We start from the raw sequence: 121896 nt of genomic DNA, 5'->3' as shown, positions 1-121896 counted from the left end.
CCCATGGTCTAAGTGGCAGGGACTAAGTGTAGGTGGGCAGCCAGCAGGGGAGCAAAGACTGGGCTTTGTTTGGAAACCGCTGTTTTCCATCAAGGGAGGAACATTAGTTTGGCCTGCCAGCTTTCCTGACATTTCCATCCAGTAGAGAGAGCTGAGTATGGTTTCTACAACAATTAGTGGGAGTAGCTGTGGATTAAGTAGTCTGAAGCTGTTCTAAATAAGACCTGGTGAATACGAAAGGGACCTACATTCTTAACAAGAACGTTATCTAGTTTAAATTTAAATGTATTTCTTCGACGTGTGTACTTTCTTTCCGAAAGTCAGCGGTCCAGGGACAGGAGGAAGATATGAGGACACGCAGGGGCACAGGCTCCGAGTCTGCGTTCTCCTCACTGAAACTCAAGAAACTGATTTTCCCAGTTGTAAAATGAGAATAGTGCATAAGAGCAAACAGCTGTAGTACAAAGATAGGGGATAGAAAGTGCTTAGCACAGTGTCTGGAGCAAGGGCTCTCTGCAAACGTTGGCTAATAAAATTGCATTCACTCATTCATGGGCCTCAGTTCGCAGCCAGGTAGACTACAGACGGACACTGGCAGCTTCCAAGCCAGGTGAGACCAACAGGCAGCTTGCAAACTGCAGCCCAATATAGAGCAGCGCTGGCTCGCGTTGCCCCAGACCCCGCCCCGCGCGGCCCCGCCCCCGGCACGCTACAGGCCCCGCCCCGCAAAACCCCGCCCCTTCCGCCGCCCGAGTCCAGAGCGTGCGCGCACCGAGACGCCTTGCGGGAGCGAGCGCGTCCAGGAGCCCGCGGGCCGAGAAGCGCTGCGGGTGGGGAGACCCGCGCCCGCGGCTCAGGTGAGGGCGGGCCCGGGGCGGTGAGAGGGTTAAAGTGGAGCCGGGGAGCCGGGGGAGGGAGCGGCTGGGCCTCTGAGGCTCTCCGCTCCTGTGGGCCAGGGACCGGGGAACGAGCGTGTTGGGACCCGGGCGGCCGGGTGGGTGGGGGTTAGGGTTAGGCACGGTGTGGGGGAGGGGCCGTGGGCGCTGAGGTGCAGCTTAGAGGGGCGGGACCCGGGCCTTGGGCAGGGCGGGGTTGGCTAGGGAGGGACTTGCTGCTGGGGCGGCGGATTTGGAGAGAGCTTTTGCTCCGGAAACAGCCACGGGTTTAGCTTCTGCGTTCGGGAGGGTCCAGGAGGCCAGGCTAGCCCAGGTACAGAGAAAAGGCCCTTGGTAGACGCCTTCCGGGTCTAGTTAAGGGGGCTAAGACGCCACAGGATTTAGAAATCCTTGGCTTCCGGGGTTCAAATCCTCTGGCAGCTACCTGCTTTTTGTATTTTGGGATCCTGTTCAGAATAGTAGCAGGACAAAGGTTGCCGCTCAGATAGATTAAATTTAGCTACACCTCCATGGTAGTTGAAGAAACTGTGAACAAAGTTGTGAAACGGGCGATCCTCCTAAGGGTCCGGTAGAACATTGGCTTTGCAGTTATTACCCTGTTCTATGTCAATTCTGTAAAGAGGACCCTACTCTGAACATCGGTTGCTGCTGCAGAAATTTTTTTTTCTGTTTTAAAGTTTTGTTAAACTCATGTGTCATGTGCTTTCTCACCTGCTTGGGTTATTTAGGCACCAAGAATGTTCAGGATGTTGTAATTCTCCATGTACTGAAAGGTGATGGAGTACAATTGCTTGGAGACCATCTGCTTTGTTCAACACTTATCTTCCTGCTGTATCTTTACATAATCTGAAATCTCTAAAAGATAACTTGAAATAATTTGTGGGAAGATGCTTACTTTAGTAGTATTACAGTTCTGTTTTTTTATCATTTAAGGATTTTGGAATCAATTCATTACAATACTGTGTTTACATGACTGCATTAAGTCATATAAACTGTTATCCATCTGGAGATTATTTATTGTAGGATTCCAAGATTGGAAATAGTACACAGGACCTGGTACAACCCCTCTTTGTCTTCCAGATAAGGAAATTGACACTCGGCAAGGTAAGATTTGCCTAACGTCACCGAGATTAAGCTAGAAGTTTGGCATTTTGACTGTTAAGTCTGTTTTTAGATTCCATTTTAATGCGCTTGTTAGGTAGGTATAGGAGAGAGGTAGGTATAGGAGAGAGAATGGGATTAGCAAATGTTTGTAGAGTGATTCCTTTCAAACTCCCTGTGGTCCTGTTAGTTTTGTTCAATCCTGTGGCAGTTGTACAGCTGATTTCTAGCCATTAGCCTAAGGAAATGCTCTCTGAAAATGTGTTAATATGTACATGTCTAAAGGTGACTAGCGGCGTTCAGTTATTATAGGAAGGAGAAACAACATTACATTTACATGGTTATAAATATCAGATGGACCTTTATTGACTACTAAATTTACTGGCTGTCATGATCAAGTGCTTGGAAGCCCCGGAGTTTATGTGGACTAAAGTCATATTACCATGCTCCCTTTTCACAATTTCAATTGAGAGTTTATACAGGAGGTATAGTGAATATCTGTAGTCAGGCAAACCTGAGTTTCAGTCCTACCCCTGGGGTTGGGCAAGTTATTTGTCTGCTTTGATCCTCAATTTTAATATTTCTAGAATAGATATGATAACCCTGTCTCACACAGTTGTAGGAATTAAATGAGAAACATGAAAGGCCTTGGACTTAATAGGTCCTCATTAAATGACTTACTGTTAGCGTCTGAGCTTAACTAGTCTATATGGGTTGTCAGAGATTTTTCTTTGTGAAAGTACAACAAAGAATTACTAAAAAAACAAAACAATAACTGTTAGATTATTTTATAGCAGAGAGATTATTGGCCTGAGAAGTCTAAATTATGAACTCTGATCTGTTTATCCTTTAATCTCTAAGTCTCATTTTGCTCAAATATAAAATGAAGGTGTAAGAAATTCTGTAGATTTGGAAGCATTCTGAGCAGTAAGAGACCTACTAGAAAAGGTTTGAAGATTGAGATAAGAATGCAGTGGTACAAGAGTGCAGAGGTGTGTAGTTACACTTAGGGTATGAGGATAAGGTATAAAACTAGACTTGAGATTGACTATTTTCTGGGCCAGAATATTTTCTGAAGGAGTGTTAATATCAGCCAGATCCCTTGGATTCCTGCCTTTCGGTATACCTAGAGGTATGACTGCATATATTTGTCTAGATTATCTGTGGAACATAAACAATGGATTCCTTGGACCATATGCTGACGGATCCCCTGGAACTGGGTCCATGTGGAGATGGCCATGGCACACGTATTATGGAGGACTGCCTCCTGGGGGGCACCAGGGTTAGTCTGCCTGAGGACCTTCTGGAGGATGTAAGTAGTAGCACCGCCACCACCTTTTTCTGTCACCTTGTGTATAACTGCTATGCTAAACCTTTTCCACACCCTACAAGTTTTCAGTCTTTCGTGCTCTCTTTGGTTTCATTTTATATATTGCATTCAGAGTGATCTCTCTCTCTTTTTTCCATGCCATTCTGCCATCTTGGCTCCCTCCCCCTCTCTCTTTTTTTAACATAAAATTTTTAACATTCTGATTAAAGAAGAAACTATAAGCTACATCCTGCATGTTTAATAATATGTCAATATGATAGTATTATAGAAGCCCTGTTTTTAACCAATTTTGGCCAATTAACAAGGAATTGCATATTTTAAGGACAAAATTATGGTTGTGTTTACATTAAATTGGTTACCCACGTTGTGGATCATGAAACAAAACCCAAACATACTATCTCTGTTAATAAAGTAACCCTGTAGTCAGTTAATAGTGCATGGAGATTTGTATGCTTCTGGCCTCTTTCACGGGCAGGCTGTGTAAACACCATCATTATTAAGGTGGCTACTACTTATTAAGTGCTTATTAATATGCAAGGCACTACGTATGCCAAAACATGTATTTAACTATCTTGTTTATTTTGCCATGTTTTACTTATAGAGAACAGGTATAGAGTGTCATTTAGCAAACATTTATTTGTGCATTATCCAATTTTAGGAGATAATTTCACTTAGTTATAATTGGTTCAGATTTTTCTTCCATAATATGTCAAACATTGTAGATAGAATTAAAGCCACCATTTATTCTCTTTGCCACCTGAAGTAACAATTACTGAAGTTGACATATATATCCTTCTCATCCATGCTTTCTGTACCTACTCTTTCAAATAAATTTCTTCATGTTATTCGTTTAGTCAGCAAACACTTTATGAAGTACCTACTCTCTGCCCGACACTGAGATACTAGGCATAAAGTGGTGTGCAAAAATAGATTTACAGGGGAAGATCTTGGATACTGAGGTGAATTGGTACATGAATGCAGAAATGTCTACCAGGTGGTTGGGTTTCTGGGTTGTCTCCTGCTTACGTTGGTGGCTCTCTGTTGTCCTTAGGATAATGTCACAAGTATTTAACACGTTTATAGGTCCCTTGCTCCTCTTTTCTTCTGTCTGCTGCCCCCCCTCATTTGTGTTCTTGTCCTAGCCATACATTGCCTCAACTCTTTTAATTATAAAAATAAAATGTGGGGCGCCTGGCTGGCTCAGTTGGTGGAGAGTGTGGCTCTTGATCTCAGGGTTGTGAGTTTAAGCCCCACGTTGGGCATGGAACCTACTTAAGAAAAAAAGTGAGATGTATCATAAGAGCATATAAAATCCATGTTTCTATAGTATGTTTACAATTGAAGCAATAATAAAACACCCAACTAGCTACTACTTGGGTTAAGAAGTAGAATGGGCCCATTCAAGCAGTATCATTCAAGCGCCCATCTCATCCCTCTTCATTCTTCCCGCAGGTAACTGCTGTCCTTTCTTTCATATTCTTACGTTTTTATGGTTTTGCTCTGTGGATTTAAAAAAATTTTATTTATGTATTTTTAAGTAATTTCTGTACCTCATGTGGGGCTTGAACTCCTGACCCTGAAATCAAGAGTCGCATGCTCTACCGACTGAGCCAGCCAGACACCCCTGCTCTGTGGACTTTTAACTCTCCTGCCTCATCATCTTTTTTTTCCCCTTTCCTTATCCCTTAATTAACTACCTTAAATGTCACTTCCTCTGGTATATGTTCCCTGACATCTAGAGTCTGGGAGGTGTGCTTCTCCTATGTGCTTATATGCACATTAGCACGTCTTAAGCAACATTGTAATTGCTTGTTTTCCCCTCCAGGCAATGTGTATACCATCCTGCTGCTGGTCTCTCTTGTGAGGTGACCTCAACTCCTCAAGTTCTCTCCCATGTTAACTGTTTGCTGCCCCTCATTTTAAGCTGAATTCAGTTGTCCATCATACCCCTTGTTGGCAGAAATGAAATTCTCTTTACTGAGATTGTTTTTCCTTTGGTTTATTTTTAACATTAAAAAAATGTTTGTTTATTTTGAGTCGGGGGGAGACAGACAGAAGGGGAGACCGAGAGGGGGAGAGAGAGAATCCTAAGCAGGCTCCACACTCCGCGCAAAGCCTGACCTGGGGCTTGATCTCATCAACTGTGTGATCGTGATTTGAGCTGAAATTAAGAGTCAGATACTTAACTGACTGAGCCACCCAGGCACCCCTCCTCTGGATTATGATTTACTGTTGGGTATAAGATAGTGGTTTATATGTAGTCTTTATTATTCTCTAAGATTTGAGCATTGAATGAAGATAATTGACACTTTGGTTCAAACAAACTTAAGAACTTGGATGCAGTGATGGTTACACAGCACTGTGAATGTACTTAATATCACTGAGGTGTACACTTAAAAGTGGATAAAATGGTAAATTTTCTGTTCTGTATATTTTACCGCTCATAGGAAAAGTTAAAAGTTTGTTTTTCTCCTGGTTTTCTGAATTCTCCTAGCCTGAAATATTCTTTGATGTAGTCAGCCTCTCAACATGGCAGGAAGTATTGAGTGAGTCTCAGCGTGAACACCTCCAGCAGTTTCTGCCTCACTTTCCTGAAGACAGTCTTGAGCAGCAGAATCAGCTCGTCCTAGCCCTGTTCAGCGGGGAGAACTTCCGCTTTGGGAACCCTCTGCACATTGCCCAGAAGCTTTTCCGAGGTATGCTGCTTGTCATTCTATTGTTGAGAGGAGTGGGAGAAGTAGGAACACATTCACTTACACAAATACTCCTTCTTCACTTATTGAACTTATTTTTGTGAACACATACTGGCTCAGAGACTGGTTGTGTGCAATACTTTGCCTAGGCTATTCTTTTCAGTAAAAATTTTTAACTTACATAGGAAACATAAATCATAAGTGATTGATTGTAGTAAGAACTGTGTAACCACAACCCAGATGAAGAAATAAAACATTACTAGTGTCTTACAGCACCCTTTATGACTAGGCTTTAAGAAAACTTAGAGGGGCGCCTGGGTGGCGCAGTCGGTTAAGCGTCCGACTTCAGCCAGGTCACGATCTCGCGGCCCGTGAGTTCGAGCCCCGCGTCGGGCTCTGGGCTGATGGCTCAGAGCCTGGAGCCTGTTTCCGATTCTGTGTCTCCCTCTCTCTCTGCCCCTCCCCCGCTCATGCTCTGTCTCTCTCTGTCCCAAAAATAAATAAACGTTGAAAAAAAAAAAATTTAAAAAAAAAAAAAAAAAAAAAAAAAAAAAAAAAAGAAAACTTAGAAATAGTTTACCATTTATTTGACCACATGTACATATGTGGATGTATGTATTTGTGCATCACACATACATACACCTTTTTCTCCTGCAGAAAACATGATACTTTCCTGCTAGGCACTTCAGCACGTATGTATCCTTTAACAAGGACATTCTGTGTAATCACAGCCCCGTTACCACACCCAAGAAATTTTGCACTGAGCAAATAAGATCACAGACTGTCTCACATTCAGGTGTTCTCAGTTGTTCCCTAAATCTTCTTTATAGTGGTCACTTATTTATTTATTTATATTTTGAGAGAGAGGGCACATGTGAGAGGGGCAGAGAGAGAAAGAATCCCCAGAGGGAGGGAGGGAAGGAGGGAGGGAGAGAGCGAGAAAAAGAAAGTGGGGCTCACCTGAAGCAGGGCTCGTGCTCACCAGATGTGGGACTTGAATTCATGAACCGTGAGATAATGACCTGAGCCGAAGTCAAATCCTTAGTGACTGAGCCACCCAGTTGCCTTATAGCGGGTCTTTCCATTCAGGATCTCTTCAAGGTTCATGTATTGTGTTGGATTTCATGTCTCTTGGCTCCCTGAATCTGGGGCCCTCTGCCTTTTTTTCTTTGTCTTTCAAAAGCATGACTTGTTTTTTTTCAATTTAAGTTTAGTTGACATATAATGTTAGTTTCAGGTGTACAACATTGTGATTCTGTATGTATATTCTGAAGTAATCCCCATAATACATCTAGGTATCATCTGTCACCATATAAGTTATTACATATTATTAGCTATATTTCTTGCGTTATATATACATTGTATCCTTTTGTCTTATTTTATAACTGGAAGTTTGTAGCTTTTAATCCCCTTCCCTGTTTTGTACAGCCTAACCCTTGCCCCCCTACAAGGCAGTCACCGCATTGTCTATATCTAGGAGTCTGTTTTTTTAGTTGCTCATTTGTTTTTCAGATTTTACATAAAAGTAAAATTATATGGTATTTGCCTTCCTCTGACTTATTTTAGGGAGCATAATATCCTCTGGGTCCATCCACGTGGTCTCAAATGGCAAGATTTCATTTGTTTTTTAAGCTGAGTAATAATTTCCATTATGTATATGTAAAATGTTTATCCATATATTTATCTTTATCTATTCATCTGCTGATGGACACTTAAGTTGCTTCCATGGCTTGACTCAGTGCACATAGGGATACATATACACTTTTGAGTTAGTGTTTTCAGTCCCTTCATATAAATACCCAAAAGTGGAATTGCTGGATGCTAGTTCTTCATTTTGAGGAACTCCATGCTATTTTCCACAGTGGCGGCACCATCTTTCGTTCGCACCATTAGTGCACAAAGGTTTCATTTTCTCCACATCCTCATCTACACTTGTTATTTCTTGTCTTTTTGATAATAGCCATTCTTTTTTAAATTATAAATGTTTAAAAAATTTTTTTTAATGTTTATTTATTTTTGAAGGAGAGAGAGAGAGTGAGCAGGGGAGGAGCAGAGAGAAAGGGAGACAGAATCCAAAGCAAGCTCCAGGCTCTGAGCTGTCAGCACAGAGCCCGATGCAGGACTTGAACTCACCATGAGACCATGACCTGAGCCAAAGTCGGATGCTCAACTGACTGAGCCACCTAAATGTTTATTTTGAGAGAGAGAGTGAGTGAGGACGAGCCGGAATGGGCAGAGTGAGAGAATCCCAAGCAGGCTGTGTGATGTCAGTGCAGAGTCCAACATGGGCTTGATCTCAGGAACTGTGAGATCATGATCTTGATCTGATCAGAGATCCAGAGTCAGATGCTTAACTGACTGCGCCACCCAGGTGCCCCAGTAATAGCCATTCTGACAGGTGTAGGTATCTTGTGGTTGTGATTTGCATTTTCCTGGTGATTAGTGATGTTGAACATCTTTTTCACTTACTGTTGGCCATCTGAATGTCTTCTTTCTTTGTATAAATATTTATTCAGGTTCTCTGCCCATTTTTAACTGGATTGGTTTTTTTTGGTGTTGAGTTGTAGGAGCTCTTTATATGATGCAGATATTAACCCCTTATTAGATAAATCATTTGCGGATATATTCTCCATTCAGCAGGTTGCCTTTTTGTTTTGTTGATGGTTTCCTTTGCTTTCCTTTGCTTTTTAGTTTGATGTAGTCTCATTTGTTTATGTTTTGCTTTTGTTCCTCTTGCTTGAGAGAGAACCAAAAAAATATTGCTCAGACTGATGTCCCAAGAGTTTACTGCCTGTGTTTTTTTTCTAGGAGTGTTGATGTTTACATTTAAATTTTTAATCTCCTTTGAGTTTATTTTTGTATATGATGTAAGAAAGTGGTCCAGTTTCATTCTTTTGTATGTAGCTGTCCAGTTTTCCTATCACCATTTGTTGAAGAGACTGTCTTTTTGCCATTGTATATTTTTGTTTTCTTTGTTGTAAATCAATTGACTGTATAATTTGAAGGTTTATTTCTGGACTCTGTTCTGTTCCATTGATCTGTGTGTCCTTTGTGCCAGTCCCATAGTGTTTGGATTACTGTAGTTTCGCTGTGTAGTTTGAAACAAAGGAACGTGATCTTTTGTGCTTTCTTTTTTCTTTCTCAAGATTGCTTTGGCTATTTGGGTGGTTCCATACAAAACACACTGATAGTTTTGAAGAGTCCAGGGCACTTGAATTGTAAAATGTCCTGCTTTCTGGGGAATTGTCTTGTTTTCTCATGATTAGATTTGGGTTAAACGTTTTGCCACAAATATTAAATGGGAAATTTTACCCCGCCCCAATCACTTCAGGAGGCACGTGATGTGAGCTTTTCAATGTCGGTAGTGATGCGTTTGATCTCTTGGTTAAGTGGTATCTGCCAGACATACTGTTTGTAATGGTATATTTTTTCCTTCCTAATTAAGAAGGAAAATGTAGGATTAATACTATGGGATCATGTGATATTATTCTTACTCCAAAGCCTTTGGTTTACTCAGTGGTTTAACATCCATTGATGATCCTTGCTTGAATCTGTTATTACACTGGGGATTGCAGAATGTTTTGGGGCCACTGTTAAGCCACCATTTCCTCTCCAATGGAGAGAAGCAGAGGGAAGCCTCTTCTCTCCTCTTTGGGGTGACTTTGCTTTGGCAGGCAGTCCTGAAAGTACAGTGCATCTTCTTGAGTTTTGTTAAACTGGGCAACATGATAGCTACAAAAGCCTGGAGGGAACAGGCTTATCATTGCAGATCTTTCATTACCTCGGCTATTTTAAACTAGCATTCCCTCATTTGGTGGGTTATTGGTTTAAAGAGGAATTCTCTGTAGTTGGCAAAGGTTTCCTGCAGCCAGCGGCCTTAGGTGGGAGTAAACCGTCTCTTCCAGTAGAGCTTGCCTGGTTTTAGAGGGGTTCTGTCAGGGACTTGTGTAGTGTTTGCACTACACAAACACAAAACAATAGGATTGTCTGGTGAGGATACAGACAAGGAATGTCAAGACAGGAATTCCTGTGTGTTTCACCCTGACCACTGTCCTATTTCAGGTCTAGTGTTGCTGCAGATGTTTGCAGTTCCATGGTTGTTAGTTCTTTCTGAGCTGTCTTGTGTTCCCGTATTCTTTTACCTTGGGTTATCTTTCCTGATTCTGTTTTAAATATCCTCCTGTTTCATAAAGGATCTTGTGTCATAAACTCCTCACTTCCCACTTCCAACCTCCACCCCAGCTCCCTGTGTTCATTTCCATTCTGACCCACTTTACTTGTCTCAGAGGAAGGAGGAGTTTTTTCTTCTGTTTAAGATTAACCTGTGTTCGTGATCCTTTCATCTTTTACATCCTCTGGGACCTTTTTTCCTCAGTTAACCATCCCTTCTGTCCTGTGGATTCACATTATTTCGCTATTCACTCCACATGCTCTTCTTCAGCCTATGGATGCGACCAGGGGTCTCAGACTAAAAAAAGTCCTTAACCATCTGTCCCCTCTGTTGTCTTCTGTCATTTGCCTTTTAATCTCTAAACTTGTTGAAAGGTATCCATAGATAGCTGTCTCTTTCAGTCATTCTTCCCGTCCCCTCATGGCTCTTACCTTATGACCTCACACAGAGTGCTCTTACTAATGCCACCAGTGACTGCTTTTTTTCTTTCCCTTCAACGTTTTTTTACTTTTAAATTTCAGAGCTACAGAAGACTTCATAATAGACAAAGTCCCAAGATTTTATAATGGACACTCATATACAGTTGACCCTTAAACAACACAGACGGAGGGGTGCCTGCTTCCCACTCACTCACAAATCCGTGTATAGCTCGATTCTCCGAGAACTTAACTAAAAGCCTATACTGTTGACCAGAAGCGTTACTTACAATAATCTGTTAACACTTTGTATATTGTGTGTGTTACATAAATTGTTTTTACAATAAAGTCAGCTAGAGAAAACACTATTAAGAAAACCATAAGGAAAATACAGTTATAGCATGTACTGTAAAAAATCCACGTATAAGTTGACCCGCACAGTTTAAACCCATGTTCATGGGCGCCTGGGTGGCTCAGTAAGTTGAGCGTCCGACTTCAGCTCAGGTCATGATCTCATGGTTCATGAGTTCAAGCCCCATGTCGGACTCTGTGCTGAGGGCTCAGAGCCTGGAGCCTGTTTCAGTTTCTGTGTCTCCCTCTCTCTGCCCCATCTCCACTCACGCTCTCTCTCTGTCTCAAAAATAAACAAACACTAAAAAAAAAATAAATAAAATCCATGTTAGAGGGTCAGCTCTGTTCTTCACCAGGTTCACCAGCTATTAATGTTAACATTTTACCACATTTACTCTCATTACTGCATATATGATTACCATCATTGTTTTGCTGAACCATTTGAAAGTATTGCAGACATTGCATCTCTAAATTTTTCAGCATTAATCTCTGAGGAATAAGAACATTGTCTTACATAACCACAAATGATCAGATTCAGAAGTACTGTAAACACAATTTTTTGTATTTAGATTTTGTATATTAATATAAAACATAATGTTGACATACTGTTATATAGTCCATGCTCATATCTCACCAGTTGTTCCAGTGAGCATTTTTTCCTGCTCCATGTCTCTTTTATTTTTTTAAATTAAATTTTTTTTTTGAGAGAGAGAGAGTGCACGTGCATGTGTGTGTGAGTGGGAGAGGGGCAGAGAGAAAGAGAATCCCAAGCTGGCTCCACACTGTCAGTGCAGAGCTGGATGTGGGGCTCGAATTCATGAACATGAGATCATAACCTAAAGTCAGCCACTTAACTGAGCCAGCCAGGCACCCCGGTAGAGCACAGCATCTGTTGTCTTGACCACTTCCTCCATCTTGAGACTTTCCCCCACTTTGTATCAGTGGCTCTTCCTGGCCTGGATGTCCTCCTGTGTCTTTGACACCCTATCCCCTACCCCACTTTCTTTGCTAACTGCTTATCCACTCATTGTTCTTGTCTGTTCCTGCTGTTGAGGCTCCTTTCTTACCTCCTTACTTGCCTTCTTTCACTCACATCTCTTCACTGATGACTGTTGTCTGGGCTGCTTTAGCAGCCATCTCCACACAGCTCCCAGAGTGAGCTTCTTAAAACTCACTTTGCAGAATATTTAGCAGTTGCCTTCACTTGAAGTAAAATTCAGTGCCTTCAAGGCTCTTTGTGACCTGGCCTCGGCCCACTTATCCAACTTCATCTGGTACTACTCCTTTTCTCCCTGTTATCTAGACCAGCACTGGTCAATGGAAATATTACATGGGCCGTGTGTTCAAATTAAAAATTTCCAGTAGACATATTAAGAATTATAAAGGCAGTTAAGTTAATTTTAATAAGATTTTAATTTACCATAATTATTAATAATTTCAATTGTATTTACTTCATACAAAATATTTTTAACAGACGTATAGTATTTTTTTTAAGTTTATTTGTTCTTAGAGCGAGTACACGAGCAGGGGAGGGGGCATAGAGAGAGGGAGAGAGAGAATTCCAAATTAGCTCTGTGCTGTCAGTGCGGAGCCCAACATGGGGCTTGATATCACAGACTTGATCATGACTTGAGCCAAAAAAGATTCAGATGCTTAACCAACTGAGCCACCCAAGCTTTCAAAAAGTGAGGGAAACTAAAAACTGAAGGAATAGAATTTTAAAGAAATACAGAGGCAAAAAAGATATTAGTCTAATTTTTATATATCAAATAGCATCAATAGCATTGAACTCTGGGCTTGTTTCTTGAAGGTCACACTTCCTATTTCCCTACAGCAGGCAGCATAGCAAGGTGGGTAAGAGCCTGGGCTCTGGAGCTAGGCTACCTGGGTTGAAACCTGATTCCCCTTTTATTGGCTGTGTGAACTTGGGCAAATTATTTAACTTCTCTGTGCCTCAGTTTCTTCATCTGTAAAATGAGGATTTAGTAGTGCCTTTTTTATGGGGTTATTATGAGGATTGAGTGAGTTAATATATGCAAGGTCCTTACATAGTGGTGGTTGTCAGGTCTGCTCTAAGCATTTATTATTACTTACCTTTGATAGTATTAGGGTGGTTGGGGGGAAAAAGAGAAAAACACTGTGTAATTTGATCCCTCATTTTATCTTTTCTAAGATTTAGCTTCTGAATCTTGCCCTCTCAGTTCTCATCATGGCCCATCTGCTCAAGTCTAATACGTCCACAGTGGACCTCTCCTTGACCTGTTTATTTCAGGCAGTGATTTCAGATGCTCAGGTTCAATGACAGGGTACCATGTTCAGTTGACCTTCCCATTACCCTGGTCCTGCCCCAGCATCAGAACTATCAGCAGGTCTAATCCCTCTCTCAGAAATATATCTCAAGTCTCTCTACTTCTGTACGTGCCAGACATTGTTCAATGTTGTGGAGGTGTAATGGCCTTACATTCGGAGAAGGAAAAATAGATGGTGAACAAGCAAATACTTACTGGCATTAAGTACTTCAAAGAAAGGAGGGTAATGGGACTAGAGTGATGGTAAGGAGCTGTGTTAGAACTGGTGGCTGGCCAGGCCTTCTCTGATGAGATGACAGCAGAAGAGGCTTAGCGAGGGTAGGAGGAGCAAGCCGTGAAAATATTAGGTGTTAGTAGGAAGCATTGCAGGTAGAGGGAACTTCAAGTACAAAGGCCTTGAGAAAGTCAGATACGTGGCCTGTTCAAGAAACAGCATGGAGGCCATTGGGGCTGGGGTAGAGGGAGGAAATGGGAGACTGGTGAAGATGAGGCCAGAAGTAGCCCAGGATAGATCCTGAAGGCCTGCCAGGCCATCTTTGGACCTTGGCTTTTATTCTAAGTGTGGAGGGAAGCCACCATCATCTCACCTGGACCCTTGCAGTAGTTTTCCTTCTTCCTCCCTCCATGTCATTCTGCTTTAACCTCTTCAAATTATTTGCGTTCCATTTAGGATAAAATCCAGCTCCACCTGTGACCTGCAAGTTTCAGTGTGGTTGGATCTCCACCCAGCTTCCTCAGGCATCGCATGCCCCCCCTAGCTACAGCCCACTCTGTGTTAGTCATGCATACATTTCCTTAGGTTTGGGGATATGCCAAGTTCGTTCTTGCTTCAGGTCCTCCCTTAGCACAGGCTGTTCCTTTCGCCTTTTCACCATTTTTACTTCTCATTTGTAAATTCCAATTTATTTTCCTCTTAATGAAACTTTTTAAAACGTTTGTATAACTTTTACCAGTCAGTTAACATTTTGCCACAATTGCTTTAATCAGACTTCATTTTATGTCTCATGCTTTAGAGATCCCTTTCCTGAAACAACTCCTTACTCTCTACAATTTTTTCACGTTAATTTCCGATAGTACTTACAAGAGTTGACTATTTACCTGTTTGCCTGTTTCTTTTCTTCTTCTTCTTTTTTTTAAATTTTTTTTATTTTAGAGAGAGAGCATGCAAGTGGTGGAGGGGGCAGAGGGAGAGAGAAAGAATCTTAAGCAGGCTCCACGCTCAGCATGGAGCTGGATGCGGGGCTTGATCCTACAACCCTGGGATCCTGACCTGAGCGGAAATCAGAGTCAGACACTCAACTGACTGAGCCACCCAGGCACCCCTGTTTATTTTCTGTCTCTTATTGGACTATAGACCCCACATTGACATAGATTGTTTTCTTTCCCCCTGTACTGTATTCTAGTTTGATACAGAGTTTACCACACTTTAAGCATGCATTAAATATTTGTTGACCTGTCAGTACATATGTATACATATATACGTATATATATGTATATATATGTGTATGTAGGTATAGATATCTAGGTGTATATCTAGATATATGTAGTTGTACTTCTGTTCTTTTAAGATGGACACTTTAACCCCGAGGTGGTTAAGTACCGGCAGCTGTGCTTCAAGTCCCAGTACAAGCGATACCTCACCTCCCAGCAGCAGTATTTCCATAGGCTGCTGAAGCAGATCCTGGCTTCCCGGAATGTAAGTAATGCTGGGAACTAGATACCAGATGTGGACAGTGAACGCACAGATCTCATGACTTCAACGGTTGGTTCAGGTACCAAATACAAAAGGTAGCAAGCACTAAGAGGAAAATGCTGCCAGTTAAGCCATGAAACAGTTAGGCTATATCATTCTAACTAATTTTAAGATGTAGCCTGATTTCAGAGATGTGAAAATATGGGAAAGTACCTCTTAAAATTGATGAAATATCAGAGCTTCAGTATTTACCAAGGTAAACAAATGACTTTGAGAACCATCTTGGATTTTTAAAAAGAAGCAGGTTGCTCTGCAGTTGCTATATGAGAGCACACAGGCCTCAGATATCCTGATGGATTAATAGTGTATCAGGCCTCACGGCCTTGGGATCTGGTAAGTCTGGTAATCTTTGAGGCAAAGTTGTTACGGTTCTAAGTGGTCCTTAAGATTCGATATGGAAATAGTTGGGTGACTGGTATAAAAGTGTTCATTCTTGAAGGAGCAGTTCACCCCTCAGATTTAAGATATTTTGCAACATAGTAATCAGTAGAGGCCCTTTTTATTTGGACATACTCTCTTATGTGCATCTCTGTGATCTGAAGGGAGGGACTTGAGCTTGTTAAACAATGTCTTCTCTTGAAGAAGATGTAGTCTCCAGGGAATGCACCAGAACAAGCTTTGGATGATGACATGTATCCCCATCTGATTGCTTCCTAGGACCTGCTGGAGATGGCCCGACGGAGTGGCCCGGCCCTTCCCTTCCGCCAGAAGCGCCCTTCACCATCCCGCACCCCTGAGGAGCGGGAGTGGCGGACCCAGCAGCGCTACTTGAAGGTCTTGAGGGAAGTGAAGGAGGAGTGTGGTGACACAGACCTGTCCTCTGATGAAGAGGGTGAGTGTCTGGGGGCATTTGGAGTACCTGGGATGGTGGATCTACACCAGCAACTTGTTCAGTTGGAGCCAGTGGTAGCCATTTATCTCCCCAGCAAGGAAGCCAGCTCAGTTGTCTGTCTTTGGTGGGGGTGGAAAACGGGGCTCAGAACCGCTTAGTCTTTGGGCACCGAGATTCCTGGTAGATGGGGTGTGAGTGCATACCTTTTTTAGCATTGATACTTAAGTGGCATTTGAGCTTAGATGAGATGAATCCCTGCACAGCAGGGCTCTCCACAGTAGGCCTGTCTGGTCCTATTGTGCCACTTGAGAGAACTGCTTTTCCCCTTACAGGAGAGTAGTAGTGACTGTTGGCCTGCTGCAATGCGACCCCATCACTCTGTTGAAGTCTCTCTTCCTGGAAGAGCCGTTTAAATGACCTAAGTGTGCTCCAGTTCGTCTGGAGAAGGGTCAGAAAGGAATGGTGGAACCCTGGCCTCCATGTTGTTGGCTTAGCCTTGTTGAATCCAAATGGCCACTTACCCAATCTCCCCTATTGGAGTCCACAGCCACGTTGGATTTACAAGAAAAATTTTCTTTTGAAGATCTCAGCTCATGGCTTCCGAGCTCTCCAGCGCGTTCTCCTAGCCCTGCGGTGCCCCTGAGGGTGGTGCCCACGCTTTCAACCACGGATATGAAAACTGCAGGTGAGAACTGAGTGATGCCGTGGATGTTTTGGGAGATCAGGATGTAGATCTGAGAACTCCCTTAGATATAGGTGGGCACTAGATTCTTACCTGCCAGGGAATTGAAGCAGTGCTCTCTAGAAGTAGGAGATTGAGAGAAGTTTTTGTACAGTTCCACTTTTTTACAAGTTAGGTAGGCCTTCCTTTCTTCCTTTGTTTAGAAACTTTTCCTTAGTTGCTGATCAGCTGGTATTTTCGGCTAAAGAAAGTAGATTCTTAAAATAGTACTTAGGAGCAGTTCAGTAATAGAACAAGAGGGGTAACCAGAGCTATAGCAGTTTCTTAGAATGTCTGTGAAATGAGAGAGGAATTTTTAATTGGGGTAGGAATCAAAGAAGAATGTTAATTTTTGGTGTGTTTTGGAGCAGCTAAGTAACTGAGGTCGTTGTTCTTGATTGAGGTGGTGAAAAGCTGAAGAGTTGATCCTGTGACTGTTTCAAGATTGTTTGGGCTTGTAGTACACAGGACTCAGAAGGGAAACACGGAGAAACATGTTATATTTGAGTATCACAAGTGGCCAGAAAGATTTGAATTTGTGCATCATGTTAGTGAATGACCTAGTCCATATGGTTTGGTTCGTTTTCTCTCAGATAAAATAGAACTGGGGGACAGTGACCTGAAGATAATGTTAAAGAAGCACCATGAGAAGCGGAAACATCAACCAGTAAGATTGGGTGGGGTGGTTGTTAGAGGTTTTTGGTCTAATGTTTTTGGATTGGCTATTGAAAGATGAAGGTAGTGACAATATCATTATTTATGCTTCCTTTTCTGTCACTGCTGGGGGACAGGAGCAACAGTAGAGGCTAGTTAACAGCAAAGATAGGAGGAAGACAGATGCCTAACATAGCATCTGATTTCATCTTTACAGCAAGACTGGTACATGGATCATTATGTCCGTTTTACCTGTGTTCAGAGAGGTTAAGGGGCTTGTCGTTGCCCCTTTGGCTAGGAAGTCAGGGGTCAAATCCTGTGCTCTTCTCACTTTTTACTCTTTCTCTTCCTTCACTTTGACGGAATCAGGGTAATGCCAGGGCAATCAAGTCAGTCCATCTGGCTTGAGGGGAGGAAGAAAAGGCAGGCCATCTAAGGTGAGATGGGAAGTGTCACACCCTGGAAGTCAGCAAATCCCTTAACTTCTCTGAACCCCATTCTCAGACTGTAAAGTACAGTGATACTTAACACGACTGTTTGAAGAGCACATAACATAAGGAATGCAAAAGAGCTTTATGAACTAGATGCTATGTAGTAGAAAGGTTGGAACAGAGTTCTCCTGTGCCCCATTACGCAGGGCAGTAGTTTTAATCTCCATACATTTTTTGATTCAGCATGATTTCCTCAAGTGCGCCCAACATCTGATTGTATCTGTTAGGTAAATTGGCAAAATCATTGGCAGTTTTAGCTCCTTATTTGGGCCTCTATAACAAATCTCTGAATATCACATCCAGGATCATCCGGACCTTTTGACAGGGGACCTGACTCTCAATGACATCATGACTCGAGTAAATGCTGGCAGGAAGGGCTCTCTAGCAGGTAATTGATATCCTCTGTAGGTAGTCATTATCTGACTGTGGTGTTATGTTACGTAGACTGCTTACATGTGGCAAAAATAAATGAAACTACAGCTTTCCTTCTTGCTGATAACCTTTGTTTTTATCATTGCATCTTGTGGATTTATAGGTGGAAATGAATATAAAATCAGTACAGTAGATCTTTGTCTCTTTAATAGGTGCTAAAATTAACCTGTAAACCTTTATAACCTGTAAAATCTCTCACTAGGTTTGGTTAAAAAACAAAACAAAAACAACTAAATGTCTTAGTACTAAGACTTTTCTTTCTTCTACTGGTGGGTGTTGGGAAAATAACATGGAGATAACACCCCTCGCTTCCTGATGTACAAAATGCAGTTCTCTGATTTTTGTTGCCTTTTCTTCCCAGCCCTATATGACTTGGCTGTCCTTAAAAAAAAGGTTAAGGAAAAAGAGGAGAAGAAGAAGAAGAAAATAAAACTGATCAAATCAGAGGCAGAGGATTTGGCTGAACCCTTAAGCAGTGCTGACGGGATCCCACCTCTCTCACAGGCCCCTTCTCCGCTGGCTATACCTGCTATCAAGGAGGAGTAAGTGAACAACACATAACCTGCTCAAGGGTGAAAGGTTAACCCGGGGAGTGTACCTAGTGCTCATGTAGAATGAGCTGGTATATGTTGAATCTGTGTAAACACACACACACACACACACACCACAAAAGACCTGAGTCCCAGGGGACCTGCTAAGGAATTTGTATAGTGTGGTCCCTTACTGAACTTTTCTATGACTGTTAGGTTTAGAGGGCCTAAACCATCTGGGGATGTTGTCGTCATCTTTTTGGTTGTTCTTAACATATTTTTTCCTTTGTTAGGCCTCTTGAAGATCTCAAGCCTTGCCTTGGAATCAATGAAATATCTTCCAGTTTCTTCTCTTTGCTATTAGAGATCTTGTTGCTGGAGGGGCAGGCTAGCCTTCCTATGGTAAGAGGTTTGGAAAAATCAGGTGTACGTCAGAGTTTTTGAATTGTGGAAAACTTTAACGGTCTCAAGCTAGAGAAGAATAATTCTGGGTTCCTCCCAAAGCTCTGCAGTTAACTTGCTTTCTGACTTGCAAATATATTCTGGCTTGTTCTGGCACATCGGTGGAATTGCTGGTGTAGAGTAGAACTGTAACTGAGTTCTGCCTTTACTTTCCCTTAGCTGGAGGAACGGGTTTTGGATTGGCAGTCCTCTCCAGCCAGCTCCCTCAATAGCTGGTTCTCTGCGGCCCCCAACTGGGCAGAGTTGGTGTTACCAGCCCTGCAGTATCTTGCTGGAGAAAGTCGTGGTAAGGTACTTCTTTCTTTAGAGTCAAGTATTTTTTTCCCTCTTTGTTTATTTCATTCTCCTGGTAAACTGTAGGCTTCCTGGTTCAATCCATTATGGCTTTGCATAATGCTGTACCTTGGGGGGGGTCTCTGCTGTCCTGATACACTATCATACATTCAAAAGTTATCTCAGAGGTCAGGGATGGTAATTATTCTGAGTTTAGTGCTCTCTCTGACCTGTTTCTTGTTCATGTGATTCATTTCTTGCAGCTGTACCTTCCAGTTTCTCTCCGTTTGTTGAATTCAAAGAGAAAACCCAGCAGTGGAAATTGCTTGGTAAGTAATTCATACTGCCTGTCCATAGCAGTAGCTTTTCATTCTCTCACTTCCTCTGCTCAGCCTCTTTTGTCTTCTAGTCAATACAGTCCAGTAGAATCTTGAAAACAGCAATATTAAGCCTGTTTTGCTCGGTAAAAAAATCTTTCATGACCTCTTTAGTATCTCACACTAAGTTTTATTGCTGTATTGGATTTTGGCTTACCCCAGCAGGGGTGGGACAGCCCTTCTATTACAATGCATCCTGGTACTTGTGAATTTAAATCTGCAGGGGTATTTACAGTAGCACCCACATTTGAATTAATTGTACCTATGGTTTTAGATTAATGTGTAATAGTATACTGTTTTTCTTTCCTAACAATGGGCTTTGCTGTTGAGGATAATGTGCAGTAAGATGTTGGACAGCCGCTGGGGTGCCTGGGTGGCACAGTCGGTTAAGTGTCTGACTTTGGCTCAGGTCATGATCTCACGGTTCGTGGGTTCAAGACCCGTGTCAGGCTCTGTGCTGACAGCTCGGAGCCTGGAGCCTGTTTCAGTTTTTGTGTCTCCCTCTCTGTCTGCCTCTCCCCTGCTCGTATTCTGTCTGTCTCTGTCAAAAATAAACATTGAAAAACAAAAAAAGATGTTGGTTAGCCCTGAATAAACTATTCCCAAGGATTGGGATTCTTATTTTTGTTTTAAATCTACAAAGTCCCACTTAACTAAGTTGTAGTGTCATGCACCTGAAGTAACTTGGTGACAGTTATGACCCTGGTAAGAGGAAAATTCTGTGTTGATTTTCTGCTGAAATTCACAGACCTTTCTCTTTACCCTCTTGAGTGGTCTGTGAAGAAAGAGATGGAGAGAAGGTTGTGAACTCAGTAGATCCATTTATTTCTTACAATGTGTATTTAGCTTGTAGGTGTCAGGCATTGTGTTAGGTGCTGGAGTATATAATGAACGTTCATTCAGATGAAATAATAAATATATACATTCTGGAAGGGGAAAGTACCAGAAAGGATGGAAGTTTATGTTGAGGTGTTGGTATATTCTGCAGAGTTGGGAGGACCTTCCTGAGGAAAGAACATTTCAGCAGAGACAGTAATGATGCTAAGAAGGAGCTAGGCAGGCTGAGGGGAAGAACATTCCATATGGAGGAAGCAGTATGGTTTTGTGGCCCTAGGGAAGATTCAATTCGAAAAGATTGCACAAGCCCACATAGAGAGCATGATAGTCTGGACCTGAGGAGAGAGAATGGACCAATTTGAGAAAGTTCTAGGTGGTAAAAGCCACAGGACTTGGTTATGACTGGCTGTGGGGAGTGAAGGGAGAGTGCCGTCAGGCATCATTTCCTGCTAGATTTGTGCCTAGTGGTGAAGATGTCATTCACTGAGGTAGGCAGCTGTGGAGGACGTCTTGCCTCAGGTGAGGGTGAAGATCTTGAGTTTAGTTTTGGACATGCTGAGTGTGAGCTGCCTTTGAGGTATTTTAAGTGTTGATGTTGAGTAAGCAGTGGGGTGTGTGGATTTAGAATCCAGATGGGAGAGTTAAGGCAGAGAGTTGTTGGCATGTCTGCAGGAATTGAAGCCAAGGCATAGGGAGGAAGCGTGAAGTGAGGAGAAAAGAGGGCCTTGGAGAAGTTCCAAGGCAGAGCAGGCTGAGCAGAAGTGCCTATGGAGAAGTGACTACAGACTTGGGGGGAAACCATGAGATAGTTGAATCTTGGAAACCAGGGGAGGACAGAGTCAGGAAATGGAAAGTGGTAATTAGTTTTGATTGGTCCTAAAAGTTTCAGTAAGATAAAGCTCACGGATCTGTGGGTATAGAAGAAATGGTGAATTTCTTGTAAAAATGATTCTTTGTCAGGATGATGGGCATCAAGGACAGTGGGGAGCTGAAGGTGACCCATGATAGTTGACTGCAGCTCTGTCTGGCTCTGTAGGGCTGGTGGCTTGAAGTCAGCCTGGAGGGGTACTTATGTCCAGGGTGGCAGACTGTCTAGGACGAGATAATAAGGATTTTAAGTTCATGGACCAGATAAAACCGGTGGCCAGTTTGGTGACCATAATGCACCCTTGTAGATCTGCAGGTGCTACCAGTCAGGGCCTCCTTTCCTGTAGCTAGTTAAACCTTTACCTGTACATGTCTGGTTAAAGAGACCGTGAATCTAAACATCTCTTTCTAGAGTTTTAGCAGTGGAGGGAACGAAAGTTAGGGAGACTTGTGGCCAAAGGAGGCATTTTTTTTTTTTTTTTAAAGGAGAGAAAGTCTAAGAGAGTCCAGGTGTTGATAGGAAGAGTACAGTGGAGAGAAGGAAGCTGAAAATACAGGAGAGAAGGGAGAATTCACCATAAAAATCCCTGTGAAGATGGGGAGGGATTGGCCTTGGATGGCAGAAATGGCAGCACATTTCTTATTGTAGGCAGAAACAGTGGACACCCAGCAGTAGGCTCACGGTTGTATTGTGGGAACGTTGAGGGAGTTGGATTTGATGGCTTTTCTGTGTAAAGTAGGAGGTGAGAGAGGTGAGGTTGTCATGAGTAGGGGGAGGTTGAGAGAATGGGGACATAGTTGCTGTGGTTATGGGAAGCTAGCTTGATCAGAGGTTATGTTAGATTGCCAGACAGCATTGAGGGTCCGTTGAGGCTGCTCATTGGGCATTTATAGTGGTATTTTTTGCCCTTTTGTGTGTTTTTTCTTTGGCAGCCCTCAGCTCTCTGAGATGAAGCATGGAGAATGTGGACAGTTGAGATTGTGAGTTTTGTAGGATTGGAATGATGTAGATACAGGAGCAGTGGTTAGCAGGTATTACTATATTGGTAAGATTGCCATTGAAGTGATGGACACGGATGGAACCCAGTAGGGAGGGAAATGTGACAGAAGGGGGCTTGGAGAAGTGCAGGTGTCAGTGGACTGGCAGCCCTGTTGAGTCACAGTGCTGTTTTGGTGGGAGAAGGGAAGCAAGCAAGGGTTCTGGATGACTGTGGTCTGGGAGCAGAAGGTGTGAATTAGCGTAAAGGCTGTCAGCTCTGGCTGTGTCTGGCAAGCGCTTGCAATTTTTTAAAAACACTGATGCCCTAGGTCTTACCCATAGACTTGTGTGGGACCTGAGCCTTAGTATTTTTAAAAGTTCCCAGGTGATTCCTGTGTGTATGTAGCCAGGGTTGAGGGGCACTGGATTAGTCATGTTGAGGATGTGGCAGTTTTAGCTAATGACTACATCCAGTTGTGATTGTGGGAGTGAGTGGCTGGGGTGGAGTGGAGGGAGGAGGTCGTGAGGACAGAACCAAGGGGTTTGGATATTGGGTGTACCATCTGTATGGATGTGCCAGTTGCACAGTGTGGCAGGGAGTAGACTGGTGAGCCAGAGCTCCCCGTGAGGAATGACTAGGTAAGTAGCTGAGAGGAGCAGGGGACAGGGTGGAACAGGTGGATGCTAAGATCCTTAGGTACCAGGCATTTGTTTTATTTTGATTTTCCAGAAGAGCTGGGGGGAAATAGTTTGGCATCAGTGATGGGATGGAAGGAGGAGCTCCACTCTGAAGGGCGTGGCTGTGAGAGGATAGGCAGCTGGCACACCCGAAGGTTGAAGGACTGGGGAGAGGCCGACTTCACACCAGGCAAGGATGTGGAGGGAGCGATGCGGGAACAGGATTAAGGCTGTAGGGAAACTGATTATGAAGAAGCATTTCTAGAGGACAGAGCAGAGTACGAGGAATCTTCCCAGGATAAGGAAGTTCAGCACATTCTGGGGATGGCGGTACCGCACATTGTCTAGTGAAAGCATGTAAGAGTCCTCAGAAGTGTCATCTCAGCTGCCTCTGAGAAGGGTAGGGCCCCGGGGGCTGTATTCTTCCCACAAGCTGTCGTGAGTGCTCGTCTCTCTAAGGAAGGTCAAGGGGTTCAAGCTTTTCTCCTGCCTGGGGGCCTTCTTACTGCTGTGCCGGTTGCCAAAATGTCTCTGGTGACCCACTAATGAGAAGAAGCCTTTTCTGACCCCCACCCCCCACCATGATAAGGTAACTTTTCTAGGGTAAGCTTCCATAATATCCTTTGTGACACCTACCACTTTGAGGTTTTATTAATATGTATTCTTGTGTCACTTGACTCTAAGCTCCATGAGAACAGAGACTGAGTTCACGGAATAACCCTAGCCCATGCAGTGCCTGGTGCACAGTGGTTACTCAGCAAATCCCTAGGGAATGAGTGATTTATTTAGGGAACATCCGGAAGTGGTGGTCCAGGCAGAGAGTGAATGGGAGGGCAGTACCTGCTGAGGGGATAGTATGTGTACAGGTCCTGATGGGTTTTCTCTCTGGCATAGGAAAAAGTGGGATTCTGAGTAACACTTTAGATTGTTTTATTATTATTATTATTTTGCCTTTTTGTTTTTCTGATAGGCCAGTCCCAAGATAATGAAAAGGAATTAGCTGCACTCTTTCAACTATGGCTAGAAACCAAAGACCAGGCTTTCTGTAAGGTAAGGTATTAAAGAAATACCAGATCTGGGGCGCCTTGGTGGCTCAGTCAGTTAAGCAACTGGCTATTGATTTCAGCTCAGGTCATGATCTCACAGTTTGTGGGAGCAAGCCCCATCTCAAGCAGGAGCCTGCTTGGGATATTCTCTCTCTCCCTCTCTCTACCCCTTCCCTACTAGTGCACGCATGTGTTCTCACTGTCTCTCAAAATAAATAAATAAATTAAAAAAGGAATACCAGATCTTTCTTACTGGGTTTCCAGAGCCCTTAAATTAGCCAGAATTCTTTAGTCTGTTTACCTGTTCATGTTTTCCTTTTCTCCAGCAAGAAAATGAAGACAGCTCAGATGCCACAACACCTGTTCCTCGGGTGTGAGTATAATACTTTAATGGTGGGTGGTTTTCCATGAAATTATAGTTTAAGGTACTGCCGTGGTTTTACTGACATTTCTTAGCATGTTAGAGCCGTAGTAGACTTTAAAGATCCTAGGAGTTCACTGTTCTTACCTGCCTTGACATACCTGAGAAGGGCAGCACATTCCCATCAGTAAGAGTGGCTTTCTGAGCAGAGGATTCTGAATTGGGGGAGGACTGCACAGTGGAGTCTTTGAGGTGGATGTAATCTATCTTGTAGGAGGGCTTACTCTTTTCCCCAAATTCTCCTTCAGTTCCCATTTGAGAAGGATTCATCTAATCTGTCTTTCTCATTTTACCTATGAAGAAATTGAGTCATGAGTTCAGGTGACTTCCTGAAGGTTCATGACAGGACTAGAATTTAAGCCTCTTGACCTCTAATCCTGAGCTCTTTATATTACATCATGTCATGTGACTGTTTCCAATCTGGTGTGGTCCCTTTTGTTACCCCCAGCCTCGCTGAGATACAGTTGACATATAATATTGTTTAAGTTTGAGAGGTACAACATAATTGATTTGATGCATGCATATATTATGAAATGATTACCATAATAGTTGCATTTATTATCTCACATAATTATCCATTCTTTTTTTTTGTGGTGAGAACATGTAAGATCTCTCTTCTTAGTATGTGAACCAGTATTGGTAACTGTAGTCATGATGCTGTGCATTCGATCCCCAGAACTCACTCGTTTTCCAACTGGAAGTTTGTACCCTTTGACCTGCCTCTACTCATTTCCCCCATCCTCCAGCCCTTGATAACTACCATTCTACTCTCTATTTTTGTCAGTGCGGCTTTTTTTAGATTACACATATGTGAGATCGTACAGTATTTGTCTTCTCTGACTGACTTATTTCACTTAGCATAATGCCCTCAAGGGCCATCCATATTGTTGCAAACGGCAAGATTTCCTTTTTTATGGTTGAATCGTATGGTGTCTTAAGGAATATGTATGTTCATTGACTGATAGGCAGTTCGGTTGTTTCTGTGTTGTGGCTCTTGTACATAATGCTGTAAATAAGGGTGCACATCTCTTTTCAAGATTTCATTTCCTTTGGAAGTGCACCCAGAAGTGGGGTTGTTGGATCATATGATAGTTCTAATTTTTTAAGGAATCTCCATATGCTTTCTGTAGTAGCTGAAGCAGTTTAACATTCCTACCAGCAGTACACAGCAGTTCTCTTTTCTCTGTATTCTTGCTAACATTTGTTGTTTTTTTATCTTTTTGGTAATAACTATTCTAACATGTGTGAGTTGATCTCTTATTGTGGTTTTGATACATGTAGATTTGCAAATACTTCCTCCCATTTGCTTTTTCATTTTGTTTTCTTTGCTGTGCAGAAGATTTTATGTGATGTAGTATCACTTGTTGATTTTTGCTTTTGTTGCTTATGATTTTGGTGTCATGTCCAGAAAAGTATTGCCAAGATCAGTGTCCAAGAACCTCTTTCATATGTTTTCATCTAGGAGTTGTACAATTTCAGGTGTTATAGTTAAGTCTTTAATCCATTTTGAGTTGATTTTTGTGAGTGGTATAAGATGGGGTCCAAATTCATTCTTTCCCATGTGGATATCCAGTTTTCCCAATACTATTTATTGAAGAGACTGTCTTTTCCCCATTGAGTGTTCTTGGCTCCATTGTCAAATATGGAGCCAGTGGTTTGGCCATACACAAAATGGTTTATTTCTGGTCTTTTGATTCTGTCCATTGGCTTATGTGTCTGTTTTTATGCCAGCAGTGTACTATTTTGACTATTATAACTTTGTAATAAAGCTTGAAGTCTTCATATGTGATGCTTCCCACTTTGTTGTTCTTTCTCAGGATTGCATTGACTATTCGAGGTTCTTTGTGGTTGCGTATAAATTTTAGGATTTTTTTTTTTCTGTTTCTGTGAAAAATGGCATTGGTATTTTGATTACGTTGAATCTATAGGTGATTTTGGGTTGTATGGACATTTTAACATTATTTTTCCAGTTCGTGAACATAGACTATCTTTTCATTTATTTGTGTTTTCTTCAGTTTCTTTAATCAGAGTCTTACAGTTTTTAGTGTACACATCTTTCACCTCCTTCGTTGAATTTATTTCTAAGTATTATATTGCTTTGATGCTGTGGTTTGGTTCTTTAGATTCCTGAATGCCAGCATGGAGGGCCAGCCTGAATGTGACAGAACTGTTTATGTAACAGGGGTATAGAACTCACTGTCTCTTGGAAGCAGAAAAACCACCATTGTCATATTACAAATATGAAGTCTTTTGTTCCTCTAAGGCTGAATTTTTTTGTTGTCGTTACATGGGGCTTAGCAACAGTACTGAAAACAGGTAAAAACGTCAGTCTCACTACCTAGTACTTTTCTGGATTTCTAAGACTCAAGTAATTTTTGGAAATACAGGAGTTACTTGGTAGGATCTGGAAAGTCAACTTTTGACCTTTGTGGGAACAGAGTACTAATGAAGGGACATTTTTTTCATGGTGCAAAGGAATGGTTCTGGGTGCTGGAGAAGGGGTGATGGATACAAAATTCTTTATGTTCCAGAAGAACTGACTATGTGGTGCGGCCCAGCACGGGGGAGGAGAAACGAGTTTTTCAGGAACAGGTAAGAAATACCTGGAACCCAGTGAAAATCTCTGCATCTGTGTGGCCATGCTGAAAAAGCTCTTGAGCCTGATCTTGTTGGAGTCCAAATTCTTAGAGGGAATTCATACCCTTAACCTTAGACATTGTGTTGGTTGAGATTGTTTGCTGGGGGGTGGAAATGGTGTGAGGAAAGGGAGTAAGAAATGTTTTGATGGGTTTTTCTTCCAGTTAGCAAAATAAATTTACATTTATCTCTCAGTCCCTTTGGTAATGACTATGGCTTTGGAGACCACCTATTTCCACTCTGGTTGGCTCAGTATTCCTAGTGGAATAGCCTGTTCCCATCAGTCTCTCCGGGTTGTTCTCCTACTGTTTGAGAGTGTTAGAAAGAACCCCACTAATTCTGACTTAGGTGTCTTGTTCCTTTTCTCTTGTTAGGAGCGTTACAGATACAGCCAGCCCCATAAGGCATTCACCTTTCGCATGCATGGCTTTGAGTCTGTAGTGGGGCCTGTGAAGGGTGTTTTTGACAAGGAAACCTCGCTCAACAAGGCTCGGGAGCACTCCCTGCTGCGCTCTGACCGTCCTGCCTACGTTACCATCCTGTCTCTTGGTATGTGCCATCTATTTGTTTCTGTCATCAGCTGTCTCTCCCAATCCCTGGAAGGGCTTTGAGGGTCAAATGTAGTTTTATGAGGCCTTGGAGTTTGGGACATGAAGGGGGATTCTACCCCCAGAGATTAATGCCAGGAATCAGTTTCTTCCCTGATGTCTTGGGCTCACGTTTACTTTCATTCAGAAATTTTTTACAGACCAGCCAACTAGCATAAATATGGAATTTGCTACCTCCAGGCTGATTCTTTCATTTTATTTTTTATTGTTTTTGAATGGATATTTAGCAGAGGAGATTTATTTTTCCTTTTATATATATATATATATATATATATGTGTATATATATATGTATGTATATATGTATTAAGTTTATTAATTTTTTGAGAGAGCACATGCATGGGGAAGGGGCAGAGAGAGGGAGAGAGAGAATCCTAAGCAGGCTCTGCATTGTCAGCTTAGAGTCCGACTCGGGGCTTGATCTCACTAACTGTGAGATCATGACCTGAAGCAAGATCAAGAGTCAGACACTTAACCGACTGAGCCACCCAGGTGCCCCTAGACGGATTCTTTAAAAAATTTTTTTTTATGTTTATTTATTTTTGACAGAGAGAGAGAGAGACAGAGCATGAGCAGGGGAGGGGTAGAGAGAGAGGGAGACACAAAATCTGAAACAGGCTCCAGGCTCTGAGCTGTCAGCACAGAGCCTGATGCGGGGCTCTAACTCACAGACCACGAGATCATGACCTGAGCCACCCAGGCGCCCCTAGACGGATTCTTTTAAAGATAAGACGTTTAACCTTTTTTTGTGCCATGAAGCTCTTTGGCAGTCTGGTGAATCCTGCAGACTCTGTCTCAGGATTTTGTCCTTATTTATTGTTATTTATTTATATTTTTTATTATTTTTTAAAGATTTTATTTTTAATCTGTATACCCAACATGGGACTCAAACTCACAACCCCAAGATCAACAGTTGCATGCTCTACTGACTGAGCCAGCCAAGTACCCCAGGATTTTGTCTTTTTTTTTTTTTTTAATGTTTATTTTTGAGAGAGTGAGTGCAGGTGGGGAAGGGGCAGAGAGAGAGGGAGACACAGAATCCAAAGCAGGCTCCAGGCCCTGAGCTGTCAACACAAAGCCTCATGCAGGGCTTGAACTCATGAACTGTGAAATCATGACCGGAGCTGAAGTTGGACATTCAACCGACTGAGCCACCCAGGTGCCCCCAGGATTTTGTCCTTAAATGAATAAAATACTTAAGAGTTCTAAAAGAAACCAGTCCTATTAAAATATTTATCAAAATATTTTATATTTTAAATTTATGGTACAGAAATATATGTGTTTTTTATGTTATTAAATGACAGCCTTTAGTAGCAGGTCACTTAGCTCCTATAATTTCCAAATAGCGATGAGTGGAAATGGTATCGTGAGTTGTCTACAGTAGCTGTGATGTGTGTGATACAAAAATACCTGATTTCTGTCGCAATATCACACTACCGCCAATATAGAGTTTGTTACCATTGCTCATAATTGAAGGAAATGCTAAATTTTAGTCAGATATATAACTTTTTTCCTCACCCAAGTTCACAGACCTCAGTTTTGGCTCAGGGTGTCTGAAGTGTAGGAAACTGTCTCCAGAGGGCAATGTCCACCTAGTGCTGAGTCTGACTAAGGCAGAGAGACACCTCAGTGAGCTTCTCCCCACAAGAGCAGATAGAGGGACAATGCTCCTCAGTCGCAGCCCTGCTTGACTCTTCGACTTTCCATTTTCTGATGTCCTCAGTTCGAGATGCTGCAGCCCGGCTGCCTAATGGGGAAGGTACCAGGGCCGAGATTTGTGAGCTGCTCAAGGACTCCCAGTTTCTGGCACCAGATGTCACCAGCACTCAGGTAGGATGGAAAAGAGACAATGTTTTGTTCCAAAATGGATTTAAGAAAACCTACAAGAAAATATACAACATAAAGATTTCTTAAAACTGAATGAAAAAGAGGAAAGAAGGAGATCCTGAGAAATGTGAACAATGATGACCTATGACCCTTGCAGTCTGTGGAGCACAGATTTCCCTCTACCCTTTACTTCTGCTTCTACTGCAGCTTCTTAGGTCACTGTCTCCTTCAGGGGACAGCGCAGTCTCCCAGGAATCTTGCCATTGGTAGTATTGCCACCAGACTGAGATAGGATCTGCGACTCACACCCGGTGGTTTTTCCCTGGTGTCTGACTCTGACCGGTCCCTTTTCCACTTTGTTCTGCCTCTCAGGTGAACACAGTAGTGAGTGGAGCCCTGGATCGGCTGCATTATGAAAAAGACCCATGTGTGAAATACGACATTGGGCGAAAGCTGTGGATCTACCTGCATCGGGACCGGAGCGAGGAGGAATTTGGTGTGTGAGGCTCTGACTAGATGAGGGATGCTTCTGAGTTATTGCCCCAATTCCATTCTGCTTTGTGATGACGTTCAGGCAGGATAGGAATATAGAGGCAAGACTTAGCCCGTTGGCGAGGCCACCAGTGAGGCCTTGGCTCTTAATGAAACCACCCTCCTTACTGTGCTGAGGTTAAACTGTTGTTGAAACTTAACCACCTTTGTTTGCAGAGCGGATTCACCAAGCACAAGCAGCTGCAGCTAAAGCCAGAAAAGCCCTTCAGCAAAAACCCAAGCCTCCATCCAAGGTGGTAAGTGACCTCCTGAGAGCAGCTGCCTTAGCGGTGTCAGGGATGGTGGCAGCCAGGCCTTCCCTGAATTCCCTGCATCAGGAACCATGCCATCCTTTGGTGACTTTGGCTAAACTATCTGCCTTCTGCTTGTAGAAGTCCGGTAGCAAGGAGAGTTCATTGAAAGTCCTCAGCAGTGGCCCTTCTGAGCAGAGCCAGATGAGCCTCAGTGACTCCAGCATGCCTCCCACTCCAGTCACACCTGTGACCCCCACCACTCCGGCTCTGCCTGCCACTCCAATCTCCCCTCCTCCTGTGTCCTCGGTGAACAAAAGTGGCCCTACTCCTGTCTCAGAGCCAGCGAAATCTAGCTCAGGGTAAGCTCTTTCACTGTTTTCTCCAGCTTTCTCCCTCCAGAGATCTTTTGTGTGTATGGCTTAACTTGCTTTATTTTTTAATCATCCCCCTTGCCCCCATTTTCTCGTAGTGTTCTTCTGGTGTCTTCACCCACAATGCCACAGCTAGGAACAATGCTCTCCCCGGCTTCCAGCCAGACTCCACCAAATTCTCAGGCAGCCGCCCGTGTGGTGAGCCACTCTGGCTCGGCTGGACTGCCCCAGGTGCGGGTGGTGGCCCAGCCTGGCCTTCCTACTGCTACTCAGCAGTCAGCAGGGCCGACTCAGACACTGCCACAGGTGCCAGCAGGACCACAGATGCGCGTTCCAGCCACTGCTACTCAGACCAAAGTTGTGCCACAGGTAAACGGGGACGGCAGAGCTGGACCTCAAGGTGGTCTGATGGGTCCAGTTGGCAGAGTGGGTAAGGACCAAGGAGCGTTAGATTATTGCTGCTGCTGCTGTTTAACACAGCGACTCATTTGATGTTCAAAGCTGGCTAAGCGTTTTTAAGTCGTTGTATTTTACATGTTGGGAATCAGAACTTTTGAGAAGTTTAGTGATTTACCCAGGATTGTAACATCAGGATCCTGGTGGATGGAGGTGGAATGTGATTCTAAATCTCAGGCCCGTTCCATTGTGCCTGTCATCTTAGCCATACCGCTAATAGTTGGGTAGTTTAGAGAAGAGTCTTACTTCCTGCCTCAGTTTCCTTTGCTGTAAAAGGGTATAATATTTGTTCTCCGTATGTAGGAATACAACAGGATGTTAAATGTGCAAGCTTTCTGAAAATTAAGGTGCTCCACACAGATACAAGAACTTTACAATGTGCACTTTAGAGCATAGTGAGCCTTAAGCACCGATAGAGCAGAAGTAGTCTCGGGGGAGCACTTCCTGGGCAGTGGCACATGCCGGAAGTGGCTTGCTGTGCCAGGCTGCGTCTCAGTATCTAATTGAGCTCTCCACCTCACGCTTGAACCAGACAGTAATGGCCACTGTGCCGGTCAAAGCTCAGACTGCGGCGGCCACTGTGCAGCGGCCTGGACCTGGGACAGGGCTCACGATGACAAGTCTCCCTGCCACAGCCAGCCCCGCGAGCAAGCCAGCCACCAGTTCTCCTGGGAGCTCCGCTCCGAGTGCTTCCACAGCTGCTGTCATTCAGAATGTCACAGGACAGAACATTATCAAGCAGGTCAGTGGAAAGCTGTCTGGGTGGATCCAAATCCTTTTTCCCAAAGCAGAGGAGAGTCAGAGATCTTAATGATTTGTAACCTTTGATCTTTAGTTCATGGGTATTTCAGTGTTGAGTTCCCACCAACGGCAGTACAGGCGTCATAGATGCTGAAGATTTCCCCTGTTTCTTTCCAAAAAATTCAGCATGTAGTAGTTGAGCTTCTTGATTTGGAGTAGACTTCCCATGAATTTACTTAGTGAATATCTTGTGGTGTGACATTATACACTTTGTTGGCTTTTCTGTTTACCTTTAATAATAGTAGGATACATTTCTATTTTCCTGGTTATGAACATGCACAGATGATAATTGAACTTCAAAGAATGGTTAGGCAGTGGGCGGCTTGATCTCAGGCATGTGAGTTTGAGCCCCACATTGGGTACAGAGATTACTTAAAAATAAAATCTGTAAAAACAACGACAAAGAATTTTTAGGTAAAATAGCAATGATAGGTGTGCTTATCATGTGCCTGTACTGTGCTGAATATTTTATAGATATTAAATAATCCTCATAACGTCATGGGGTAGGTGCTTTTGTTATTCTCGTTTTATAGATGAAGAAACGGAACCATATAATGGTAAAGTATTGTCATTTTTTTCATTAAATACTTAGTGCTCTTTTGTGCCAGGCTCTGTCCAGAGTATTGGGGATGTGGTGGTGTATGACATAGACTGAATCCCTGCTTTGTGGGCTTATCTTCTCCTGGGGCTAGGGGACAAAACCCACTTCAGGGACAGGTATAGAAGAGCTATGAACACCAGTAACCAGGGGAAGGACTACAGAGTGACAGGGGTGCCATTTGAGCTAAGGTGATCTATGAAGGTCTGAGGGGAAGAATGATATTAGTGTGCTGTATTTTGATTATCTGGGGACAAAGCATTCTAGGCATAGGAGTAGTAAGTGAAAGTGCCATGAGTTAGTAATATGCTTGAAGAACAACAGGAAAGCCATCAAGCGTGTAGCTTAGTGAGCAAGTATCAAAGTGTTAGAAGGGGGGGCTGCTTGAGAGGTTAGCTGTGGTTAAGTCATGTTGGACTTTGATTTTCTCTTAAATGTGATGGGGAGCCATTTAAAGATTGTGAGCCAGAGCGACTTGATCTAGTGTACATTTACAGAACCCCTTGGCTGCCGCGTAGGACGGAATTCAAGGGACAGGAGCAGAAGCAGGGAAACCAGGGGCGAGGTGGTCGCAGCAGGTCCAGATCCTCAATTGGTGTGCTGGCTTGTGTGCGTTGTCTTTGGAGGTAGGAGAAGCAGTGGGATTCCGGATATGGGGTTGACAGTAGAGCCAGTGTGATTCTTCTCCAGTGGGCAGATTATGGGGTCTGTTGAAAGAAGGGAGTTGAGTGTGCCCCACAGCTTTGGGCTTGAGTGATTGGGTAGATTGTGATATCATTTACTGAGAAGAAAACACTGGGGTGCAGAGACTGGAATACAGACTGAGAGAAAAGTGTGTTGAAGTCAGCACCTATATCGGGTATACGAAGGTGTGAATGACATGAAGCTAAAAATTGATCACTCATTGGTTATGGGTAATGAGTGCACTTGACTGGGCCCAGCGGATTGGTGGTGGTTTGGGAATGGATTCAAAAGAGAATGTAAGATGAGGAAGTAGAGACAGGGAATGGAGGCAGTTTTTAAGCAATTGCACTTTCAAAGAGAGCAGAGAATGGGGGCTGGTGGGAATGTGGAGTAAATGAGGATCTGCTTCTGTGTACGTTGGGAAATGTTAAAGCACATTTGCATTCTGATGGCAGCAGTCAGTAGAGAGGAGGAAATTGCTCATGCAGCAGACAGTCCCTGAGGCTAGAAGAGTACATGTGTTACACATGGGAGATTGGCCTTCCACAGGCATTGGTGCGGCTCCAAAGCCCATGCTTGATCACTGTGCCATACTCCTCTCAAAATTGAAGATCGGCACAACTATAAATAAAAGACATTTTTGAAACAGTTGGGGATATACAAATATATATTATTAGATAATACTTGTAGGTCATTATTGGGTAATAATAGGTGAGACTTTTTTGAGTGAATGTGGCCTAACGTGTGATCTGTCTTGGAAAATGTTTCACGTGCACTTAAAAAAAGGTGTGTATTCTTCTGTTTTTGGATGGAATATTCCATGATCTCTGTTAAGTCCGTCTGGTCCAATGTGTAGGTGATTACTATTATTTTTTTAATTTAAAAAGTCCTTTTCTGTGTTGAAAATATGTAAAGAAGTATTGATCGGCAAAATGCTATATATTGGCCTACTTTAAAATATTCCAACTCCTCTGTCCAGCACCTCCCCACCCCCCCCAAAGGTGGGGAAGGATAGATAAAACAAGATTGGCAAAGTGATAACTTTGAAGCTGGGTGGTAGTACATGGATTTGTTACACTGTTTTCTACTTTTGTGAATGTTTACCAGTTTTCAAAACAAAAGATTAGAAAAACGTGAAAGACACGTACCCACGAAATGGAGGTTTGTGTGATCATACTCATAACCATTTGAGCGCTGGGAATCCCCTTGTCAGTGCTGTCTCTTCCCTATCCAGGTGGCAATCACTGGGCAGCTTGGTGTGAAGCCCCAGGCAGGCAGCAGCATTCCACTCACAGCCACTAACTTCCGTATCCAGGGTAAGGATGTATTGCGTCTGCCACCCTCTTCCATCACCACAGATGCCAAAGGCCAGACGGTTCTGCGAATCACTCCGGACATGATGGCCACGTTGGCCAAGTCCCAGGTTACCACAGTGAAACTGACCCAGGACCTCTTTGGGACGGGAAGCGGCACTGCGGGCAAAGGCATTTCTGCCACCTTACACGTCACTTCTAATCCAGTCCACGCGACGGATAGCCCTGCCAAGGCCAGTTCGGCCAGTGCCCCTTCGTCCACTCCAACAGGTACCACCGTGGTTAAAGTGACTCCTGACCTCAAGCCAACAGAAGCCTCCAGTTCAGCTTTTCGCTTGATGCCGGCACTTGGTGTGAGTGTGGCAGACCAGAAGGGGAAAAACACAGTGGCTTCTTCAGAAGCAAAACCAGCTGCCACGATCCGCATCGTGCAGGGCCTGGGCGTGATGCCCCCCAAAGCAGGCCAGACCATCACAGTTGCGACCCATGCCAAGCAAGGGTCCTCAGTGGCCAGTGGGTCTGGAACTGTCCATACTTCGGCGGTGTCCTTGCCCAGTATGAATGCTGCTGTGTCCAAGACTGTGGCCGTGGCCTCTGGGGCTGCAAGCACCCCCATCAGCATCGGGGCAGGAGCCTCTGCTGTGCGGCAGGTCCCTGTCAGCACCACAGTTGTTTCCACGTCCCAGGCTGTGAGTAACATAGTGGGGAAGAATAGCCCTTCTGCTTGGGGAACTTGTCTTTTGAGGAATGGAAAGTAGACCCTGTCTCTGTCACTTCATTTGACCCACACAGGCTTATTTCCTACTAGGCTCTTTGGTTTGATTTTGAAACAAATTTCTGAAGTAGTGTGTACGTAAGTGATTAAAATAGTACAGAAGTACATAGAGTAAAAAATAAAATTTCTTTCAGCACTCTCTACTTCTTCCTTCATGAGGACTAATTACTAGTATTTTGGCATTTATCCTTCTGGTGCTTTTCCCGAGCATTTTCGTACAGTGTGTACACATTCAGTTTAAACAAAAATTCCTGTGAGAGAGCTTCATCTGTATACTGTCCTGTGGATTGCCTTATTTATTTAAAAATATGTTTTGGGGATTGTTCTAGATCCTACATGGATATTGACGGCATTCTTTTTAATGATACCTGATAGTCCACAGAAGGCATGTGCTTTACCCTTTCATCTGTTAAAGAATACGTTTTTACTGTTTAAGAGCAGTGCTGCCATGAAGAAACACATGAAAGTATTTCTGGAGCGGAGGTAGAATGGGTCAGGTATACATACTGAAGGTTGTGATAACTCTAGTTGTGCAACCAAAAAGGCCCTACCACCTTCCACTTCCATCAGCAGCTCTCCTGTTTCCCCCATATCCTAACAAATGCTGGATATCTTGTTTTTTTCTTTCTTTTTTGTTTTTTTAACTTAAGTACCCATCTTACTGGTGAAAAGAGTTCTTTTTCTGTTTCGGTTTCCCTGATCTTTAGTGGAGTTGGGCATCCATTCATATAGAGATTGGCATGTGCTCTCAGTGCAGAATAAATCTTTGCCACTTTTCTTCTGGAGTATTCAGTTTTTCATGTTGTTTGGGTGGCTCTGTATATCTTCTGGATGTTAATTCTTGTTACATATAGAAAATGTTTTCTTCCAGCCTGTTATTTTTTAACCTTGCATATGGAGCCTGCTCTACAGGTATTTTATCTGATTAGATCTATCAACATTTTCTGTTATGGCTCTTAGGTTTTGCATCTTGTGCCATTCTTACTCCAGGGTTATAAAGATATCAGCCTTCATTTTCACAACATTTTCAGGGTTTTAGAAAAGGTGTCATTGATAATCCATTTGAAGTATATTTTGTGAATGGCATGTCGTAGATATCTCATTTTGCATTTCTTACTTTGTTCCAACATCATTGACTGGTTTATTCCTTACCTCCTAACTTGAAATACTACATTTATCATAAAGCAAATTCCCATATCAACATAGGTGTGTTTCTGGGTGCATGTGTATTTCTACTCTTTAGTTTCTGGATAAGGAGCCCTGTTCTGTACAGTGGGGTGAATATGGACAGCATAAAACACAGTTTTACGTTTCCTAAGCAGGCTGTATAATAAAACCTCAGCAATTTGGATAAAAGCCAGAGTGGTGGAGGAAGAACATTAGTTAAACCAACCAGCCAACAAACTCTGAAATACAGTGTGGCTTAAAAGGAAGTATTTATTTAAGTTCTCATATCACAAAAATTAAGGAAGCAAGGAAACAGTGCTTACTTGGTCCACTTTGCTCTCGACTCCTCACACAGAAAGGTAGTAGCCAGGGGCACCTGAACCTGAAAAGCATGTGAGGGGGTGGGAAGTAGTGAGCAGTGATTCTTTTCTCCATCTAGTCAGCTAGTTAGGCTAGTTCACCAAGGGGTGATTCCAGTTGATGTTGTGGTGGTCTGAAACTTTTGACACAACTTAGGCATTCTTAAGAAAACCACCAGGAAATCCACCTGGAGGCACCATCTCAAGGTATTCTGTTTTCTGTTGACATCTTTCAGTGCTTTCTGATGCACTAAAAATTGTGAGTAAACTGTGGAGATTGGTATGGGGAACTGTGACACAGTTTTGCACCTGAGGGCCTGGCTTCTTTAGCAATAGCTTGCTCAAGGGAAATGTCGATGCTTTTTCTTAGTATCCTAGCAACTACTTCTCTTGAATCTGTTTTTAAAATCAGATTCACACAAGATTTTACTATATATAAATTTTATTACCAACCAGGGGTTAAAAAGCAGGTGGCCTAAAAACAGGTGATGCAGTGAGCTCATCTTTGCCATCCTGAAATCCCAAAGACTAGGCGTGGTCACCTTCTGTTTTGTTCCTTTTAGACCGACCTTACTGGCTTTGGGGTTGGACTTTTCACTTGGTTGAGTTTATTATTAATGTCCCTTAACTAACCTCTTATCTCTGGGAGAGACGGAAAGCACCTGGAAAATGTGACCTGTTGCTAATCTAGCGTGCCCTGCTGTCTGCTCCCTACCAGTGAGCCTGCGCCCCAGTGAAGCAGTAGTTATGCACTCTGTTAACTCCTGAGTGCCTGTGTCCTTCATCACACTTCCTTCAGTACTGCGTGCCAGGTATCGGGAGGCACACGGATGATGAGGAGCCTGGCCTCGAAGGAGCTCAGACTCTTACTGTGCTCAAGTGAACACACGCTTTCCTTAGTGATTTAGTGCACCTATTTATCCTGCTGGCAGCAGTTTTATATGGTTGTTGCTCTTGTAGGTAGTGTGAACGAGGAGCTGTTAGATCAGAGACTACCTAAATACAGTACGTGAGTTCTTAACTACAGCCTATTGGCAGTTTTATGAGGGCAGCCTGGGCCCACACCTCAGAAATATCGGGACCCTGCAGCATACAGGAAAAGAGAGTATCTGAGTGCTCACTCCTCAGTTCTATGGCCCTGTACGTGACACTTGGGGTTTCCTTATCTAGCCTGTAAACCTGATTTCATTTTCTCTTTAGGGGAAGCTGCCTACGCGGATCACAGTTCCTCTCTCTGTTATTAGCCAGCCTATGAAGGGCAAAAGTGTGGTCACGGCCCCCATCATCAAAGGCAACCTTGGAGCCAAGTAAGTGCTGTAGTGATGGGCGGGTGGGGCTTCCAGGTGGCTCCTTGCCACATAGTGGAGAGGCAGCTAGTTTTCCTGGGGCTCTTCTTGAGTATTTCTCCTTTGTTGTGCTCACCAACAGTATTTATTGAACACCTAGTATCAGGTGCCAGGGACACAGAGAAGCGATTAAAACAGACAAAAAGCTGTGCTATCTTCAAGCTTACCTTGTAGGGTGAGGAGAGAAATTATAGAGTAAAATACCCTATGGGGTGGTGGTGTGTACTGTGGAGGAAAAGCAAGGAAGGGGACGACAGAACATTCTGGAATGGGGAGGGCTGGTGACATGGCTCAGATGGCAGTTTCCAGTGTGGGTGTTGGGGAAGGCCTCGCTTTCACATTTGAGCCCCGTGCTGTGGTATTCTGAGCAGGAGGTCTTACTTGGGAAGCTGGCCTTCCTTTGGTTTTGACTTAAACCAGGATAAGGGGCATGATGAAATCAGTCTGATGGTTGGAAGGTGGCTGTTTTGGGGGAGAGTTTCTTGTCTGAAACACACACCTTCCTGGGGTCCTGTCCATTATTTCTGCTGATCGAGATATGGATGTCGGGGTCATTGTATCCAGAGCCCTGGGGGCCTTTGGGCTTGCTCTTTTTTCATGGGAAGCATAGAAGCTAGGAGAAAGGTGGTCTCACCAGCTGGTTTCCATTTCAGTCTAGAATGCAGGAATTTTCACTGTGCTGCTGACCTTCCTGTTTTCCTTAAACATGCGGCCTCATTCTGGGCCAGAGAGAGCACCCTGCCTGTCATTATGCTTCACTGGTGCTTTCCATTCACAGCCTCGGCGGGTTGGGCCGCAATATCATCCTGACCACCATGCCAGCGGGGACTAAGCTCATTGCCGGCAACAAGCCGGTTAGTTTCCTCACTGCCCAGCAGTTGCAGCAGCTTCAGCAGCAAGGCCAGGCCACGCAGGTAAGGTTCCAGGCAAACAGTGGGCTCTACCAGGCCTCTTTTTCTCTTGCTGTTTGCTCTCAGCTGAGGAGCTCGTTTGCAGCCTGTTGACCAGACCGTCTCTCTTTGCAAACAGGTGCGCATCCAGACTGTCCCTGCATCCCATCTTCAACAGGGAACAGCTTCTGGTTCCTCCAAAGCAGTCTCCACTGTTGTTGTGACCACAGCTCCATCTCCTAAACAGGCACCTGAACAGCAGTGATTCAGAGAGAGAAAGATGACGTCCATGAAAGCACACACCCAGGCTGCCCTTCTGGCTTAAAGGAGGGGAGCAGGGAGGTTGTGTCGTCCTTCTCAGCTTGTCTGTTGAAGGGAAGGCCAGCAGTGGGATGATGGCAACAGTGGCGTGGATTCTGCCACCACACTCCACAGTGGAGCATGCTGAGAAAAGTCCCCTCCAGGCTCCAAGGGCTGTTCCGCTCCGATCCAGGAGAAGCTCCTCTGTTTGGGGATGAAGTCATAGTTGTGCCACACGAGCCATGGTTCTCTCCTGAGAGCCAGACACCGGGGGAAGGCTTACAGCTGCAGAGCATGCAGACCGTCAGTAAGCCTCGTTCTCGATGTGGATTGTATTTTTTTTTTAGCTTCTGGTCTTCTCTGTGACTAGTGGTCTGGATAGGAATTTTATGTCCAGAAATTTTTACGTAACTTATTTTTTTAAAGAACCTGTTGTATGTCTTTATCCAGTGGAAACCTGGGCTTTATAAAGCCCCCACTCCCCACTGCCCTGAACTGATTATTCTCTTGACCAGAATGGGAGAATAGCAGGATTCTCAGTGAGTTGGTGGCTGACTTGAGAGTTGCATGGCAATGGGGAGGCTGTCAGCTGGGTAAGAAACCAAGGGAGCGAGATAAGTGAGAGAGCATGGGTTCCCTGAAATGGGATTAGTTTGGCACTACCTCATAAAGATGAGGTATCAGGATCTTGACTGTGGTCCGTATCTTCATCTGCTGACTTTGTCCTCCTTGTCAGGCCTGTTCACACAGAAGTCCAGAGCCTGTGGACAGGATAGGCAAGTGCCAGCAGACATGCTGCTCTTGTGGCATAGACTTTATTGCAGTTCAGAGATTATATGTTTTGCTTTGCTCCAGGGCAAGAGTCTGCAAACCACAGCCCTGGGGCTGGCTACCCGTTTTTGTAAATAAAGTCTTATTGGAACACAGCCCATGGCCATTTGCTTATGTATTATCCTTGGCTGCTTGCAGTCAGGAGGCAGAACTGAGTAGTTGCCATAGAGTCCAGATGTTCCTCAGGCCTAAAATGTCTCTTATGTCCTCAGGCCCGTTAAGTAAAACTTTGCAGGCTTCTGTTCCAGAGTAGAGGCGGCAAGAGGAGAGAGTGGGTGTGCCCACTGGGCGGACGAAGCAGCACAGTCACAGGAGAGGTCAGTCGGGGTTTACAAGTCCTTTAATCCTGGCTGCCTCTCATTTCTCAGCCTCCGTCAAGCTGTGGCAGAGCTCAGAACAGTATTTTTAAATGTAGTAAGTAAATAAAGCACTGGTTGTTAACAATATATACCTCTTTTGTATGGGAGCAGGGGTTGGATGGCAAGGCTGTTCTGCAGTGTCAGAGCCTCTCTCTCGTTTCCAGATTATTAAAGATGTGTCTTTAATCTGGAAGTTCAGTGATGATCTTTTATGGGGCCTGGTGAGGAAGTGGAGTTGAGGGGCAGAAGGTCCCAATGGTCTAGTTTAGAGGGGTTGCAAGGTGGAAGCTGAGTGATCAGGAAGATTGCAGAGAAGGTCAGGGTGGCTTGTGGCTTTTGAGACCTTGCATTTGATTTTTAAAGCAGTTCTGTAAATAGACATCATCAACCGTCTTCTAACTTCTCATCTCTGGGAGAAGTGGTGAGCCTGAGTTGAGGTTAAAGAGAAAAAGACATAAATCCAGCCTCCTGATTTTAAGTATCCTTTCTTTTGCCTTCCTAGGGGAGGATGGCTGTATGTCATGCTGAGCTGTGGGGACAGTTGGAGCTAGGGTGGTAAGCCCAAGGTACAGAGAGCTGAGGCGAATTGGCGGAGAGGTGACTGAGCTTTTGCTAGTAGTGGGGGGCCGGCACAGATGTCCCACTGGGAAGGGGGGAGAGGTAGGGACTGCCGTGAAGGAGAAAAATGGCCTTTTAGCCGAGTGGAGGAGAGCACGTCTGTGTTCTCCAGTACTTTGATATTTGCACATCATTGCTTCCTAGAGGCACATTTCATATGAAGAGTCCACGTGACAGTGTCTGAATGAGAAAACGGTAGAAATTTGAGGGATCCTGTCTCAGGTATTTATTGTTGGTTAAAACAAACCCCTTCCGAATTTACTTAACAAAGGATTTCATGAAGGTAGCTCTGGCATTCAGCTCCAACTCTTCACTGACTTTTCTTTACTGAAGTCACCTGGCTGTGCCTGTCTCTTGAGTGCTTGCAGACATTTGTCTGCATGCTTGGGGAACAGGGATGTTTCAGGATGTTAGTGTAGGACTGACTCCCTGGTAAGTACGATTTGGTACTGCCCAGCCTGTCAGTGGAGTACTGAGGAATGGCAAGCCCCAGCTGGAGTTGGTGAAGTGACGTCACCAGCATTTGCATGCTGTGCAATGTGGTTCTGTGCATACAGACCTCAGGGGTCTTGTAGAGATGTGGTAGCGATGGTGGCTGTTTTGGGGGGGAGTAAGTCCAGAAGAACTCATGGCAGCCACTGAGCCTCTGACGCTGAGGTTCAGAGGTTGGTAAAAGTGGTCAGACCACATGTCTAAGACCGGATTCGGTGAATAGCATTGTTTGTGATGGGTTTGTATTGTAAACCCATCTAAGAATGTTTTTCTCCAGGGTTGACCAATTCCATGAAGGTACCCCAAACTGCTGCTGTGAAAGGGATTTTACAGTAAGTTTCAATATTATATATCTGGTCTTCACACCTCAACTGCTTGCTCTGGAGAAAATACTGCATTTCCTTAGAGTGTGGTACACTTCCCCCACCCTTCAAACCTAAAATAGAAATCTTTACTATGAAAGTAAAACTGGGAATAGGTTCCTTATACCCACCTCCAGTCTCTAAAGAAAGAATATGTTTTAAATTAATTGCTCATAATAGATCCTTCAGTACTTGTTGAATGAAAGTTTGGTTTCCTAGTGAGCAGGCCAATGAAAGTAGACCCTGAAAGGGGACTACAGGTTCTCTTCTCATAACTATATTTTCAAGTAGCTCATTCTTAACCTCTGACGTGTGACTTCAGCATTAAAAGGCTGGCTAACCGTGGGAGGTCAGCTTTCACTTAAGTACAGCATTTCTTCCAGAGAGCACCCGGTGCTTTGTGTAAAAGATCTCTACCGCATTTGTGGGAAGTAGCAGGAAGGAAGCTGGCTTTTGAGTCCTGAAGGCTGGCTTCCCAAGTTGGTAGCTGTGTGACCTTTGGCTAATCAACTTCTCTGAAGAACCTAACGTGGCTTCCATTACAGATGGTTGTGCGAATCAGGTGGGATACAGTGCATTTCAGAGTGTGGAAAGTGTTGTGCAAACCAACGGTACTTGGTCTGGAAGACCTTTCAGAGTTGGCCTAGGCCACTTTTATCCGTTTGTAGAACTTTACCAACTCTCCATGTTCCTTTGTGATTTTGTGGCCTTTGTGCATCCTATTCTCTGTGCCTGGAACGTGCTTTTTTTTTTTTTCCTACAGGGCAAACTCCCCATCTTCTCCCCTCCCTTGTAGTTGTACTTACCCCTTAGGGCACCAGTCACCCTGTATGTAAACGCTTTCATATCTTCGCCATTAGACTGAATTCCTTGCTGGACAGGGATCTCCTTAATCCTTTCAACCATTTCAGTGCTGGCGCAAAGTAGATGTTTAATAAATATTTGTTGAAGGAAGTTTTTTAAAAAAAAGAAAAAACCAGATCCAGAACGAAGATTAGACTGTCAGGACTTTATATTACTAGTTCAAGAGTCACATCTTTTGCACGATTCTTACGCTTTGCTTTCAGCTGTATTGAAATTCAAGGTCTTCGGCAACCTGCCATTTTTCTACCTCATTATACAGACTTCCTGTTAGTGTCTTCTTATTAGAGTTCTTTTGAGGAGCCAGAACATTTGTGTTCCAGCTCTCAGCTGGGCCACTGACTAGCTTTCTGATTAAAAAAACAAAACAAAACAAAACAATACCTTTGGCCCAATGTCGTGACTTATCAGTGATATCACAGTACTCTGGAATATTAATGGTAAATTAGGAAATGTTTAGTAACATTTAAAGTACCAAAGTTTGTGAACTATTTTACTTTAAGAAGTATGTGGTAGAATTGTATCTTTAAAATAAAGTCAGTCCCGTGTATTTACTTTCTGATAAGAAAGTACCTGTTTTCTTGAAATTTGAAAAAGAGAGAAGTTATCAAAAGCAGGATGTTCTGCTGGATTCCTATCCCAGACTCATCCCGTGGCCACTTCCTGTTCTCAAACTTTCAGAGTCTTTGATTTCTCTTCATACTGAGACAAAAATAAAGGCTTGCGTCATTTTTCTTTATGAAGGATACCACAGCAACACAAACTTTAGCCAATTAAATGAGAAAGTGCAAATACATAGAACTGTAAGAGCAGATCAAAGGAAGCATTGAAATGGAGGAGACAAGCTACACCTTTGCACACTCTAGCTGTTTGTGCTCAAAGGGACATGTCCACCCCGCACTGATGACGGGTAGCCTCCTCACTCTTCATCTGAGCCAGTCAGGAGGGCCGTCTGGTAAGTGTGATCTGACTTCAGCTTCTGAATCCCAATGATTTCTCCTCCGCACCTCTTTAACCGAGTCAAATGGCTATAATAGAGCAACAATAAGAAACCATGAAATTAGCCCCCCGAATTCCCTTATTCTCTCAACCAAGGATGTTAAAGTATCTACTGGTTCTTAGCACATTTTCTTTGTAAGTCCACCAGATGCTGTGGTTGTCTGCATATCTCACTTCTTAGGCAGTGTTCACTGGTAGATAAAGGGACTCATGATTAATAATGTTTAATAGTTAATGTCATAACAGACTAAACCTAGGTCTCCTGCCTCCCAGTGTATGTTTCACCGACCAGGCAGTAGAACTAAAGGAAACTGTGACCTCTTCAGTTTGGTCTGCGTGGAACTGTGTATGTGATGTATATCTGCTCTGGGTAGGTAAATCAGAAACTAGAGGGGCAGCTACAATGACAGAACTAATAATAGCATATCCTAAAAGTCGCTTGCTCTGCAGTTCAAGACGGTCTGCCATTGACTCATAGGGTGACCTCGATCAAGTTAGTCTTTCAAACCTTGGTTTCCCCGTCTGTAAAATGTTACCGTGTATACTTCATAAAACAATGAGGATGCAGTGGTGTAATAGACTTGTGCTTCCCATAGTGCCTGGGAGAGTGAGTGCACAGGAATGATCAGCTATCCCAGTAACCTCTGAACAGCCCTCAAAAGGGTACTTGCTGTCATGGCATCGTGTCTGATTGTCACATCTCTGGGGAGGAGGTGGGGCAGATCCAGGAACAAGAGTCTGTGGTCCAGTACCGATGCCTAATTCAGAGGTTTTCCTTTCACCCGACAGCCTTCCAATCTGTCAGAACTGCCTTTGAAACGTGAGTCTGTGAGGTTACTACGACCAGACAGCCCTTCAGCCTTTCAATACCTTGCCCATTTGCCGGTGTAGACTACCTTGCACAGAACTTGGCAAGTATTTGGCACTCATGAAGTGGTGGAAGTTAGCACTGGTTAGTTATGAAATGTGGGCCACTGGAAATAAAAATGCAGTGCAGTAGATTCTGGGGACAAGGGGTTAGGAGAAAAAAGCTAGACAAAAGTTGTCTTCCTTTGGGCTTACCAGTAAACGAGAGAGTAGTTGATGGCCACAATGCAGAGGGCAGCCATGTAGTGCCAGCAGAAACACATGGTGATGAACATGATGTTTGCTTCATCTTTCTGGTCCCATTCGGGTGCTCCAAACGGTGGGAACAGCACAAACCCGATCTGGTGGGTAGTACAGAGAAGTCGGCCTTAGTTGGTTCTGAGAGGCACAAGCTTACGTCCTTCACGTGCTACCCAAGTTTCCATGCATTCCCATTACCTCCTATTTCTCATACCTCCATTAGCATAGAAAAGGCCTTTTTGCATAGGAGAACTGACCTGAGTCAATTCTGGTTTTAGTATGGGCTTACTAAAACGAAATTTCAGGGCCCACATTGCAAGTCAGCAGTTTAGCAAGTGGAGCTTGTAACAAACTATAGAAATGACCCCTGAAAGTACTGCATGTGGAGCCCTGTGAATGGGGTCAGCACCTCCACTGGGGAGGGCAGATGGGGAATTTCTTAATATGCTCGCTCTGTATGCTCCGTGGATTCTGCTTGTCGATCCGTGAGCAAGGTATTAATGGGTAAAATTAAATCATGGGGCGGACATGGGGAGACCAGTGGCCATCTCAACCCATTCACATGGCATGTCAGTGCTGCCCCTACATGACTTCTCTTGGACAAACTCAGTGGGGCTCCCTGAATCCACACAATGTGAAGCGCACTGTTTTGAAAAATTACCTGCCAGAACCAGGTGCCCTGAAGAATAACAAGAGTGGTTCGGAAAAGTTGCAGCACAATGTTGTCCCGGAGGATCACCTCTAAGAAGATGCTGAAAGTCCCTCCAAACAGTGCACACAGCAGGAGTGAGTGGATGTGCTGGTCCAAGGGTGGTCGGTTATGGACATGGTAGTAGAAGAGAAAACCTGCACAAAGCCATTTCAGCCATCAGAGATTTGCTGGTTTCTACTTCATTGCTAGAATGCCCTCTTACACCTGTCTCAAAGCGAGATTTTTCAGCAGTTACAAAGTCAGTTTATGTGACGTGGGGCAACAGACGCAGATTAGATTTGTGTATGAAGTGGATAGAAGTTGCAAAGGATGTATCTTAAAATCTCTTAATCCGTGGTAGCTTCAATACAGGATGTGTAGGTGAAAAACGTTGCTGAATGGTGACAAATCATGTGTGTATGTGTACTTGAAATTCAGTTTTGCCCCGATTCAACCTTTCTTCGTCTCTTCCTGGGGTACAGAAGTGAGGCTGTTGGATTACAAAGTGCCTTCTCATTACTCTGGTTAATATGAGTTATATTGGGAGATTTGTCCTAGCTGCTGGGTGGGTCTCCTGAGGTTTGCAATGGAGTCCAGGCAAGAACACTCCTGGGTGGGGGGTGGAGTACAGTGTCTCTTCCCCCGGACAGAGGGAGTTCTCTGGCATGGGTAGCGTCCATCCACGTTTTGGAGAGTTCTTATGTGTTTCAGTGTGCATGTGCACTCAGGTACATGAGTGTGATGGGGGAGGGAGCAGGGAGAGGCTGTGTGCAGAGAGCCAGAGACCGGCTAAGAGCCTCAGGTTTTCATATGCTGTTTTATGGGATATGTCACCTGTATCATCCAGAGCACAGGACCAAGTCCCATTCAGGTTTTTGAAATTCAGAGATTTGGATTTTTCTGGGGAAGGTTATTATCTTTGCAGTGCTTCTGGTCTTTATATTCTGGTCTGTTACAAACGCAATTTGTCTGTCTCTTACTTTGTTATTTTTTTCCATCCCTACCCCTAAGTTACCTTCAGTGAATACTGCCATAGCCATAACCAATCTGTCCACCCCCAGGGGAACGTGGGTGACGAGATAGGTGAGCATGTCCACGATTCCCGAGACTGCAAAGAACAGATACATGGTGCTGTGCTGCCAGTTCATCAACTTCACCCACTGGTTTTCATGGTACAGGTGGAAGTAGGGCCCATCTGGAACAAACTGCTCTGCCAGGATCCCTGCAGGGAAGTGAGAGTGGAAATTAAGGAGGGAAGTGTAGCTCCGGGGCAGATGGGAAACAAATGCCCCCAAGTCATGAATGAAGTCGAGATGCGAGATGCGGGTGAAAGCCTACTTTGCTCTCTCAGATGCAGCTACTTGAGTATAAAAGAAGGCATTTGCTGAGGAGCCTGTGTAGACTTCTTGCCTTTGTTGTTTCTTTGGGGGTGGGGGTGCAGAGCAAGGAAGCAATAGAAACAGCCACACAGGTCCCCAGGATATTTGTCCAGTGGCTGAGATGAAGGCAAGGCATCATCACTTATGTGAGAATGTGGCTGGTATGTTCATCTCGGGGCTCAGTGAGCAGTGAAAGAAGTCGCGGAAAGGAACAAGTAGGTGGCAAATAATGGAATCTGAGCAGAGACACGCTGGTGATAAAGGTACCTGTGCACGCCTAAGGGGGAGAAGCAGCTGCCAGGTGTGTCTGTGAGGGCTGACTTCAAGTGCATGGTTTTCCTGAGCACAGAGTGAGCACCTTCCTCTAGCTTTCAGTCTCTGTGCCCTAAACCCTGGGAGAAGCAGGTGAGGGCCCCTTCACTGCGGTGTCAGGAGACGTAAGCCTTTGAGATGGGGTACCTCTCAGTTCTTGTCCCTTCTCTGTCTTTTGTTTAGGAAAGCAAAAGATTGGCCTTTATGCCTGGTGCCATAACGTTCTTGGGGCCTCGAATAATTCTCCACAGCCACATTCTGAACCCTGTTCTCCAAACTTTGTTTTGTTTTAAACCCAGCCCCTTCCTGAATTTATACATGAAGGATCAAGGAATTGGTGTAAACAAGCTGGGAGAAGGGAGGCCCACTGACACTAGAATGGAAGTCCTGTGGCAGCAGGGACTGTTTGGTTCCCCCTTGTAGCCTTAAAACCTGTGGCAGTGAGTTCCTGCACATGGTAGGAGCTCAGGAGACGTTGAGTGACTATTAATTTTCACCCAGCAAAGAGGCCAAATATTTTTCTGGCTCTATTTTCTAGACAAAGTTGATGCTGTCCTTAGCATTTAAGCCATATAGTTCCTGTCACTTCTCAACTCCAGAAAGATGAGATGCCTGGATGGTGAATGGGAAAATTCAGCTAGACCAGGCAAACCAAGCTAAGCACCTTTGCTCCCTCCAAGAGAAGCTGCTGGTGTTGCTTCCATTCCTTCTGGGAGACAGCCAAAGTGATTCGTGGCAAAATGCAAGTGCAGAATAAGATCCCTCATTACTCACGTTACTCAGAGCGGATCCTGAGGAAGAACACTTTCTACTATTGGCACTGCTGGCCCTTTTTCATGTGGCCATTAGTGGAGTGGAATGGATGACCAGTCACGGTGGAAGGACGTGAAATTTTGTTGGAATGGGACACAGTAAGGGAAAATCCCTTTCAGACAGCCCTCTGTTGGCTTTTTTGGGGGGTCTCTTCCACTGCCTCTCTTACTAGCCGTCCAACATCAAGTTCCCGTCTTTGTAATTGCTTGACATTTGGGGTTGGAGGATATGCCAAGGAAGTGGGTGGTAACTACTCTTGAGATTCTAGTGGACAATTGGAAAAAAGATGTTTTTTTTTTTTCTAAAACTAAACTCCCATTTAGTACTTTCTTATAACTCATGTACATGAGCTCACTCTAATTTGTTCTGTTTTCTATTTTTGTGTTTTACCTTTCTCATAAAGTATATCTTCTGTTCCTACATCTTATAGCTGTGTCCTTCTAGGGCAAAGAATGTAGTTTATTTGGCAGTGTTTCATGGTGTGCTACGATGTAAGGTGCTATTAACTGTTAACATTACAAAGCTCAGTGCACAACAGATACTATAAAATATTTACTGGCCAACTGAATATCCCTGTTTATTATCTGCTGGTGGAAACATCCATTTCACAGGGACCAGAAAATGGGTTCAAGTTCTGCATGTGATGGGGAGACCCCTGGACCAGATAAGCCCCTTCTTACCAATGACTGAAAACAAAGTTCGGATTGCGGCTTCAATGATCTCAAGGCGCTGATGGTAATGAGTCAGTTGGCTGCTTTTCCCCTTTTGGTGGAAGTATATCAGTGGATACTTCACTGACCACCACAGTCCAACTATCAAGAAAAAACTCCCTGGGAGAGCATGGCCCTTAAAGTTTGCCATCAGTGTTCTTGGACACCTAAGAAAATAGGGGACAGCTGTTAGGTAACTGAATGAAGAAAACACAAATGTATATTTTGGCAGGAAACACAGTATGTGATTGAGGATTCCAGATCATAAGCCATGTTAAGAAGGATCCACTCATTCTCATAAAATAAGCCTTCATGTTATGTCATCAAAGTCCTGTCTGCTGAGTGAGTGCCCAAGAGAATACTCCTGGCTCTAAGGCTTTTTAGAAACATGGGTAAAATAAAAGGGGGCTGGGGGTGGGGAGGAGGGTAGGCAAATATTTACTGATCGCAGGGTGCAAAAGCTTACCTAAATGTGGAGAGAATTAAAGGAAATTCATCTACGTAAGTATTTTTTGCATATCAAAAACATTAGGAAGACATTTGTAATAGTTATGGTAAATGGTTATTGTGTTAGTCTTTTGCAAATAAGAAAATGGGCAGAAGACATGAATATGCAATTCACAAAATGATACAAATTGATAAATACTGTAATTCCAGATGACAAATGAAGGTATAATATCATTTTCCACCTAATTTGAAAATAATTTGAAGATTTAGAGATTTGAGGGGCGCCTGGGTGGCTCAGTTGGTTAAGCGCCCAACTTTGGCTCAGATCATGTTCTTATGATCTCATAGCTCAGAGCCTGGAGACTGCTTCAGGTTCTGTGTCTCCCTCCCTCTCTGCCCCTCTCCTGCTCCTGCTGTGTCTCTCAAAAATAAATAAATGTAAAACAAAAACAAAAACAAAAAAAATCTAGAGATTTGATGCAGCCTTCTAATATAAAGGAATATGGTCTATATGATCCAAATTTGGTAAAAGTAAAAATGATTATATAGGGACATTCAGTTGACTAAGTGCCCCAACTCTTGACTTTGGCTCAGGTTATGTTCTCATGGTTTGTGAGTTTGAGCCCCACGTCAGGCTCTGTGCTGAGAACTAAGAGCCTGCTTGGGATTCTCTTGTCTCCTCTCTCACTGCCCCTCCCCCACCCATATATTTTCTCTCTCTCTCTCTCTCTCTCTCTCTCTCCTCCCTCTCTCAAAAATAAATACACTTTAGTAAAAAAAAAAATTATATAAACACCACCTTATTCCAAAAAAGATAGCAGTCATGATTTATATGTATCCTATTTACAGTCATGCAGACTATACGATTAAAATGGTAAGTATTGGTTTAAGATGGCAGAGAAGTAGGGGGACCAGGATTTTCCTCAACCCTCAAACACAGCAGTATTGAGGTCAGATCACTTGAAACACCCAGGAATTTGATCTGCGGAGTGGCAGAAAGATCTCCTCAGGTGGAGGGAGACAGCTTGGCAGGATCTAGCCTCGAGCTGAAACTCAAAGGTACAAAAATGCATGACTTTCTCCTTTCTCCAAATGGAGCTGGAAATATGGCTGTGCTCCTGGGGAGGAGGGAGCCAGCCCAGAATGCATAGCGCAGTGTAAAGATCTCAGGGGTACACTGGAAGAGAACAGCCCCCTTCCTTGAGTATTGTGGGACGAGGGTTTATTGCCTCCCCAAGGATAAGAGTGCCTGTAGGTACCAGCCAAAGACCTTTCATCAGCAGGGCAGGGTGGCACTACACCAGAACAGGGTCTGCAAAGTGCAGGGCCCCTTAAGACATGGGGTTTTGAATCCCGGCTGAGTGCCTAGGAGGCGCGAGAGACTGGAGCAGGGCAAGCTGACCCCCCAGCTACTCTCGGAGGGCTGCATGAACAGTGTGGTTTGAGACACTCGATCTGGGGAGGAGAAATTGGGGTGTTGCCATTTTTTCCCCATCACCAACACAGTGGGGCTTCAGAGAGCAGCAGAGCCCCCAGTGGAGGGGGGACCTGCTTTTCTTCCTTTCTCTTTCTCTGAACTTAGCTTTACAGTTTTCTCTGGACTTTTCTCTCAATTTTCTCTTTCTGTGGGATCAGGCCCCCCCCCCCCCCCCGCCCTCCTCGTTTTCTTTTTCCAGGGTTAAACAGACAAATCAAAGCACATCTGGCTGAAGGTCCAAACACTCCACCACTACAGGCAGGAACTCTGCAGAGGACTGTCCAGTGGAATAGAGCAGCCAAATACACGACAACAGAGTGCATGCACCAAAAACACTTCCTGAAGTGTCAGGTCCTGGATAGGGTATGATCCCTTTTTAAAATAGTACTCTCAGGTGCAAGTCACATAACAAGCTTTTAAAATACACAAAAGCCAGAAACTTAGCCAAGATGACAAAATGGAAGAATCCTCCCCAAAAGAAAATTCTGGGAAAAATCACAGAGAATTGCTCTCAAGACAGATATAAACAATATATCTGAACAAGAATTTAGATTAACAGTCATAAGACTAAAGCTGGCCTTGAAAAAAGTATAGGAGACAGCAGAGAAACTCTTGCTGCAGAGATCAAAGACCTGAGAACAGTCATGATGAAAGTACTATAATTGAGGTGCAAAATAAACTAGACACAGTGACAGCAAGGATGGAAGAAGCAGAACAGAGAATAGGTGAAATAGAAGATAAAATTATGGGAAATGATGAAGTGAAAAAAAGAGGGAAAGGAAATTACTGGATCAAAAGGGGGGAAATTAGAGAACTAAGTGATTACATGAAATGAAACCATATCTGTATCATAGAAGTTCCAGAAGAGGAAGAGCAAGAGAAAGGGGCAGAAGTTTTATTTCAACAAATTAGAGCTGAGAACTTCCCTAATCTGGGAAAGGAAGCAGGCATTCAAGTCCAAGAGACACAGAGTACTCCCTTCAAAATCAACAAAAACAGATCAACACCACAACGTATCATAGTGAAACTGGCAAAATACAAAGATAGAGAATTCTGAAAGCAGCTAGGGACAAATGGTCCTTAACCTGTAAGGGTAATAGCATATCTTTCCACTGAAACTTGGCAGGCCAGAAAGGAGTGGCAGGAAATATTCAATATGCTGAATAGGAAAAATATGCAGCCAAGAATCCTTTATCCAGCAAGGCTGTCATTCAGAATAGAAGGAGAGATTAAGACAAAAACTAAAGCAATTCATGACCACTAAACCAGCCCTGCAAGAGATCGTAAGGGGACTCTCTGAATGGAAAGCAGCAAAGACTACAAAAGATCAGAAACATCACCACAAACACAAAACCTACAGATAACACAATGGCACTAAATTCATATTTTTCAATAATCACTCTGAAAGTAAATGGACTAAATGCCTCAATCAAAAGACCTAGGGTATCAGAATGGATAAAAAAACAAGATCCATCTATATGCTGCCTACAAGAGACTCATTTTAGACCTCAGGACACCTGCAGGTTGAAAGTGAGGGGATGGAGAACCACCTATCATGCTAATGGACGTCAAAAGAAAGCCATAGTAGCCATACTTACATCAGACAAACTAGATTTTAAAACCAAGACAATAACAAGAGATAAAGAAGGGCATTATATCATTAAAGCATCTATCCATCAAGAAGAGCTAACAATCATAAATATGCCCCAACATGAAAGAACCCAAATATATAAATCAATTAATCATAAACATAAGCAAACTTACTGATAATGTAATTATACTTACACTTACAACAATGGACAGATTATCTAGGTAGAAAATCAATAAGGAAGCAATGGTTCTGAATAACACATTGGACCAGACGGACTTAACAGATATATTCAAAACTTTTCATCCTAAAGCAGCAGAATACATATTCTTGAGTGGACATGGAACATTCTCCAAATAGATCACATACTGGTCACAAAACAGCCTAAGTACACAAAGATTGAGATCATACCATGCATATTTTCACATCACAACGCTATGTAACTTGAAATCAACCACAAGGAAAAATTTGGAAAGATCCCAAATACATGGAGGTTAAAGAACATTCTACTAAAGAATAAATGGGTTAATCAGGAAATTAAAGAAGAAATTAAAAAATACATGGATGCAAATGAAAATGAAAACACGACAGTCCAAACCCTTTGAAATGCAGCAAAGGCAGTCCTAAGAGGAAGATACATTGCAGCTCAGACCTATCTCAAGAAACAAGAAAGATCCCAAATACACAATCTAACCTCACACCTAAAGGACCCCAAAATTCAGCAGCAAATAAACCCAAAACCAGTAGAAGAAGGGAAACTGTAAAGATTACATCATAAATAAATGACATAGAATCCAAAACAAACAAAGAGTAGAATAGATCAATGAATCTAAGAGCTGGTTTTTTGAAAGAATAAACAAAATTGATAAACCTATACCCAGATTTCTCAAAAATTAAAGAGAGAGGACCCAAATAGATAAAAATCATGAAAGGAAAAGGAGAGATCACAACACCACAGAAATACAAACAATTATTAGGGAACACTATGAAAATTTTTATGCCAAACTGGGCAATCAGGAAGAAATGGACAAATTCCTAGATACACACTACCAAAACTCAAGTGGAAAGAAATAAAAATTTGAACAGACCCATAACCAGGGAAGAAATTGAATCAGTTATCAAAAATCTCCCAATAAATAAGAGTCCTGGACCTGATGGCTTCCCAGGGGAATTCTACCAGACATTCAAAGCAGAGTTAATACCTATTCTGCTCAAACTGTTCCAAAAAATAGAAATGGAAGGAAAGCTTCCAGACTCATTCTATGAAGCCAGTATTACCTTGATTCCAAAACCAGATAAAGACCCTACTAAAAAGGAGAATTGGAGGCCAATATCCCTGATGAATCTGGAGGCAAAAATTCTCAACAAAAAACACTAGCAAATCAAATTCAACAGTACAATAAAAGAATTATTCACCATGATCAAGTGAGATTCATTTCTGGGATGTAGGGCTGGTTCAATATTTGCAAATCAATCAACATGATATGCAACATTAATAGAAGAAAGGATAAGAACCATATGATCCTGGGGGTGCCTGGGTGGCTCAGTTAAGTGGCTGACTCTTGATTTCAGCTCAGGTCATGATTTCATGGTTCATGAGTTTGAGCTCCATGTTGGGCTCTGCACTCACTGCATGGAGTCTGTTTCTGATCTTCAGATATTCTGTCTCCCTATTCCTAGCCTTCCCCTGCTTCTTTTCTGTTTCTCTCTCTCTCTCTCCCTCTCTCTCTCAAAAATAAACATTAAAATATTTAAAAAATAAGAACCATATGATCCTATCAATAGATACAGAAAAAGCATTTGACAAAATACAGCATCCTTAATACAAGCCCTCAAGCGAGTCGGGATAGAAGGAACATACCCTAACATCATAAAAGCCATATTTGAAAGGCCCACAGCTAATATCATACTCAATTAAGAAAAACTTAGAGCTTTCCCTCTGAGATCAGGAACACGACAGGGATGTCCACTCTCCCCACTGTTGTTCAACATTGTGTTGGAAGTCCTAGCTTCAACAACCAGACAACAAAACGAAATAAAAAAAGGCAGCCAAATTGGCAAAGAAGAAGTCAAACTTTCACTCTTCATAGATGACATGATACTCTACATGGAAAACCTGAAAGACTCCACTAAAAAACTGCTAGAGCTGATGCATGAATTCAGCAAAGTCACAGGATATAAAGTCAATGTACAGAAATCAGTTGCATTTTTACACACCAACAATGAAGCAACAGAAAGAGATATCAAGGAATAGATCCCATTTACAATTGCATCCAAACCCATAAGACATCTAGGAATAAACCTAACCAAAGAGGTAAAAGATCTGTACACTGAAAACTATAGAAAGCTTATGAAAGAAATTGAAGAAGACACAAAGAAATGGATAAACATTCCATGCTCATGGATTTCAAGAACAAATATTGTCAAGATGTTGATATTACCCAAAGCAATCTATACATGCAATGCAATTCCTATCAAAATAGCACCAGCATTCTCCACAGAACTAGAACAATTCTAAAATTTGTATGGAACCAGAAAAGATCCCAAATATCTGAAGTAATATTAAAAAAGAAAACCAAAGCTGGAGGCATCACAATCCCAGACTATAACCTGTATTACAAACCTGTAATCATCAAGACAGTTATGGTATTGGCACAAAAACAGACACATAAATCAATGGAATAGAATAGAGAACCCAGAAATGGACCCACAATATATGGTCAACTAATTTCGACAAAGCAGGAAAAAGTATCCAATGGATAAAAGACAGTCTCTTCAGCAAATGGTGCTAGGAGAACTGGACAGTAACATGCAGAAGAATGAAACTGGACCATTTTCTTACACCATACACAAAAATAAATTCAACATGGATGAAAGACATAAATGTGAGACAGGAAACCATCAAAACCCTAGAGAAGAAAACAGGCAGCAACCTCTTTGACCTTGGCCGTAGCAACTTCTTACTTGACATGCCTCTAGAGACAAGGAAAATAAAAGCAAAAATGAACTATTGGGACCTCATCAAGATAAAAAGCTTCTGGGGGCATCTGGGTGGCTTAGTTGGTTAAGTGTCCAACTTTGGCTCAGGTCATGATCTCATGGTTTGTGGGTTTGAGCCCTGCATCAGGCTCTGTGCTGACAGCTGGGAGCCTGGAGCCTGCTTCAGGTTCTGGGTCTCCCTCTCTCTCTGTCCCTCCCCAACTCTGCTATGTCTCTCAAAAATAAACATTAAAAAAATTTAAAAAAAAGCTTCTGCACAGCAAAGAATATCAGTGAAACTAAAAGGCAACCAATGGAATGGGAGAAGATATTTGCAAATGCCATATTAGATAAAAGGTTAGTATCCCAAATCTATAATGGACTTCACAAATTTGGGGTGCCCGGGCAGCTCAGTCAGTTAAGCGTATGACTTTTGATTTTGGCTCAGGTTATCGTCTCATGGTTCATGGGGTTGAGCCCTGCATTGGTCTCTGCACTGACAGCTTGGAGCCTGCTTGGGATTCTCTCTCTCCCTCTCTCTGCCCCTCCCCTTCTCACTCTATCTATATCTGTGTCTCAAAATAAATATTTATTTAAGAACTTACCAAACTCAACATCCAAGAAACAAATAATCCAGTGAAAAAATGGGCAGAAGACATGAATAGACACTTTTCAAAGAAGGCATCCAGATGGCAAACAGACACATGAAAATATGCTCATTGTTCATCATCAGGGAAATGTAAATCAAAACCACAAATGAAATACATCTCACACCGGTCAGAATGGCTAAAATTAACAACTCAGGAAACAACAGATGTTGGCGAGGATGTTGAGAAAGGGGAACCCTATTGCTCTGTTGGTGAGAATGTAAACTGGTGCAACCACCAGTGTGGAGATTCCTCAAAAAATTAACAGTAAAACTACCCTATGGCCCAGCAATTGCACTACTAGGAATTTATCCAAAGGATACAAAAATGCTGATTCAAAGGGGCACATGCACCCCCATGTTTATAGCAATGCTATCAACAATAGCCAAATTATGGAAAGAGCCTACTGTCCATCAACTGATGAATGGCTTAAGAAGATGTTATGTAAATATACATATATACAATGGAATACTACTCACTGATGAAAAAGAATGAAATCTTGCCATTTGCAACAATGTGGATGGAGCTGGAGGGTATTATGCTAAGTGAAATAAGTCAATCAGAGGAAGACAAATATATGATTTCACTCATGTGTGGAATTTGAGAAACTTAACAGATGAACATAGGGGAAGGGAAGGAAAATAAGATAAAAACAGAGAGGGAGGCAAACCATAAAGGACTTTAATACAGAGAACAAACTGAGGGTTGATGGGGGGAGTGCTGGGGGTGGGTTAAATGGGTTATTAGCATTAAGGAGGGAACTTTTCAGGTTGAACACTGGGTGTTGCAGGTAAGAGATGAATCACTGGGTTCTACTCCTGAAGCCAAGAGTACACTGTCTGTTAACTAACTTGAAAATAAAGAAAATAATAATAAAAAACAAAACAACAACAACAAAAGATAAGTGTTAGCTAGAACTGATTCAGAAGGAAAATGATTCTAATCCTGGGGGACCTGGGTGGTGACCTAAAGAATGTGTAAAGTGGAAGAAAAACAGCAGGTGATGGTGATTAGAACATATCTGCTAGGAACATAAAGATGGTCTGCACATGCTATTCCAGCCCTGGCCATCAGGGGCATCTACCCCTCTATCAGTGGTACATGGTCAGGGCTATTTCACATCTGATACATTTACAGCTGAGGTCTCCACCCTTCACCAAGAACTTTCACAAGTTTAAAAAAAAACTTTATAGTTAAAATCAAATTGCATTTCAAATTCTTAAAATGAAAAGCAGCAGCCCCATGTCCCATCCCTCCTCACCCACTAGTGAAACCACTTTAAACCCTTCCCACTGTTTCTTCTGGTACTTACTTCCACAATTCTCATTCATTTGTGCATGCTGCCATTTGTTATTATATCGTTGTCAGGCGTTATCCACCAACTTCCTGGAGCTCTCTTATAACTTCTCCCTCCTCTTCAACCAGTCATGTTCACAGTAGTTACATTATGTTCATTTGCTTAAATCATTAGTTTCATTATTATGGCTCTGTAGATCCAAAGTCCTTACCAGAGCTGATAAATCCTACATGATCCTGAGCTATCTCTTTGACCTCTCTCCCACCCCTTCAGCCGTGCAACACAGGGTCCCTTCCATTGCCTTCCATTTCCAAGCACAGACCCCCTCCTGCTTCTAGGCCTGGGCTGTCTGTTCTTTCTAGTGGTTCCCCACAGAGAGCCAACAGGTCTTTCCTTCATTTTCTTCAGGTATCTGTTCAAATGTTACTTTATTCCCTGACTACTTTGTGAAAAGTAGCAGGCATGTCCCACTTTCCAATCCAGGTATACTACTGCTTCTCCTCCTACTTTTCCTTCTCCCTCTCCTCCTTCTTCTCCTCCGCTTCCTCCTCATCCTGGTCCTCTTCCTCCTCCTCTTCCCTCTTTTTTTTTTTTTTTAAGAATTCATTGTATGTTTATTATTTACAGCTAATCATTACCTAACAAATGCTATCTGGTGTACGCCTAAATTTTCTTTAAGGCATGGATCACTATCTGATATTGCATATTGATTTTCTTTTTAGCATCCAGCTCTATCCACTAGAATTTACACTCCCCGAAAGGAGGGATTTGATCTGTTTTGTTGTTGCCGTTAGCCCAGTGCTTACAGCAGGCCCTGACTTGGTAAGCACTCAAATATTTGTGGAACAAATACATGCTCATCCAAGTAGCATATTATGGGTTGTATTTTCACCATTGTTATTTTATTCTGGAATTGATATTTGCCTTGTTTTTCATTTGTTTACTTTTCCATATACCTAATCACTGTGTTTTTCCCCAAAAGAGCTAACAGATCTGCCAAATGTCCTCCAAATTAATGTCTAGATACTCAAACATCAGAAAACTTGTCAGTTCCATTTTATTCCTAGAGACCTTTCTTCCAGGACCTTTTATCCTCTGTCCCCAAAACTGGACTGGTTGTCTATCATCCTGGAGCATTTGGCACTATCTTTTAAATTCCCTTTGCCTTTTCCTGTTTTTGGCCCCCCTGTTTCTTGGATGCCATTTATTCTTCTGTCCTGGTTTATTTCCATTAATATGCCTCTAGTTATTCCCCAAAATATGAACAAAAGGTAGATTCTTTGAGAATTTGCATGGCTGACAATCTCTGCATTTTTAAATAATCAAAACGGGCTTCCTTAATCTATTCATATTCGTTGTAATTGTTAACGTGGTTACATTTTGCTACTTGTTTTCTATGTCTCTTTTATGTTTTTTCAAAAAGACTATTTTTTTAGAGCTCTAAACAACAACAAAATTGAGAGTAATGTACAGAGATTTTCCCTACACCTTTTGCCTGCACACGTGCACAGTCTCCCCTATTTTTGATACCACTCATCAGAATGGTGCTTTTTTTTTTTTTTAAACCAAGGATGAGTCTACATTGACACATCATAATTACCCAAAGTCCATAGTTTGCCAGAGGGTTCATTCCTGATGTTGTGCATTCTATGGCTTTGGACAAAATTATAATGACATGTACCCATCATTATAAATAACACACAGAGTATTTTTACTGCCCTGAAAATTCCCTGTGCCCTGCCTGTTCATTTCTCCCCCCGCCCCACCTCTGACACCACCCCTTTTTATTATCTCCATAGTTTTGCTTTTTCCAGAATGTCAAATGTTGGAATCATACAGTATGTAGCCTCTTCAGATTGGCTTCTCTCACTTGCTAATAGGCACTTTAGTTTCCTCCGGGTCTTTTCACGGCTTGATAGTTCATTTCTTTCTGGCACTGAACAATATTCCCTTGTCTGGATATACCGCAGTTTATTTATACACTCAACTACTGAAGGACATCTTGGTTGCTTCCAAGATTCTGGAATTATGAATGAAGCTGTCAGAAACACCTGTGTGTAGGTTTTGTGTGGACATAAGTTTTTATCTCCTTTGGGTAAACACCAAAGAGCAGAATTGCTGGATTGTATGGATAGTTTTGCAGGAACTGCCAAACTATCTTCCAAAGCAGCTGTACCATTCTGCATTCTCACCAGCAGCGTATGAGAGTTCCTGTTACTTTACACCCTCCCTGGCATCTGGTGTCAGTGTTCTGGATTCTGGCCATTCCAGGAGGTATGTTATGCTGTCTCATCATTTTCATTTTCATTTCCCTGATGATATACTACGATGTGGAGCATTTTTTCATATGCTTACTTGTATGTCTTAGGTGAAGTGTCTGTCAAGGTGGTTTGGCCCATTAAATTTTTTTTTCTTAAGTTTTAAGTTATTTTGGATATCAGTCCTTTATCAGATGTGTCCTTTTGCAAATATTTTCTCCCAGTCTGTGGCTTGTCTTCTAATTTTCTTGATTTTTGTCTTTTGTAGAGCAGTAGTTTTTAATTTTAATGAAGTCCACCTTATCAGGTACTTCTTTCATGGATAATGTCTTTGGTGTTGTTAATCGAACAAGGTATCACCATATACAAGGTCATCTAGGTATTCTTTTATATTATCTTCTAGGAATTTTACAGCTGTGCATTTTACATTTAGATTTATGGTGCATTTGGTTGAAACAAAAGTTTCAAGTTTTGTGATGGTGTAAGGTCTGTGTCTAGATTAATTTTTTTGCATGTGGGTATCCAGTTGTTCTAGCACCATTTATTGAACAGACTATCTCTGCTCCATTGTGTTGCCTTTATTCTTTTGTCAAAGGTCAGTTGATCAAGGTGTATTTCTGGGCCCTATATTTCATTGATCTATTTATCTATTTTTTTTTGCCAATACCACATTCTCTTGGTTACTATAGCTTTAACATAAGTCTTGAAATTGGGTAACATGAGTCCTTTGACTTTGTTCTTCAGTATTTTGTTGGCTATTCTGGGTCTTTGGCCTTTCCATATAAATTTTAGAATCAATTTGTCAACATCCATGAATAATTTTCTGGGTTCTTGATTGAAATTGCATTTAATCTATAGATCTAGTGGGGAAGAACTGACATCTTGACAATAGTGTCTTCCTGTCTATGAACATGGATTATCTTTCCATTTATTTAGTTCTTTGGTTCCATTCATCAGAGTTTTATGGTTTTCCTCTCCTTATTTTGTTAGCTTCATACTTATTTCTTTAAAATTTTTTTTTAAAATGTTTATTTATTTTTGAAAGAGAGAGAGAGAGAGAGAGAGAGCATGAGCAGGGAGGGGCAGAGAGAGAGGCAGACACAGAATCAAAGTAGGCTCCAGGCTCTGAGCTGTCAGTACAGAGCCCGACACAGGCTTGAACTCACAAACTGCAAGATCATGACCTGAGCCTAAGTTGGATGCTTAACCAACTGAGCCACCCAGGTACCCCAAGTATTTCTTTTTTGCAGGGTGCTAATGTAAATGTTGTGTTTTTAATTTCAAATTCCACTTGTTCTCTCAGACCTTTTTTGTTCCTCTCTTCCTTGTTTACTGCTGTCTTTTGTGTATAAATAATTTTTTTTATGTTTATTTATTTTTGGGTGAGAGACACAGCATGAGTAGGAGAGAGACAGAGAAAGAGAGGGAGACACAGAATCCGAAGCAGGCTCCAGGCTCTGAGCTGTCAGCACAGAGCCTGACGCAGGGCTTGAACTCATAGACCGCGAGATCGTGACCTGAATGGAAGTCAAACTGTCAACCTAATGAGCCACCCAGGTACCCCTAATGTACTATTCTAATTCTTCTTTTCATTTTTTTAAGCTATGTTTTTGAAACCTTATTTTTCTTTTTTAGTGCTTGCTCTAGGAATTACAGTATGCATCACTGTCTACTTTAGGTTAATATTAACTTAATTCTGGTAAAATATAGCAGCTTTGTTAATTTATAGTTTCATTTCCAACCCCCTTCATCATGCCATTGTTGGTATACATATCAACAGTCAATAAATATATTAAATATAAGTATGTGATATATATTATAAACCAACAGTATTGCAATTAGTGCTTTAAATAGGCCTTTTATTTTTTACTTTTTTATTAAATTTTGAATTTTAATTCCAGTATAGTTAGCAGACATATTATATTAGTTTTAGGTGTACAATATAGTAATGCAACAAAAAAATATGGAACACTTCACGAATTTGTGTGTCAATCTTGTGCAGGGAGGGGCCACATTAATCTTTGCTGTATCATTCTAATTTTAGTATGTGTGCTGCTGAAGTGAGTACTAAATAGTCTTATATTTTTCAGGAAATAGAGACAGATAGTCTTTTATATTTAATTACATATTTACCATTTCTAGTGCTCTTCATTCCTTTCTGTGCATTTAAATAACCCTCTAATCTCATTTAGTTCCAGCATGAAGGATATCCTTTAATATTTCTTATAGAGCAGTTCTGTTACCAATGAATTCTTTCAGTTTTGCTTTTCTGGAAATATCTTTATTTCATCTTCATTTTTGAAGACTAGTTAGGTTGGATATAGACTTCTTAGTTGGCAGTTTTTTCTTTCAACACTTTGATTATATCATTCCACGGGCTTCTGACCTCCCATGGTACTGATGAGAAATCAGTTATTACTCATACTGTTATTTCCCAGTGAGTCACTTTTTTTCTTGCTTTCAAAATTTTCTTGTTGAGGCGCCTGGGTGGCCCAGTTGGTTAAGCCTCCAACCTCAGCTCAGGTCATGATCTCACAGTTCCTGGGTTTGAGCCCTGCATCCGGCTCTGTGCTGACAGAGCACAGATATTTATTTTATCTCCCCAAAATAAATAAACGTTAAAAAAATTAAAAAAAATTTTTGTTTCTTGATATCTTTGGTTTTCAGCTGTTTGACTCTGACATATCTTTGTGTTATTCATTTTGTAGGTTTTTTGTTTTGTTTTTGTTGTTGTTTTTATCTTGGCTGAGCTTCTTGGGTCTATAGTTTAATATTTTTCATCAAACTTGGGGAGTTTCCAGCCATTTATTCTTCAATTATTTTTTCTGACTCCCTTTCCCTGTTCATTCCCATGTTTAACCCATTGAGCCAAGGATTTTCAACCTCCCAATCACTACCCTGAACCGTGTCTGTTTCCCCTGGCAGCAAAACTATTTCTTTTCATGGTTAGCACCAAGTTACTTAAAAGTCTTTGAGTGAAGGGAATTAATGGCAGCAGCTCCAGGCAACAAGGCCATAGTCTCCAACTGTTGTTACTTGAAGATCTAGTAGCTTTTCAAAAATAAAAGCTTCTGTTGAGAGTTTAGCTGAACTACTCCATAATATTGCTTTCTCCTCCATTTTGTGTAGCCAGGTGGCCTGCAGGGGCAAACATGCCCTAGATAACAGCTGCAGGGCCACAAGTAAACGTGTTCAAGATATGAGTTCCCCAATGGCCCTTGTGGTAAACAGTCCTTCTCCTCTCAGGGCCTTCCCCTTATGCAGCCCTTAAATAAGACCCCTGTGAGGCTTACCAAAACCCTGTTCTTTCTTGTTTGAATTGACCAACCCAGACTTAGCCTGGGAATCCTAAGGGCTCTATTTGTGGGTCCCAGTAAAGGTATGTGCACCAGGTCCTGCCACAGTCTCCATGTGTACTCTGCCTTGACCTCCCCGTATGGCCCCTTGAGGCAGGACTTGTACCTTCTCCAGGACCTGGGAGTAATAAAATTCTCTATTTCAGTAGTATCTTGTTGAACAGAGACTCACCATCAGACACCCGGGCACCCTTCTTAGCAAATGTTAATTTAACAAAGTCACAACAGCTTCTCAATTTGTTGTCTGACTTTGGTTCATTACCAGTTCCCAGAAATGTCTGGTTTTGACAAATTGTCTAGCTTTATACAATTTTTTGGCTTGTTTTTAGTTTTTTTGCAGAAAGAAACTGCCTACCTATTCATTCTGCCTTAACTGGAAGGCCTTCTTCCCCTTCTTTTTTTCATTTTTTTTAAGACCCTATATTGATCAATATTTTTTAAAAAAATTCTAACGTTTATTTATTTTTGAGAGAGAGAGAGACAGAGTGCAAGTGGGAAGAGGCAGAAAGAGAGGGAGACACACAATCCAAAGCAGGTTCCAGGTTCCAAGCTGTCAGCACAGGGCCTGATGCAGGGCTTGCACTCATGAACTGTGAGATCATGACCTAAGCCGGAGTTGGATGCTTAACTGACTGAGCCACCCAGGTGCCCCACTGATCAATATATTTTTTTAAAAACCTCCATTTTCTTTTCATGTTTAACCAAGGTCCCTCTCAAGACCCAGCCTGTTATACTCCCTTGTCTTCCTAGCCAGAAGTGCAGAAAAACCAGCTTTGCAAATCCTTCCTGTCCCTTCTCATTTTTTTCTGAGGAGCGGTACCCTAAATAAAGGCAGAGTCCTTGTCTGTCTTTCTGTAGTGCATACCACTTGTCAAACCCCACCCTTCCCTTTTACCTGGTTTAAGATGCACCTCAGTGGATGGTAGGGCCCACAGCATGTCTGTAGAAACTGTTTCTAAATTTACTTATGCTACTTGGAAAGCTGAATACCTTGATTTGATGAGGGAGAGGAGCAGGGAGGTAGATTTCTTCCATTAATCAATTATTAGATTAGTTTATTTGCTTAGCTACATCATAGGACATGTGGTAGAAATACAGGATGGGTCAGTTTCAATAAGGAGAAACAAGGTAATAACTAATTTCAAATAGAAGAATAAAAATTTAGACTTCTGATAATTTTGATAACACCATTCAAACAGGCTAAGTCCCTGAGAAGTCTAGCTTAAAAAAATAATTTAAAAATAAGTATTAAATAAAAATAAAAACAAATACTCAAGGGGTAAGCTGCCAAGAATTACATGGTACAAAATATTTCAATCTAAGGCAAACCCACAGAGAAGAAACATCAGAAAGTACTTCTGCAAGGAAAAGTTTCCTAACATTCTTATTTTAATATATTCATTGTTTTTTGATATTGTGTGAGATAGCATGGGAGTGTGAAGGGAAGATTGAGTGTTTTGGAGAGGTGGTAGCTTTTTTTTTTTTTTTTTTTTTTTTTTTTTTTTTTTTTTTTTTTTTTAGTGTTTATTTTCTTTTTGAGAGAGAGTATGAGCAGGGAGGGGCAGAATGAGAGAATCCCAAGCAGGCTCCATGATGCCAGCACAGAGCCTGATGCTGGGCTGGAACTCACGAACTGCAAGATTGTGACCTGAGCTGGAGTCAGATGCTTAATGGGCTGAGCCATCCAGGCAGCCGTGGAGAGGGGGTAGCTTTGAGTTAAAGCTGGCAACCAAGAAGACTAGTGGTTCGTGTTATGTCTAAGGAGATCACAGGAAAAGGAACATCATTTGAATAAGAGGTTTGACATGCTTTTCCTTGCCCTCCTTATCTTTAGCCATTTCCCCCCTCTATATTCTCTATTTTTCATTTGAGGTAAGTGAAATGAAGACAGGTTGATGGTGTCCAGAAGAGAAAATGCGGGTAAGAGTAAGGAAGAGTAGGGGACAAGGAAAGAAGAGGACAGAAGAGTCATAGACATAGAGAGAGGGAGCAAAAGAAATGAAAAATTATGGCCAATGTCATTTGCCTGTAGTTAAAAATAAAACGTGATATGGGCCTTTAAAAAAAAAAAAGCCTGAATTTTCCCTTATTTTAGATGAAGAAAGTACACATAGTGGAAGGATAGGATGTATTTAGATGAGTGAGAGACTCAAAACCAAGAAGAAAAATGAATTTTATTTTCTTCCTTGAGTGCCTGGGCTTAGCAACCAGCACCCTCCAACATTAGAACTAAGGACTTGGCTTTCATACTTACTAATACATACTTAATGAATTATGGTTTATCTTCACCATGGGATATTATGTAACCATTAAAAAGAATGAATTAGAGCGATACCAGCTGTTCTAGGAGGTTTTCCATGAGAGAGCTGGCTGAGACAAGCAAGATGGAAAAAACTATTACTTATAATATGACTCCATTTTAAACAACAAAGGTAATGTCCTGCATATATGTATTACATATGTATACAGGTATATGATTATATGAACAGGGAAAGCAAAATGGAAGACTACTTTGAGGGTATTTAACACTATTCATTAAGTATTTCTGGCTCTCTGTCTTCTAGGCACATGGTATGATTGCACTTTCTGGCCCCCTTGTCGTTGGGTGGGGTCTTGTGAGTTGTGGGCAGAAGTGACATGTGTTAGTGCTGGGAGGAAACACATAATTAATTGGCAGTTCCAGACCCCTCAGAACACATTTCCCTTTACCACATTACTATCAATGTTCATGACAGTAGCTTCTCCATCAGTCTAGATCCCAGAGTGAGGAGACATTGAGCAGAGCACCAAACAAGCCATGATGAACACATGGCATAGGAAAAATAAACAGTTGTTGTAATGAGCCACTAAGCTTCGTGGACTGTTTTTATCTAGGATAACCTAAGTTGTTATGAGTCGTACACATATATATGAGGTTAACATGTTATGGGTAGGACACTCAGGCTTTTGCAGTTTCTTTAAAAAAATATTGGAAAGGGGCGCCCGGGTGGCTCAGTCGGTTGAGCGACCAACTTCAGCTCAGGTCATGATCTCACGGTTTGTGAGTCCAATCCCAGTGTTGGGCTCTGTGCTGCCAGCTCAGAGCCTGGACCCTGCTTCTGATTCTGTGTCTCCCTCCCTCTCTGACCCTCCCCCACTCATGCTCTGTCTCTCTCTGCCTCAGAAATAAACATTAAAAAAATTAAAAAAAAATATTGGAAAGCTTTATCATATCAAAGGAAGAAGTTATGATGCTGTAAGAATGGTAGAATTTATACCAAAAAGGTGCCAAAGACTATTTTGGCAAATTGTATCTGGAACTGTCCTGACTCGTGCCTTTTCTTTCTGATACCAGATAGACACATTTTATCTTTTGAAATGGTGCCCAAGTTCTCCTTGGCTTGAAGATGGCTGTCTTCTCCCCGTGTCTTCACATACATCTTCCCTCTGTGTGTGCCTGTGTCCTCTTATAAGGGCAACAGTTAGATTAGACACCTCCCTGATGACCTCATTTTAACTTAATTATCTCTTTAAAGAGATAATCTTTAAATATAGTCACCTTCTGACATACTGGAGATCAGGACTTCAACATATAAATTGGGGGATGGGGAGCATAATTCAGCCCATTATACCACATTTTATTTATTCATCACTTAATTGACATTTCCATATACTTTTGTAGATTTAATTACTAAATCACTAAAAAAGACAAATCAGATGTATCAAAGAAGACACTCTGAAGGTTTAAACAACCTTACTAAGTATTGCTGCTTTGTATTTCCCCAGAAATACAGTTTTTCTTAATGAATCTGAAAATCGCCCTCATATGGTTCTAGAAGTCTCAATGCTTTATTGCTATTTCTCTCTTTTTCTTTTTTTAAATAACAGCCTTGACATATAACTCATATACCATAACATTCACTCCTTTGAAATATATAATTCAGTGATTGATGGTATATTCACAGTTGTGCAACCATTACCACTATCTGATTTTAAAACATTTTCATCAACCCCGAAAGAAATCCCACACCCATTAGCAATCATTCTTCATTTCCTTTCAACCCCTCTGACTCTGGCAACCACTAATCTACTTTCTATCTCCATGAGTTTGCCTATTCTAGATATTTCATTTAAGTGGAATCATATATCTCTGCCTCTTTCACATAGCATGGTTTGAAGGTTCATCCATGTTGTAGCATGTAAAAGTCCTTCATTCCTTTTCATTGCTGAATAATATTGCATTGTACAGATATGTCACATTTTGTTTATCCATTCATCTGGTTTTTAAATCTTAATCTTTTAATTTTTTAAAAAGTTTTATGTTTTAAGTAGGCTCCATACCCAATGTGGGGCTCAAACTCATGACCCTGAGATCAAGAGTTGCATGCTCTACCAACTGAGCTAGCTAGGTGCCCAATCCTTTATATTTTTAACTGAAGTATGGTTGACATATAATATCCATTCACGTGTTGATGGATATTTGGGTTGTTATGAATAATGATACTATGAATATTGGTGTACAAATTTTTGTGTGTACCTATGTTTTCATTTCTCTTGGGCATATACTAGGAGTGGAATTACTTGGTCATATGGTAACTCTATGTTTAACATTTTGAGGAACAACCAGACTCTTTTCCAAAATGGCTGCACCATTTTCCCATCTCACCAGCAGTGTATGAAGGTTCCAATTTCTCCACATCCTTCCCAACACTTGTTATGTTCATCTTTTTAATTTTAACCATACTAATGAGTGTGAAGTATATCTCATTGTTTTGTTTTATTTTGCTTCCCTAATGAGTAGTGATGTGAAGCATCTTTTCATGAGCTTATTGGGCATTTGTATATCTTCTTTGGAGAAATGCCTATTCAAATTCATTGCCCATTTAAAAAATTTTTAAATTGTTGAGTTGTAATAGCTCTTTATATATTATAGATACAAGTTCTGTATCAGATATATGATTTGAAAATATTTTCTCTCTTTTTGTGGGTTGTCTTTTTACTTTCTCTATTGTGTCCTTTGGTTCACAGAAACTTTTGATTTTGATGAAGTCAGTTTATATTTTTTTCTTTTGTGGTTTGTGCTTTGGTGTCATATCTAAGAAGCCATTGCTTAACTCAAGACCATGAAGATTCAATCCTATGTTTTATTCTAGGATTTTTACAGTTTTATCTCTTACATTTATGTCTATGATCCATTTAATTAACTTTTGTATGTGGTGTGAAGTAGTGATCCAACTTCATTTTTTGCATATCTAATTGTCCCAGCCATTTGTGGAAAAGATTTTTCTTTCCCCCATTGAATTGTCTTAGTGCCTTTGTCTACCTTCTACTCTTGAAAATGGATTTCATCAATCTTCAAAGAAGGGCCTTGCCTACAATAAGATGAAACTGTGGTAAAGAATGAGTAATTCAACAATTATGACACATATATTAAATGTTTTAATAGAGTGTGCAGAGTGTTATGACAATGAAAGTAGGACTCTGACTCAGCCTGGAAGAAATAGGAGAAAGATTATAGAGGGAAGTGTCCCTAAAACTTCCTTGAAAAACAGGTAAACATAGGTAGTGTGCGTAAAGCTCCAGACAGAGCAAATAGTACATGCCTAGACTAAGAAGCAGGTGTAGCCAATCATCCATATGGTCAGAATCGAGCTAGATAATGTTTCTTACTCTCTTTACCCTACCATTCCCACTTTCTTTACCAAGAAAGACCTAATGTCATTCTCTTCCATGGCTGGAATGCATTAAACCTTTAAATTGTCTTAGGTTGGGAATGAACAGAACAGTATACTTAAAAGTCAAATCAACCAGACATTGTAGTCCTATGTGCCCAAGAATCTCTAGAAAGGATATAAACCAACTCACAAATGGGCCTGAGGAAGGTTAAGTTAGAAAGATGCAAGTCAAGTTTTATATTAGTTCAGGTGAAGTCTATTTCCTTAATTTCCCTAAAGGAAACTGGATTCCTACATGTTCCTTTAAGGGGGAAATACAGTCATATAATAGAAAGAGCACAAACTATGGAGCATCAGTCTTTGCTGCTTTTACTGGTAAGGTCATGGACAATTTCCCTAACCTCTCGGTACCCTTTCAGTACCCTTTCTTCCAAAATGAGGACATTAACACTACCTCAGAAGCATCTTGTGAGGATTAACTGAGAATGTCTAGCAGCTAACTATAGTAAGTGTTTAACAAATATTAGTTTCCTCTCTTCTCTGGTGTTCTCATACTTATTCCCACAATTAATGGGGGAGAAACCTGACTTCTCTTTTAGGAGAAGTATAATTATTGAACTAAGGCTGCTGTATCTTTTAGTACTAACTTCAAGTGGGGAGAGGGGAATTATGTTGAACCTTTACCTGACCCTGGAGAAGGTAGTGGGTTTTTTCATTTTTTTAAATGTTTATTTATTTTTGAAGGAGGGAGAGAGAGAGAGAGACAGAGCATGAGTGGGGGAGGGGCAGAGAGACAGAGATGGAGACACAGAATCTGAAGCAGGCTTCAGGCTCTGAGCTGTCAGCACAGAGCCCAATGTGGGGCTTGAACTGATGAGCTGGCCCAAAGTCAGATGCTTAATCGATTGAGCCACCCAGGTGCCCCTGAATACCTTTTTAATAGAAATGAGATATGTGTTTGGTCAGTAGGCAAATAGGTAATGGGGAGAACACAGAATATTATTTTGAATCTGTCTTTGCCAACAGAAACACTTAAATGGCTTCTGGCCTGAGTTTACTTTGGAATACAACCAACCCTGCCTGACTCAGCTTTCTGTTACTCTGCAAATAACAAGCCTAATACCTCCCGCTTTCTTCTATGAGCTGCTTAGCAGTAAAATGCAGAGGAAGCACAAGGTACAGAGTTGAAAGTTCTCTGTGGCCCATGGCTGATGTGACTATGGTTTAGTCCTGAACTTCAGGCAGAGTATCCCTGCTCTATAGTAGCCTGGGAGCCCTTAAATAATTCTGGAGTCTGTCACTTTTTAAAAAATTTTATAGCTACTACTGTCATTGTTATTTTCTCTGTAAGTTGGTAGGTAGGTCCTTGGTCAGAAGGCTCAAAACCAGAATAAGAATTTGAGCCTTGTTCTGGCATGAGTTCATGATGCCGTGGAACAAAATTCCATGAATAAGAGCTCAGTTACCTCCCAAGTGAGTTTAGATTTCTAAGCAAAAGATGGTCTCATTCCTGCTTCCATTTTTTTAAATGGGATCCCATTAAATATGCTGGGTGCTGAGGAAATAATAAAATGAATAAGAAATGACCCCTCTTAAAATTTGTATGGAACCACAAAAGACCCTGAATAGTCTAAGCAATCTTGAAAAAGCAAAGCAAAGCCGGAGGTATCACAATTCCAGACTTCAAGTTGTATTATAAAGCTGTACTAATCAACAGTATGGTATTGGCATAAAAATAGACACATTGGTCAATGGAACAGAATGGAAAGTCCAAAGACAAATCCACAATTATATGGTCAATTAATCTTTGACAAACCAGGAAAGAATATCCACGGGGAAAAAGACAGTCTCTTCAACAAATGGTGCTGGGAAAACTGGACAGCAAAGTGCAAAAGAATGAAACTGGACCACTTTCTTACACCACACACAAAAATAAATTCAAAATGAATTAAAGACCTCAGAGTGAGACCTGAAACCATAAAAATCCTAGAAGAGAGCACAGGCAGTTATTTCTCTGACATCGGTGGTAGCAACTATTTTTTCTAGTTAGGTACCTTAAGGCAGGGGAAATGAAAGCAAAAATAAACTATTGGGACTACATCAAAATAAAAAGTGTTTGCACAGCAAAGAAACACAACTAAATCACACAACTAAAGGCAACTAAAAAGCAACCTATGTAATGGGAGAGGATAGTTGCAAATGACATATCCATAAAGGATTAGTATCCAAAATATATAAAGAACTTATAAAACTCAACACTCAAGAACCAAATAATGTGATTAAGAATGGGCAGAAGTGGGGCGCCTGGGTGGCGCAGTCGGTTGAGCGTCCGACTTCAGCCAGGTCACGATCTCGCGGTCTGGGAGTTCGAGCCCCGCGTCGGGCTCTGGGCTGATGGCTCAGAGCCTGGAGCCTGTTTCCGATTCTGTGTCTCCCTCTCTCTCTGCCCCTCCCCCGTTCATGCTCTGTCTCTCTCTGTCCCAAAAAATAAATAAACGTTGAAAAAAAAAAATTTAAAAAAAAAAGAATGGGCAGAAGATATGAGCAGACATTTCTTCAAAGAAGACATACAGATGGTCAACAGACACATGAAAAGATACTCATCATCACATATCATCAGGGAAATGCAAATCAAAACCACAATGAGATATCACCTCACACCTGTCAGAATGGCTAAAATCAACAACACAAGAAAAAATGGATGATGGCAAGGAGGTGGAGAAAAAGGAACCCTTGTGCACTGTTGGTGAGAATACAAACTGGTGCAGCTGCTCTAGAAAACAGCGTGGAGGTTCCTCAAAGAGTTAAAAGTAGAACTACCGTATGATCCAGCAGTCACACTACTGGGTGTTTACCCAAAGAATACAAAAATTCTAATTCAGAGATACATGCACCCCTATGTTTATAGCAGCATTAAGTAAATACAATAGTCAAACTATGGAAGCAGCCCTTAGCACTCAGCGTGGAGCCTGACATGGGACTGGATCCCATGACTCTGGGATCATGACCTGAGCTGAAATCAAGAGGCGACACTCACCCGACTGAGCCACCCAGGTGCCCTTTAATCTGTGCTTTTGATTGGATCCTCACCTGTGTCCTCTGAGTTCTAGCACTCATGAACTTCTCTCACCCTTTGTTGCCTTCTTCCTGTCAACTATAATCAGGCCCAAGAATTTTTCACACAAAATAATAAGAGAAAAAGGAAAAAGAAACAAAAAATTCTGTTTGGACCTGGGTCCCTAAAGAACCATTGTGTATCTCTCTTCCTATTTACTATTCCAAACATAAAAGTAATATAGCTAATGTATATAAAAGTTGTAAAGAATAACAGCTGTGTGGCATGACTCAGCTTAAGAAACAGAACATTACTAACATCTTTGGAGCTTCCTATTGACACATCCTTGATAGCTTCCCTGACTTCCCTCTTGAGAAGTAGCATCATTTTGAATTGTGTGTTTAGCAATCACTCACTTCTGTCTTGCTCTATACCACATACATTTAGTACATACATGATCTCCAAACAACATATAGTTTTGCAAAATTTTAAACTTTTTACATATGTTCTCAAAATAGGTGGATCTTTTTCTCACCATCTCACCTAGTCCAGAGCCAAAATGCCTTTGATAATAGGTTTATTTATAGACAATTACAGTTTCTAATATTAAAATTATTTGGAAAGTCATTAATTATTGAATTAAATAACCACTTAAATGAAATTGTCTTTGGATAGAAAGGGATTTTGATGGTTTGTGTATTGCAATCAAACATTGTCAAAATCAGTTAAATTTCACGAAAAAACCTGGAAATACAATTGCTGTCTCCATTTAGTTCTGCTCCTTCACCACCATGACACTAAAATTACATTCACAGGTGTCACCAAATCTCTTCATATTGCTTCATCAGTGGAAATCTTTAAAATATTATCTGAGTAGACCTCTCTTCTGTTCCTGCACTACTCTGTAGCTGACACCATCCCTTAGTCACTCATTTTTGGAATTATCTACTGCTCTTGGCTTTCAAGATACTATTTTCTCCTGGCTCCCTTCATCTGCTATAATCTTCTTTTTCTCCCTTAAATGGTCCTCTTCTTTTTCCTGTGTCTTAAACACGAGCAGACTTTGGTCCACTGTTCTATATAGCTTCTTCTGGCAAGAACTCATACATACCCATAGTTCCATTACCACCCGCACGCTGATGACTCTTTTCTCTAGCCTTGACCTTTGCCCTTAGTTTCAAACTCATATATCTAACAACTTGCTAAACTAACAGACACACAAAAACATGTAGATTCTTCTTAGACACCTCAAAGTCAACATGTCCCAAACTGAATTCGTCATCTTCTTTCCCCCCCAGATTGGTAATGGCTTAACATCCAGTTACTTCTAAAGCCAGATTCCTAGGACTCATCTGAGACTCCCTTTTATCCCTCTCTCTGCCCTGCAGTGCCCCAATTCCCCAAGAGACTAAAATATTCTGCTTATTTTGGCTACCCAAATTTTCTGATGTTCTTTTTCCTTTCTAGTCCTATGATAGTTATCTCATTTAGGCTCTCATTGTCTTTTGCCTGGACCACTGCAGTGCCTCCAATCCTGCCATCCATAAATCCTTTTTCCACTCTGCTACCAGAGTCATCTGCCTAAAATGTAAATCTGACTACGCCACTATAGAATCTAAAACATTTCACTGACTAACCACCACCCAGATGTAGTCCATGCCCCTTTGCATTGCATATACCCAGAATGTGGCTCTTGGCCTGTCTCTCAAGCCTCATCTCTCATCTGTCCCCACCACAAACCTTACAGTGCTCATGCTATTCCCTCCACCTTGTGTGTCTTTTCCATTTTTTCTTCGCGTGACTTCCCTTTTCTCAGTTTTCAATAGGTGTGCCATATCTCCTCTAGAAAGCTTTCTGTGAACTTCCAGGCTAGGCTATGGCCCCACCTCTGTTCTAGCATAGTACATTACACATATCTTGATTTTTATCACTTAGCCTGTTATATTAAAATTACACATTTACATGTCTTACTCACTAGACCATAGGCTCCTCAAGAGCAGAGATCTTATCTACTTCGTGTTAAAGTTCCCATAAACTTTCCCATAAAGTTCCCATAAAGCTTGCCATATAATAACAGGTCTTGATCTGAACTGAACTAAATCAACCTAGCCATAATCCTGAATCATGAGGACACTAGCTCCTGAATCCAGTCATTTCTAAGGGTGCTATCATTACTTTTTCATATAATTTTTAGAGCGAGATGAGTCCTTGAGAGATCTTCTAGTCCTTAAGAGATCATGCCTCTCAGACTGGTGTACAGGTAAGCCCCAACAGTCAAAATATCTGAAGTCACATGACCAACCTGGTTACCATCATAGAATTATCAATTTCACCTTAAGATTTTGGGGAAAATTATTTTCATGTTAAAACAGAGATGTGGGGCACCTGAGTGGCTCAGTCTGTTAAGCATCCAGCTCTTGATTTCAGCTCAAGAGCATAATCTCAAGGTTGTGAGATCAAACCCCACATGGGGCTCTGTGCTGATAGCATGGAGCCTGCTTGGGATTCTCTCTCTCCCTCTCTCTCTCTGTCCCTCCCCTGCTCATGCTCTCTTTCCAAAAACCAGCAGCAGCAGCAGCAGCAGCAGCAACAACAACAACAACTAAAAAGATGTATTTGAAGGTAGCATAAATTTTTTTAGCATTAAGGGAGACTATAGCTTATGCCATGCTGTTTTCAGCCAAGCCTCCATGCCATGAGAATACAAGTTCTATGGTGAGTGGTAGCATTTGAGAAACACTTGATCAAACACTCATTTGATCTTGTAGTTTAGTTCTTGTTCTCTATAAAAATAAACAATCCCAGTGAGAAAAAAACCTAGAAATTATCTCAAAAACAGCCAGAAGAGAGAGATTTTTCATCCTGGGTCTAGATTAGTTTAAACAGGTGTCCACCTGATAGGCAGGATAGGTCTTCTGAAATTAGTACATCAGTGTGCTTTGTGCAAAATATACCAGAAGACAAATGACGGTAGGGGAGAAGAGACAAAAAAAAAATGTTAGAACGGAACAAAGAGAAAGTCTGGGTCAAAGTGGGGGCCAGATCAAAGAGAGTGGAAGGAAGCAAAGGACAGTACAAGAGTGGCATGGAACAAGAGAGAAAAAAACATCCAAATAGAACTGTGATTAAAAATGGTGCCAGATGTAGGGTGTTTGGTGATAACCCAAGAAATTATTACATCTTCAGTAAGATGATACAGGGAGTTGTCACTCCTGGAAATTCTACCTGAAGTCCTGGTAGAAGATCTTCCCAGTCTTTTTTCCAACAGCTGTTCCACACATCAAATTTGAGAAGGAGGTATCATCTTCCAGAAAAAAAATGGCATAAAAAGATGCAAAGGAAACAGAGGAAACATCAAGGGGACAAGTAGGAAGGGTTAATTTAAAATGGGTAATGGAGTCAATTTATCTAGGGCCTCTTATGTATCAGGCATAGTTCTAAGTGATGGCGAAACAGAGATAACAGGGCTGGGCCCCAGTCTTCAAGGGCTTTGCTGTCTTCTTTAAAGGTGCCTGAGAAGGAAGAGCCAACAGTACAAAATCTGGTATCTAATGCCTAGGCTTTCTGATGAAGATGTCTTTCAAAGCTAAGTCAGGAATCATTCCTGTAACACATATTATCTGGTGCCTTTTTGTGATCTAAAACTTTCCCAGCAAAGAAAAAGTGCTGACCCTGCCCCAAGTTTTGGGTATCACATGTCAGGCTAAGCAAAGAAAGAAAATAGTATGGATTTGCAGAGTGACCTTCAAGGGCAGAAATTCTCTCCCAAATTCTGTAACTAAGACATTCTTTGGAGGTATTAGGAAAATATTTTCTCAATATAACCTCTTAAAGAGAAATAAGAAGCTAACTATAATTTTCCATCTTAATTAAATATTCTTCTAAGTGTCATTATTAAGATTAAGATAAATATTGGCATGATATGGAGCTTCTCCAAAGGCCCTAACTTATTCTGGATTAAGTATTTCTCCGCCGGTGAGTAATAAATGTTTCGCAAATGGTTATTCCAAAATAATTTGTTGTACTTGTGCTTACAAGACTTTTATTACACTAAAATCTCAGGCCTTTTTATTTTTACTTATTTATTTTTTAAGTAAGCTCTATGCCCAGTATGGGGCTTGAACTCACAACCTCAAGATCAAGAGTCACATGCTTTACCAACCGAGCCAGTCAGGTGCCCCAGAGCGTCTTGCTTTTTAATAGAAAAGAACTCACTCTCCGTGGAAGACTGCTGATTGTCTCCCTGCTGCTGACAAAAGACACACAGAGGAACACAGGGGTACACAGAGGCAGCCACTTCAAAGGGGGGGGGCAGAGTCAAGAACTAAATTCTAAATGTTTGACTCCTAAACTACCACTTACCCACTCAAAACAAGAACCTTTCCTATTAAATGGATTACATAATAAATAAATCAAACTTACTAATGGTCTTTTCTCAAACAGGAATAAATGGCTAGAGATGGGGTCTTCCTGATGAGAAACTGATTAGACTAGAAAGCTGCTAGAGACACAATGATGAGCCATCAAAAAAGCCTGCTCTGGATAATTGCCCTACAATGAAGCTCACAATCTGCAAGCCACACTCACAGACTATACATTTTGGCATTTTTGGTACACCATTCTTAAACATGGACGGTTGAATAAAGCTTCTGCCATAAAAGGCAGAACAGAAACAACAGAAAAAAAAGGGGCCTTTGAAAATATACAGACATCATTCGGGATACTCTCAAAATTAGAAAAAAATCAGAGCTAATATTCTCAGGGAAATAGGAAAAGATACTGCATCCATAAAATAGGAGCAGGATGCTATAAAAATTTCTTGAAAGCCGCCTCACCCCACCCAAATAAAAGTCCTTGGGAATTAGAAATATGATGAAAGAAATGTAAAAATTTAATATAAGGGTGGGAATATTTATTAGAACTAAAAGATTAGAGGTTTTTTTTTAAAAATAGAAAAGACAAGAAACCAAGAGGGAAGATTCAAGAGATCCAGCATCTAAGTAATTTAACGTAAGTTGCAGAAAGAACAGAGGAAATTATGACAGAAGAAAACTAAAGAATATGATTTTTAGATTGAAGAGTCCTTTAAAGTATCCAAAACAATGACTGGGGGGAAAAAACCCAAACCAGTATGAACTAACAACATTGTGAAATATCAGAACATGAGGACTAAACAAAAGAAAACCCTACAAACTTCCAGACAGAAAAAAAAAATGCATGGGATCAGAAATCATAATGGCATCAGCTTCTCAACTGAGCGATAAGAAGGGAGAAGAAAACGGAGGAATGCCTTCAACATTCTGAGGGGAAATTAATTCCAACTGATAACCTATATCCAGCCAAACCATCAATCAAATATGATGGAAGAAAAATGACATCATAAATGTACAAAGACTCAAAAAGCCAGGTCCTGGGGGGCCTGAATCTTCTATAATTTGGGGAGCCCTCTTTAAGAAAAAAATAATAAAATTACCAACACAAAATTGGGTGTGAACATGAATATTTATTTAGATTGAGAAGAGAAATCACAACAAATGGGAACCTTGGAGATTCATGGCTCTTTCTTCTAAAATCTTTTTAGAAAATGTGCCCCAAATGCTTCATGATGGCGACCTGGCTTTTCCTCTCCACTTGTCAACTTTCAACAGTTTGCAGCCCTCACAGAGGCCTGCAAATGTGAACTTCAGCAGCTCCTGGATAAATTTGCCTCTGTCTCCACGTGGCTTTTCTCAGGAAGCCATGCTCCAGCAAGACCAAGGAGTGAGAGGGCACAGAATCCAAGAAACAGGAATCCGGTACAATTGACAAGGTGGTAGCAAAGGAAGCTCCCAGTGCAACAAGGAGCTCAGAATAACCAGTCTCAGAGAATAGGGGGCTGGGCAGGGATGCTTCCAAGAAAAGCATATCAGACTGACTACTTACTTGATGCTTAACTCTCTGAGAGGAATTTTACCATCCTGTCAAAGTTTGAGTCAGAACTGTAATGAGTACTCAAAAAACCTAAGCAACTGAAGAAGAGGCAGCAATTACTAACTCCAGGTATAGAGAAAGGTTGTACAAGAAAGGAAGTGTAGAAATCATGGTGTATCACATAGCTGGAAAAAGTCATAATAATGTAAACACTAAACATTGCTATATCAAAAAAAATAGGCTATAACTATATTAGGACCTTGCAAGAAAGGGAAACAAATATGAAAAAGAATAATGAGGGTATAAGAGAGCTACATCCTTATCCTCCCTGGTAGGATGTCAATAGATACTATCCAGAACTGGGAAAAGAATGAGAAATAGCCAGTATTAGCATGTTACTTGGGAATATGGTGGTAAGTATGAGAAAAACATAGATGAGAGACTGAAAGTCATTGCCTCTAGGGAGGTAGCTGTGTGGACTCAGTAAAAGCCTTGTAGAACTTGTGACTTTTAAGACTCTCCATTTATTTGTGTTGACCAAAATTTAGAAACACCCTCAAGAGGGATGAGACAGAAAGCCTTTGGAAATAAAATGAAGGTGCCTCTGATAAACTAGCCCCAATTCAATGTTTTTCAAATTATGATCCTGTGACCACCTGTGTTCAAATTATCTGGAGTGCCAGCTTATCATTCAGATTTATAGACTCATTCCAGACCTAAATAATCAGCATTTCTTGGGGGTGGACCTCGGAATCTATAATTTTAAAAAGTTCCCCTACATCCACTGCATTATCTATTGCTTTTTTAATAAACCAAAAAGCAACAGGTAAAAATAAAATAAAAAAAAAATAAAACAACAACAACCCATATAGAAACAAAGAGTCAATGACTCATAAAACATATTATGGCAGATGCTGCTAGTTGCTTACCCTATATCTATTTTCCCCTTCTTCCTTAACAGACTCCCTATTTTGTTATATTGGCAACATGGCTGACTAAAACACTAGATTTGCTCAGGTTTTCCTATAATTAGGAGTGGTTATGTGACAGAGTTCTTATATGAATGAGGTATAAGCAGTCTATTGGGTGGAACTTTCAAGAGTGATATTATTAAAAAACAAGGACAGATTCAGCTGGTACATGCCTTCTGCCCTTCCTTCTGCCCTTCTTTCTGGTAAGCCCTCTCTGACACGAAGAGGTGCCTGTCTCTCAGTGAGGACAAAAGGTGCATGCTAAGGATGGTGGTGCAGGAAGACAGAGGAATCTGGCCCAATCCTCAGCTTCTCACCTCCAGGCATCCAGCTATTTGAGAAAAACAAACTCCTCACTTACTAAGTTATTGTAGTAGGGTTTTCCATTACTTGTAGCTGAATGAAGTCCTAATGACATCTCATCCTTGTTCAAACGTTTGTTTGGTAAGTATTGAACGCATTTTATTGAGTGCCCACTACGGGCACTGTGCTCAGAAAAACACAATGGGCCAGACCAAAAGGCTTTTTCTGTCACGGACTGTGGAATCCAGTTAGAGTAGGAGAATCTATGGATATTTGAGTCCAGGATTCAGGGAGGCTATAGTTTGCTGTCACAGACCCAAAACTGAACCACCTGACTTATGTATCTAGGAAATCCTCGAGGGACCACATGCTGGAAACAGCAGTAGTCTGAACACTGGGAAGCCTAGGTTTGAGCTGCAGTTCTTCAGCCAAGTAGGTTTGGGTACTTGCTTAATTTTTCCTGAATCCCCTTTTGTTCTTGGAAGAAACAAAAAGATTGGGCATGATAAATATTTCAGGCTATCCGCAGCTCTAAAATATTTTTGCAGTTACAATGAACAAAGATGGGCATGAAAGATACCAAACAAGAATGTTCCTAAATTTAGATTCTAAGAGTTCATAGTCAGAGAGTATGGTAAGTAAATGTTCAGGAAAAACAAATCACAGACAACTCCTCACCCCCAAATTACACAAGCAAACAAAAGAGCTCCCCTGTAGGGAGCTGAGGTATTACAGAAGAAGTTCTGGCTTAAGGTTGGCTTTGCCACTTAACAGCTGGATAATCTCAGGCCAGATACTCAGTATTTCTGTTTCAGTTTCCTCAATTATGAAATAAGCTATTACTATTTCCTCACAGTGCTGCTTATGGAAATCGCCTTGTACTCTAAAGCTGCCGTGGTATCAATAATGGTTTATGATATCTAAATTCCACAGGGAAATACATGAGTGTACTTTGGTATCTTCAGCTTAAATTCTTCATCACAGAAGGCTGATAGATCTTTTGAGTTTCAGGGAGCCTGGGTGGCTCAGTTGGTTGAGTGCCTGGAATTCTCTTTCTCTTCCTCTCTCTCTGCCCCTCCCCTGCTCTCTCTCTCAAAATAAATAAATAAACTTAAAAAAAAAAAAAGATCTTTTGAGTTTCTTTGTCCCTTCAGTAGTGCACCTTGTGACCCATTTTATTTTCACACAGAGAACAGACAAGAGAAACAAAAACAGCTCAAATTCAAATAATCTCTGTTTATTTCTAGCCCCCAGTAAAGGTTTGGGGGAGAAGACTGTTTAATTAAAAGGGAAGCTGAGTCCAAATGACGTGTGGGGATTCTAGTACTTACTTGTAGGCTCTAATTGTTCCTATTGGATATTGCATAGTATTGTACATGATTTAGTTTTTGTTTCATGACCTGTCCATAGAAACAAATACAGATTTGAAATCTCATACATGCCCATTAGTTGATGACAGAGTGGTGACTTCTATTCTCTTACCGACAATTATAAAAAGTTTTGCAATAACAGGAAATTTGGCTATGGAATAGGCTCTACATGTGGTAAAACTGCCCTTACCCACTTTCAACAAACAAATGCATTTGAGGGAAGGAGATAATCCTTTAATTATAACCAACATAAGCAATTTCTGTACTTTGACCGTTTAAACATGGCAGCCGATGTTAACTTGAAGGTGGTAAGGAGACAGGAGAGAAGTCTTTCTTTCTCTTTACTCCTTTTCTCCCCCAGCCCTTGCCAAATCCTATCTCAAAGTTCCATTTGCTGAGATTAGGCAAGAGACACACCAAGGACATACTGGGGAACATTCCAAACAGAATCATTGGGCCATCACAACCAATTCCAGAACCCACAGAATACATGAAATAAGTACGTGGTGATACTGTGCCTCCCATGGAACAAGTGAGAAGATATCAAAGTCCTTTAAAAGGAAAGTGAATGCTTGGCTTTCCTAATACCAGAACCATTAGTGCACAGCCAGAAATAATGCCTCCCTTCTGCTTATGTCAGGCACTCTCCCTTGGAAAATCAGAGAACCATATTCAATAAAGCTTTCGTATCAATTGCATGGCTTTCTCAGAAACTCTAGGAACAGAGGGTAACTACATCCTTATTGAGCCCATGAACTCTCAGTCCATGAAGAACTATGTTGGACTCTCAGAGTGTATGAGGAGTCTCCCCTACGTCATTTAACATGGACAAACCCCGGATTGTATTGAACAGGTTGCACATCTGGCCAAAGAGTACATGTTTCTTAGGAATGATAAGCCGTACTACCTATTAAAGTGAATGTAAAGACACAGATAAAATTCTTATGCCACTTTATGAGCCAAACAGGGCGGTGATAGGGCAATGAGGCAAATGGTCAGGGATGGGGAGGAACATGGCACTCACTGAGGGAAATGGCAGAAGACGTGAAGGAAATGGTCACTTCTGTGACTCTTACTTAGAAGAGGTAGCTGGCTAAAACTTCGAAAGGCTGAAATGCAAATCTTTCTTATATCTAGGGCTAGATTATGTTTCCAGAGGTTATCCTTCTGCACCCAGGCAGGGTCCCCTAAAACTATTTTTAGGTCCAGTGTAAACCTCCCCAACCCCTGCTAATCTTACCTCTTTGCGCCTGACATCCGTTTCTACCCACTGAAGTATTAGTGGGAGCTAAATCATGACCCAGGAAACTTTATCAGTCAATCGCCTCTTACTAAATTCTAGGCTTCCTGGTTTAAGGAAGTATCGGTTGGCGGTGTTTGTGGAGTGGCGCTAAAAGGACAGACAGTAGGAGGTAAGTGCCCACGGCGGTGTGGAGCTGGAGAGGAGAGGTCATGGGCCGGGTGTCCCCGGATCCTCGGGGGTGGGGTGGGGGGGAGAGGGGCGTTGGTGGAATGGAGGGCAGGGGCTTCGCCCTCCGAAGCTCCGCTCGCCTGGCCACACGGTCGACCTGACTGGCTGGGGACGCAGCAGTTTTCATTCTAGGGCCGCCGGCGACCCGACCCAGGTGCGCACGGCTCCCGGGCAGTCCAGCTCCTCCCCCTGCCCTGCCGGAGCCCGCTCCCCCCGCCGAATCCCCTCCCGCTCCGAGCGCCCCCCTGCCCGGTCCGAGCCCCCTCCCCATCGGAGGCCCCCTCCGCTGGCCCGGCGTCCGCGGAGTCCGAGCCCCCGGCCCGTGGCGGCGTCTCACCTGCGCGGAGCGCCTCCGTCCTGCGCCGACTGCGGCCGCCACTCAGCAGGTGCGAGCGCCCGGCCCGGCCTGGCCCAGCAGCGCGACTGCCTGCCCTCCCCACCGCAGACTGACCGCCTCGCCCCGCCGGTGCCGAACGTGCGGAGCCTCCCGGCTCTAAGCCCGAACTTCCCTCCACGCCCCCCGACACTCCCGCCGGGGCGCAAGACACGCCCTAAGGTGTGCTCCAACAGGGGCGGGGTCCTGGGCACCCAGGGCGAACTGCGACTAACCGTGACCTCCTATGATGCAAAGCAATTACAGAAACCTGGGAGGCGGCGAGGACTGTGGCGAAGAGGCTGTCGCAAGGAAGACTGTTTACCGAGCGACGCAATCGGTGAACACACCGACGAACTAGTCACCGATCTCCCTCCAGCAAAGGCAGGCACTGGTGTCCCATCCTGGACGAGAGTCCAGTTCTCTGGTTTAAGCTTGGGGTCACATGAGTTCATTCATTCATCCGACAGATCTGCCGCCTGTTACACCCGCGCAGTTCTAGGTGCTAGAGAAAGAGCTGCGAAGGAGACAAAGCCCTTGCTGGGAGGGGATCCCTTCCTGCTAAGAAATGCACGCCTTTCTTGCAGTAGCCTGTGATCTCGGTGCCCTCATCTGTAAGGTAAGGGGTTGGCCTCCTAGTTTCCTACCCTAGCTCATAATCCCCTGTGGAAGTGAAAAACTTCCCCCTTAGCAAGATCTACGGCTCCATCCCAGACCTACTGATCAGAATCTCCGGAGGAGGTCGTCAGAGGGACCGGTTAAGAGTTACTTAGGTGACCAGAGGAAGTCAGGGCTGAGAATCGCCCCTCTGGATCTCTAAGATGCCTTCCAGCTGATCCCATTGTTGATAGTCCTGGAAACCAAGAAAGTCTTCCTGGAAAAGATGCTGCATGTGGGTTTTAAAGAAAGGCAGAGGATACACCCTAGCAGGGCGGCAGGGGATAGGATCCCAAGGGCAGCTTCTCTTGATCAAGTAGTCTTTCTTTTTTGTGAAGTCAAAAGAGACTTTTGAGAATAAGGCATCAACTTGAGCAAGTCCTTCCTCTATAGAACAGAGTGAATGAGGCCTGGTGGAAGAGATAATGACAGAGAGGCACTGCTATCACTTAAAAGGCTAATGGAGCCACACGCCTCAGATGGATAATGCGCCAGTGCCTGGAGCTGGAAGACCACCTCTTTTGTTTCCCATCAACTTGGGAATTTACTTAACTACTAGGTCTCATCTGGCATTTGTGCACATCCATTGTTTTTGAAATGGCTGAGAGGGTGGAGTCCTGGATGCCTGTTAGTTACCCTGGGGAACACCGTTCCCTGTCACCAGATTCCTGCAATGGTCAGGCTTTCTTTTTAGTGATCGTGTCCTCTAAGGCCATGATGGTGAAACAGATGCGTGACTCCTCAGTAGTAGTTACTGGTGGGGGAGATGCTTCTTAACATTGAAAAATTGGAACTAAGAAAATTGTATCTGTTTCAAATTATAATATCCAAGTGCGAGGACAAACTAGTTCTTACAAAGTAAGTTTGTCTTTAACTTGGTTTATAAAAAGAACATAGGGGCGCCTGGGTGGCGCAGTCGGTTAAGCGTCCGACTTCAGCCAGGTCACGATCTCGCGGTCCGTGAGTTCGAGCCCCGCGTCGGGCTCTGGGCTGATGGCTCGGAGCCTGGAGCCTGTTTCCGATTCTGTGTCTCCCTCTCTCTCTGCCCCTCCCCCGTTCATGCTCTCTCTCTGTCCCAAAAATAAATAAACGTTGAAAAAAAAAAATTTAAAAAATAAAAAGAACATAAATCAAATAGCTTAAATCAAACAGGTAACAAAAGATAAATTACTAATATGTCAACAACTGTAAGTTAATACAAGAACAGCTACCAATTATGATAAAACCATTAAAGATAACAATGAAACAGGTTAATGTCTAGAAACAGATCCAATTATATGTGGGTCTTGATAAACACAAGGATGGTTTTTAATTCAATGGGAAATGGCTTACTTTTATAAACATTGCTGACATAATTGACGATTCTTTTGGAAGATCTTATCATAGACTTGCTCATTATCCAATCTCCCCTTAGTCATCATAGTCCCAAGTGGGCAAATGGCCACCCAGAATGAGTACTATTTTTCCCAGCCTCCCTTTTAGCTAGGATGGATTATGTGACTAAGTTCAGGACAATAGGTTGGAAGCAGAAGTAGTATAGGCAACTATTCGCCTGAAACGAAGGGGACACACCCATCTTCTCCCTGCTCCTGTCCTGCTGACTGGAACGTGGAGATGGCAGTCAGCCATCTTGTACCATGAAAATGAACTGTGGAGTGAGGGATAAAAGGAGGCTGGATTCTTGGATTACCTCACACAGTAGTCTCCATACCAGTCCTGCAATGCCCATCTCTAGATGATTATGTGAAAGATACATAAAACTGTATCTGGTATAAGTCACAGCTATTGGAGGTTTTTGTCACATGCAACCAAATTCATAACCTAACAAACGCAGACCATCTTTCCTCATGCTTTAGACCATGAATAAACAAAAATTGAAGATGGATTAAAGATCTCAATGTACTATTTACTTTGCCCAGTAATTGCAATTTGGGGACTCCATTGTATGGAACTGATACATCATAAGAACCTTAAGGATTCGGACTGCAGAATTATATATTATTTATATTATATATATTATTTATAATAGCAAATGTTTGTCAGTGTGGGAGTAGTTAAATATGGTATAGCATGTCCGTTATATGACATAGTGTGCAGTTACTAAAGAGGCTGAATTAGATTTATATTTATTGACCAGGAAAATAGTCATGGGGTATTGTTATAGTTAAAAAGTTTGCAGAGAGGTAAGGGATTTTTTTCTTTTTCTTTCTTTCTTTCCTTTTTTTTTTTTTTGTGGTAAAATATACATAACATAACAATTACCATTTTAGGAGGTGCCTGGGTGGTTCAGTTGGTTAAGTATCTGACTTTGACTCAGGTCATGATCTTGCAGTTTGTGAATCTGAGCCCTGCACTGGGCTCTGTGCTGACAGCTTGGAGCCTGGAGCCTGCATTGGATTCTGTGTCTCCCTCTCTCTCTGCCCCCCGCTCCCCCACTCATGTTCTGTCTCTCTCAAAAATAAATAAACATTGAAAACAATTACCATTTTAACCATCTTAAATTGTGCACTGCAGTGGCATTAATGACATTCACATTAATGTGCAGTCATTACCACCATCTATCTCCAGAATTTTTTCATCATCCTGTACTGAAGTTTTATACCCATTAAATAACTATCCATTCCCTGATCCTTCAGCCCTGGGTAACCACTTTTCTAGATTCTGACTCTGAGATTGACTACTCGAGTTTTCTTGTTTAATTGAAATCATACAGTATCTGTCTTCCTATGTCTAGCTTATTTCAGTTAGCATAATGTCTTCAAGGTTCATCCATGTTGTAGCATGTATCAATTTCTTTCCCGTTAAGGCAGGAATATACACTACATACATTACATGTAATATGCTACATTTTGTTGATGTATTTATCTGTTGATGAACATTTTGATTGTTTACACCTTTGGCTATTACAAACAATGCTGCCATAAACCTTAGTGTATAAATATCTCTGGGTTCCTGCTTCCAGTTCTTTGGTGTGTATATCCAGAAGCGGTGTTGAATCAAATGGTAATTCTATGTTTAAGTTTCTAAGGAATTGCATTACTGTTTTCCACAGCAGCTGCCCCATTTTGCACTCCCAATATCAGTGCACAGGGTTCCAATTTCTGCACATCCATGCTAACACTTGTTTTCTGGGTTTTGATAGTAGCCATCCTAATGAGTATGAAGTAGTATTTCACTGTGGTTTTGATTTGCATTTCCCTACTGATTAATGCTGATGAGCATCTTTTCATGTGCTTATTGGCCATTTGTATATATCCTCTTTAGAGTATTGTCTATGCATGTGACTTTCCCATTTTTGAATTGGGTATTTTGGCTTTTTGTTGTGGACTTTTAGCAATTCTTTATATATTCTGGGATTAATATCTTATCAGAGATATATGATTTGCAAATATTTTCTCCTGTGGGTTGCCTTTTACCCTGTTAGTGTCTACTGATGCAAAAAATTTTAATTTTGATAAAACCCAATTTTCTATTTTTGCCTTTGTTGCCTATGCTCTTGATGTCTTATCCAAGAAATCATTGCCAAATTCAGTGTCATGAAGATTTCCCCATATGTTCTCTCTAAGACTTGTATAGTGTTATCTCTACACTTAAATCTTTTATCCATTTTGAGAAGATGTGGCATATACATAATGGAATGTTACTCAGCAATCAAGAAGAATGAAATCTTGCCATTTGCAATGACATGGATGGAGCTAGAATGTATTATGCTAAGTGAAATAAGTCAATCAGAGAAAGACAAATACCATGTGATTTCACTAATATGTGGAATTAAAAAAAAAACAGGTGAACATATTGGAAGGGAGGGGAAAGAGAAGAGAGGGAAAGAAACCGCAAGAGACTCTTAATGATAGAGAACAAACTGTGGGTTGCTGGAAGGAGGTGAGTGGGGGATGGGCTACATGGGTGATGGGTACTAAATAGGGCAATTGTTGTGATGAGCACTTGGTGTTGTATGTAAGTGATGAATCACTGAATTCTACTCCTGAAACCAATATTGCACTGTATATTAACTGACTAAAATTTAAATTAAGAGAGGGAAAAAAGTCTTTTATCCATTTTGAGGTAATTTTTGTATATGGTGTTAGATAAGGATACAACTTCATTCTTTTACATTTGGACATCTAGTTTTCCTGGCACTATTTGTTGAAAAGATTGTCCTTTCCCCATTGAATGGTCTTCCCCCATGAAGCGTCTCAGCACTCTTGTAAAAAAATCACTTGATGATATACATAAGGGTTTATTTCTGGGATTTATTTTATTACATTGATCTATATGTCTGTCTTTATGCCAGTACCACACTGTTTTGATTATTGTTGCTTTGTAGTAAATTTTAGGTCAAGAAGTATGAGTCTTCCAAATTTGTTTTTCTTTTTCAAGATTGTTTTAGTTGTTTGGGATCCATTGAGATTCCATATGAATTTTAGGATGCATTTTTCTATTCCTGAAAAAAACATCTTTGGGATTTTGATAAGGATTGCACTGACTATACAGATTGCTTTGGGTAGTGTTGATATTGTCTTCCAATCTATGAACAGAAGATGTCTTTCCATTTCTTTATGTTTTCTTTAATTCCTTTCAACAATGTTTTGTAGTTTTTAGCATACAAGTCTTTCACCTCCTTGGTTAAGTTTTTTTTTTTTTGATGCTATTGTAAATAGAATTGTTTTCTTCATTTCCTTTTCAGATTTTTATTGTTGGTGTATGGAAATACAACTGATTTTTGAGTGTTGATTTTTTATTCTGCCACTTTGCTGAATTAGTTTGTTACTTCTTTTTTTATTAAAAAAATTGTTTATGTTTATTTTTGAGAGTGAGACAGAGCACAAGTGGGGGAGGGGCAGAGAGAGAGGGAGACACAGGATCCGAAGTAGGCTCCAGGCTGTGAGCTGTCAGCACAGAGCCCAACATGGGGCTTGAACTCATGGACAGCAAGATCATGACCTGAGCCGAAGTTGGATGCTTAACCAACTGAGCCACCCAGGTGCCCCTAGTTTGTTACTTCTAACAGTTATGTGTGTGTGTGTGTGTGTGTGTGTGTGTGTGTGTGTGTGTGTGTATAATAGGCTTTTCTACATATAAGAAAGATCATATCATTTGTGAGTAAAGAAAAATTTATTTCTTCCTTCCTAACTTTTCTTGCTTAATTGTTCTGGCTAGAACTTCTAATACTGTGTTGAATAGAAGTGGAAAAAGTGAGCATCATTGTCTTGTTCTTAATCTTAGAGGGAAAGTTTTCAGTATCTCACCACTGAGTATCATGCTAACTAACTGGGTTTTTCATATATGACTTTTATTATGTGGAGGTATTTTCTTTCTATTTTGAGTTTGTTGAGTGTTTTCTGTGAAGGGATGTTGAATTTTGCTTGGTGCTTTTTTCTGAATTCACTGAGATGATCATATCAGGGTTCCCCCCCTCTAATTCTGTTAATATGGTGTATGATACTGATTGATTTTCATATGTTAAACTCTCCTTGCATTTCAGGAATAAGTTCCATTTGGTTATGCTATATAATCTTTTTTTAACTTATTATTTTTTTTAAGTTTATTTCTTTATTTTGAGAGAGACAGAGGCAGCGTGAGTTGGGAGGGGCAGAGAGAGAGAGAGGGAGAGAGAGAATCCCAATCAGGCTCTGTGCTGGTATTGAACTCACAAAACTTCAAGATCATGACCTAAGCTAAAACCAAGCATCCAACACTTAACTGACTGAGCCAACCAGGTGCCTGTGATATAATCCTTTTGAGATGCTGTTGATTTCTATTTGTTAGTATTTTTTAAAGGATTTTTGCATCAATGTTCACAGGGATATTGATCTATAATTTTCTTTAACTGTAGTGTTTTGATCTGGCTTTGGTATGATGGCCTCATAAAAATGAGTTAGGAAATGTTCCTTTCTCTTCAAAAATTTTTGGAAGAGTTTGAGAAGGATTGGTTTTAGTTCTTCTTTAAATGTTTGGTAGAATTAATTTGTGAAGTCATTAGGTCCAAGATTTTTCTTTGTCAGGAAGATTTTGATTATTGATTCAATCTTCTTAAAAGTTAGAAGTCTGTTCAGATTTTCTATTTTTTCATGGTTCAATCTTGGGAGGTTGTGTGCTTTGTCCATTTCATGCATGCTGTATCATTTGTTTATGTACAATTGTTCTTTTATAATCCTTTTTATTTCTATAAAATCAGTAGTAATGCCTCTACTTGTATTTTAGATTTTAGTAATTTGAGGCTTCTCTTTTTTTTATAGTCACTCTAGCTAAAGGTTTGTTAATTTTGTTAATCTTTTTGAACAACTAACTTTTGGTTTCATTGATTTCCTCTATTATTTTCTGGTCTCTATTTTATTGTATTTTTTAATTAAAGTTTTTGTTTTAAGTTTATTTATTTATTTTGAGAGAGAGAGAGAGAGAGAGAGAGAGAGAGCATGCGTTGGGTAGGGGCAGAGAGAGAGGGAGAATTCCAAGCAGGCTCTCCACCATCAGCACAGATTCCAGTGCGAGGCTGGATCTCATGAACTGTGAGATCATGACCTGAGCCGAGATCAAGAGTTGGACACTTAACTGACTGAGCCATCCAGGGATCCCGTATTTTTTTTTTTTAGAGGGAGAGAGAGAGCATGTGAGTCGGGGAGAGGGGCAGAGGGAAAGAGAGAATATCAAGCTGGCTCCATGCTCAGCATGGAGCCTGATGTGGGGTTTGATCCCATGACCCTGGGATCATGATCTGAGCTGAAATCAGAAGTCCAACATTCAACCAACTGAACCCAGGTATCCCGTCTCTGCTGTAATTTCTATTATTTCCTTCCTTCTGCTAACGTTGGGCTTGTTTTTCTCTTCTCTTTCCAGTTCCTTCAGTTGTAAAGTTAGATTGTTAATTTGAGATCTTCTTGATTTTAATGTAAGCATTCATAGCTACAAATGTCCCTCTTAGTACTGTTTTTGTTGCATCCCACAAGTTTTAATGTGTTGTTTTCATTCTCATTAATCTCTAAGTATTTCCTAATTTCCTTTGTGATTTCTTTTTTTGACCCATTGAGGGTTTAGGGTGTGTTGTTTAATTCCCCCACAGACTTGTGAATTTTTAAGTTTTCCTTCTGCTATTGATTTCTCTTTTCATCCTGTTGTGCTCAGAGAAGATGCTTTGTGTGATATCTATCTGTTTAAATCTATTGAGTATTGATTTGTGGCTTGACATATGGTCTATCCTTGAGAATGTCCCATTTGCCCTTGAGAAGAATGTGTATTCTGTTGTTGGGTGAAGTGTTTTGTATATGTCTGTTAGATCCAGTTTATTTTTTCTTTTCTTTTTGTTTGTTGTTTTGTTTCACAATAATGACATACTACATAAACACACAGGTGGGGTGTGTGTGTGTGTGTGTTACATGTATGAGTAGAAAGGGAGGTGTGGAAGCTACGTTGGCTACCTCGTGGGAATAACAATGGGCAGGAGAGAGGCAGGGGAGAGATTAACTTCTTTCCAAAAGTGTGCTCCAAGCTGAAGGACTGTCAAGGGTGACGGAATCTAGATCGGGTTGTATGTGATGACTATCCTAATACTGGCCTCAGGAGCAGGTGAGCAGTGGGGATTGCACTTTGTTCCCCTAATCCTCATGCAGAAACTGTGATTTGCCAGTACATGAAAGGAGCGCTCGATGGATTAGATTTAAGAGAAGCATGAGTGGCTCAAAGTGAATAACACCAGCCATCTCTTGTGCAATACTTCACAATCACCTTAGACTCATTTCTTTGTTTAGTCTTGGTGGTGGCAGACAGTTCACGTGATCTTTGACAGGTGTCCGCAGGTGCAATCACAGAGTGCTTCCCCCACTTGTCTTTGCTTTGCTTCCTGCCTTGGGGCTGCTTTGAAGCTTGCAGGATGTAGAACCTTGGCAGGACTCCACTTGGTGGTCATGTCTGTACACCTGGGAATTCGGGAAGGATCAATGACAATGAAGCCACTCTCCATCAATGGGGAATAGTAGCTAACCAATAAATGCTTTACTCTTTTGTCCCATGGGTGGAGAGTTCTGAGACATATTTCAAAAGTCTCCTCAAGAAGTACAGGTCAGAAAAGAAGTCTCAGTGGCCAACTTGTCCCTCCGTCCCGTGACACTCCTGCTCTCTGGAATCGCCTTCCCGAATACACTACCTGCACACAAACTTTTTTCTCAGACTCTGATTTGGGGAAACCTGGGTAAAAGCAGGAGCTTTGTCAAAAGGCCACAGGAGGTAACTTGAAGGAACAGTCTGAAGATGGGAAAGTTTGAAAATCCAATAGAATGCCAACAATTTATAAAAACATATTGAAAACATAAGTCATAGTGATATTCAAAAGAGAAAGATGACTAAAATTGTTGAGCAGAAAGTGCATTGGTTACCAATCCCAGGAGAACATGCTAACTGCATAGAGGATAGCAAAGCTATCATAATGCCAACTACCAGGAATAGAAATCCACACATTCTGGGGGAGCCTGGGTGGCTCACTTGGTTAAGTGTCCGACTTCAGCTCAGGTCATGATCTCACGGTTCATGAGTTTGAGCCCCTTATCCAGCTCTTTGCTGTCAGCGTGGAGCCTGCTTCGAATCCCTCTCTCTCTCTGCTCCTCCCCCACTCTCCCTCTGTCTCTCTCTCAAAAATAAATATTAAACAACAACAACAAAAAATGAAGTCCATATATTCTGCTCACTGCATCTTGGTGTCAGAGTCGGCAAGGAAAACACAACACTGTAGAGCCCTGGATGGAACAATGCTTTACTCACCTAGAGAAGAGAGAGAATAAGATCATTTGTACTCGTGTCTCCCTCCAGCCCTGGCAGCCAGTGTAGGGCAACTGGTCTGTAGGCACCCCCTCAGGCTACAGGAGAAGGACCCTAGCTCCTCCGCCATGGAGTCTGAAATACTGAATGCTGGTGGAGTGCCTGAGGACCATTGACACTCATGCTTGAGCAGAAGAAAGGAGCACACACTGAGTCCGAAACAGGGGAAGGTACTCCCACACAAGGCTGTAAGGCCAGCACAGTTGTGTGGGCTCTTTGTCTCTTGGTAAGGAAGTGCTCTGGGCTGAAGGCCCATCCTTAAGGGGCCGTGTGGGGGTTGAAAGTCTGCACCTGAGACTGCCTTTCTCAGCTGTCCACCCAGCAATCCTCATTCGACCACTGAAACATAGCAAATCCAACAGGACCACTGCCCACCTCGAATTTGGAGGCCCATAAACAACCTATATGGATATGGTTTGTTGCCAGAACCTCCTTGTTATTTTGAGATAGCACTTTACTAGGGTTAGTAGGAGGACCAGATCCAAGAGGATGGCCAGGCCTCCCTGGAGGACGGTCCTTAACCAGGAACCCCAAGTGCATGTGTTATTCCAGTTAAAGAAGTCAAAGAATTAGTCTAAGGGGATCTTCCAGCTGAAAACATTCCACCTGAGCATGGATTTTCTACAGCTTGGTTTCTACTTTCCTTGAATTATTATTATTATTTTTAAAAGCTAATTTATTTATTTTGAGGAAGAAAGAAGGAGAGTGTGAGCAAGCACAAGTGAGGAAGGGGCAGAGAGAGAAAGAGAGAGAGAATCCCAAGCAGGCTTCATGCTGTCAGTGAAAAGCCCGATGCAGGGCTTGATCCTGAGACCCTGAGATCATAACCTGAGCCAAAATCAAGAGTCAGATGCTTAACTGATAGGGCCACCCAGGCACCCTTGAATTATTGATATATACACAGCAAGGGGCATTGGAAATAATACAAAAGCCACCCTGTTCCATCACCACCATGGCTAGTGAGTTCGGTGAGAATAGCATGGGGTGTAGTGTTAATATCTCCAGTATAGTTAATGACAAGCTGTAAACCATTTTTTTTTCCAGGGCATATACCAGGTGTGAGGACAGTGACAGCAGAATGGAACCAGCTGTCTGACTGTTTTTCTTTCAGACTGTCTCTGGCAATCTGGCAATGTGTCACAAGGGTGGGGCTCTTCCAATTTAGAGTATCATTTTGTACAAACACCCGAGAACCCTGAAATTCCAAACAGCAAGCCCCATCTGATCGTGACAAGCACTTCATAGCCCCATATGTCCCTCAGAGAACATATAACTCAGAGGAACACATGTCACTCGGGCCAGGGAGCAGTCTTTATGAAAGTCTCTAGCCCAATTGTACAAAGCTCGTGTCAGGTTTAACTACAGGTTAGGTGACAAAGTAAAGTTGCATGATGTATGACAGTCTTATACCACTGATGATGTTTAAAGTCTGCCTCTCTATTTGTGTCTATGTTGGAGGAAAGCTTCATGCATGGGGTACCCTGTGGATAGGAACCTGCACTGAGGGTGTCATTCTCGAATTGGAACTTTTGATAGCTGTTGGGACGCCTGTGAGGTTAGCAATAGACCACATGTAGACTATTTGAGTAGGGGGAGGGAATGCTCCAAATATATGGGTGGCAGATACTTCAAACCCTCTGCTGCTACCACCGTGCCAATTTTCACCAATGTGTTGTCAATTCAGATACCACTGGGTATCTGAAGGAACAACACGGGGAGAGATTAGTTTTCTTTTACCCCCTGACTACTTCATGTATTTCATGTGGTCAAAGGTGCTCCTGTCTGTTACTTGGGGTACTGGCTGTCTAGGTATTGCAGCCCTGGGTGTCTGTCCCAGTCCCAAGGCTACTCCACGGTCACTCATTGCCTTGTTGCTTGATCCAGACCATTCAATCCTGGGCATCTAGTTCATGAAAGTCATGTTCTGCACAAACTTGGCACATCCCATAATGTCACCCACCTGAATGAAAAGATCAGCTGTCCTTGGCACTACTAGAGATCTCCTAGAACCCTGGTGCTCCTTGTAACCATCGCCTAGAAGCATCACCTCCAGATTAGTCAGGAGGCCCTGTCCAGGGTACTATGGCAGCCTAAACGGCATACCACTCCTGAGACATGTGCTCTAAAGAGAAAGAAGAAAAGAAAGGCTGGGCGTTCTGAGATTGGGATTTTGCAGGCACAGCCTGATCAGATGGCTTCCTGGTCCACCTTCACCCCCACCATGGTTGGTATTTCCCAACGTGCATTGCAACGCCATATTTCCCTTTGTGTTGGAGTGCAATTTTTAATGTCTATACTGCCCTACTCAGGTAGGGGTACCACTCCACTACCAGGTCATCATGATATTCTTTCTTTAGTTGCTGTTTGAGTTTACTGCTTTATCATCTGATGGCTCCATTGGCCTGTGAGAGATAGGGCACATGAAAAGTCTATTGTTTTCATGAAAGCGCACCCATTGCTGTGTTGTCTGGGCAGTGAAAGCTGTTCCTTGGCTAAAGTGCCATAGAGTTTCTAAACATATGATTTAAGTTATTTTCAAGGGCAGCTATGGAAGTTCCAGTGTCTACATGTTGGACTGGAATGGCAACAACATAGCCTGAATAAGAGTCAAAAGCAGTGAGGCACCACTGGTGCCCATGGCTGGGGTCAGGAGCATGATGTGGTTAATCTGCTAGACCCTTGGTTAATGTGTCCCAATTCTCTTCTTTGGATGATTTGTGTCCATTAGCAAGAATCCCAAGATTGTACTGTTTCCTTAGTCTTGACATCTTCCAGGATCACTCCTTGGGCCTTGGCCTATTCTTGCATCTGAAGTAGACTTCCGTGTCCAGTTCATTGACGTACCCTTTAGGCTACTGTTGTTACCCATTGGGTACAAGCTTGATTGACATGAGAGTTCATTCATGTTCCATTTTAAAAAGTCCTTTGCCATGAGCATTAACATATATTTTTCCTTTCCAGGCAACAAGGTGCTGATATAATCCTTGTCCCCATACAAGGAATCCCTTAATAGTCAATCATTCAGTTGCCATTCTCCAAACCAGATGACTAGGCCATTGGCAATGACTCATGAATTGGTGAAAATGTAGCAAGCTTTGGTGGTATGGGTGGCCTGCACAATCACCACTGCGTGGAGTCCAGCCCACTGAGCAGAATGTCCATGTACAGTCCCAGCCTTTAGTTTTGCAGAGTCATCAGTGAGCCATGCTATATTGTCAGCAGGCACATCTTTAAATCTTGGGCCCCAGGTAGTCATGGGGTGGGGGCAGGGACAAAGCATTCCTTGTGGGTTGCTCAGTCCTTTCTGGTAAGCTGGCTTGCTCATGGAGGCTACTGGTCCCTTGAGGTTGTGACTGGGCCTGACCTTGGATATACCACTCCTAGTTAATAATTGAGCTCTATTGAACTTGCCCAATTTTATTGGTGGAGTCATACTTGGATGACTTGGATGTAAGCATCCAAGTAAGAATGGGCATTTCAGGTCACAACTCATAGGTGGTATCTGGGTCTAAGATGTTAGTCTCTACCAAGGCCTGATTAGCAAGCCAGCAGTTGCTCTTCAAATGAAGTGTGGCTGGTGGCTGCCTCAGTCAACCCGTAGTTCCAAAATCCAAGAGGCCAAACACCCTAGTGGCAGTTTTTTAAAAAAATATTTTAATTTTATTTTTTAATTTTTAAGTAGACTCCACATCCAATGTGGGGCTCAAACTCAGGAGCCTGAGATCAAGAATAGCATGCTCTTTTTCAAAAAAAGAATGACATCTTGCCATTTGTAACAACGTGGATGCAACTGGAGGGTATTATGCTAAGCGAAGTAAGTCAGTCAGAGAAAGACATGATTTCACTCATATGTGGAATTTGAGAAACTTAACAGATGATCATAGGGGAAGGGAAGGAAAAAATAAGATAAAAACAGAGAGGGAGGTGAACCATAAGAGACTCAAATACAGAGAACAAACTGAGGGTTGATGGGGGTGGGGAAAATGGGTGTTGGGATGAGCACTGGGTGTCATATGTAAGTGATGAATCATTGGATTCTACTCCTGAAGCCAAGACTACATTGTATGTTAACCAACTTGAGAATAATAATAATAATAATAATAAAATCCTTAAACATTAAAAAAAAAGAAAGAAAATAAGAGTAGCGTGCTCTATCAACTGAGTCAGCTGGGCATCCCCCTAGTGGCAGTTTTTTTGTTACCACATACACTAATTAGCATGTATAGAGGTTATGGACAACTGTGGTGTTCAGGCCCCAAAGGTCTCAAATGCAGCAGCTGGGCCATGGCTTGTTGAACAGTTTTCAAGACTTGCTGCTTGCAAAAGGCATTTCAAATTAGTAGTATTTTTTTTAAATTTTATTTCTTTATTTTGAGAGAGACAAAGACAGAAAGAATGGGGAAGGGGCAGAGAGAGAGGGAGACAGAAAATCCCAAGCAGGCTCTGCACTGTCATCACAGAGCCTGATGTGGGGCTCAAAACTCACGAACCATGAGATCATTACCAGAGTTGAAACCAAGAGTCAGATGCTTAACTAACTGAGCCACCCAGGCGTCCCTCAAATTGGTAGTTGTATAGGTCACCTTAACAAGGGGAACAAAAGAACATCCAAATGGGGATACATGCTGTACTAGAGAAGGCCACCTCCTTTTTAATAGTGGGCACCACCAGGGGCAACAATTATTACTCTATCACGGATACTTCTTTGGCTTTGTGCACAAGTGACCCTTGGGATTGCACCTGCTGTGATGGGTCCTGTACTTCATCTGGGCTTATAGCCCACTGCCGTGAGTCATTGTATCAATGCCTAATGGCAGCACCGCCTCCAACTGTCTTTTGGCGGGCTCCACTACCAGATGTCATTAATGTAATGGATGGTCAAAACTCCTGTAGTGACCTGGGTTTGTTGATGGTCAAACCCCACACACTTGTAGTATGTGGAGCATATGAACACCTGTCTGCCATGGGTCACCTCATTTACCCCCAAATGTCTCAAGCTCATTAATTTTCAGGTCCTTATGGGGACCTGAAAATATTGTCATGCGGGCACCAGTATCCAAGAGCTCCATGAGTCTCGATTTTTCTTTTTTCCCTTTTTATTCTGACAGGGGTACAAGGCCACTGACCCACAATGGGGATCTGAAGACCTTGGCCCCATCCTTAACTGTGTCCTCCAGGCAGAGACATTTGTGTTTGCAATGTCCCTTTATCAAACAGAAACACCAGCCAGGCTGCCTGAGATGCCCCTGGCTTCTGTCCATCTATGTCTTTCAGCTTTTGTATTTTATTCTTAGAGAAGGATCTCATTTCAACAGTTCTGTTTTCAGCAATGCCATCGATGGTTTTTCACTGAGTGAAAACAGATCTTATTTGAGGCATGTAAATGACCGGGACTGGGTGGAACTCCCTGCACAGGACTCCCTTACTTCCCTTAGACACCACCAGTGACCCTACTTGTTCATAACCTTGGGTGCTTTCTAGGTGAAACCTGCAACTGGTTCCATACTCAGAGGGCAGGAAGAGACCCAAGAAAGAGGCAGACCACTCCAGATTGGTGGATGGCAGGCTTAACAAGCAAGGGATGAGGTCCCAATAGTTCCTTTTTCTTTTATTTCCCTTGTCTCCGAGGACATGTCTAGTAAGAAGTTGCTATGGCCAAGGTCAAAGAAGTTGCTGCCTGTTTTCTCCTCTAGGATTTTGATGGTTTCCTGCCTCACATTTAGGTCTTTCATCCATTTTGAGTTTATTTTTGTGAATGGTGTAAGAAAGTGGTCCAGTTTCATTCTTCTGCATGTTACTGTCCAGTTCTCCTAGCATCATTTGCTGAAGAGACTGTCTTTTATTCATTGGATACTCTTTCCTGCTTTGTCGACATTAGTTGACCATATATTTGTGGGTCCATTTCTGCATTCTCTATTCTGTCCCATTGATCGATGTATCTGTTTTTCTGCCAATACCATAACTGTCTTGATGATTACAGCTTTGTAATACAGGTTAAAGTCTGGGATTGTGATGCCTCTAGCTTTGGTTTTCTTTTTAAATATTACTTTGGATATTTGGGATCTTTTCTGGTTCCATACAAATTATAAGATTATTTGTTCTAGTTCTGTGGAGAATTCTGGTGCTATTTTGATAGGGATTGCATTCAATGTGTAGATTGCTTTGGGTAGTATTGACATTTTAACAATATTTGTTCTTCTAATCCATGAGCATGGAATGTTTATCCATTTCTTTGTGTCTTCTTCAATTTCTTTCATAAGTTTTCCATAGTTTTCAGTGTACAGATCTTTCACCTCTTCGGTTAGGTTTATTCCTAGGTGTCTTATGGTTTTTGGTGCAATTGTAAATGGTATTGATTCCTTGATTTCTCTTTCTTTTGCTTCATTATTGGTGTGTAGAAATGCAACTGATTTCTTTATGTTAATTTTATATCTTGCGACTTTGCTGAACTCATGTATCAGTTCTAGCAGTTTTTTTGGTGGAATCTTTTGGGTTTTCCACATACAGTATCATGTCATCTGCAAAGAGTGAAAATTTGACTTATTCCTTGTCAATTTGTATGCATTTTATTTCTTTTTGCTGTCTGATTGCTGAGGCTAGGACTTCCAGTACTATGTTGAACAACAGTGGTGAGAGTGGACATCCCTGTCTTGTTCCTGATCTTAGGGGGAAAGCTCTCAGTTTTTCCCCATTGAGGATGATATCAGTGTTGGGTCGTTCATATATGGCTTTTATGATCTCGAGGTATGATCCTTCTATCCCTACTTTCTTGAGGGTTTTTATCAAGAAAGGATGCTGTATTTTGTCAAATGCTTTTTCTGCATCTATTGGGAGGATCATATGGCTCTTATCCTTTCTTTTATTAATGTGGTGTATCATGTTGATTGATTTATGAATATTGAACCAGCCCTGCAGCCCAGGAATAAATCCCATTTGATCATGGTGAATAATTTTTTTAATGTACTGTTGGATTTGATTTGCTAGTATCTTGTTGAGAATTTTTGCATCCAGGCTCATTAGGGAGAAGGAAACAATCAACAAAATTAAAAGGCAACCAACGGAATGGGAGTAGATATTTGCAAATGACATATTGGATAAAGGGTTAGTATCCAAAATCTGTAAGGCACTTACCAAACTCAAGATCCAAAAAACAAATAATCCAATAAGGAAGTGGGCAGAAGACACGAATGGACACTTTTCCAAAAAAGACATCCACATGACCAACAGACATGAAAAGATGCTCAACATCACTCATCATCAGGGAAATACAAATCAATACCACAATCAAATCCTGAAATCACAAATGAAATCTTCAAATCCACAAATAGAAACTTTACACCTGTCACAATGAACAACTCAGGAAACAACAGATGTTGGCAAGGATGTGGAGAAAGGGGAATGCTTTTGCACTGCTGGTGGGAATGCAAACTTGTGCAGCCACTCTGGAAAACAGTATGGAGGTTCCTCAGAAATTTAAAAATAAACTACCCTATGACCCGGCAATTGCAATACTAGGTATTTACCCAAAGGATACAAAAATGCTGATTCGAAGGGACACATGCATCCCAATGTTTATAGCAGCACTATCAACAATAGCCAAATTATAGAAAGAGCCCAAATGTCCATCGATTGATGAAAGGATATATATATATATATATGTGATATAAAGAGATGTGAGGTATATGTATATATATATATATACATATATATGTATATGTATATATATATATACATATATATATACACATACCTCACATCTCTTTATATCACATATATCACATCTCCTTATATCCATATCATACATGTATATATAATATATATATATACATATACACACACACACACATATATATATATGTGCATATATATGTATATATAGTGGAATATTACTCCAAACCCTGAGATCATGACCTCAGCCAAAATCAAGAGTCAGACCCTCAACTGATTGAGTCACCCAGGTGCCCTTTATTTCTTTTTCTTATCTGATTGCTGTAGCAAGGACTTATAGTACTGTGTTGAATAGAAGTGGTGAGAGTGAGCACCCTTGTCTCGCTCCCAGTCTTAGAGGAAAAGCTTTATTTTACCTGCATTCTTCTATCCCCCAAACCAGTATTGCACAGTGCCAAGAAGGAACACCCAGCAAATTCTATTCCCCAAATTTAATTATAAAACTGGACCAAACGGTCAAAATAATCATTCCAGGGCTCTGGAAGTTGACCAAAGGCATATGACTAATTTAGAGTGGTTATTAATGAAATACTAAACTTTGAATAAAAACAGTAAGTTCTGTGATTATTGTACCTGAGACTGCTCCCATTGCTTCCACCTTCCATGTCAGTTTTTGGGATATTCTAGCAGGGTGTTCAAGCTGTGAATACCCACAGCTTCACCACCAGAGGGGTCTCACTTGGTTTTGAATGGACTTAGCAAAGTCTACTCCTAGCAGGATTGGAAGTGTTAGTTATGATCTCAGTAGCAAACAAACATGTAACATCAATGGTTCAGTTAGCCTGAGGTTTCAGTCCTGGATGGCACAGGGAATGAGGTGAGGGACTGGCCAAAAATTTAATAGAAGATCTGGAATATTTCAGGACAAGTTTCCACATGTCTGAACAGAATAGACCAGAGATGACCCAAGATATTCATACCAACAGCGTGATCCATGAAAGAAAAATCTGGCACACTGAACATCATCAAAATGAAAACCTCAAAAGGCACCAGTGAGAAAATCAAGTCAAGCCAACAGAGTGGGAGAAACTATTTCCAAATTATGTATCTGATAAATGGCTTGTGTATAGAATACACTAAGAAGTTTTTCCATTCCATAATGAGGCAAATTAAAAAAGGCAATTAAAAACAGGCAAAATATTTGAGCCTATATTTCACCAACAAAGGTATATGAATATCTCAAAGCCCATAAAAAGATGGCTAGCAAAATTAGTATTAGGAAAATGAAAACTAAATCATAATGAGATATCAATATACCCATAAAGATCATTATAATAAAAAAATGCAGAACCCCCCCCCCCCAAAAAAAACCCTCAAGATGATGTCAATCAGGAATAATTGTGGAAATAAACATAAAATACAGACAATTATAAGAATTGGGGAGAATACGGATAAACTGAAACCCTCATATATTGCTTATAGCAATGTAAAGCGCTATGGCCACTCTGGATTACAATTTGTCAGTTTCTTAAAAAATTAAACAAACTTATCATCTGACCAAGCAATTTCATTCTTAGCTGTGTATCCAAGAGAAATGAAAACTTGTGTCTACACAACAACTTGTATGTAAATTTTCATAGTGTTATACATAATAACATAATATTCAAAAGTGGAACCGTTTCAAATATCAATTAACTGATGAATGGGTAATCAAAAATGTGTTAAATCTATAAAATAGAATACTGCTCGACAACAGAAATCAATGAGCTGCTAATATGAGCTTCAACATGTGAGAAGCTAGATAGAGAAGAACAAACGCTGTATGATTCCATTTATAAGAAATTTAGAGATGACAAATATATAGAGATTTAAAGCAGGTGAATGGTTGCCTGGGGCTGGAGCAGGAGCAGGAGCAGGAGTAGGGATTGATGGCAGTTGGGCAAGATGGAATATTCTGGAACAATGGAAGTATTCTAAAACTCAACTGTGGTGTTGTTTGCACATCTTTATAAATTTACTAAAAATCATTGAACTGTGCAGTTACAATGGGTGAGGTTTTTGGTAAGTTATACCTTAGTATAAGGTATTAAAAATCATAATCCGTGATGGATAGGGGGTGGAGAAGTATTGAGAAGCTTGGTGATAAGTAAGAAAAGTTCATTATACTATTCCTTCTACTTTTGTATGTGTTAAAAAATTGCATAATAAAACGTTCTAACAAGCTGAGGGCTAGCCCTGTTACATGTGAATTAAGTTGGAGAATTTACACTTTCTGATTTTAAATTGTAATATACTAGTCAAGATAGTTTGGAACTGGTGTAAGGACAGGCATGGAACAGAAGTGAAAGTCCAGAAATGAATTCTTAATATTTATGCTTAATCAATTTTAGACAAAGGCAATTTAAAGAGGATTAACAAATAGCCTAATGGAACAAAACGGAGAACTCAAAGATAGACCCATTTGTTTACATAAACTTGTATATGACAAATTTGGTGCCACAAATCAGTGCTTAGTAGATGGCGTTGGAAAAATTGGCCCATAAATAAAAAAATAAAACTGCCTCCTTTCCTTATCTTTACCTATTTATAGAGGTGGACTTCAGATGTACTAAAGACCTAAAGGCACATTTCTAAAAAAGCTTACATAAAAATATCTTTGTTACTATTTAAGACCACAAAGCACAAAGCATGAGACAAAATAATTTAATGGATTTCATTGTATCAAGATTACAGATTTTCGACCTAGAGACAAGGTCAACACACAGACATAGGTTGGGAGAATGTATTTGCAATATCTAAACCTGGCAAGAGACAATTAGTCTCTAGCTATTAGCTAGAATATACAAACAATTCTTGTGAATCAACAATGAGAAACCCAAAAGAAAACTGGGCAAATGATACAAACAGTAATTTCCAAATGGAGAAACCCAAATGAAAAGTAATAAAGAGATACTCCAACTCAATAGCAACTGGAAAAATATACTGTGTATTAAAACACTGGGCATCAGATTGGCAAAAGGCAGAAATTGGATAATGCCAAATGATGTAGGAGTATTGGAAAAATAGGGACTCTCCTGCATTGCAGGAGGTGTGGTTACTGGTACAGTTTTATTTACAGAGCACTTGTAAATATTTGGTTTAATTAAGCATTCCAGAGAAATTTCCACACAGGCTCACAGCAAGACAGGTACCTAAATGGTCATTGTAGTTGGAGACAACTGGACCAATGCAGGTGATACACAGTATTGGAATGTTGTGCAGCAGGAGAAGCAACAATGAAATGTACACAATAACATGAATCTCTTGTAAAAACACTGCTGAGTAAAAATAGGAAGAAAGAATACCTTCATATAAACTTAAAGCACACACACCACCACCACTACCACTACCAATATGGGTGAAATATGGAACTAAGAAGAGACATACAAAACACTTCAAACCATGATTAAGAGACACCTGAGTGGCTCAGTCTTGGTTGAGTGTCCGACTCTTGGCTTTGGCTCAGGTCATGATCTCATGGTTCATGAGTTCGAGCTCCATATCGGGCTCTGCATTGTCAGCTCAGAGCCTGCTTGGGATTCTCTCTCTCCCTCTCTCTGTCTCTGCCCCTCCTGCATCTCTCTCTCTCTCAAAATAAGTAAATAAACCTAAAAAAAACAACAAACATAGTTAACAATGGAGGCGAAGGATGTGGAAACGAGGGAATGGAAATAGAGAATGAGGATAGAAATGTATACATAAATTCAAAAACCCAGGGGATGGGTCTTGTGCAGACCAATAAGGATTACTTGCTGAAAACTGGGTAAAAGGCTTCACTCAATCATCTTAATCTGGGATCCAAAGGTGGGGACAGGTGAGGGGAAAATCACTTACGAGAACATCTTCAGATTAGTGGTTATTTGGAGTGATATAGGGAAGAAAAATAATGGGAGGGATCTGTATTGGTTACATCAGGATAGTTTAATTTTTTAAAATAGATAATATATATTCCATAGCCTCTGTATTAGTTACAGACGATAGAGTTTATGGTCAAAATCATGGGCTCTGGATGTAGATTATCTGAGCCCAAACCCAAATCTTCCAACTGTGTGACTTAGTACAAGCTTCTGGACCACTCTGTGCCTCAATTTATCTGTAAAATGGAACCAATAATAATATCTACCACATAGGACTGATATAATTACCTAAATTCATGTATTTCATAGAAGAGTATATACATGGCACGTACTGGGCTTGGCACAGAGCAGTAGAATATAAATGTTTTCTATTACTAGAGAGATCTAAAGCAAAAAGGACAAACGGCAAAGAGAAGAAAGGTACAAACAACCGAATGTAGGAAGAATAGAAAGGAGTCAAGTGAAGCAGGATTTGAAATCTTGAAGATTAGCAAATTCTGTAGAAATAACCTGTGTCAGTTGGGCTTTTGTTCCTCTTTCTTTTTAACAACTTTTTGGTTTATTAGCACCAAAAATCGGGGAAAGGAAATCTGCCAATTCTGTAATTTTGAGGCAGCATGTGCTGCTAAAGGGTCTGATGAGGCAAAAGAGTGAAATCTTGGCTAAAATATAGTTAATAGGTGTTTTTTTGAATTGATTTTTTTTTTTTGATCAATGGATAGATTTTTTTTCCCCCTTGGCTATATAGGTCATAGTTCCTGCTTATTTGCATACCTGGTAATGTTTGATTGGATGCCAGACATTGTACATTGTATGTTATCAGGTGCTGGGGTTTCAAAAATTCCTTTAGATTTCAATGGGCTTGGTTTAGAGTACAGTAAATTACTTGGAATGGGTTTGATTTTTTTGAGGCTTGCTTTTAGGCTTTGATAGGATAGGTCAACCCAACTTTTCATAGAGGGCTAATTTGGCCCCCCGAGGCACTATGTTTCTGAGCACTGGGTCCAATGTTCCAGGTGTTAGGGAGTCTTCCAACCCTGGCTAGTGGGAGCACAATTTCTGGCCCCATGTGATCTGCGTTCTCCTTTCTGGTGTTCATTCCTCAGCCTTGGAGGTTTCCTTATACGTCCTCAGCCAAAGACTCGAGGGACTCCTCTGTAGATCTCCGGAGCTCTCTCTCTCTCCAGTTCCCTCTGTGATACTTTGCTAACAAATTTTCATCACCTCACCCTGCTCGAGCTCTAAACCTGTCTCCTTAACTCAATGACAATGCTTGACTCAGTTTTGGTGTTCCCTTTCCGTGTCCAATCTGGAAACTCTCCAAGTGGTGAGCTGGGGCACTTTAGCGGTCATCTCACTGTTTTTCCTTCTCTCAGGGATCACTGACCTGTGCTGATGGAGTTCCAATGTCCAAAAACTTTTGTTTCATATATTTAAAACTTTTGTTTAAGGAGGAAGGGTAAATGCAGTCTCTGGTACTCCATTATGATTGAAAACAGAAGCTGAATGTTGGTTTTTAATCAAGTTTTCATCATGTTTAAGTAGTTTCTTTCTATTCCTATTTTGTTTAAGTTTATTCATTTATTTTGAGGGACAACATGAGTCGGGGAGGGACAGAAAGAGGGAGAGAGAGGGAATCCCAAGCAGGCTCTGCACTGTTAGTGCAGGGCCCAATGCAGGGCCTGAACTCACAAACTGGGAGATCATGACCCCAGCCGAAATCAAGAGTCAGATGCTAAACCAACCCAGCCACCCAGGCACTCCCCTCTCTTCCTATTTTTTTTTAATGTTTATTAATTCATTTTTGAGAGAGAGAGATGGAGAGAAAGAGAGCATGAGCAGGGGAGTGACAGAGAGAGAGAGAGAGAGAGAGAGAGAGAGAATCCCAAGAGGCTTGGCACTGTTAGCATAGAGCCCAACATGGGGCTTGATCTCACAAACTTCGAGATCATGACCTGAGCTGAAATCATGAGTTAGAAGCCTAACTGACTGAGACACCCAGGCACCCCTCTATTCATATTTTAATTAGAGTTTTTATTAGACATGCTTTTAAATATTAGGAAAAAACTTTCTTTGCATTTATTCATAACATCATGTAGGGTTTCTTCTTTAGTGTACAAATCTAATGACTTATATTGACAGGATTCCCATTGTTGAACAACTTTTGCACTCCTGGAATAAACCCTTCTTGGTCATGTATTATTTTTATATTATCATTAATATTATTTTTTAATGCTTATTTATTTGGGGGAGGGGAGAAGAGGGGGAGAGAGAGAATCCCAAACAGGCTCCACGCTGTCAGTGTAGAGCCCGATGTGGGGCTTGATCCCATAAATGGTAAGATCATGACCTGAGCCGAAATCAAGAATTGGATGCTTAACTGACAGAGCAACCCAGGCACTACAGTATATTATTAAAAAACACTGATAAATGAGCAATGTGATTGAAAGTCCTGGGATGACAGCCTCTCAGCCTAAGAGCAGACTGTTTGGATTGGTGACAACTAAAACATTGCATCACAAGAATGTATGTGTTCGGGCCTTGGGCATCAAAATAAAAAATTTCCCCCAATTAAGCTATTTAAAAATTCTGATGGGGTCACCTGTGTGGCTCAGTCAGTTAAGCGTCTGACTACTGATTTCAGCTCAGGTCATGGTCTCATGATCATGAGATCAAGCTCTGCATCGGGCTCTGCACTGACAGCATGGCACTTGCTTGAGATTCTCTCTCTCTCTCTCTCTCTCTCTCTCTCTGCCCCCCCCCCCCACTTGAGTGAGCAGGCGCACATGCTCTTTTTCTCTAAAAAATAAAAAAATAAAAATTCTGATGGGTTCTCTGTCATTTTCAGGGATTCCTTTTTACATTTGAAAGCTTTCTTCATGTTTTTCTTTTTATATGTTACATTGCTTGAATTTGTCCTACGCTGCACTGATGTTCTTTCCTTTTCTTTTTCATTTTAGTATTTTTTCTCTGTATTTCGTTGTGGATGGCTTACATTGCTATGTCATTAAGTTCACTAGTTTTTTCTTTATCATCATCTAATCTGTTGTCAATCCAATCTAACAACTTTTCAACTCAGAATTGTATTTTTATTCTCAGAAATTCAATTTGGGTATTTTGGATCTTCCACGTTTCTACCAACATGCTCAGTGTCTCCTTTAACTTCTTGAACATTTAGGAAACAGTCATACACAACAGTTATAGGAAACTGTTTCAATGTTCTGGTCTACTTATTGTATAATCTGTGTTGTTTCCGGATTTGGCTTCATGTTTGCTTTTTCTCTTCTTTACGGATGGCATTTTTCTGTTTCTTTTGTTTTTTTGTTTTCTTTTCATGCCTGGTAATTTTTGATTGGATGCAAAACATTGTAAATTGTACCTCAGGTACTGTACCTAAAAGAGATTAGAGGAGCAAGTGTCTTGGTGGCCACCAATTTGGCTGCAAGAGCTGGCATGACGCTCCTTCCTGTGGATGCAGAAAGGAAAGCAAGTGGCCATCCTCCCCTGGAGCAGCTGCCTCCAGTCCCCACTCCAGCCTGAGGCACTTGCTCTCCCGTTACCGATTAGCTAAGGGTCTGTGCTCAGGCCAGAAGCAGTAATGGTGACTGGAAAAGAAGGGTCCCCTGGGAAAGTTAGTGGGTCCAGCTTCAGGACACAGTAAGTCTCAAGGGCAGATGAGGGGAGAGATTTTAGTATCAGTAAAGTGAATCATAAGAGACAGAGGAAAGCAGCTTGAGCAAAGACAGGAATAACCAACTGACCAGAGGAGGGTAGATGCTTGCAAAGAAGGTTGTTGATAGTGTCTAAAGGGATCATTTTTGAACCACCCAGGAACTCTGATAACAAGAAGCAAGAATGAAAAGAAACTGCATCCCACTGTCTTTGCTGGGGTGAGCTCAAGACAGAAGCTATTCTATTATTTAAAAAACTTCTTTTTTAATGTTTTATTTTATTTTTTGAGAGACAGAGAGAGAGACAGAGCATGAGCAAGGGAGGGGCAGAGAGAGAGGGAGACACAGAATCTGAAGCAGGCTCCAGGCTCTGAGCTGTCAGCACAGAGCCCCATGCAGGGCTTGAACTCACCAGCCATGAACTCACCAGCCGTGAGATCATGACCTGAGCTGAAGTCAGAAGTCAGGCGCTAAAGCAAATGAGCCACCCAGGCACCCCTATGCTATTATTTTTTAAATACTATTATTCTTGTCAACCATAGTCTTTGATATTAACCTTCTAAGATTAATGAATTTAGGGAATATCTGTTATGGATGAAATAAAATTCTGAAACATTAATATGTATACACATGATATATGACTATGGTAATGTCTAACAACTAAGACTTGAGAACTATAGCTTGAAACTTCATGATGTTAGGTAACTTGCCACCTATGTCTGAAGGTTCTTTGGACACACAGGAAATCCCTTAGTGTTGCTTTAGCATGCACTTTTTGTTTTTTTTTTTACTGAGATCAAAGAAGTCTTAATGCATAATGCCTGAAGGTCACATGTGAGAGCAACATTAGTTTTGATGCTTGCATATGTGGCTTCAATATTCACAAACATTTTCTATTTCTATTTCATTATTTGTCAGGTATATTCTGTGTGCCACTTAACGTCCACTCCCCCCATAAGAATATCAACTCTTCAAGGGATCATGCTTTGTGGTTACCACATGTGGAGTGATTATGAAGTGGACATTTTATAGGCCTTATGTTGCTTAACTTATACATCCCTCTGAGAAACTGAATTTCTTACTTTTATCTCCATTTTCAGGTTTAGAAAACTGAGGCATAACGAGGTAAAATAAGCTTCCCAAAGCCAGATGGCAATTAAAACGTGAACTCTAGAACTGTCTCACCCATCTCTGAATAGTACAAAAAACTGAATATCTGACTAATGCTTGGTAGAATGTATAAAGCATGTAGTTGCTTCATTGTGAACACAAGATGGCGCTGCAGGCCCAGCCGCGCTGCCTTGTTGGCACAAGAAGAGGAGATTGGCTCTGTCTGGTTCACAGGTTGACCACTGCAGTTACTAGGACAGAACTTCCAGAATCATTGACTAAAACTGAAGAAAGTGCAGATTCCACGGGGCGCCTGGGTGGCTCAGTCGGTTAAGCGGCCGACTTCGGCTCAGGTCATGATCTTGTGGTCCGTGAGTTCGAGCCCCGCATCGGGTTCTGTGCTGACAGCTCAGAGCCTGGAGCCTGTTTCAGATTCTGTGTCTCCCTCTCTCTGACCCTCCCCCATTCATGCTCTGTCTCTCTCTGTCTCAAAAATAAATAAACGTTAAAAAAATTAAAAAAAAAAGTGCAGATTCCTGAGGCGCCTGGGTGGCTCAGTTTGTTAAGTGTCTGACCCCAGGTTTCAGCTCAGGTCATGATCTTGCAGCTTTGTAGGTTTAAGCCCCACATAGGGCTCTGGCTGCCTGCTTGGGATTCTCTCTCTCCCTCTCTCTATGCCCCTCCCCCACTCAGGGTGTCTCTGTCTCTCTCAAAATAAATCAATTAACTTAAAAAAAAAAAAGAAGAAAAAACCCTGCAGATTACTTTGGGACTTCATTTTCCTATTTTTAGAATGGGAAATTAATTCTGTCACTTATCTTCAAAGAGCAGAAATAACATAAAATTGTGCAGTAAGTATTTTGTATATATCAGTGAGGGGACCTGATGATATCAATAAAATTATTTTACTCATATGCAGTGTGAGGACCCAGGACAGAGAATGGTGACATGGAATCTTCTTTCCTTAAGGTAATACTGCCTCCTTACCTCCACCCAGGATTATAAATAACTCCTGGTGCAGACTTTTTTTAATGTTTATTTATCATTGGGGGGGGGGGGCAGAGAGAGAAGGAGACAGGATCTGAAGCAGGTTCCACGCTCTGAGCACAGAGGCTGACATGGTGCTCGAATTTATGAACCACGAGGTCATGGCCTGAGCCAAAGTCAGTCCCTTAACTGACTGAATCACCCAGGTGTCCTGGTCCAGATTTTTTTAAGGGCCTACATGTACATGTGGTACCTTCCCCATCTCTGCTTGTCTCTTTTTCCAGCGATTCACAGCTCTTTTCATCAAAAAGTTCTGCATATAAGAATGAAGAATAACTATATGATCTCACATAAACTTCCTGAAGATAGTTACTGGCCCCACCAATTGGCCTTATTTATCTGAGTGATTCTGTGACCTTTTCCCAAGGCTCTCTCCTACCATTTAAAATAAATCTGGTGCCAGGGCGCCTGGGTGGCTCGGTCGGTTAAGAGTCCAACTCTTGACTTCGGCTCAGGTCATGATCTCAGGGCTTGTGAATTCCAGCACGGCATCAGGCTCTGTGCTGATAGCATGCAGCCTATTGGTATTCTCTCTTTCCCTCTCTCTCTTTGCCCTTTCTCCACTCATGCTTGTGTGCTCTCTCTCTCAAAATAAATAAATAAACAAAAAATAAAATAAAATACATCTGGTGCTTCTCCAAACAATCTCTTTGAGATCTGTACATGCGTCACAATATTCTAGTTGTCCACTGCTCACGGCCAGCCTCGGTGTGCTACAATCATGGAATCCATTTCTTGCAATAATCAAGTCTATATCAAACTTGAGTTTGTTTCCTTTTCTTTCAAATATACTTCTCAGAACTGTAATCCCACTCCAAAATATATACCCAACAGAACTGCATGCATATGTTTACCCAAAGACATGTTCTAGAATGTTCACAACGTCTCTATTACTAATGTCTCCAAACTGGAAACTGCCCAAAGGCCCAAAGGTGGAATGGATGAATAAACTGCAGTATATTTCCTCATTGAAATACTGTACAACAATGAGAATGAATTAACTACAGCCACACTCAAGAAGAAAGAATCTCACAAACTTACATCAAGTGAAAGAAGCCAGTCACTAAAGTATACATACTCTATGATTTTAAATTAAAAAAAGGAACAAAACAGGAAAGTTAATCTACAATGTTAGAAGTTAGAAGTTGCCCTGGGGTTGGGAGTGGAGTAGTGACAGGAAGTGGGGCTGGGGGCTTCTGGGATTTTGTAGTATTCTGTTTTTTGATCTGGGTGCTGGTTTCACAGATGTGTCCTCTTGGTGAACATACATCAAGGTGTAAATTTAATGACTTATGTATGTTTCTATATGTATGTTTTATAAAATGTACAAATGTCAAAAAGAAAACCACAGGCCCCAATGGGATCACTTAATGGTAAGGGCCTATGTCAGCAAAACAAGACTTAATACCTAATGTAACCTAAGTGCAGTTTCAGCCCTCCCTCCCCATGTAACCTTTAACCAGTCAACATGGAATTGCTTGGTCAGCACTAGAAATTTACTGATAGATTCCTTCCATTCCCTTTAGGAGGAAGACCTTGCCTAAAACAATGGATTCTCTGCTAATAATTTCCTTTTCTTACTCCCTCTCTATCTTTACAAACTTTTCCTTTTTTTGCAGCCTGATGGGGCTCCTTTCAATTTGCTAGATGGGATGCTGCCGATTCATGAATCATTCAAAAAAGCCAATTGGATCTTTTAAATTACTCAGTTGAATTTTTGTTTGACACATAAAAAAATACAGAAATATATTGTCATATATAACTGGACTCCATTCTGGGCTAGTTTGCAACTATACTTTGAAGGGAGCTAGGGCTTAGTATAGACCCTGCTGTATAAGAATCCAGACCCTGGTTCTGGTCATCCCGTGAGAGTAAGAAAGCAGATTTTAAAGGAAGCCATCTCCATGTCTTTACAGTTGTTGAGAAGGAAACCACAGGCCCAAAATGGTGTCACTTAGGCCAAGTCCGCAAACCAAGACTTCATGTCTAACCAGAGTGCAGTTGCAGTACCCCTAGGAATTAAACCTTTAACCAGTCAACAAGAAATATCTTGGCCCATACTAGGAAATTTACTGATAGAGCACTTCCCCACCCCTTAGGAAGGCGACCTTGCCTTCTGAAACGATGCATTCCTTGCTGATAAATTCCCTTCTTCTTTTTTTTTTTTATGCCCTCTCTTTGCCTTTAAAAATCTTTCTTTTGTTTAGATCAGCGGAGCCTCCCTCTACTTCCTACACAGGATGCTGCCTGATTCTTAAGTCATTTAATAAAACTAATTAAAAATTTTCCGTCGATTTTTTTTAACACAGTCCTTGTGTATTTAAAGGATGGGACCTGTATAGGAGCCTGTTTTCAGATTCATCCTTAATGCTCATCCATTCCCTGGTCCTCCTTTACAAAAAGTACGGGCTTGAGAATTCATCCCTCTCAGTGGTCGCCATGCTATTGTCCTCTCTGCATTGTTTTTGGTCTCCACTGCACAGACCTTCCAAATAAGCATGCAATTGTCATCATTGTTCGGGAGGCTATTTGGGAACATTGGCTTAGCTTGGTGATGTGCAGGGATCCCGGAAGGGCCCAGCTGTCGGGAGGCCCAGGGATGTCAGGGAGCTGGGGGAGTGGGGGTGGAGAGGAAGTCCTGGAAGTCTCAGGGATTGGGCTGCAGGAGGTTCTGAGGGGCCCAGAGGTAATGTGCTCTCTGACAAGTGTTCAGGCTCGGTGTGGAAAATTGGGAAAGGAGGAGGAGAAAAGGCGGGGAGGAGTGGGTTGGAGGGAAGCAAGGGAGGTTACTGGAGGTGGAGGAAGAGAGGCAGAAGAGAAAAGTGGCCAGCAGAGGAAGGGGTGAGGAAGTGAGGACGTTTAGGGGCACTAATGGTGTTTTGACATATTGTTTAGAGAGTGATTTCTACAGCCTGGAAGAACTTGGGGACAGCTGTTAGGAACCTTTCATGGGATGATAGAAAAGTGAGTGGGAGCAAGGGGGGCGTGATGATTAACAGGCAGCTTAATGTGGGGCTGGAAGACGGCCTGCTGTCTTTAGTGACTTCATAGGTGGTCACAGTTACAGCTTCCAGTTCTGTGGATATGGCAAAAACAGATCTCAAAGGTGCTGTGATGGAGGAGGGAAGATGAGTTCTCAGGGGACAAAAAAGAAGTTCCCCTTTCTATTTAATTATTTCTCTTTCAGCTCACAGGCCTGTAGAAGCAGCACATCACAAGTGAAAAACTCCAGTATCACTGGCCCTTGCATCCCTCTGATCTCACAGGAGAGCCAGACCCTTCAAAGTCTGCACCAAGGGTCTGGGGTCCTGGGGTATTGTGATTTATAATAAGAAATATATATTTGGCCACTGTCCCCATTTCTGTCACAGGGCTCCTAAAACTCTTGGAATTTCCTGTGATGAAAGCAATAAGGGTGTATTTTGTTATGTTAATGAGGTGACTTTTGGAAAGCTTCTAAATGGCCTAAGAATGGGGGGCTGGTTGCTGTGGAGATCAACCCAGTGACTAGAGGGTTGGGACTTTCAGTTCCTGCCCGCCCCTCCCCCCAACCCCAAAGGGAGAGGAGCTGGAGCTTGAGCTCAATCACCAATGGCCAATGATTTAATCAATCATGCCTATGTAATGAAGCTTCTATAAAAATCCAAAAGGATGAGGTTCAGAGAGCTTCTGGGTGCTGGAGAGGGTCTGGAGGCTCTGAGCCCCTTCCCATACACCTGGGCTTTGCTTCTCTTCCACCCCCCCTGTTCCTGAATTATATCCTTTTATAATAAACTGGTAATCTAGCAACTAAGATGTTTTTCTGAGTCTGTGAGATGCTCCAGCAAGTTAATTGAACCCAAGGAGGGGGTGGTGGGCATCTCTGATTTACAGACAGTCATTTGGAAGCATAGGTAACTCCCTGGATTTATGATTGGCATCTGAAGTGAGGGGGGCTGGGGAGGGAGTCTTGTAGGCCTGAGCCCTTAACCTGTGGGATGGGATGTTATCTTTGAATAGACGTTGTTTCTGTGTGGATGTTATCTCGGGGTATACAGTGTTAGAATTGACTGAAACTGTAAGACACCCGGCTGGTGTCTAGGAATTGCTTGGTGTGGTATGGCAACCCCTGCCCCTCATATTGGAATTGGGTACAGATTCCACATTGGATATGGTGAGCAGAAGCTTAGGTCCTACAGGAGCATTTCATGTGTTCGTGTAGCTCATGTACACATTAGCTTACACAGGACAGCAGCTGTATCTCCTGGGCTAGAAGCACCTCTGCACATCGCATATGAGTTTTGTAGATCTGCTCCACCATTGCTGTGCTGGGTACCTCTCTCTACTTGGAGTTACAGTTTAAGAGAGGGACTCCCAAGAGGGGATGCTTATGTCCCAGAATTCTGAAGACTTTATGTGAAATTTCTCCTCTTATGCTCAAAATGCTCTAAGGCCTCTGGGTAAGTGCCTGTTTCTTCTTTGTCATAATGAGTTCTAGCCCAGAAAAGTTCTTAGCACTCCCATCCCCCACACCTTACAAAGACTTCCATTGGGCATCTCGCAAATGCACCAGACTTACCTGGATCCCAATGATGGACCCAACCTTAGTTAAGCTCAGATTCCTGCCTTATCTAAAAGCCTGGCTTTTATTGAGGAACAGACTGAGTTTATCTTTGGACTTTGTTCTTCCACTTATCTCCGGTTCCACTGTCTGGGGCCTGTTCTTTCTAATCTAGTGTTCGAATCACTACTCCTTACCTCTTCGCCAAAACTCTTGTTCTCTGTTACTTTCTCTCAGAATTTTCATGCTTTCAAAAAGGCTAGGGACATTACTGGTCTCATAAACTATCTAACCTAATCAGAAAATCTAAAGGAGATACTACCCTCCTGCCCTGGGCTCTCCATCCCAGGCCAGATCAAAGGGTCCCTGTTTATAGCTGACACAATTGTGTATGTAGAAAATCCTAAAGGGTCTGTAAAAATCTTCCTAGAACTAGTAAGTGAATTTAACAAGATTCCAGGATATAAAGTCAATATACAAATATCAATTACATTTCTATATACCAGTGTATTAGGGTTCCCCAGGGGAAGAACCAAAGGGGTGTGTGTGTGTGTGTGTGTGTGTGTGTGTGTAAAGAGAGAATATACGGAGTGTGTGCCTGTGTGTGTGTGTGTGTGTGTGTGTGTGCACATATCTATGCACTATTCTCTCTGTTCTCTCTCTGAATATATATATAAGAGGAAGAGCAAGAAAGAGATTCATCTTAAAGTGTTAGATCACACAGCTATGGGGGCTGGCAAATCTGAATCTGTAGGGCAGGCCAGTAGGCTGGAGACCCAGGGAAGAACGTGCTGTTCCAGCTTGAGGCTGAAGGCTCTCTAGAAGCGGAATTCCTTTTTCTGTGGGGGACCTACGTCTTTTCTCTAATTGGATGAAACCCCACTCACATTATAAAGATTTTACTCAAGCTCTAGGGGTTTAAATGTTAATCACATCCAAAAAAATACCTCACAGCAACATGGAGACTGGTGTTTTACCCAAAGCTGGGTACCATGACCTAGCCAATTCAGCATAAAACGAACTATCACAACCAGAAATAATGATTAGAAAATAAAATTAAAAACCAATACCACTTAAAAGCTCCACAAAATGAAATACTTAGATAAAAATCTCACTGATTTTGGTTGGCCAAAGAACTCAAAGACCTAAATAAAGAGACGCACTGTGTTCATGAAAGGCAAGATGTAACATACAAACGTTGGCGATTCTGCCAAAATTGACCTATAGATTGAACACAGTTCCAGTTAAAATCTCAACCAGGACATTTTGTTGATGTAGGCTTTAAAATTTATGTAGAAAGGCAAAGGATTAGAATAGCTAAAATGGTTTTGGAACGTATGAATAACGTTGTGGGAATCCCACCACCCACTTTTACGACACACCATGAAGCTTCTGGCATCAAGACAGTGTGGAACCGCAGGTTACACACTGATCAGCGGAGCAGAATAGAGTCCTGACATAGATCCAGCCAAACAGGCCCGCTGATTTTTTTTTAAGTTATTTATTTTTGAGAAAGAGACAGAGTCTAGTGGGGTAAGGGTAGAGAAAGAGAGAGACACAGAATCCGAAGCAGGCTCCAAGCTCTGAGCTGTCCGCACAGAGCCCGACGTGGGGGCTCAAACTCGTGAACCACGAGATCATGACCTGAGCTGAAGTCAGACGCTTAACCGACTTGAGCCACCCAGGTGCCCCAGGACCAGCTGATTTTTGACAAAGGTACAAAAACAAACAGTTCAGGAGGGAAAGTGTCCTCTTTTCAATAAATGATGTTAGAACAACTGGACATCCATATGCAGAATAAAATAATATATAGAAAAGAACACTGACCTCAGAGCTCCTACAAAAATGAACTCAATGTAGATAATAGGTCTAAATATAGAATGGAAAACTAAAACTTTCAGAAGAAAACAGGGGTTTTCTCAAACCCTCGTGACCTGAGGTTGGGAAGCTATTTCTTAGGTGGGATACCAAAAGCATGGTTCATTAAAAAAAAATTGAAAATTGTTCTTCATCAGGATTAAAAACCTCCATGAAATATGCTTTTAATAAAGTGAAAACACTAGATACATTCTGTGAGAAAATATTCGCAAACCACACATGGTCATAGGACTTGTCCACAGGATATGTGAATACAGATAAGCACACACAAATGAGTTAACATCATTAGGTATTAGGGAATTGTCAAGTAAAACCATGAAAGCATTAAGGTACTGCTAAGCCATAAGATGTCACTATACACCGAAGATAGTTAAAAGTTACTGGTGATCCTAAGCACTGCTGAGAATACAGAGCAACTTCAATTTCAGACATTTCTGCAGGGGAATGAAAGGTGGTACAGCCATTCTGGAAAATACTTCGACAGTTTCTTATAAAGTCCACATACAATTGCCATAGAACCCACTCCTTAGAGAAATGAAAGCTTATGTTCACATAAAAACCTGTATAGGAATGGTTACCAATGCTCTAGTCGTAATTGCCCAATCTGGGAACATCCCAGTGTCCGTCAGTGGGTAAGTGGATAAGCAAATTGTGGTACATCCATACAATGGACTACTACTCAGCAATAAAAAGCAATGAATAATTTTTTTAATGTTTATTCATTTTTGAGAGAGAGAGCGCAAGTGGGGGAGGGGCAGAGAGAGAGAGAGGGAAACAGAATTCAAAGCAGGCTCTAGGCTTGGAGCTGTCAGCACAGAGCCTGATGTGAGGCTCGAACCCACAAAATGTGAGACCATGATCTGAGCTGAAGTCAGGCACTTAACTGACTGAGCCACCCAGGCACCCCAGGAATCAACTATTTATACATGCAACAATCAATGACACTTCAAGGTACGCTGAGTGGAAGAAGTTGTATCAACGAACAATTCACATATTGTATTTCTCATTCCTATGTCACTTTTTAAATTTTTAAAAAATGTTTTTATTTATTTTTGAGAGAGAGACAGAGCACAAGAGAGGGAGACACAGAATCCAAAGCAGGATCCAGGCTCCAAGCTGTCAGCACAGAGCCCGACGCGGGGATAAAACCCACAAACATGACCTGAGCAGAAATCAGACGCTTGACTAACTGAGCCACCCAGGCGCCCCTCATATGTCATTTTTATATGAAATTTTTGAAAAGACAAATATTGATGGATCATAGATCAGTGGTTTCCAGGGTTTAGGAGTTGGGGAGGCTGTGATTATAAAGAGAGAGTATGAGGGAATTTTGTGGAGTGATGGCGCTACTTTGTACCCTGGTGTGGTGGCTGCATGGATCAAAACGTGTGTTAAAGTTATGTAATTGTATACAAGAGAATCTCCTTGTGTGATTTAAAAAATAAACTTAATAAAATTGTAGAGGATGGACAGTGGATTCTAATTCCTCCTCACTAAGGTGAGGCTGGTGATCTATAATCTTTGCAGCTACTATTAAAATGTCAACCTGACTTTGCGCCTCTTCTCCAAGGTCCGTGTATTTTGACTTGGATTCTTTCTTTGGATCCATTATGACTGAGCAAAAAGACTTCCTTTTTTAAAAAACTTTTTAGTGCATTTGCTTATTTGGAGAGAGAGAGAGAGCAGGGGAGGGGCAGAGAGAGGGAGAGAGAGAATCCCAAGTGGGATGTGGGGCTTGAATTCACTAACTGTGAGATCATGACCTGAGCTGAAATCAAGAGTCAGATGCTTAACCAACTGAGCCACCCAGGTGCCCCTGAACAAAAAGACTTCCTAAGTTTTCCTTGTCAACTCCAGGAAGCTGCTAACAATCTTCTCTCAGCTGAGTGCTCAGTATGGGCCTATAGCTGTGTTCTCCTGCACACTTTGATAATGGAGATTTTCCTCTCATTTATTGAGGTGTCATTCTTGGATGGTGTAATACATAGGTATTAATCATATAGTTTGATGAGTTTTGACAAAACTGCACAGTGGTGGGTTCGTAAATGTTTAACGACTGGCTCTCTGGTGGAATAGAAAGCCCCTGCATTGTAGTATTCGAATTGGTGTGGTATGAATACTTTTACCATGGTGAATTCCAAGCTACCGATGTCAACTGGCTTGCCAACTTCCTGAAAATTTAACAATCAGCACTCTTGATGGCTACTGTGGGTGCCAGCACAGCACTGCCTGTACATACCTGTGTAACCATCACTGAAATCAAGACCTAGAATATTTCCACCACCCCACAATTTCCCTACTGTCTCCTTGTAGTCCCTCCCCAGCCCCAACCTGTGCAAACTACTGTTCTGATTTCTACCAGCACAGATGAGATGTTTGTATTCTAGAACTTCATAAAAGTACAGTATTTATTTATTTATTTATTTATTTATTTATTTATTTATTATTTTGGTCTGGCCTTTTCTCCCCCTGATATTTAAGATTTACCCAGATTGTCATGTTTATCCAGTTGTCTGTCCCTTCTATCGTGCTGTGGTATTACAGTGTATGGATAGACTACAATCTGTCCTCTTGATAATGGGCACTTGGGTTCTTTCCCGTGTTGGGTTTTTCTGAGTAATCTTGAAGGACTATGAAAGCAGGAGGTTCTCCTAATCTTGGCAAAGACTTTTTCTGGTGGAAAGAAGGGATGCTCTTGAAGCCTTATATTTTACTGGTGATAATAAAAGACCATCTCTGAAAGTGTTTAGTACATGGCAGGCATTATCAATAAACGTTAGAGTCTCAATTTGGTAGAATTCTGTTTCCAGGCCCTGTGACCAGAAATAGATTGCCAAGGCACCTGGGTGGCTTAGTCAGTTAAGTGTCCAACTCTTGAATTTGGTCAAGTCATGATCTCATGGTTCATGGGATCAAGCCCTGCATGGGGCTCTGTGCTGACAACACGGAGCCTGCTTGGGATTCTCTTTCTCCCTCTCTCTCTGCCCCTACCCTGTTTGTGTTCACTTGCTCTCTCTCTCTCTCTCTCTCTCCTTCAACATAAATAAACTTAAAAAAGAAATACATTGTCTTTTGGAGAAGGGCCAGAATTAACCACTCTAGAGAAAAGAAAATCTAGACTATTTAAAAAAGTTTCAGAGATTCTATTTTTTCATTTGATACATCCATTTCAGGAATATTTCACAATTTTAACAATGAGGAAAAAATTTCTATGTTAAATATTTTCTGTTATACTTTTGAAGCCTATTTATCATAAATAGTATCTGGTTTACTTTATACACATTTCATTTTTAATTTATGTACATTATCTCATTTAACTTTTGCTGTAACACATTGCAAGGACCCTCTCCTTTAAAGATATGGAAAGCTGAAGCTCAGAGAGAGTTAAGTAACTTTCCAAAGTTCACGAGCTAGTGGAAATTTGATCTCAGTTGTCTGACTCCAAAATTTATGCTTTTTTCACTGCAACATGCTTGCTGCCCTGTGTTCCACAACTCAGTATTGATAGGCAGCACCTATTATTGAAATAATTTCTGCCTATTTTTCTTTGATTCCGACTATTCTAGTAAGCACACCATCTTGTATTTTCACTTGGTTTTTCCATTTCACCAGTACACTTCCAATAAGGCCAATACTGCTTAATTTAAGTAAGCAAATTACCTACAGGAAAGTTTAAGTTGACAAATCAGCATGTTACAGAATGTTCAGTAGGTGGCGCTGTTTCCCCGACATTACAATGACATGCACACGCCTTCGGTCACTAGGGGGTGTTGTCCTGCTCCCGGAGACGTGTTACTGCTAGGAGAGCTCCCTCTGACTCTTGATTCCCCAGAGCTGACACCAGAGCCACCGAATCAATCTCAGCATATTCTTTTCCTTCAGTGGGGGACCTCGAAGTCCTATTTCTCCGTGTGCATTCAGCTAGAGTTCTTATGTTAATAGTCTTCTGGACCAAGTTTAATCCAGAGACAGGTTCATGCTCAGCTCTCCTAGAAAAGTACGGGACTGAGCAGAGCTTGCCCACTCAAGTACTAGGCAAAAGTCTATCTCCTCTCTCTTTTCCTCTTACCTTCCAAGGTATAGCTCGGGTCCTACACATCCCAGGACCAAGACCGTTTCACGCAGTATTCTCTCCGGGCTTCCTAGGGTCTTATCACTCTGAGATGTGAGAAGTCACCAGGTTTTGAAAAAGTCAAGGCATGAAAAGGTCGTCTGAAGAAGCCAGATGTAATGATCAATAAAGGTGTCCCAGGTCCACCCTGGCATTTGTCTATCAGGAGAAGCCTGTCATTGAGACACAAAACTGGATCCTATTAATATGTTATCACTTAACACAAATATGAATTTCTTTGGCAAATTCTTCTTCTCAAGGGCAAAAAGAGTGCACCTCCTTATCCCTGTTCTTGCCAAGTTAGCACCCTGGGGGTTTCATCAGAGACAGGTAGGAACAGGAGACAGGGAGGCTGGGTGACCTCCGTCAGAGGTGAATGCTGCAAGCCTGGGTTATCCCTTCCAGAACCATCTTCTCCAACTGGCCCTGGGCAGAGAATAGAAGGCTGCAGGCTTCCCAGCATCTTACCTCCTTACTTTATTCTAGCCATGAGGCCAACAATTTCATGGAGTCCAAAAGCCCTTTTATTTACCGGCACAGGTTTTTGGCGTCCAGAAGTTCCTCTCTCTCAGGCAGGGGCAGGAGGAAAGAGGGAAAACCCAATGCTGGAAATGAAAGGATGTGAATCTGGTAGGGATCGAGATAATCTGAATGTCAGAGAAGGAGTGGGTGAAATTTTGGATGGAGAGGACCCTGAGAAAACGATATCTTATCTGAACTTTTGCCCCATTCGCAGAGGTGATGTAGGAGGAGCAAGAGGGAAGGAATGTAACATCCACTGAACTCACTTCTTAGACGTTTGACTGCAGTACCCCATGCCCTGTGTGAGTCCCAGGGCCAGCCCAGGATGTTGGTAATGGAGCAGAAAGACCTGAATTTGAGTCCCTCACCTGCCATTTATGTGTAGTTTGAGTACAGACTGAGGCTACTTTTCTCCTTTGTGGAATATGGATAGTAATTCTCCCTGTAAGTTTGCTATGAGTATTAAATAGGATTATATATAATATATACACACACATATATAAAATATATATTTACCTTGTTCTGTGAGTGTTCCACATGACAAGCAAACATTTCTAATAAATTATAACTTGATAAACGAGCAATGTCTTGCAACACAAGTAGTACATGACACCAAACATCAAATGATCACAATTAAGCCAATGCTTCAAGTGTGGGAGGGGCAGAGAGAGAGGGAGACGCAGAACCCAAAGCAGGCTGCAAGTTCTGGGCTGTCAGCACTGAGCCCGACCGGGGGCTGGAACTCGTGAGCTGTGAGATCATGACCTGAGCCAAAATGGATGCTTAACCGCTTGAGCCACCCAGGCACCCCAATGGTTCTTGCAATTTGCTTTGATATACAAGTGCTTTGGATTATAAGCATCTTTCTGGAATGAATTACGATCACAAGCCAAGGTTTTACTATATATATATATATATATATATATATGCCATTAGTACAGGGCCTGAGAGCTGACACACAAGAAATAGTGGTGACCGTTCTATTTTACTACCTTAGGTTTAGTACCTTTGTTCCACCTTATAGAACTAATTCAGAGACGCACACATCCTACTACACAAAAGCAATCACATGAAAAAAATCACCATAATTTTGGCCAGTTAATATTTATGATATAACAAGTATTGGGCTGAGCACTGTGAACAGAAAGGAAGAAAGAGCACCCTTGAACTTCAGGCAAAGTCAGGTGTGTGAAGCAGCCAGCACTGCAAGAGGAGCCTAGCTGGCACTTCACCATGAAGGGTTCAGGTGCCTGGCTCTATTGCCCTCGTGGCCTTCACCCAGGGCCAGTCTCCTGAGGGCCTGGGTTCCACCAGGGCCAGCCATTCCCTTCATGACAGTGGAAGGCTTGCTTCCTTCCTTGAAGAATTCCAGACAATTTTGACCAAAGAAAGGACTTTGAGTCAAGTTCTTGGCGACTTCAGTAGGAAGTGCTTACAGAAGCCAAATTTAAGTGTATGATCTGACTCCTGTTCACCTCTCCAATATATTAATTTTCACATCTGCTGTGCAGCTCACAGCGCCCTGAGCCTATGCTTAGTATGAGTACCTACATACTCTTCAGGATTTCCAAAAGCACTCTTTGTTCCATAATGCACTTCCGTAGCCCCTTGGTAGATCTAACTATTCCCCCACCATGGATTCCCTTTATGGATGTCCATCCCAGTCATGGCACATGACTATTTACTTACCTTTCTGAGTCTTCTAGGCTCTCACACCTTCACATCTGCAGTGTGCTGCCCAAGGAAGAGCCCAGAACATGGTG

General features: G+C 41.8%; 2 protein-coding genes and 1 non-coding gene across 8 annotated transcripts; 1 reads left to right on the top strand and 2 right to left on the bottom strand.

Moving 5' to 3' along the window:
• Window positions 1–753: 753 nt before the first annotated feature.
• Window positions 754–41998, top strand: NFRKB (nuclear factor related to kappaB binding protein). 5 transcript variants are annotated; one of them, XM_047877244.1, is made up of 27 exons: window positions 754–857; window positions 1920–2000; window positions 3154–3309; window positions 5822–6023; window positions 14836–14963; window positions 15678–15852; window positions 16436–16537; window positions 17167–17240; window positions 18022–18106; window positions 18512–18692; window positions 18974–19082; window positions 19302–19428; window positions 19679–19744; window positions 24124–24203; window positions 24526–24572; window positions 27152–27212; window positions 27632–27806; window positions 29587–29693; window positions 30063–30186; window positions 30399–30478; window positions 30614–30834; window positions 30945–31215; window positions 31835–32044; window positions 34620–35387; window positions 38200–38306; window positions 39124–39259; window positions 39375–40462. In XM_047877244.1, exons 3-27 carry the CDS (start codon window positions 3175–3177, stop codon window positions 39498–39500), a joined length of 3897 nt encoding a protein of 1298 aa, XP_047733200.1. In that variant the 5' UTR covers window positions 754–857; window positions 1920–2000; window positions 3154–3174; the 3' UTR covers window positions 39501–40462. The 5 variants fall into 5 exon arrangements, with proteins under 5 accessions (XP_047733200.1, XP_047733198.1, XP_047733197.1 ...); XM_047877242.1 differs by having other exon boundaries at window positions 16400–16537; window positions 27155–27212; XM_047877241.1 differs by having other exon boundaries at window positions 16400–16537.
• On the bottom strand, window positions 36893–82413 carry TMEM45B (transmembrane protein 45B). 2 transcript variants are annotated; one of them, XR_007156168.1, is made up of 7 exons: window positions 82190–82317; window positions 49040–49236; window positions 46871–47077; window positions 45826–46010; window positions 45120–45265; window positions 43004–44086; window positions 36893–41152 (listed from the first exon to the last, which is right to left on the bottom strand). XR_007156168.1 is itself a non-coding variant. In XM_047877247.1 (6 exons), exons 2-6 carry the CDS (start codon window positions 49218–49220, stop codon window positions 43978–43980), a joined length of 828 nt encoding a protein of 275 aa, XP_047733203.1. In that variant the 5' UTR covers window positions 49221–49236; window positions 82190–82413; the 3' UTR covers window positions 36893–43977. The 2 variants fall into 2 exon arrangements, 1 of the variants encoding a protein (XP_047733203.1); XM_047877247.1 differs by having other exon boundaries at window positions 36893–44086; window positions 82190–82413.
• Window positions 61720–61830, bottom strand: LOC125147245 (U6 spliceosomal RNA). The gene has a single exon (XR_007145083.1). It is a non-coding gene; the product is annotated as a U6 spliceosomal RNA (small nuclear RNA).
• Window positions 82414–121896: the final 39483 nt, after the last annotated feature.

This window comes from Prionailurus viverrinus, chromosome D1, assembly GCF_022837055.1.
Source record: "Prionailurus viverrinus isolate Anna chromosome D1, UM_Priviv_1.0, whole genome shotgun sequence".
Classification (NCBI taxonomy): Eukaryota; Metazoa; Chordata; class Mammalia; order Carnivora; family Felidae; genus Prionailurus; species Prionailurus viverrinus.
The sequence above is the reverse complement of the archived record's forward strand: the minus strand, read 5'-3'. Positions and strand labels throughout refer to the sequence as shown.

What these genes read in the sequence shown, in the direction of transcription:
- NFRKB (XM_047877241.1), top strand. Translation starts at nt 3,175, where the DNA reads ATGGATTCCTTGGACCATATGCTGACGGATCCCCTGGAACTGGGTCCA. An exon ending in GGCAGGCTAGCCTTCCTATG is followed by an intron (nt 19,083 to 19,301) that starts GTAAGAGGTTTG and finishes ACTTTCCCTTAG; the next exon opens with CTGGAGGAACGGGTTTTGGA. An exon ending in AAGACCAGGCTTTCTGTAAG is followed by an intron (nt 24,204 to 24,525) that starts GTAAGGTATTAA and finishes CCTTTTCTCCAG; the next exon opens with CAAGAAAATGAAGACAGCTC.
- TMEM45B (XM_047877247.1), bottom strand. Translation starts at nt 49,220, where the DNA reads ATGGCAAACTTTAAGGGCCATGCTCTCCCAGGGAGTTTTTTCTTGATA. An exon ending in AACTTTGTTTTCAGTCATTG is followed by an intron (nt 47,078 to 49,039) that starts GTAAGAAGGGGC and finishes ACTTCCCTGCAG; the next exon opens with GGATCCTGGCAGAGCAGTTT. An exon ending in AGGGCACCTGGTTCTGGCAG is followed by an intron (nt 45,266 to 45,825) that starts GTAATTTTTCAA and finishes ACTACCCACCAG; the next exon opens with ATCGGGTTTGTGCTGTTCCC.